The sequence below is a fragment of the Colletotrichum scovillei genome (genome assembly GCF_011075155.1).
Source record: "Colletotrichum scovillei strain TJNH1 chromosome Unknown Contig00005, whole genome shotgun sequence".
NCBI classification, from domain to species: domain Eukaryota; kingdom Fungi; phylum Ascomycota; class Sordariomycetes; order Glomerellales; family Glomerellaceae; genus Colletotrichum; species Colletotrichum scovillei.
Window position 1 is genome coordinate 2,813,590 of NW_023336263.1, and position 131,175 is coordinate 2,944,764.

General features: G+C 51.4%; 37 protein-coding genes across 37 annotated transcripts; 22 read left to right on the forward strand and 15 right to left on the reverse strand.

Annotated features, from left to right (window-relative positions):
- Positions 1–6,975: 6,975 nt before the first annotated feature.
- HER10_EVM0011898 (endonuclease/Exonuclease/phosphatase) lies at positions 6,976–9,206 on the forward strand. Its single transcript, XM_035481311.1, has 2 exons — positions 6,976–7,294; positions 7,558–9,206. Exons 1-2 carry the CDS (start codon positions 7,076–7,078, stop codon positions 8,656–8,658), a joined length of 1,320 nt encoding a protein of 439 aa, XP_035334451.1. The 5' UTR covers positions 6,976–7,075; the 3' UTR covers positions 8,659–9,206.
- A 10,370-nt stretch (positions 9,207–19,576) lies between these two features.
- Positions 19,577–25,466, forward strand: HER10_EVM0008001 (RasGEF domain-containing protein). Its single transcript, XM_035477539.1, has 2 exons — positions 19,577–21,626; positions 21,688–25,466. The coding sequence occupies exons 1-2, from the start codon at positions 21,090–21,092 to the stop codon at positions 24,811–24,813; spliced, it is 3,663 nt and encodes a 1,220-aa protein (XP_035334156.1). The 5' UTR covers positions 19,577–21,089; the 3' UTR covers positions 24,814–25,466.
- A 1,338-nt stretch (positions 25,467–26,804) lies between these two features.
- HER10_EVM0009543 (cytochrome P450) lies at positions 26,805–28,507 on the forward strand (the record flags this gene model as incomplete). The annotated part of the gene is made up of 2 exons (XM_035479029.1): positions 26,805–27,917; positions 27,989–28,507. 2 exons carry the CDS (start codon positions 26,805–26,807, stop codon positions 28,505–28,507), a joined length of 1,632 nt encoding a protein of 543 aa, XP_035334269.1.
- Positions 28,508–29,848: 1,341 nt separating this feature from the next.
- Positions 29,849–31,824, forward strand: HER10_EVM0009363 (uncharacterized protein). Its single transcript, XM_035478853.1, has 3 exons — positions 29,849–30,201; positions 30,364–30,634; positions 30,701–31,824. The coding sequence occupies exons 1-3, from the start codon at positions 30,140–30,142 to the stop codon at positions 31,442–31,444; spliced, it is 1,077 nt and encodes a 358-aa protein (XP_035334259.1). The 5' UTR covers positions 29,849–30,139; the 3' UTR covers positions 31,445–31,824.
- A 4,204-nt stretch (positions 31,825–36,028) lies between these two features.
- On the reverse strand, positions 36,029–38,246 carry HER10_EVM0010805 (benzoate 4-monooxygenase cytochrome P450). The gene is made up of 7 exons (XM_035480254.1): positions 37,989–38,246; positions 37,833–37,925; positions 37,710–37,779; positions 37,255–37,650; positions 37,017–37,194; positions 36,845–36,958; positions 36,029–36,793 (listed from the first exon to the last, which is right to left on the reverse strand). Exons 1-7 carry the CDS (start codon positions 38,052–38,054, stop codon positions 36,181–36,183), a joined length of 1,530 nt encoding a protein of 509 aa, XP_035334364.1. The 5' UTR covers positions 38,055–38,246; the 3' UTR covers positions 36,029–36,180.
- A 387-nt stretch (positions 38,247–38,633) lies between these two features.
- Positions 38,634–41,426, forward strand: HER10_EVM0004231 (geranylgeranyl pyrophosphate synthase). The gene is made up of 3 exons (XM_035473883.1): positions 38,634–39,209; positions 39,265–39,556; positions 39,607–41,426. Exons 1-3 carry the CDS (start codon positions 38,921–38,923, stop codon positions 41,285–41,287), a joined length of 2,262 nt encoding a protein of 753 aa, XP_035333900.1. The 5' UTR covers positions 38,634–38,920; the 3' UTR covers positions 41,288–41,426.
- Positions 41,427–41,997: 571 nt separating this feature from the next.
- On the forward strand, positions 41,998–45,274 carry HER10_EVM0010271 (FAD binding domain-containing protein). Its single transcript, XM_035479736.1, has 4 exons — positions 41,998–42,212; positions 42,267–42,776; positions 42,845–43,523; positions 43,588–45,274. Exons 1-4 carry the CDS (start codon positions 42,114–42,116, stop codon positions 43,854–43,856), a joined length of 1,557 nt encoding a protein of 518 aa, XP_035334321.1. The 5' UTR covers positions 41,998–42,113; the 3' UTR covers positions 43,857–45,274.
- Positions 45,275–46,141: 867 nt separating this feature from the next.
- Positions 46,142–48,846, forward strand: HER10_EVM0001890 (uncharacterized protein). Its single transcript, XM_035471624.1, has 3 exons — positions 46,142–46,528; positions 46,592–46,921; positions 46,980–48,846. The coding sequence occupies exons 1-3, from the start codon at positions 46,285–46,287 to the stop codon at positions 47,993–47,995; spliced, it is 1,590 nt and encodes a 529-aa protein (XP_035333760.1). The 5' UTR covers positions 46,142–46,284; the 3' UTR covers positions 47,996–48,846.
- HER10_EVM0012046 (uncharacterized protein) lies at positions 48,578–49,328 on the reverse strand (the record flags this gene model as incomplete). Its single annotated transcript, XM_035481450.1, has 1 exon — positions 48,578–49,328. The coding sequence occupies exon 1, from the start codon at positions 49,268–49,270 to the stop codon at positions 48,578–48,580; it is 693 nt and encodes a 230-aa protein (XP_035334460.1). The 5' UTR covers positions 49,271–49,328.
- Positions 49,329–49,685: 357 nt separating this feature from the next.
- On the reverse strand, positions 49,686–51,766 carry HER10_EVM0000873 (thiol-specific monooxygenase; the record flags this gene model as incomplete). The annotated part of the gene is made up of 3 exons (XM_035470640.1): positions 51,191–51,766; positions 50,507–51,084; positions 49,686–50,470 (listed from the first exon to the last, which is right to left on the reverse strand). The coding sequence occupies exons 1-3, from the start codon at positions 51,334–51,336 to the stop codon at positions 49,686–49,688; spliced, it is 1,509 nt and encodes a 502-aa protein (XP_035333680.1). The 5' UTR covers positions 51,337–51,766.
- Positions 51,767–52,345: 579 nt separating this feature from the next.
- HER10_EVM0005782 (inner membrane transporter yfaV) lies at positions 52,346–54,267 on the forward strand (the record flags this gene model as incomplete). The annotated part of the gene is made up of 7 exons (XM_035475386.1): positions 52,346–52,455; positions 52,520–52,718; positions 52,797–53,154; positions 53,211–53,517; positions 53,599–53,910; positions 53,969–54,040; positions 54,111–54,267. 7 exons carry the CDS (start codon positions 52,346–52,348, stop codon positions 54,265–54,267), a joined length of 1,515 nt encoding a protein of 504 aa, XP_035334006.1.
- A 655-nt stretch (positions 54,268–54,922) lies between these two features.
- On the forward strand, positions 54,923–56,432 carry HER10_EVM0003284 (amine oxidase B; the record flags this gene model as incomplete). The annotated part of the gene is made up of 3 exons (XM_035472966.1): positions 54,923–55,240; positions 55,315–55,615; positions 55,675–56,432. 3 exons carry the CDS (start codon positions 54,923–54,925, stop codon positions 56,430–56,432), a joined length of 1,377 nt encoding a protein of 458 aa, XP_035333840.1.
- Positions 56,433–57,022: 590 nt separating this feature from the next.
- Positions 57,023–57,539, forward strand: HER10_EVM0001336 (uncharacterized protein). Its single transcript, XM_035471087.1, has 2 exons — positions 57,023–57,244; positions 57,305–57,539. Exons 1-2 carry the CDS (start codon positions 57,119–57,121, stop codon positions 57,530–57,532), a joined length of 354 nt encoding a protein of 117 aa, XP_035333715.1. The 5' UTR covers positions 57,023–57,118; the 3' UTR covers positions 57,533–57,539.
- A 526-nt stretch (positions 57,540–58,065) lies between these two features.
- HER10_EVM0007265 (uncharacterized protein) lies at positions 58,066–59,848 on the reverse strand (the record flags this gene model as incomplete). Its single annotated transcript, XM_035476824.1, has 4 exons — positions 59,741–59,848; positions 59,128–59,658; positions 58,628–59,045; positions 58,066–58,567 (listed from the first exon to the last, which is right to left on the reverse strand). Exons 1-4 carry the CDS (start codon positions 59,778–59,780, stop codon positions 58,066–58,068), a joined length of 1,491 nt encoding a protein of 496 aa, XP_035334104.1. The 5' UTR covers positions 59,781–59,848.
- Positions 59,849–63,578: 3,730 nt separating this feature from the next.
- Positions 63,579–66,143, reverse strand: HER10_EVM0011481 (uncharacterized protein). The gene is made up of 3 exons (XM_035480913.1): positions 64,785–66,143; positions 64,325–64,724; positions 63,579–64,264 (listed from the first exon to the last, which is right to left on the reverse strand). Exons 1-3 carry the CDS (start codon positions 65,413–65,415, stop codon positions 64,066–64,068), a joined length of 1,230 nt encoding a protein of 409 aa, XP_035334415.1. The 5' UTR covers positions 65,416–66,143; the 3' UTR covers positions 63,579–64,065.
- A 918-nt stretch (positions 66,144–67,061) lies between these two features.
- Positions 67,062–67,859, forward strand: HER10_EVM0012656 (uncharacterized protein; the record flags this gene model as incomplete). Its single annotated transcript, XM_035482047.1, has 3 exons — positions 67,062–67,379; positions 67,440–67,559; positions 67,638–67,859. The coding sequence occupies 3 exons, from the start codon at positions 67,062–67,064 to the stop codon at positions 67,857–67,859; spliced, it is 660 nt and encodes a 219-aa protein (XP_035334493.1).
- A 228-nt stretch (positions 67,860–68,087) lies between these two features.
- Positions 68,088–70,164, reverse strand: HER10_EVM0002205 (uncharacterized protein; the record flags this gene model as incomplete). The annotated part of the gene is made up of 8 exons (XM_035471926.1): positions 69,955–70,164; positions 69,781–69,896; positions 69,566–69,728; positions 69,347–69,500; positions 68,822–69,296; positions 68,570–68,768; positions 68,454–68,530; positions 68,088–68,393 (listed from the first exon to the last, which is right to left on the reverse strand). Exons 1-8 carry the CDS (start codon positions 70,076–70,078, stop codon positions 68,088–68,090), a joined length of 1,614 nt encoding a protein of 537 aa, XP_035333776.1. The 5' UTR covers positions 70,079–70,164.
- Positions 70,165–71,212: 1,048 nt separating this feature from the next.
- Positions 71,213–72,178, reverse strand: HER10_EVM0003766 (uncharacterized protein; the record flags this gene model as incomplete). The annotated part of the gene is made up of 1 exon (XM_035473430.1): positions 71,213–72,178. One exon carries the CDS (start codon positions 72,176–72,178, stop codon positions 71,213–71,215), a length of 966 nt encoding a protein of 321 aa, XP_035333874.1.
- Positions 72,179–72,722: 544 nt separating this feature from the next.
- Positions 72,723–73,641, reverse strand: HER10_EVM0004252 (uncharacterized protein; the record flags this gene model as incomplete). The annotated part of the gene is made up of 2 exons (XM_035473903.1): positions 72,723–73,206; positions 73,265–73,641. 2 exons carry the CDS (start codon positions 73,639–73,641, stop codon positions 72,723–72,725), a joined length of 861 nt encoding a protein of 286 aa, XP_035333901.1.
- A 3,137-nt stretch (positions 73,642–76,778) lies between these two features.
- HER10_EVM0011441 (heterokaryon incompatibility protein) lies at positions 76,779–78,938 on the forward strand (the record flags this gene model as incomplete). Its single annotated transcript, XM_035480874.1, has 1 exon — positions 76,779–78,938. The coding sequence occupies one exon, from the start codon at positions 76,779–76,781 to the stop codon at positions 78,936–78,938; it is 2,160 nt and encodes a 719-aa protein (XP_035334414.1).
- Positions 78,939–79,655: 717 nt separating this feature from the next.
- HER10_EVM0000144 (major myo-inositol transporter iolT) lies at positions 79,656–81,721 on the reverse strand (the record flags this gene model as incomplete). Its single annotated transcript, XM_035469938.1, has 6 exons — positions 79,656–80,016; positions 80,190–80,219; positions 80,278–80,431; positions 80,519–80,992; positions 81,131–81,448; positions 81,517–81,721. 6 exons carry the CDS (start codon positions 81,719–81,721, stop codon positions 79,656–79,658), a joined length of 1,542 nt encoding a protein of 513 aa, XP_035333634.1.
- A 3,496-nt stretch (positions 81,722–85,217) lies between these two features.
- Positions 85,218–86,578, reverse strand: HER10_EVM0005247 (uncharacterized protein; the record flags this gene model as incomplete). Its single annotated transcript, XM_035474869.1, has 4 exons — positions 85,218–85,603; positions 85,665–85,735; positions 85,811–86,313; positions 86,399–86,578. The coding sequence occupies 4 exons, from the start codon at positions 86,576–86,578 to the stop codon at positions 85,218–85,220; spliced, it is 1,140 nt and encodes a 379-aa protein (XP_035333971.1).
- Positions 86,579–87,750: 1,172 nt separating this feature from the next.
- On the forward strand, positions 87,751–89,130 carry HER10_EVM0012421 (short-chain dehydrogenase; the record flags this gene model as incomplete). The annotated part of the gene is made up of 2 exons (XM_035481817.1): positions 87,751–87,844; positions 87,909–89,130. The coding sequence occupies 2 exons, from the start codon at positions 87,751–87,753 to the stop codon at positions 88,706–88,708; spliced, it is 894 nt and encodes a 297-aa protein (XP_035334481.1). The 3' UTR covers positions 88,709–89,130.
- Positions 89,131–96,998: 7,868 nt separating this feature from the next.
- On the forward strand, positions 96,999–98,347 carry HER10_EVM0011616 (uncharacterized protein; the record flags this gene model as incomplete). Its single annotated transcript, XM_035481044.1, has 5 exons — positions 96,999–97,151; positions 97,213–97,582; positions 97,635–97,752; positions 97,807–97,871; positions 97,932–98,347. The coding sequence occupies 5 exons, from the start codon at positions 96,999–97,001 to the stop codon at positions 98,345–98,347; spliced, it is 1,122 nt and encodes a 373-aa protein (XP_035334425.1).
- Positions 98,348–100,599: 2,252 nt separating this feature from the next.
- HER10_EVM0005622 (uncharacterized protein) lies at positions 100,600–101,454 on the forward strand (the record flags this gene model as incomplete). Its single annotated transcript, XM_035475230.1, has 1 exon — positions 100,600–101,454. One exon carries the CDS (start codon positions 100,600–100,602, stop codon positions 101,452–101,454), a length of 855 nt encoding a protein of 284 aa, XP_035333992.1.
- Positions 101,455–101,710: 256 nt separating this feature from the next.
- HER10_EVM0007299 (carboxymethylenebutenolidase) lies at positions 101,711–103,170 on the reverse strand (the record flags this gene model as incomplete). Its single annotated transcript, XM_035476858.1, has 4 exons — positions 101,711–102,056; positions 102,128–102,297; positions 102,364–102,791; positions 102,846–103,170. The coding sequence occupies 4 exons, from the start codon at positions 103,168–103,170 to the stop codon at positions 101,711–101,713; spliced, it is 1,269 nt and encodes a 422-aa protein (XP_035334106.1).
- A 953-nt stretch (positions 103,171–104,123) lies between these two features.
- HER10_EVM0000787 (uncharacterized protein) lies at positions 104,124–106,209 on the forward strand (the record flags this gene model as incomplete). The annotated part of the gene is made up of 5 exons (XM_035470555.1): positions 104,124–104,222; positions 104,312–104,511; positions 104,568–104,980; positions 105,058–105,651; positions 105,702–106,209. The coding sequence occupies exons 1-5, from the start codon at positions 104,195–104,197 to the stop codon at positions 106,207–106,209; spliced, it is 1,743 nt and encodes a 580-aa protein (XP_035333675.1). The 5' UTR covers positions 104,124–104,194.
- A 4,185-nt stretch (positions 106,210–110,394) lies between these two features.
- Positions 110,395–110,848, forward strand: HER10_EVM0002776 (uncharacterized protein; the record flags this gene model as incomplete). Its single annotated transcript, XM_035472471.1, has 2 exons — positions 110,395–110,432; positions 110,488–110,848. 2 exons carry the CDS (start codon positions 110,395–110,397, stop codon positions 110,846–110,848), a joined length of 399 nt encoding a protein of 132 aa, XP_035333812.1.
- Positions 110,849–110,948: 100 nt separating this feature from the next.
- On the reverse strand, positions 110,949–111,593 carry HER10_EVM0011959 (uncharacterized protein; the record flags this gene model as incomplete). Its single annotated transcript, XM_035481366.1, has 1 exon — positions 110,949–111,593. One exon carries the CDS (start codon positions 111,591–111,593, stop codon positions 110,949–110,951), a length of 645 nt encoding a protein of 214 aa, XP_035334456.1.
- Positions 111,594–112,511: 918 nt separating this feature from the next.
- Positions 112,512–113,656, reverse strand: HER10_EVM0003427 (NmrA-like family protein). Its single transcript, XM_035473102.1, has one exon. It carries the CDS (start codon positions 113,515–113,517, stop codon positions 112,555–112,557), a length of 963 nt encoding a protein of 320 aa, XP_035333849.1. The 5' UTR covers positions 113,518–113,656; the 3' UTR covers positions 112,512–112,554.
- Positions 113,657–114,569: 913 nt separating this feature from the next.
- Positions 114,570–115,958, forward strand: HER10_EVM0003543 (uncharacterized protein). The gene is made up of 2 exons (XM_035473216.1): positions 114,570–115,298; positions 115,410–115,958. Exons 1-2 carry the CDS (start codon positions 115,186–115,188, stop codon positions 115,690–115,692), a joined length of 396 nt encoding a protein of 131 aa, XP_035333856.1. The 5' UTR covers positions 114,570–115,185; the 3' UTR covers positions 115,693–115,958.
- Positions 115,959–118,525: 2,567 nt separating this feature from the next.
- HER10_EVM0006076 (uncharacterized protein) lies at positions 118,526–121,577 on the forward strand. Its single transcript, XM_035475673.1, has 2 exons — positions 118,526–119,652; positions 119,714–121,577. Exons 1-2 carry the CDS (start codon positions 119,233–119,235, stop codon positions 121,022–121,024), a joined length of 1,731 nt encoding a protein of 576 aa, XP_035334027.1. The 5' UTR covers positions 118,526–119,232; the 3' UTR covers positions 121,025–121,577.
- Positions 121,578–122,363: 786 nt separating this feature from the next.
- On the forward strand, positions 122,364–123,481 carry HER10_EVM0008159 (uncharacterized protein; the record flags this gene model as incomplete). Its single annotated transcript, XM_035477691.1, has 2 exons — positions 122,364–122,945; positions 123,013–123,481. The coding sequence occupies exons 1-2, from the start codon at positions 122,464–122,466 to the stop codon at positions 123,479–123,481; spliced, it is 951 nt and encodes a 316-aa protein (XP_035334167.1). The 5' UTR covers positions 122,364–122,463.
- Positions 123,482–124,618: 1,137 nt separating this feature from the next.
- Positions 124,619–126,831, forward strand: HER10_EVM0006682 (uncharacterized protein; the record flags this gene model as incomplete). The annotated part of the gene is made up of 3 exons (XM_035476261.1): positions 124,619–124,730; positions 124,790–125,116; positions 125,200–126,831. The coding sequence occupies exons 1-3, from the start codon at positions 124,701–124,703 to the stop codon at positions 126,829–126,831; spliced, it is 1,989 nt and encodes a 662-aa protein (XP_035334066.1). The 5' UTR covers positions 124,619–124,700.
- Positions 126,832–127,018: 187 nt separating this feature from the next.
- HER10_EVM0005779 (uncharacterized protein) lies at positions 127,019–127,720 on the reverse strand. Its single transcript, XM_035475383.1, has 2 exons — positions 127,371–127,720; positions 127,019–127,307 (listed from the first exon to the last, which is right to left on the reverse strand). The coding sequence occupies exons 1-2, from the start codon at positions 127,676–127,678 to the stop codon at positions 127,025–127,027; spliced, it is 591 nt and encodes a 196-aa protein (XP_035334005.1). The 5' UTR covers positions 127,679–127,720; the 3' UTR covers positions 127,019–127,024.
- A 348-nt stretch (positions 127,721–128,068) lies between these two features.
- HER10_EVM0006861 (uncharacterized protein) lies at positions 128,069–128,787 on the reverse strand (the record flags this gene model as incomplete). The annotated part of the gene is made up of 2 exons (XM_035476434.1): positions 128,069–128,381; positions 128,693–128,787. 2 exons carry the CDS (start codon positions 128,785–128,787, stop codon positions 128,069–128,071), a joined length of 408 nt encoding a protein of 135 aa, XP_035334081.1.
- Positions 128,788–129,521: 734 nt separating this feature from the next.
- HER10_EVM0009361 (phosphotransferase) lies at positions 129,522–131,041 on the forward strand (the record flags this gene model as incomplete). Its single annotated transcript, XM_035478851.1, has 1 exon — positions 129,522–131,041. The coding sequence occupies exon 1, from the start codon at positions 129,536–129,538 to the stop codon at positions 131,039–131,041; it is 1,506 nt and encodes a 501-aa protein (XP_035334258.1). The 5' UTR covers positions 129,522–129,535.
- Between the last annotated feature and the right edge of the window lie 134 nt (positions 131,042–131,175).

Sequence of the window (131,175 nt, forward strand, 5' to 3'; positions counted from 1 at the left end):
AATGCTATGCGACTTCCAGTCTTCAGCGTCGCATCGCTAGCAACTTAACTGCGGTGCTATCGTTCTCAGTCCTTGAAACCAGCTGTCACCCCGAAACTCTCCGGATATTGGTCGCCGCCATCCTAACTACCGAGGACTTTTCACTGTTAATACTGTCTGTAAGTCGCTATTACATCATGGTGTCATGCATGATTCCAATCCCCGATACTATTTCAAGAGATTCATCATACGTTTATAAGGTTTAGAAGACCGGTGATATACCCTCCCAAACGCGTATGACAACCGTAACAAAACGTCAACCTGTTCCAAACGCCCACCAGTTTGCTTCTGTCGCACACGGCAACGGACAATCACTTGAACATATTCACCGTCTCACAAACTCTGTAGTCGCATAAACAGAAACCCTTTTGAGAAGTCCCAGAGTGGACATGTCGCCGAACTGGTTGTCAGCGGCGCGGTCTGAAACGCGAGCCTGCTGAGCAGTCCCCTCGCTACAGCAGCCCGGCGCGGGGTGGAGATTTCTCTCAACGGAGAGGAGCCTCCTTCGTCTTCGGATGATCAAGTTGCCATGTGGTCTCCCTACCAGTGTGTCATCCGCGGACAAGCGACGGTCAGAAAGGCCAGGCCTTTTTCTTCCTCCGTCTGATGTTCGGCAAATAGCGAGAAAATTCGCCCTTAGGTTTACGTAGAGGCTTGGCTCTTAGACCGGGCGATGCCGAAAAGTAAAGCTACAGCAGTACTGACTTACCTCTGTTACAGCGATAAGTCTTCCTAGGCCATTATGCAGCAATGCCATTGTCGCCTACGTTCCGATCGGTTCGCCGAACGTTGCATCGCATACCTGTATGTCTACTCAAGGGCAGAGATTAGGTCCATATGCGGGATGTCAACGGCACTCACCATGGCATGAGAGCAATTATTGCTTCATTCTAGAGCAGTCCAGCATCGTACAATTACGGGTGATGATGTTACAGCAATTCGTGATCGTGTGCGGCGGTAGCTGATAAGACCCTGATATGCCGACTAGGACGCCGACTAGGACGTATCGGTCAACGCAAGCAAAATCCCTCCCATGTAATCGAGAGTTTGAGGGAATGTTCCTGGATGATCTCAATTTTCAACGGTGGCGCGGAGGGCGTCACAGTGGGGGGTTCGTGTGTCCTGGCCTGCAGCAATCAATACTCTAACCGCGTCAATCCGGTCTCGACGCCGAAGCACGTTTCTCACCTTCTTTTAATTGAATCCCCTCGTTCCAGACTATCTCTTGTTCATCCACCTCCCAGGTCCCTCGAAGTTCCATCTATCTACACACCCAACCGCTGTCTGAAGGCACGCATCACGAACCCTGACAGCCACGATGCCAGCTCTTAATACGAAGAGATTATTGACCAGGGCCCAGACAGGGCTCCATCAGGGACAAGGGTGTTATTCTGAGTCCTGGCCTATTTTGGAGTGAGGGTCAGTGCGGGAAGGATGCAAGAAAAACGGCAGGCTATCCATCCCTCCACCGCTTCTGCTTCTTGATGGACCGAAACCGCGCGCCGCGCCCTCATCGGCCGCATTGACAGCTGGAGCTTGGATGGGTTTGCAGAGATGGAACCCCCGCGCGTCCACTTCAGCTGCTTGTGATGATGCCAGGTGCTGGCCGCCGCCGCCCCGCATGGTCAAGCGAACACAAGGGAACTAAGCGGGAAAGAGGGGAAGCTCGTTGCTTTTCTTACTCCAAGGTGCCCTTCGCTTACGGCTTGACACCTGGTCAATATGAGACTAACAATTATTGAAAGGCCCGTCTGCGATGTGATGGAATGACGCTGTGATCCTCAGTCCGCATCCATATCTTGAGTCCAGGTCAGAAGAGAGGGGCAAGCAGGGCGCAAGCCGAGGGTCGTCTTCGTCGTCGGGAAATGCTACAAGTCAAGTTGACTCTTGTGATCCTTGAGCGCACGGACACGGTGCAGATGGAGCAAGTCTGTCCGAGGCGGAGGAGAAGAGCAAAGATGTCCACTGTGCTGCGTGGGTTCGTGAAACGCGTCTGGTGGGATGAATGTGATATCGGACGCTGGCGACCAGGGGAGGCCCAAACGCAAGGAAGAAGAAATGACGCTCCATCAAATATGATGAACACGAACATGACCTTCACGTCACGTTTTTAATGCATTTGTTTGCATTTCATCTCGATTACGTATATCGACTGGGTTGCGGCGTTGTCATTCTTGTCTTGGAAGATCGGGAAGATGGGCGGTGCAGCCGGCGAGTGGGAGAAGCCGGAGCCTGCTCCGGACCCCAGCGCCACATCCGTTCCGGCACACCGAGTCCATTCCGAGTACAACCAAGAACCTCCGGTGGGCGGAAGGCTGACTTTCGGAGCGTCCGCTTTGTAGCATCTCAAAACAGCAATGTTCTCGAAAAGGGGAAATTCAAAAAGTCAACTCAACTTTTCGCTTGACTTTTCCTGAGAGTTCAGACGCACACAGACCCATAGTCTCTTCTTGGTCCCATTGATACATTGTAATTTAGCTCACCTTTTGGATCCATCACTTTCCTTTTCTCCACGTTTTCTAGACGCTCGCGAAACAATAGGTACCGCAGCACTCGCCGTTTACTACCGGCGTGTTCCGGAGTGTAACCACGCATCCTGTCCTACTTCGCTCTAGACTAGAGGCAAGATAGCAGAAACGCACTGTGGTCATCCCAGGCTGAGATGTGATGTGCCCAGTTTCGCATGAATGTCTTCCCAGAAGCCCACGCATCGGACAAAAAAGAAGGAAGAAAACGTGGATTCAGCGGGGATGGTCCTGTCCTCGCAAGTTTCTCCAGCCGGCGTTGGTGTGAAGGAGCTTTGATCTCGTCGAGCGATCTCAACAGCATGTCCTCATCGCTGCGTACAGGGAGAACCCCAAGACATATGTCAGCGGCCCCCTGCCCACAAGCACCTCGATATCTGCATCGCTCTCCCTACCACTGCATATGCAACTCCATCACGCCCGCGCAACACCCTACCTGTTCCCATGTTCCCAGCTTTTTCATTGTCCTTCATTCCGGATTCTCGATTCCCTTGCTCTTGGACCCAGCTCGAATTCCACAATCGCCAAGCATCGCGATGACGAATTCTATAGGGATACTTTAAAACGGGCGCAAGGCTCCACATCAAAGCTTTCAGGGTTTATTGACAACCGGTAACCGGACTGATCAAATGGGCCGTCTCCATGGCAGTGCAGAGGGGTAAGACTGAGCGCAGACTACACAGTAGAGATCGCCAACCCAAGCTTTCCAAGGAACCCGTTATCATGACCCGTCCGAGTGTGCCGAAGTTTTCGCTGATTTCACGCATATCACGCAAGCAACCTCAACATGGACAGGCCTACCTCTATCCCCCATCCATTTCAGCGCTCATCGGGGGTCCAGAACAGGGGTGAAAAAGAATCCGTCTAAAACAAACCGAACGACCGTAACCGTATCATGCTTAATATCACCTGGAAAGGTGATGAAGATGGAGTGTAGTGCACGAATAGTGTCCGGCCCGTTTCACCAACTCAGACCCCACATCCTGGAACGGTACCGTTCGACACTGTACCACTCCAAGCGATTCGAGGAGAGACTTTTTAGTCCATCGACAGAAGGGCAAGATTCCCTTGCTGGCATGCCGCTGTCAAAGAAGGGGCCCCACCGAAGAAATGGCCGGATGGTAACCAAGTGTTAAGATCTGGACCCTCTCCGTTTGGTTAGGAATATTGCATGCAAATATCATCATATGATCGCAGAGGCATGCATGAGACTCGCCAATCTGGCTTACGACTGGTTTGGTAAACCGACGGCACTGGGAATTCTCGGCAAATATCATCACGATGCCAGCTGAAAGGCCTCAAGCCCCATTCCTCTGCCGCGACTTGCTAGACCTCGAAACAGGCCTTTGGACTTACCCCAGGCGATCGTGGATGACCCAGTGATGACCGATCACTAAGATCAACGGCCGTGATGCTCATTCAGATCAATGCCCCCGGAATCGAAAGAAAGATTTCAAATTCGGCCCATCCATGAGAGCCCTCCAAAAGAAATACCGGACCTACCACCTGATCCATCTGTCTATCGAACGAGACCGTCGGCTTGTGGTGCCTTGTAGGGCTAAGATAGTCTCACGTCGACCCCGAAAAGTGTCAATAACACCGGTCACTATGACCTCCCGTTTCCGCATCCACAACCGCACCCATCACGAAGCATAATCACATAAGTACTGTGACCAATATGCGAAATCTCACAGCGCAGGAAACCCCCATTGCCAGAAAGGCCCACGGAACCCGCGTCTTGCCTGTCCCCAACTTGAACTTGCCTGCCACTGCCCCCCATCGCATCACATCACCCCTCCGCATGAAGAGTTGCTCAAGACCATCCTGAGACCCGGAGCTCAGTCCTCCCGACCAAAGCTCGCCTGGCGGTCCCTGATCACCGCTCGGGCCGTGCGCAGACATTCCCAAACAAGCACCGAGTCAGAGTCCTGCCCTCTCTCACCCTCCCTTATCCGCACCAAGGCTTAGATTCAGCTGTCTTATCTGTCTCCTGCCTTGGAAATAGTGGTTTTCCTTGCAGGCTTTACAGGGAGAAGTTTGCCTCCCTCTGCTCATGGCGGCGATGCTACGTGAATAGAGTGACGTCTGAACGGTTGCATATAGAGGATGTTGACCACTAGAAATCAGCTCCGTTGAGTCGTGACGATGGTCTTGTATCGTGACGAAACCACTTCTACCAAAGTTTGTCAAAATAACTAGTGGATAACCAGCCGTAGTCTCGTCAACGCGGTCGCGGTCGCGATTACGCTCACTCGTCATGAACCATGGAAATGAGGCTAGCTAGCAGCCAAGAAATCATGTCAGGAACCCATCCGTGGCGCCACGCCGTGTGGCAACAGACTTTCTTAGCCCCAAACACCCATCCAGGAACAAAGGGCCTCATGCTTTTCTCGGGGCGCTCTTTCTCACGCCTCTCTCGAGGCTCTCGGTTTTCGCGACCAAAGTTAGCATGGCAACGATGGGTTCATCTCCCCACTGTGGCTTTTTTACCACGCTTTCAAACTGGAATTCCAACGTTCCCAACCACCTTGGGGCAATACTCTAAACTGCAATCTATTCTAAAATTGGAAAGCTCGGGGTTATGCAACATTCGATAACGGCGACTTACATGACCGCGATACCGGCCACAGCAGTCTATCGGCCCAGGTCTCTGGGTGCGTGGAAAAGCCACAAATTGGTTTAGAACCATACTTTGGTACCGCATCAGCCTAATTGGACCCAAGCGAAGAGTGAGAGTGAAACTCAGCGCCGACCCAGCTGCTTGGGTCCATGGAACTTACCGGTTGCGAAGGGCAAAAGGTCAAGGCTCCGCCCGTCTCCTTCGGACCTCGACGCGCCGCCTCGCAAAACGACACCGGGTTCGAGGGTTGGGGGCCCAACGGCCGTTGCGAAACCCGGCCATACCATGGCAGCGCCGAAACAAAGTCGCCGGCGGGGAGGACCGACGACGGACGGGCCATGCTCTTCTTCGTCTGACCCAGACATGACCCAAAGACACCGAGTGGCCGGTTCCCACCACCGCACCTCCGCCAAGTCGCATCTTCTCTTTCGCAAGCCGAGCCGTCACAAGGTTGTTCCGAATCTTACCAACGGATGCCTACCGAGAGCGAGATGACTTCGTCTTCTTCTGCTGCATCGCCGCAGGAACGGCATGATGATGGTTCGCCCGGTAAGACTCGGATGGTGCAATCTGCGCCTCCGCATAGACACGTCATTCCATCTCAAAAAATTAGATCAATTGAACGTGTTCGACCCATACCTAACTAGGCACCGAACACTTGGGCCGAGTTGCCCCTGTTTTCCTACAGTTTGCGGGTGCTCGCGACTCCCTCTCGGCAGACTCGGCCGACGGAAGATAGTGACCGAAGAGAAAAAGAAACGTGTTGTTGAGGAACCCCAGGATTCAGGCTGGTTCGCCGAGGGACGATAAAACGTCGTGAGAATATCTGCCCTTCGTGGGGGGCCAGGTTGTTTGAAGAAATAATCTCGACAAGGAGAACCCCTCGTCGACGAATCTCATAGCCAAGACCCTCCACGTGGATCCACGTGCAACTTTTGAGCCTGCCGGGCAGCACAAGATTGAGGAAAAAAACCACAATGTGAACCCTGAAGAAGTTTGCCCCTGCACAGCGGTCGGTGTCTAATTCTATCCAAGTGCGTTCTGGAGCTCCATCAGGGTAATCAGTGTCATCTAAACAGCTGACCGTCTAATTATACTTGTGGACAATATGTTTACCTCAGAGTACAACTTCCCCCTCTCTCTATGATATGCACGGTCAGCATGTCTGCCAGGCCCAATTTCAATAAATTGATAAAAACGTGTCATGCCAATGAAGTGCCATTATTGAGTGTAGCGATGCTACTTCACCACACGTGTGTATATATTTCGTGTCGATATTATACGGATACCATAGTCCATCTTTTCGTCCGGTGCTGCTCCCCCTTTCTCCGAGCTTTACGACCGCTCCGCATCCAACGGCCCGGACATGTGCAGCATTGACCGGTGGGAGAGGTTACATCGTCATGTCGATACGTCGATAAGGACGGGGTAGAACGACCGATTCGGGCACCAGTGCCGCGGCAGTGAGGGGTTCGAGGGAGATGAGCATCAACCACCGTAAAGATGTTCCACCCATCACGAGTCAAATGTAGATCACGTTGTGCCTGTTGCTTGTCACCTTCCCCAAATTCAACTGCAAAGCTATTGTAATCTTGCTTGTGGCCCTGGTTCTTTAGCACATGCCACATCGTGTGAAGGTTAACCAGGGTGTTTATGTCTGGTTCGCCTCGTGTTGCCAAGAGGGGAGTTCATCGTTAATTACGTTTGAGTTGATGGAAAAAGGTTCCTTTAAATATCACGACTGCTCGCCGTTTTTCTCGCATGTAGTTGGGATTTCGTCTCCAGCCAGCGCCGCTCTGTCCCTCTCGCTCGCCCGTCGATCTTTCTTCTCTTCCCTCCGTCCGATCAAACATCCCACGTTGCGAAACGAGCAGAAGATCCAGTCGCTACCATGAAGCCCACCAGCCTCAAGATGCTCCTCGCCGGAGGCGCCCTTTCCTCCGGCGCCCTGGCGCAGACGAGCGGCGACCTCACCATCCTCGCCATGAACGTCGCTGGTCTGCCCGAGATCCTCCAGAACAACGAGGTGCCCGGCGACAAGACGACCAACTCGCGAACCATCGGATCGTACTTCGCCAAGTACAACTACGACATCATCAACGTTCAAGAGGTAAGTCTTTGCACAAGAGCAGCAATCTATTCCCGACAGCTGAAAAGCTATTTCTTGCCATTGATCGCGTGGGCTGGGGTCAGCGCATGAGCCACATGTTGCTCCGACCCTGCGTCAATGCAAGGACATCCACGACTCGCGATCCCAGCATTTCCCATCTGTCACTGTTTCAAGCTTGAACTCTACTGCTATCATTAGCCATGAACCTCCAAGAAATGGCAGAAAATAGCAAAACAGCACTTTAACTAACATACCGAAAACAGGACTTCAACTACCACGCCTACATCTATGAGACGGACACGCACCCCTACCGCACCGCAACCTCCGGCGGCGTGCCCCTCGGCTCCGGCCTCAACACCCTCGCCAACTATGACTGGATCGAATTCGAGCGCGTAAAGTGGTCAACCTGCTCCAACGCCTCCGGGTCCGACTGCCTGACGCCCAAGGGCTTCACCTTCATGCGCCTCCGCGTCGCCGAGGGCGTCTACGTGGACGTCTACAACCTCCACACCGACGCCGGCACCGAGGCGGGCGACCTCACGGCCCGCAACAGCAACCTCCACCAGGTCGCCGACTACATCGACACCTGGTCCGTCGGCAACGCCGTCCTCGTCTTCGGCGACACAAACTCCCGCTACACCCGCACGTCGGACCAGATCGGCGTCTTCGCCTCGCAGAACGGCATGCGCGACGTCTGGCTCCAGCTCGAGCGCGCCGGCGTCGTGCCCACCGTCGAGACCCTCTGCGCCAACCCCAGCACCACAAACTACTGCGAGACGGTCGACAAGGCCTTTTACCGCGGCAACGCCGTCGTCAACCTCGAGGCGACGTACTTCAACTACGAGAGCAGCAAGTTCCTGCAGTCCAACGGCAGCATCCTCACCGACCATAACCCCATCACCGCAAACTTCACCTGGTCCCTCTCCTCCACCCTGCGCCAGTCCGACTTCTCCGGCGGCCCCCACGGCGACTGGTTCTCCGATCTGCCCGCGCTCGCCAGCAAGTCCAAGCCCAAGGCCTCGGTCCTGACCTTCCGCGGCGCGGACCGCCTCGACTCCGTCGCCGTCACGCTCGCCGACGGCACCGTCTTCACGCACGGCGGCACCGGTGGCACGGCCGCGACCCTGACGCTCGCTGCGACTGAGTACTGGACCGCTGCTAAGCTCTGCTGGGGCAAGAAGAGCAACGAGACGCGCAACTTTTACATCCAGGCGACTACCAGCACGGGCCGAACGGTCGCGGCCGGTACGGCGACGTCGGATTGCGCCACGCACACGGCGCCTTCGGGATGGCAGATTGTCGGATACTTGGGACGGGACGGGGATGAGATTGACAGGTTGGCATTTGTCTATGCGCCTCAATAAGAGAACGTAAAATCATGGGCCTTTTGCATTCTTTAATTATTTAATGCGGAGCTCGGCAACCAGATACCGACCATAATAAACCTTAAATCCCGCCGGGTTGTCTCTGATATATCGAATTATGTGTATACTGATTCTTCTTTTTTGTCGATCTTGTTCTGTCTTGTCTCGATTCGTCCCGGATTCCTGACTATCCGTTGCACCAGACACTCGTGATCAGCACCAGGGGTGGACTTTTTTTTTGAGGTAATCTCTAGCACAAGGTCCTCAACTGCTCAGTGCGGTGCGATTTCGGCCGAGGAAAGCCTGGCAATCAGTCCATGAACCCTAGCAACCACGCGATTCATGAATCAGGGTCTGCTCCGACGACGAAAAGCTGTCCCGATCGGCGGGAGCTTGCTGCCTGACGACTGTACGCGGCATAGCGTCCAAAGAACCTATGTCAACGAAAAGACTCACACGCCCCTTTTCTAGAACGGCACGAACGGCTGGCCCTAGCCAGGCTTGACTTAGGGACTTTGAAATTGGATCTTTGTTCTTCTTTGTCGATCACTTCTTCCTTGTCGCGTTTCCTCCAGCGGTTGAGCGGTTTCTCGTTCACCGTTGGAGCGACGAAAATAGTTAGCCAACTCCTTCGAATGTTGGCGGCAATGAATTATGAGACATGCACTTGGCAGATATAATCATCTACCGGTCTCTCTGCAGGCACACTAGCGGAAGATCCCAGGTCGTCTCGATCTCTCTTTTGATAAGGTAATAGTTCGTTAATCTCACGAAGCAAAAGGGCCGGGTGAGGATAGACCACTCGATATGACCTTTCACCAGCCAATAGGCAGACGAAGTGACTCTTCTCACCCATCCCCGGATCGAGACGGAAAAAGATGATCTTCAGGGACCTGCGTCGGCCTTCGGGGCTAAGCAGACGAACACGCTCTGGCCACCACGCCATAGAGGCTCGCACGTCCGTTGCTCCGGCTTGCCGGCTTAGAAGATGTCTCATTTCCATGCGACGGCCGCATCTTGGCATGAACCTGTAACAGGTGCTTGAACGGGCTTGAACTAAGCTTAAGGGAGCAGTGGCTTTTGACGAAAGAACTCGATTGACTAAGAGTGGCTGATTGAAGACCGGACTTATTGTTGGAGGCGTTCATGGGGGCAGAAGGCTGAATCGAACGGCGTCATCCCCAACTCAAGCCAACGTACGGAGTACCCTTCCAAGGCCCGTGTGGTGGCTTCCACCAAGCTTTACAGCTGGTGAGCTGCAGTGGTCGATGTGAGATTTATTGGGTGTGGCAAGTATTCTTCGGCCGGCCTTTACTAATGTCGCGGTTGACCTCAAGCAATCGCCACATAGTTAGGCCTCGACTCATCTGGTGGCGGCTGACTTGAAGCACAGCTTACATCTTGAGGAAAGGCCGGAGATACCTTCCCCGCGGTACCACTGCATTTCTAATATGGAGGCCGAGCTGCTGCTACTGCATATTTGAGAGTGCCGATAGCATCGAATGCTACCTTGATTAGACCGAGATCTCCCCAGGTGCCATAGCTCCTGATAGCTCTGCCATCTCATGTCGACAAACATTCGTCAGCCGCTGATCAGCACGAGAGTCTTTTAGCTCTTTTAGCTTTGACTCCCCGAATGGGTGGTGGCGTCAGATTATAGTAGGATGCTCAATCTATATCAGAATGATGCGAGAAACGTATACGGCGAAAGAATGAGCAAACGACCTTTTGGGCTTTGCTTCCAGGATCTTGCTTCGAGGGGTCAAGATGCGATCTTGTTGAATGTTGCGACAAAACGTCATAGCACATTCCCGAACTGCTGTGGTGCGTATCAAGACTAATATTGCACCAGCCACCCAATCTCAGGGCGTGATGAGAACGCGATTCGAAATTGAGAGCGTGCCAGTGAAGAGATTCGAGTGATTATCGTACACATGAACATGGCCCTCATTGTTGAATGGAGTGCAGCTTGCAATATGTTGGTAATGACGAGTACACAAGAGAGACTCCCGCGCCGAGTAACATAGAATCTGACATCTTGAAAAAAGTCTGGCCAGCGCCCTGGATTCGCGACGCAATGGTTTCCGAAGAACAGAGTTCAGCCAGCTCGCGGAACATGACGCGATGTGCTACTAACATGAGACGGCGTCGAGATGATTGTGAAAGATTGGATGGGCGGGCAGGTCGGGGTGGAGATCGAAGGATCAGTTTGTCCGCCACGCCCGCTACTCAGGGTCCAGCCGCTCCGGGGAAGCACGTCGAAAGCCCGCCCGAGCGCCAGAGGTGCAGCGGTTTCTGCAGTGTGCAAGCCTACGGTTAACCTCCACCATGTCAGCCGAACGTTGATATCACGCCTGGCAGACACATGGTGGTAGATGTGGAAGTGGCTCGAGCCAAAAAGAGATCCCTATAGCAGGGACCAGCAACACATTTGCGAGGTGTCTACGCATACTAGGCCGAAGTTGCGAGGCTCAGTATGGGTACAACTTTGCAGATGACATACAAATGACGAGTTGGGAGCGACGCAACGAGCGGCAATACCTAGACAAGCCAAGACAACCCATGACACCCCAGAAACCCCAAGTTGGTGCTGTAACATCTGCAATCATGGCCGGAAGCCGGGATGCCCATCGCCGTGCCTTGCTGCATGTATAGCATGCATTTAAGCAGTCCTGAACTCCATGGCGAGGCAAAATCGGACCCAGGAGCCAGGAAGCAGTGTAGTTGGGAAAGCCGAGGGTCCCGGATGCTACTGGAGAAGCTCGGATTTCGCTGGCTACATCCAGCACTGCGGAGTACTGTGGGCTTGTTGGTGGTGATGATGATGTGGAGCATATTCCATTCCGGGCGAAATGTTTGCTTCCTGTTGGATTGTCGTCGTAAATGCAAGTGATAGTTGAACGCACCTTTGCCGTTACAGGAACCTCCTCCGGGCTCCTGGGATGAGTAGGTGAGCTTCTTGCAGGAACAGAGCTTGCTACCGATCTGCTCATAGATGAAGGACTTGTAACCTGCATATCGCACCCTAGCTACCAAAGTTGCCCGAGTTGAACGAGGCCGATCGACATGGTCTGACGTGATGTTTGCTAGACCTAAAACACCGCCGAATACTTGCTGATCAATATGAGGTGAGGTCGTTGCGCCATTTGGGTCCATCAAGAGGAAGCGTCATCAGAGAGTGGCAGCTCGAGCGCACTGCATCACTTCCAACAAGATTCTCATGTGATGAGACTGCTTGAAGGCGATTTCAAACACTCGACGTTATGCAACCACTTTAGCCTTCGGACACTGGCGAAGATCGCAAAGCTCGTGGCCAACGGTGAGTCGAGCCTGCTCGATGCCTCACGAAGTGAGCTTGCGTAGCGGCCTCTCCAGCGTCCCATGGAGCGGATACATGCTTGAAAATGCAAAGCAATGAGTCGTGACCGTTTATTGGGACTCCTTCATTCCCCAGATTGCCTCTAGAATGCGTAATGAGACAACAACCTCTCATCAGAGCTCTTCATAGAGCGGCACAGCTGTAAACCAATCGAAAACAAGCAGGTTGAGTGCTGCACTGACCAGGGGGCCTGGGCTCTGAGAGTTTGATCTGGCCCAGGCCCAGTCCTGGGAACCCCTGGATGTGCATAGGTACTGCAGACAGCGAGTCGGAATCCTCCTCCCCTTGCGTTAGCCTGGCCATGGTGGGTAGTTTGACGAGAAGCAGTCAAAAGGCGTGGGTCGTCGGTATTACTATCGGTCTAGATAAAAGTGAAAAGAGGAAGCCGGTTTGCTAAAGTGTGATGAGTCTATTTAATGTCATTCAAGTATCCATTTTCACACCATCAGCAATAGCGCTTCATGCTCACCTCACGCTCTTAAATGAATGGACATGCCATGCGTTCTCATGCTTGAAGAAGCTAGAGATAATTAGACTCTACTAACCATGCAAAGAAAAACCCTTCCCTCTACGCCAAAGAGTCTTGAGTGATAATTCTGCAGAGAACCTGGAATCCCGTTATTTGGCGTGGCTCTTCAAGAACGCTGGTGTTTACAACTCGACAGGCCGACACTGATGAGATTTCTTCGGTTGTAGGTGGGCGGGTCAAGTTGCGGGTCATTCAGGTCGGCCAAGGGCAGAAATTTTGCTGCCCGTCAAGGATGAGCAAATGAGGGCATGATATCTTTGTAACCGTACCCGGTTACAGTTGGAAGATCCGGCGCGCCGGTCAAGATGATTGAAGCTCCCTGGTCACCGCTGCACCTTTGGAAATGAGGGGCCCTTGAAGATGCCCGGTGAATTCCGGTCAAAGACGTCCGTACATGGGCTCTACACCTCGTGGTTAAGATTTTTCTACCGCGAAGAGCCTGGGTTCTATACGCTGTCGTAAATCCTCTATACGCTTAAATCGACCGAGGCATTGAGATGCTTGCATTCGCCTATTGAGGAGACCTGTTGATACGGGATCAGTCGATCAAGAAAAAGGTGGCACCAAGGTTGGCAATAGCTTGTCTAGCGTCTAGCGTCGACGGGGGAGAGGTCGCGAGAGTTCGATGCAGTGCTCCAAGCCGGGGCGGGATCAAGGCCTGGCACCGGCATCTCTGCACGATGCCTTCCGTCTTGGTGGGTGGACCGCACGTGCCTATAGCGAGGCTTGCAGACAGGGGCCATGTTCAGTTCGAGTTTGCTATCTTCCCAAAAGGTGTATACCCCGGCAGCGAGACCCGCAGCGAGGTGACGAGAACTGAATCGAGGAGCAGCATTGGCACATCAGGCCGCCGCCCAGGCTGTACGAAGTTGTGATCTGTAGAGGGTTTGGAGCTGCAGGTGCTATACGGAAAAAGGTGCAGTAGCGGTGCCACCGGGCTACAATGAGCACGCTAGGAAGTCGATGCCGGAGGTTGCTGACAGCCTCGCTTGCCTTGTTGAAGAACCCGGCCGGGAAAGGTGCTCGAAGCTCCCGACTTCTAGTGTGTCCTACTGCGTGCCTGGCTTGCGTCTGGTGTCTGAAAAAGGTCAAGCAATGACCCAAGCTTGCAGGGCCAAGAGGAGGCCAAGGACGGGGATCCGGATGGCAGTGGTGGACAACGGGGGGAAGGAGTCGAAGGCTGGAAGCTGGAACCAACTGATTGATAGACCGTTGTTCAACGGGTCGGCCAGCAAGATTGACGAGAGACCCTGTCTGGGCTCTGGAGTATGAGGTCCTGGATTCATCGTCTTTCCCCTTGTGCGGCAGCCGGGTCTCGCCTCTTGTCCGTTGCAAGTTCAGACGACCAGGGCTTCGGATGGTAGCCGCTCCGCCAGCTCAGGTACCCGGTGACGTCGGGTGAAATACGGGTCGAAGGATTGCAGCGTTAGCTTGTTGGTAACAAGCCGTACTCCACAGCTTGAAAATTGAATTGGGGATATGTGACGGGCAGGATGATGGGGTTGGAAGTGAGGGTTCCTAAGCCGCAGCCCACAAGAAGCCGGTGAAGACTAATGAGTGACGACGGGATATCCGATCTTGGCGGAGACGAACCCCTGAGGACGATAATTCCACTTCTGGACATGATACGAGGTATTGCTGCGTTCGCCATATAGATATGGACATGGTCGTTTGTCGTAGGTCAGTCAGAGTTTGTACAGAGGTTGGACTTCAAGTTCGTGAAGGATAACATCGGGTGCATTTCGGGTGTGCAAGGCTAGAGAAGCATAGATTACATAATCGACAATTCGCCCAGCGCCTTCCACAGGGGGCACTCCCGCTGAACAGCTGCATTCCAGCGGCTGTACTACCTTACATAAGCACACGGCAGGGCAGAGAGGAAGGTGTGCACCTCGGAAAAACAGGAGCAGGTACTCTGTATACGAGACTTAAAGGAAGGTGCGAATATCATCCGCTACCTGCCGGTTTGGAACAAGGCAAGAACACGTCCAAGCTGGGCGCAATTGCCTCAGGCTTTTTCTTTGATTTCCAAAAGAACATCCGTGAGGCACGTAACCGCCGACATCATCAAGTCATCAAATCATCAACTTCTGTTTCTTCCTCCTTTGCCTCAAAGTCTTACATCTCGTAAACTCATCACCACCGAAAATCCCATCCCACAGCCACAGCCATTTGCCGCCATTGACTCTTCATTTGCTTTCTTCCACCTCTTCAAGAATCCGATGCTCGCCTGACGATTGCCTCCCGCTATTGGAAATACCGCAGGATTTATGCCCGACCACGCGCCGCATCGTGCAGCATGTCGGAGATGAGGCGCGCAACGGTTGGCGGCCCGGGATGAAGTGACATATCATAGAATAAGCAAAGAAGGCTTCGGCCACCACTTCGAATACGACATCAACACCTGAATAAGCAATCCGTCAAGCCAATCTTTGCCACCGCGAGAGTGGCATTGTGGCAGACATACAAATTTGCCGTACCATTGCCCGACGTCGAATGGAAGATTGGGCCGTGAAGCGTCGCCCTGAACCAGACTTGCACCCTGGCGCATGTAACATCACAGCCGAACATTACCAGCCAGTCCTTCTTTTGCAAAGGCGCCAAAGAAACAACACGAGAACACCATGACCTGGCAATAATTGCAGATAGACGCATATCCCGCTTCTATTCATGTCGCTCATCACACATAGCACCGACCTCGCATCGCGCCGTGCATGCTACCGGGTACATATTTCCACCATTATCAGCCGCATACCTATGCCTTTGCAGAAACTCCCCGCCGTTTGATGCTGATCGGTACCCGATACCGGTGGAGCGGCTTATTTTCCTCTAAGGCCTTTACGATGATTTGACGTCCTTCCCTGAGCGAAGAGCACGGCACTCGCTTCACCGGCTTCCGCTAGCTAAATTTGCCCGGCGGCTCAGCATGGTCCAGGTGGCATGATACTCAAAGACATCTGGTCAGGACTGTCTCTGGTTACTCTGTCCTGATGAGCACAGGACAGCCTCATAGCCGGAATGAGCCACTTGCACTAGAGCCGAGAAACAGTCTTAGATGAGGCCACATCTATGGCTGACGGCTTGTGGGCAGCCTACGCCAGCGACTCAGCAGCATCTGCGTTTGATTGATGATCCATGATCATCAAATTCTTTTTGCGGTTGAGAAAGCGCTCCAAACACTAGCCGTTCGGGCGGCAGCAATTTAGACTGGCACTCTTTGGTCGCAGCGGAGAATGCACACACGATTACGGCATTGTCCAGTTCCAGACAGCGAAGAAGATTTATCAGCCGAGGGGAGCATACAGTCTCGAAGCCGGCAGCGCAATGAAGAAGTGGCCGCCAGAACAAGCTGAAAATGATACCCCGAGAGACACAAATTGTAGCTAGAGCTGCCCTGCGCTCTTAGCTCTACCCAAGCTCGCCCTGTTGCACGGCTGACGAGGGGCAAAGACCAAGTGTCAACGAAGACGTCAATCAATGTACGAGAAGCAATGTGCAGTCGAGAGAAAGCAAAATATGGCCGTAGCAGTGCGCCACCAACAACAAGAAGTCCTCACATATTCGCATGATTTGACCCGCACAAACATGCGCCCAGTTAGTACGGTTCGGTTGCTGGGCCAAGACAAGCAACCAAAAGTCCACCAGCTTTGCCATGTCAAGCGGGCGTCTATAGCATGCCGGCGCGACCTGTCTTGTCTCCGCTGGCTGTCTTTTGGCGAGTCGGTTATTACTGATAATTAGCATTCAAGACAGCTGGCTGCAAAGAGCGACGGAACAGACAGAGCATCTAATTCAGTGGGCTTTCCCCGATTTGAATGGCGCATCGCGGCCGAAAAAGGGTCATTGGGCCCGAATATTGACTGGATAGATGGGAACGCTGTGGCACATCCACACTCTGTTCATGCTCCGCATCCCTTTACGAGCATCATGGCACAACCCCCAACTTCATCAAAGGAAGAGAATGCGAGGTTCCGGTAGGTCGCGACCTACATGGCGCATCACATGGGTTGCCATACTTGTCGTCCGCTCGCCGGCCGGTGATGAGCAGTGTCAAAAAAAGCCGGAACATGTCTGGTGTCTGTACAAAATCGTTGAACGGCGGTTGATCAACCACACTTGCAGCGGCTGAATCATGGGTAAGTTGACATCCACGCTCGGCAACAAGCCGGATTTCAGACGGCCGAAGGCCGGGGTCCAGCGCAAGACCGATGGTGTGGCACAAGTCAAAATGTGCCTCGACTCGGGGGTAGGCGGTAGACCGGCGAATCGTCCCTCGGTGACGCGATTCATCGCTAGACAGGACAAACAGTGGCTGGTGCTGTTGGCAGTGTTTACTGGGCCTACGACCCTACGCAAGAGGCGAGACAGAAAGGCATGACAAGGGAGTCCAATGCAAGCGAGCACGATCGAGCCCCGTGTAGGAGCCGCTCATCGGATCACCCGTCAACAGACATGGCAGAGATTATTAGCCCAGCACTTTGTAGTCGAAAGCTTCTCACAAGGGCATACTATCACCAACGATATTGCTCCCGAGAACCAGGAGCATCCACTGCCATGAGCTAGCCCGCAAACAGACTGGAGACTGGAAGCGTTGGACCCAGCAAGCTGGGGGAGGGCGTGATGACGAAGTGCAGGGCACAAGGGCCGAGACCGCGACTCACGAGAACTCGAGACCAAGATATTGGAAAAGAGAAGAAAGAGAAGAGGGCACTGCGGTCCTTGTCCCCGGCAGAGAGGAGCTCTGTCGGTTGACTCGTCTCGTCTGCATCGCAGGCTGCGCAACACACGTCAACTTCCTTGCCAACTTTGCCCTGAGCTGAGTTGATGTGTCGTTCGTCGTATTCTCCCTAGCAAGCGGAACCTGCCCTGCAGGCAGAAAACAGCAAGGGAAACGAGTAGGAGAAGGAGGCAACGCCACAAGCTCTGTTCAGGGCTGCAGTCCAGGTTTTGGCGTCCCGAACAAGCGCCCGTGAGTCTGACGAGAGGATCAGAATCAGGACGATGGCATAATGGCAGCCTTCAGCACTGATACAGCAGTGCAAAGATTCCCTAGACGGTCGACGGCCTGCCCCTGGTCATTCACTCTTATTTTACCATCACGCTTCTTCTTCGATAACTCGGCGTAACACTTCCTCTCAGATGAGGGAAGAGGGAAAGGAAATGGGTGCAAGCCAGGAATGGTTTCCTCCCTAGCCCTAGACTAAGGCCCGGGAGAGACCCCGTCGTTCACTAAGAGCCCCCCCTGTCGATGGACCTAGCTCCCAAGTCACCCGGTCCAGGTACACACATGTTGGTGCAATTGGTTTTTGTCAACCACTACGTACGCCAATTGGTCCTCAGACCACGCCCAAGGGCGTGTCGTGTGTATGTGTGAGGGTCTCAATACCGGGGGAGGGGGACGGAGGGAGCTGGGCGGGAAGAAAAAGTAAAGATGAGGAGGAGGGAAAACGTCGAGCAAGGGCAAGGGGCAAGCCGTTAGGTTGGGAGGGACCACTGGGACCAGGCCGCTGCGAGCAAGGGGTTTGCTCTCATGTAAACCCAGGCCACTGACGCAGCAAGTGTACGAATCACACTTTCTAGCTGACGAAGCAAGCAGCAAAGTACCGGGCTCACCTTACTTCGCCTCCGGAATACATGTGGGCAAGCAACGCAACACGGAAAGAGGTGGAGTTGGGAAGTGGGAGATACCCTCGGATTGGAACGTCGACGCAAAATTGGAAGCGATCGTGGGTTCCAACGGAAGGACGAAGTCATAAGGGGAAACGACTTGGGGATGGATGTGGTTTCCTCCCATTCAGAACCTTGGTAGGGTCTGCTTGCTGCCCGCCGCCGAGTCTCCTTTTGCGCCTCGCACTTTGGTGGCGCAGTCCGTGAGAAAGAGTCAAGTGAGAGAGAGAGGGAGAGAGGGAGAGAGACAGACCTGAACTTTGGAAGGAAGTTGCCGTCTATCCCCAAGAAGGAGAAGCAAATGCGACCCAAGATGCGGCAGGAGATGCCGTGGTGCGTGGTTGCGAACCTGCGATACTTGTCGACACAACAGCAATTTACCGCGGCCTATTGAGAAGCAATGCAAGAACGTGGCTGGCACTTACCTGCTCATGAGCTGGGCCGGTATTGTCTTCCGAATAGTTCCATGGCTCTCGGCTTGAAGAACAACGTGTCGAGATTGCCTTCTCCCGTCGGCACCTGTCGTCTGATGCTGCAAACCAGCAATCCGAGCGCATCGCCATAGCCCAAGACTTCACCACGGCGCCTTCCTCCACCTCGCGCTCCGCCTTGCCAAATTGTGGCCTCGAGTATCTGACCTCGTCGAGACTCCATCGAGACCCCGTCGCGTCAAATCTGTTGCAATGGTCTGGCTATTCGCCCATGGCCGGCGGCAGGCAATCAAAGACAGCCGCGCGCACGGCACCTCCAGTCGGCCGCTTGCCATTTCCCGTCATTATATCATGGCATCAGTGCGCTCGACTTTTGCGCCTCCCTCCAAACCTCACGGGTCACAGCACCGTCCGAGGGCCGTCCAAGATGCAGAGAGCTCGTTGACAATGCAACATTCGCCGGCCCTGCGCAGTTTTCACCAAGGAACATTGCGCTAGGTAGTCTCAACACTCTTCGCTTTGTTTCTTCAGAATTGCCATTGAAGAACCTGTCGCTGTCGTTCTGCCTGTCCATTTGGAGTGTTGGACCGATCCAGCTAGCTATTGTCTACACTCTACAGCTCACCTCGCCTCGTTGCTGCATTGCCGACTCCTAGGGTGTCTCTGGCTCCGATAATACGGTGTAAAACTGGGTGAGGGCCGAGTCTAGGAGCTACTGCGTACCTACTGTACCTTGGTCAAGGGGTGGATGGGATACGGGACGGAACCTGCGTCTTGCATCCTGCGTCCGCGGCGCCTCGGCCGGCATCTTGTCTGTCTTGCCTGTCGGCTTGTCACACGGTACACCCCCAAAGACGACTCCGCGTCACATTCGCTCGAGCTTCACTGCATATGCACATGCATAAGGCACGAGCAGAACATCACAACTATTATTGCATTCCTCGCGCCTTCTCTCATTCTTCTGCGCATTCTCTCTTTCCCCCGTCCTCCTCCCCCCCTGGCGCTGGCACTTCACCAGCTTCCTGCATACATGCTCCGTCCACACACCTGAGCGAACCGGGTGGTCCAAGGGAAGGCCAATACGGCGATGACATGCCTCTGCTCATGCCGTCCCTCCTTACTATGAACGGAGCAGCTCTCCTCTTTCGTACTCCGTAACGCCGTTACCTATGTATCCGATCCAATTCATGCCACTCACTGCCTTCCTCGCCTGTTGTTCATCCATCCCATCCGCACCACGAACGCGCGAAACGGGTAGCTAGGGCTTTCGAGCTCTTTCTTTGTTCCTCTTAAGGGTCGCGTGTTGCCGTCCCTCGGGAGACAAAAGACGCCAGACTGACGCACGATAGACCAAGCTTGCCTCCGTCGCAAGCCCAGCCAGTCCTCGAGCAGCGCACTACTCTCTTAGTCTCGCGGGCGGCCCCAACTGATCTTCAACGTCGACAAACTGGCCAAAAGAAAAATCAGAAAAAAATAAAACCAAGAGAACCCCGTTCGTCGAGCAAAGGCAAGAAAAGGTACGTACGCTACGCTATCCTCCGTACCCGGCAGGGGAACAATGTGGTGTGGCACGGTACATTCATCCACCCATTTGCCCATCCATCCATGATCCAACAGAGAGGCCCATCCCTCCATCTTCATCCACACACCCTCCAAAGTTCCCGGACGCTTGGCCTGGCTGGTCACCCCCCTCCAGAAGTCCACCCTCCACTCTTCCCTACTACGTGATCGTCCCTCGCTTTGGGCACTCACATGGGGGGGCCTCTTCTTGGGCTCCCGAAACCTTGAGTCAAGCCCTGGTCCTGGTATGCAGCTATCCACCATTAGCACGGCAAGGATCCCTCCAACACGTCCGTCCCAGGGCTATGACATTCCTGCTATGCCTATTCCCCTCCCACATCAATGCCCGTCATCTCCTCCCTACATTCCATAACTTCTACGTCTTCCCATCAAAACCACCTTGCACACAGGCCAAGCGGGTTGTTCCTCTGTTCACTTCTTCCGCCGTCAACTGACTGTCAACATCAGCTTGACAGCTCGATCTCGACACCTGACCGCAACAACAATAACAACACCAACCCACTCGAAGTAGGGACTTGCGACTCGCGACTGCTCTTCAGGGAAGGACACACTCACACACACACAACGCCAGAGGCGCATATTTCTTGGATCGAATCGACTGGACCTTTGCGTGGACGAAGCACCGGCACCCATTGACCTATCCGATACCCGCACGAGGCCACAGCAAAGGCGCAGCAGGACGATACCGTATTCGAGGGGATAGGTTGGACCTGACTCTACGACTGCATATCGGACCTGGACCCGACTGAGGAGGCGGCCTCGAAACCCGACGACTATTAACCGCGCGCACATCGCTTACACGACTGTTGCTCATGCTTTTCTACGAGATCTACCAGCAGCAGCCATGGTAATGCTGAGCGACCATTCCATGCGTGCCAGCCTCCAAGTGGCCCCTCTCAAGCTTCACAAATCCAGATCCTGCGATGCCCTGTCCTCGAAACAAGACCACTACAGTTCCAAGTCGTACACTACATCACACATGACGCCGCCCGCAACACCCAATGGCTCGCAGGAAGACCTGGCGGCCGACCAGCTGCCACCGCCGGTCTTTCACAACTTCCTGCGAGCCTTTTATCCTTTCCATCCAAGCTATGCCATGACCGACTCGAGCGTTACTCTTCCATTGAACGAAGGAGATGTTATTCTGGTGCACTCAATTCACACCAATGGATGGGCTGATGGAACCCTGCTGGTATCAGGCGCAAGAGGATGGCTTCCAACCAACTACTGCGAGGCATATGACCCGGAAGAGATGAGGAACCTGTTGAAAGCACTGCTCAACTTTTGGGACCTTTTGCGAAGCACATCAGTAAACGACAGCGAGATTTTCGGCAATCAAGAATTCATGAAGGGTATCATCGCGGGAGTACGCTATCTGTTGGTAAGCTTTTGACTCTGTGCTACGCCCGCTCCTGTTGCTGCTTTACTCACACGAAGAAAAGGAACGCACGCACTGCTTGACCAGGGAGTCGGCGATCATAACCCGCAACGAAAGTCTACGGCGCGCACGCAAGACCTTACTTTCCGAGTTGTCGGCCTTAGTCAAGACGGCAAAGCGTTTGCAAGAGGCCCAAAAGGGTATCGCCAATCCGACAGAAGATGTCAACGACATCATTGACGAAATGATCCTGAAAGCTTTCAAGATCGTGACCAAGGGTGTAAGGTTTTTCGACATCCTTGAGGATGATCGTAGGCAACGCGCTCCCGCAGTGACTGTCATGGCTACCGTCATTGAAGAATCCTATATCCCACCGACGCCACCTGCAGATCAAATCAAGTTCGATGCAACTCACAATGCCGCTTCCCGAGGACCGACGAACGGAACACCCACCAGGGGTACGCCCTCACAAACAGGCGATGCGGCACAAACATCAAACGCACCGAATAGCAGGCGGCTTTCGACCCTCCAGTCCCCCGCTAGTCCCAACTCGCACCGCATGTCTCAAAATGTCAAACGGCTGTCATCCAGCATCTCACATCGCGTCTCATTGGCTGGCCCTTCGCCCCTGTCAAGACCGCATCATCTTGTCTCGGAACGCCTCAACAAGAGCCACGATACTTTCTTGTCCCACCTGGGCTCCTTCATTGGCCGTCTGCACCTGCAGTCCCAGTCTCGGCCGGAATTGGCCTTCGCCATCAAACTTTCGGCGACGTCTGGTGGGGAGTTGCTTGCCGTGGTCGACATCGTGTGTGGTCAGAGCACCAGCTCTGATATGCTGGTTAGAGCGAGGGATATGATGTTTGAGCGCATCAGGGAGTTGGTAACAGCGGCAGGTCAGATCATCCGCCACGCAGTGTTCCAGGATGCCGATGTTATCATGCCACAGGACAACAGCTTGTTGTTGATGGCGGCAACAGGTTGCGTGAAGGCTGCCGGTGAGTGTGTAGCCAAGACCAAGTGGGCGATTGAGCGTGTCGGCGACTTCGAATGCGAATTTGAGGCCGGCGAGCTGGGCATCGATCTCAGCGTTCTCGATGTTGCCCTCGAGCCGCAATACCGGAGGCCATCGATCGCACCGTCCGTTGCAGAAACAACAACCACCGAGGCGACCAGTGTCGCGGGGTCGACTAGAAGTTCTGACTCTATGCACTCCGTTGTGCCGCCAACGCCCCACCACCAGCAACGACCGAGTCTCGTCGCCAACGACAAGCCACTGCCTCAACTACCACCCGTCGATGGCAGTGAACCTCTCGGTCACCGACGTCGGCCCTCCTCTCAGAACTCTTCTGCACCTAATTCCCGACCGTCTTCACTTAACAATGAACACATTGCGAACATGGTGTCTTCCGTATCGTCGATGCGGCCGACTCTGCCACCTCTCCCCAAACTATCCACATCCCTGCTCCCGGGAGATGAATACAGCCCCATCGAAAACCAGGATGGCGACTACAATAATTCCTCCCGTGTTGACAGTATGGCTGCCTCGAGCGCGGGCAGCAGCAGCACTTATCTCAGCCGAGACTCCGAGGCCAGCTTAGTCTCTCAAACATCTACACGCGCGACCACGCCCGATCACTCCTTGGCACCAAAGCTGAAGCTTTCCATGTCAGAGCTTAGCAATGCCGGAAGTGCAAACGCCATCAACGAAGAAGTTGACGATGTCGAGTCTAAGCTGCTTGAGAAGACTTACGCTCATGAGCTAATTTTCAACAAGGAGGGCCAAGTCACGGGAGGTTCCCTACCCGCCCTCGTTGAGCGTCTTACAACTCACGAATCTACTCCCGACGCTACCTTTGTGTCAACTTTCTACCTCACATTCCGGTTGTTCAGTAGCCCGCTCAAGCTGGCCGAGACTCTCATCGATCGATTCCACTACGTCGCTGAGGCACCCCACATGGCCGGCCCAGTCAGGCTCCGTGTATACAACGCCTTCAAGGGTTGGCTCGAATCGCACTGGCGCGACGAGACTGACCGCGAAGCCCTTAGCCTCATTGAGCCCTTTGCGGAGTACGAGCTTGGTGCAGTGTTGCCCTCCGCTGGTCGGCGACTTCTGGAACTTGCTCAGCGCGTTGCCAAGGACATTGCCCTCGTCCCGCGCCTTGTGTCTTCCATGGGCAAGACCAACACTTCGATTGCGCAGTACATCCCGGCCGACACGCCGCATCCACCCTTGGCCCTGACCAAAAGTCAGATTCACCAGCTGTTTGCTTGGAAGAACGGCGGCAGCAATCCCACTGTCCTGGACTTTGAGCCTCTCGAGATCGCTCGCCAGCTCACCATTAGACAGATGAACATCTTCTGCTCCATCATGCCCGAAGAGCTTCTTGCTTCTCAATGGATGAAGAAGGGCGGCGTCGATGCACCCAACGTCAAGGCTATGTCAGCTCTGTCTACTGACCTGTCTAATCTCGTCGCAGAGACAATCTTGCAGCACTCGGAAGTCAAGAAGCGTGCTGCCGTCATCAAGCAGTGGATCAAGGTTGCTCATCAATGCCTGGAACTCCACAACTACGATGGTCTGATGGCCATCATCTGCAGTCTGAACAGCAGTACAATCAGCCGTCTGCGCAAGACCTGGGACATTGTTTCCGTCAAGCGCCGCGAGATGCTCCGCACGCTGCAGGCTATCGTTGAGCCCGCACAGAACAACAAAGTTCTCCGGACTCGCCTCCACGACCACGTTCCCCCTTGCTTGCCATTCCTCGGCATGTTCTTGACGGATCTGACATTCGTTGACATCGGCAACCCTGCGACCAAGCAAATTCCTACTCTCGGTGGCGATGGTTGCGAGGAGAATGGCGGTGGTCTCACCGTCGTCAACTTCGACAAGCACACCCGCACGGCCAAGATTATTGGGGAGCTCCAACGATTCCAGATCCCTTATCGGTTGACTGAGATCCCAGAGATGCAGGATTGGATGGCGGCGCAGATTGTGCGTGTCCGTGAGAGCGACCAAGGCAACGTCCAAGTCAGCTACTACCGCAAGAGTCTACTCCTGGAGCCTCGGGAGATGGCTGTGCGAACCCCTATTGAGCCCCAGACCAGCAACACTAGCACCCAGGGCCGCGGCGACCTATTTGGCTGGATGAGCCGAGACCGAGGTGCCCCGACGCCCACACCGATGTGAGGCTACAGACGAAGCATCCCACATCGCGACAACATTTGATCGAACGGACAACATCATTTCCACATTTCCGGCGACATACTTTACCCCTTATTCTGCTTCACTTTTGATACCCAATTTTTCTAACCTCTTATTGAGGTATTATGTCATGAAAAGTTTCGTCCTTAGGATGACACTACACACGGCGTTAATCTGCTTTCTTGCCCTGCACTTCTTGTCTGGGCTTGAGGCCTCATCCGCCGGACCCGAAAACGCGCGGCGCTGGAATCGACTTATCACATTTTTTCTGCATGCTGGGAAATATCTCATTCTCCCTTGTTCGACAGCGACCTGAAGTGGGTTGTTTGTGGATATCGGAGTCATCTACACTCCTTGTTGGATTCGACCTTCACTCGCTCAAGAGTTGGCTGGAGGAAGGATGTCTTGTTCCATTGTGTATCCTATTTTTGGTGGTTTTGGATGGTGGCTGGTCTCTAGATGGATGGACGGACCGGAGTTGATGGTATACCAGGCCAGGCCTTCGTGCCTTCGTTGGACACCGCCGTCGCTGCGGATGATGTGGCAGGCTTTTCCTCGGCGTCTAAAAGACCAAAAAGTGTACAATGTATATGTAGGCTAATCTGCACGGTGCCTCTGAGGATGGCGCAGGAACGGACAGATATCATGAATAGGATACGCATCCTGATGACGAATGAAAGTTCAGAACAAACACCGTACTTGATTTGAACCATTGTGCAATCCGCTATCTGATGAGTTTTGTGACATTCCCTGTCCAGCTACGTGAGGCAATCTCCAAGTGGGCTCTCCCAGAGTTCCCAACCCCACATCGTGTGATGGCCGTCGACGTGAGTAGAGGGTCGGCTCCACCGGATGCCCACCGAATGTAGACCTCCACTGCAACAAATTCTTCATCAACCCATCCGATATGGTGTAGTGGCCAACATGATGCCCTCTCATCTCCAATGAGAGGCAAGGCATAGCCCCGAGTTCGATTCTCGGTTTCGGAAATGAGTAACACCAGGTCGTCCTCGGTCTTTTTTTGGTTGCCATGATTTTTGTGGGCGGGGTTGCTTGTTGACTTGTTCGCCATTCCTCCGGTCTGACAATATCTCGCCAAGGTAGAGCGACAAATCCTGACGGCACGTAACGTGGGCGAGGCGGTAGCTACAGCTTTCCTATTCAGTAAGCGCCGTTGGTATGTCTGGGCACTAACATTGTACTGTCGACCCGTCCATTGTCTATCAAATTAGGCAAAGATCTCTTGAATGAACGAGGTTACGAAAACCTCTGAACTGATTGGCTGACACCCACGTACGAGAACGTCGTTGGAAGTGTATTGTTTTCGTGTGACTCCAGTTTTGCTTACGCCGTAGATGCCTGTCCTCGCATGCCAGCGTCGTATATCGCGTCGCTGACTGCATGTCGCTCGAGCCAGAATCCTTTCCGGCCCGCAGACATCTGCAGGTGTTTGATCTGATCATTGCAGCCGACTCCGCGTCGAGAGGGGATGGTGGATGGTTACACGTAGCCAAAGGGTTTCCTGCTGCGGCATGCTATGATGTTAGCACGACCAACTGTGACCCAACGATAGATCGGCCGTTGAATCACAATGTACATTCAAGGAGCCTGCTTCTAGCTGTAACGTCGGACGGTCATCATAACGGTCATCTTGCGTGGGGAATTTCGGTATTGTCCAGTCGGGTATGGGGAAGAGTGCCGATGTCACGATGTGATGCGAGTGAGATGTCGTGAGCCGCGCGAGTAGGTGCTTGGCGGAGGTTACGCGAGCTTCGATGGCGATGATGTCGATCAGGTTGCCGAGGAGGATGGATAAGCATAAAAAGGAGCGTTGACGAGGGGGTAATTTGCTTTCCGAGGGACGTCGTGTGAGGACTTCTCAACTCTCTGCCCTTGACCACATCGTATGATCGCGTGATCGCATCCCTCTCTCCTTGACGACTCGCTCTTCAACAACAAGAGACATCGCCACCATCATGAGCCTCATATCCTTCTTCGGCTCCCCAGCCGTCTTGCTTCTCCCCGCCGTAGTCCTGCTCTACTTCCTAACCCAATGGATCCTCCAAACACGAAGACCACCCAACTTCCCTCCCGGCCCGCCTCCCATCCCAATCCTCGGCAACGCCCTCCAACTCCCGCCCAAAAAGGCCTTTTTCAAGTTCCAGGAATGGAGCAAGACCTACGGCGACATCCTCGGCATCAAAATCGGCACCGAAAACTACGTCATCCTCTCCAGCGCAGAACACATTAGAGAACTATACGAGAAGCGAGGCGCGATATACTCGGACAGGCCACAGCCGTACATCACGAGCACGCTCATCAACCCCGGCACGATCCTGTTTATGAATAACGATCATCATATCAAGAAGCTGCGCACGGCGCTGCGGAATCACCTGTTTGGTCCCAGTGAGCTGAAGCGTGTGGTTCAGGTACAGGAAGCGCACGCTGCTTTGCTGATGAAGATGATTCTGGATGACCCGGGGCAGTTTCACACGCACTTGAGACACTGGGCTCTCGCTACGCCGCTTTCTGTGATGAGTGGGCAGCGCGTCGCGGAGGGAGATGAAGTTGCTTCGACGAAGACGTATTTCGCCACGCAGGATGTGTGGTTGCGGTTCCTCACGCCCGCGCAGGCGCCGCCGGTGGATTTGTTCCCCGTGATGAAGTATCTTCCCGCTTTCCTCGCCGGGTGGAAGCGGGAGGCGGCGACGTTGAAGAAGGGGATGTTTGGGACGATGTACCACATGCTCGACGGGGCTCAAGCGCAGGCTGCGGAGATTGCGAGCGGCAGGAGGGGGAAAGAGACGGAGTCGGTTATGGCGAGGATGATTCGGGAGGGGGAGGCGAGTAAGGCGTTCGGTAAGGGGCCGACGTATGGGGATCATGAGCTTGCTGTTTTGGGGGCGGGGACGTTGGATGCTGCTGTTGATACTGTTATTGCTACTACTAGTGCTGTTGTGCTTATCATGGGTGCGTATCCGGAGATGCAGAGGCGGCTTCAGGAGGAGGTTGATGATGTTTGGCCTGGGGAGGCGCCTGGATTTGAGGATCTTGGGAAGGCGAGGTATCTGAGGGCTTGTTTCAATGAGGTAGGTCTTCTCTCTTCTGCTGGCTGAATCTTCTTTGAAGTTGAGAGAGCTAATGAGGATCGATACCGCAGGCCATGCGCTGGCGCACCGCTGCGCCGTCAGGTGTCCCCCGCGTCCTCGCGAGGGAAGACACCTACCTTGGCTACACGTTCCCCAAGGGCACGAGGTTCTTGACAAACACGTACGGGATCCACAAGGACGAAGCGTGGTACGACCGGCCGGACGAGTTCCTACCGGAGCGGTACATGGACAATCCGTGGGGCGTGCGTCCGGAGCTGGCGGCGGCGGCGGAGCGGGAGAAGAGGCACCCGACGTACAATTTCGGGGCGGGGCGGCGGATGTGTCCCGGGCTGGACTATGCCGAGAACCAGATCTTGGTGACGATTGCGAAGCTGGCGTGGGAGTTTGATGTTGTTCCTGCGCGGGAGAAGAGGTTGGATACGAGTATCGAGACTGGGTTCCATTCTGATCTTGTTATGGGGCCTGAGAGGTTTGAGGTTGAGTTTGTGCCTAGAGGGGAGGAGAGACGGAGAGCGATTTTGGAGGATGCGGTGAGGGCTGAGAAGGTTGTTGAGGCTTGGATTAGTTAGATGTGAGAGATATGTCGGTGTCTTTGAGATGGTTTATTAGCACGTGGGATCCAGGGGCACATCTCACACTGCTCATGATGTTACGCATTCACTACATCGCTACAGCTTTGTGTTTGAGAAATTGCTTGCGACCATTAGTGAGATGAAATAGATGCTCATGAACTACGAGTCTAGTCATTGAAACTCTGTATCAGTCTTGCTCATCGAGACAAATGATAAAGGACATCTCCGTGAATCGGAAATAAACTACAGTATACTCAGTGACGATAGCATCGAAGTTATGATGAGCTTGTCACAATGTATATGCTGACAATTTCACTAAATTTATCGTTGAGTATATGAGAGTGAGAGGATAAGCATGAGCTTAGTGATCAGATGGCCGAATGTCAGGCGGCAGACATTTTATGAACGACAAGCATACTAAGCGATTTTAAGTATCCAATGATATACGTCTCAATGAATGTCTTCTACCTTCACTTGCGAGAGACTCGAGTGATGAGATTATTAGCGCTAGTCAAGTCTCGTGAAAAATGTGACGATTTGACTTGTGAACGATGAGCCCGAGCTTGCGCAGATGTGATGCTTTCGATCCATCTGATAATCGTCGATCATGCGTTGCCGTATATCCGGGCCCCGGGCTGTTTGGCTCACAGCGATGGGATGATGATGAGCGGGAGGGCAGTCTCGTGAAATCCCTTCGTCTTGTTCGTATGAGCGCAAGACTTGTCGTACTGAGTACGCGTATTGAGTTCCACATGGAGAAACCGGTGCCTGCCAAGAGATGGGTAAATCCAATCGGGAGGCGGCAAAGGCAGTCCTCAACGGTCCTTCATTGACAATCAAATGGCATTGAGAGGTTGAAAGAAGCCTTGTCGGACCGGCCCGTTGACTGTGCATGAGGTCAATTAGTGCTGGACAGACGGAACCCGCGGCTTGCTGCTGTTACTTTTTGCATCCCATCTCAGCTGTGCTCCAGCCTCAATTGTGCCTTGCTGTGGTTGCAAAAAAAAAAAACAAGGCCTGCGCCGCTTTGGCCGCGTGGATTCTGGCCCCCGAAGAGCTCCTAGAGAGCAGCTCGATGTCGCATCGTGGATTTGATTGGTCGAGTTGAGGCGCGGTGCAGCTGGAAATTAGATTAAAAAATTGTTAATGCGCCTCCACGTGTCGGTCAGCCCGAACCCGCGGCCATCGAGGCCCATCGGATCGAGGCAGTGGATTGTCGTCGTGGGCACCGATGGCAAGTTTCGCAATCGGTAATCGTGTTGATTCTGCCTTGGTTTTGTTTTCCTTATTGTTTTCTGTTGGTCGAACTCCGTACTTTGCCGTGTATTCCGTCCTCCTGTCCAAAGGCCTCCCATTTGTAAGACGCCCAGCCTTTGCTCCCACCCCAATTATTTCCCTTTTCCCCTTCCAAGATCTGACGCCCCAATTCAACCAACCAACAAACAAACAACTCCAATTTGCCTGTCTGTCACTGTTCGCCGTTCCTTGTTGCGCCGGAGCTAGCAAACCACCCCCAATTGGCCGCTTATCGGCGCTGACTTAATCCTTCCTTCCTTCCTCCCCCCGCAACCCGACTTCACACACACATTTGACCCCATTAAATCCGCGCCGCGCCGTTGGGATATCGCAATGTCACAACCGGGATCCGACGAGGAAGGGAAGAGAAAGCGGGACAAAGTGGGAGAGTTTCTGTATGCGCGTCATCTTTTCCCATTTTATGCACTTTACGCATCTCGCGACCCCTCCCCCATTCCAGCCCTACGAGGCTCCAACCCCTCATTCTCAACCATCGCTTGACTACACCGCCATGCTCGCCGCCAATACTCGAGACAATTACGCTGACTCAATGACAGGAAGAAGAATTACAATAAAGGTGAACTCGCCTTGAAGCATGCCGTCGGCTTGGGTCAGACCCCCAATGTCGTCCCTGTCACACAGCCCGTCATCAATGGCCCCTCACGGGTCGTTGAAGTCGGCTGGCATCCTGTCGGTGGCCTCGCCGGCAAGTGGTTCGCCGAAGAAACGGGCCTGGGGAAGATGATTACAGAGAAAATCAACAAGTATCCCGATCCCACTCAGCACTGGGCCGTCCTGGTCGGCGACTACGCCCACCAGCTGTGGATGGTAAGCCCTCTCATCTCACTCACTCACTCACCGCTTCCCATTCATGACCTAACCCACCCCATCTAGGATGAGAGTTTTCACGTCATCTATACCAATGAGCGATACAAGCGCGAGGAATGGCGCACTTTCACCGTCGGCGAGACAACCTTCAACGACGACGCCATCCGTCGCGCAGGCGAATACGTCATTCAGAGCATCAGATCACGGCAGCCAGCCTACAACCTCATCACCAATAACTGCCAAACCTACGTCCTGGAACTCCTAGACGCCGTCAAAGTCGACGGCCACAAGGACTTTGGCACCACGCTCGCCGTGTACGAGAGACTCTTCAGCTCCGGCAAGGTCATCGACCTCTTCTCAGACGAGCAGAAGCAGGAGCAGCAGAACCAGCTACCGATGCTCGAGGCCCCACCACAAAGCTACGCTCTACCGCCGTCACCTGCATCACCGCCCCCCGGCGGACCGCCAATGTCGTACACGTTCCCGCCACCGCCCGGACAGAACCCTTATCCGCCGCAGTATCAGTACGGACTGCCTCCGCTACCGCCGCCTCCGGGTCCACCGCCTCCCGGGCCGCCGCCTCCAGGTCATCCGGGCCCTCCACCACCGCCGCCACCACCACGTCCACCAGCGGGCCCGCCGCCGGGTCCTCACCCCGGAACTGTCTCGCATGCTCAACAGGTCATGAACGACAACACGACGCAGCTCGATACCCAAGAAGAGGCCAGCAAGTCGAGGGGTCTCAAGAAGGAGAAAGACAAGGACAAGGAGCCGAAGAAGAGTTTCTTCTCTCGGTTTACCCGGAAATGAGCAGAGTCAGTGGGGCGTTGTGTGTTTTGCCGTTTTTGCTGTCATTTTCTCCAAATCATACCCTTTCACGGCCTTTTCTTAATGAAGTCCGGAAGACCCGGAAACGATACACATAGAAGCATTGGGGGCGAGCGGCGTTTTGAGGACAGATGTAGGCCCAAAGAAAGCATTGGTCGTTATTTTACATTATGTTCTCTCGTCGTTGATCGAGAGTTGGATGCCGGATATCGTCGACCTTTGACCCCGCGGCAACTCTCCCCCGGATCTGCCCCTCCTTGACTGACCCAACTGGCCCTGACCACCACATACGACCACACCCACTGGAGAACTCGGGATCCCGTCCGCTCTCCCATAGATAAGCCAGTGAGGGCCAGACTAGTAGTTGGGTCGGTGACGACCAGCGAATCCCTGGTGTTGTATGTCTTTTGATTTTTTGGCTGAGTTTTTGGTATTCACGGAGATCGTGAGTTGCATTCGGATGTGTCCCTGGCGAGTATGATTAATGAGACCACCACTTCCTTTTGGTTGTAGTAGATCTAGAAAACCACCATCAAGCAATGAAAAATATGATCCCACCCGATACATACCACGAATAGTGTATGCTGAGAGGATCTCTTTACTAGATACTATCTTGACTACACGTCCCTACGTGGAAAACAAGCCTCAATTGCCGGGTCTCGAACTTTCCCCTGATCCCACAATGAGGCTTCTACTTATGGCGGGTCTGAAATACTCAAGGCCCATAGTGTTGCTCTCAACAGTGTCCATAAACAGCTCCATTCCCGAGAGACAACGCTTCGCACGTCTGAGCTTGGTGACCAATGCTCTGCGATGGGACTTGAATAGGGTTGGGACGATAACGTCTCATGCCAAGTTTGGAAATCAAAATATTGTTGTCTTGCAGAAACCTGCGTTCTGAAGTATCGGAACTTCTGAGATTTCCAGTGGCACTTGGAGTTATCCCCTGCCCATTAAGGAAAACGTGATACATAAGGCTTCATCCGGCAGAGCTTTCTGTGATCGCTATTTCTACTGCCACATTGCGAACTCTAGAGCGAGCTCGTCTGAGCATGCGGTGTCCACGAGCTTCGTGTTGAAGCCGTAAGAGTGCGAGTTTGTGACGGAGGTGTTCTAACTGGAACACAGTCGCAGATGGGAGGGTCTGAAAAGCCATACTCGAACGTCTCATGAAGTAACTCATGTCTTATAGAATCCACACAGATTTAGTCATTCTGAATTAGACTCTGGCCACCCACTGTATAATACATTTTACTTCGGTGTTGTTGAACTTCCTGTTCTCATGTCATACCGAGGTAGCCCAGCCCTCTATAACACTATGATGAAGCCAAACCTGAGAACATGGGCACTTGTCACCGGATAATACCACAGGAGGCCTCTAAGAAGATGAGACATAGTATGTAACCTGTAAATACGCACTAAGATACTTCGTAAATATTGTAGTTTCAGTGTGGTTTCCAGGAAGAACTGCACCTCAGGGAGGGAATATGCGAAAGTGTTGTCATACCTTCCATACCTTACCAAGGTGAGACACCGAAAGCCCAGCAGTTGCTACATAGCTTCTCTTTATCTCGGTTAACTACATGCTTTGGAAGACTGGCGGTTGCAGCTTAGAAGATCTTGATGGCGTGATGGAGGCGTTAGGATCAAGGCCGGAGGTCGCCTTATGCTCATGGTGACCACGCCTCTGCTGGAAGCAAATCGCGAAGCGTAAATACAACAGACTCATGTCTGCATTTTCCACCAATTGCACATGTTTCTCTTATGCTTTGAGCACTGAGGGGGGGCATCAGCAGGAATCCGGGGATGCATGCCCTCCCTCACTGAAGCTCGATAATGAGCGAATGGTGGGAAGGCGGCACACAATCTGTGCGAAGTTGAACACCATTATCGTCTTTTCACGAACGTAATGCTATCTCTGACATTAGGAATTGTGATTGATTACCGATTTGGGGTTGAGAAAGGCAGGTTCGCATTGACCCGCCGGCGGATTGTCGTTAAGAGCCTCACACAGAATCTTATCATAATACTTGTTCCGTTCCCAGGGTGTAGCTCATCCCCACTTCCTTCTTCAGCTTCAGATCCTTCACCATCGTTGATTATTATCCTCAGGTTAACACGGCAGGTATTGATCTCGCACACATAGCAGAGAGTGTGCCGGGCCAAAGTCTATCACTACACCAGATCAGCTCCTTAATCCTAGGCGTCTGGTTAACAGTTGTCCAGGAGAAGTCCTGGGCACTGACCAGTGCTCCACGAAAGCCCGGCCACGCTTTGGCTGAGAGTCCATTATCGCCTGTGAGTGATGTGGCTGAAGACCGACTCGGAGAAATGGACTGAGATGTAAATGTCACAGGTTAGTATATTATCGAGAACACCCGTACCAAAGTCCAACTCCAGATTCGCCTTCTAGAGATACGTTGCATGAATTAGGGTATGTTAATCGTCGGAGGCTCGTAGAAAGCGCTAGGCACAGTACTCGGTAGGACTGGGTAGGCCCTGCTCGAAACATGAATTGACCTTGTTTGACGCCGATCTCCGCTCGAGTAGGCCAAAATTTTGAAGGACATACTTGATTCTCTGGTTATGCTTATGCTGATTGCTCCGAAAGCTGTCTGGAACGAGTATATGTGAAAATTCTTCCAGTGATTTACGTTCGAAAGTGAAAGATGGCGGCTTCGAGATCAATCGATGAGCTTCGAATCCGCCATGAAGTGATAGCGACTCTAGTTTGAAATGACGGGGAACGAACACGATGTACTTCTAAAGTCAAGGGTTTCTCTTGGACATGGAAATTCGTGTACATCATGCATATTTGATGCCCCCTGAAGCTCTGTTCGGGCACAAGCTAATGTTAAGTTCTGGAATTGAACGTCGCCTGAGAGTGCATACATGCCTTGGAGCGGTTTGTTGCAGCGTAATAATGAACGAATTTCTACATGTAATTATATTGATACGCCCATCATGTCACGGGCTACATGTCTACCTTTCGTCACAGAACTGGCTACGTTGATTCAACTAGCACTCTAGATTGCATCATCTCATTATGCGTTAATGAACCTTTTTGACATTTTAAATTTATTGAAAATCTACCAATATTGAATATATTGGAGACTAAACAATCAATTCAAAGAGTTTCTAGGCCCTTATTAGCTCTATCCTGCCATTCGCGAAAATGAGGTCTACTCTCAATGAGTGAGATAGCCGAATCCATAACGAGAACTAGACGTTGATACTGTTTTGGTCTTTTAATAGAAGACTCTAAGAGCGATATATATAGCTGGACTGATACTTTAACAATTTCAAGTGTTTCGTAGACAACCAGGAGTGCTTTTGTGACTTGAACACGAAAAGGGATCGAGCTCTGGACTACGTCAGAGTCCTTGCCTTTGAACGGGACTGAGTGCGAGGGAATCCATGTTCGCTAGGTATTGTGGAAAAGACAAATCATATATGAGTCAAAATAAATTTAGGTGCTCAATCAAAGGCGAATGCCGGTAACAATTCCCTTCTAACTTCTGCTCCCTCGAATGTCCAAATCAGAGCAATTAATTATATTCAACGTCAAGTGTTATGGGTCGTCCTACAGGACCAGTTGCCATCGTCAACAATCCTCACTCCACGGTCCGAATAGCCAAGAAGATTAGCTATTGTCCACATCCCGGAAGTATATCTAACATATCCCTCGGTATTCAATGGGATCAGGTTGTACTATGGCTAGTTGCCACTCTTCGTATGTCATCCATAGGTGATGTTCATCGGCTCGTCCGATCTCACGTCAACAGGAGGCTGGCCTGCTTCACGCGCTACAACACTACAACGCACAATGGTACACCGTCCTTATCTTCGTCAAGACTGGTTGCATCGAGACCTGGACAGGGATCCCCAAGATAGGAAGGCCCACAACTCACTCTCGTACATCTCGTTTTGGGAACGAGCCAAGGGCCCACAGCCATAGCCGACATAAGGATGACTGCATGAGTCTCAGTCGCTATGTGGAGAAGCGGCACAGCATCTGACGTATCCGACTTCAGAGCCAAGTATTCACATCCACAGGTGCATCGAAAATTTAGAAAGCCGTAGTTCGCAAAGAGATCACCTTGCTAACGTAGAGTAGGCTGGGTCTCATCGGTGTAACGTGATGCTGACCGATCTTACGCTGGGTATTCACAGCTTTATCACCATGGAATGTTAAATCGCTGCCTGGAATGTGCAGCATGGCAATCGCAGCTCTTGATCCAATTCATACCAAGCGCTTTACGCATGTGGTTGGTATATCTGAAGCCAATGAGATTTTGCGCTACTGCAAAGATCTCCATGGGCGCAAGCGTAGCGGCCGCAGCCGCACGGGACGTTAGCAGCCTCATTCGCCGGCACGCGGGAGCTAGAACAGCCTACTCAACACGAGAAACGCCATCTTTTGAGGATATCGCACACCCTCAGGGTTGAACCCCAGTCAGCCTGAGGCATTTTTGCCTTCATGGACTGGACTGCTGTCTTTTTGTCGATACAATGTGTTCAACGACCCTGTGATATCACGGGATTCGAGCACAGCTGGGAAACAGTGTAGACTTTCAAGCTATGACACTGGCAAGTATTATGGTTGCCAAAAGGTCAGCGTGAGGTTCTTCTATACTATTAAGGCACGTTTACTCGATATTCGGGAGGGCGCCAGAATAATGATTGATATCGAATCGGCGTGATAATGCTTGAATACGTTATGATCTGCCGCTCGCTTTCATCACATGTACCATGACCTTGTAGTCCGTGTAAATGAGACTACTGCCAGCGTCGCGCTCCCAAACAAAATCGTCCTGTTCCAGCTGCTGAAGGTCATATCTCCAAAGTAATTTCGCAGCAATAAGTCGGATGCTCTGTTGCGCCATCTCCCTGCCGATACATGCCCTACTTCCAATGAGGAAAGGACGATAAGCGGTCCTGTTGTCCCCCTTGAACTCGGTGTCTTCCGCACCATCGAGCCATCTCTCGGGGCGGAAGCTGGCGGGGTCTACGAAGTACTCCGGCGATCTTTGGATTGTGTATAGATCAGCGGAGACTGTGGTACCGGCAGGGATGTGCACCCCATCTATGGTGCATGAGGGAGCAGTGCGCTGTGCCGTTTTGCCGTTTGCGGGTGGAAGCAACCTCAGGGTCTCTCGGATACAGGCGTTCAGGAATGGTAGCCTGCTAAGGCGTGCTCCTGTGATTTCTTCGTCACTGGCAAAGGTCGAGCGGATCTCGAAGCAAACTCTGTTATACGCCTCAGGATAGCGCAAGATGTGGTAGAAAGTGGCGGACAGTGTCGTAGCTGTTGTCTGGTATCCGGCCAGGCTGCGGTATGTCTAAGCAAAAGTCGCATTGAGGGATTTGGTCTGTACATACGTCAGGCCCATGGCATTACTGAAGAACGCATCCGCGTCGAGCGTCAGGTCTTGCTTCTCGCTGCCCATGATAGCGGTGAGGAAGTCTTCTCTTCCGTCTTGCCTTTCGGCGCAGCTGTTCAAAATTCGTATTAGATCACTCGAATAATCAAGCAGTTTGCAGAAATACTTACTCGCGCAACTTCGAAGACGGCACAAGCTTGGAGAGTTGCGACGGAAACGGCAGTGCAGTGATGAGGCTTCTAGCAATCCCAAGTACTGAAGCAATCCCAGGTAGGGCAAGGAAAAAGCTCAAGGCTTCGACCATGGGCATCGTTGATTTACCAAGCTGCTTCAATGACTCGTAAGTAGCTGGGACGTTCTGTTAGCATTATTTCTGCCGGCATATCCAAGGCACCGCTCTCAACTTACGGCGCTTTCCAGACATGAGAGGTTCGCCGAAAGCAAGATCACCAATGATTTCCCAGAACATTGTCTCCAACGTGTGAGCGATGTCCACGGTACCGCCGCTCTTGGCAAGTGCTTCAAATTCGGACATGGTCATGTCAATATGCAGCTTCTGGATAGGTTCTTGCCTTGCAAGCGCCAGAGGTGTGAAGGCTTGTTGGATCACCTTGTGCAATTTCCTATGAAGTGCAGGGTCAGGTATGGTGATGAGGGTCGGAGCGTTCAATACAAGGTCCGAGAAGAGCGTCAAGAAGGTCCCATCCTTGGAAAAGCGACCATCCTCTTGTTTCGCGTAAATTGCTGTTTCCGCTTCAAGTGAAGCAAATGAGACTTCGTTGGGCCCGACTCGCACGACATGCCCTGAAAAAGACGAACCACGTCAGTCAAACAGCTTTGGTCGTTGATGCAGAGGGCCTTACCGTATTGTTGATGGAGAGCTTGCAGTTCCGAGTTGAACCGCATGCGGTGCAAAGCCCTCATAATCCATAGCTGTTTTCACAATTTAATCGTCACTCGTGCACATATCGAGAGAAGAGACCAACGGGAGAGAACTTGGCCAGGAATGGGCCAGGAATCCGGCGGAGAGGATGCAAGAAGCAGCCATAGATAATGACTGACACAAGAGCCAGCGCCAACTGGAAGAGAAAGTAATGTCAGAATAGTGGCCATTTTGATCGCTTCCACAGAGTATGACATACGATAACCAATGCAAGACTCAATTGCTGTCCCAAACTCCAGGTCGATAGAGGTGAAGTGAAGACCATGGTGTAGGTCCGTGATTGTCGTCAGTGCGAATGCAAGACTGGATGGAGCTGGGCTGAGATGGGACGTCAGTTCTTGAGATTGATTTCAAAACCCGTGCGTACGGTTGGTCTTTGCGAGCACTCCCGTGCCTCGGCTCTGTACATGCTAGCTAGCGACATATCCAAAGCTGAAGGGGGACTGGGGATAAATTTCGGGAACACTGATTCACGGCGGAGCAATACCAGAGGCTACCGCAGCAAGGCGGGCCTCTGAAATCCATTTTTTTCTTTCTATCACCCCCTCCCTTTACAGGCTTTGAATCCTTTGCCTGAGCTTGATACTAGCGCTTACGAGCATGGGTGTCTAAACATACGGAACCAAACAGGTTGAACTTTCCCATGATTCTGCTCACGTCCGGAAAATGACAAGATCAGGGTCCACTACACAGAGTCACCGATCTCTATTGGCACGCGTCTTCGCCCTTCGAATGTATGGGACACACCCCTGCCAGCCCTTATCACGTAAGCGCCTGGAGTCTGCATGTAAGTTTAGGTAGCATTGAAGTCCCAGACCCTTCCCTCCACAACGAAGTCAACTACCCTGCATTGCGATGGTGATGGTGTCTCGTTATCGGCTAAGCCTACCGAGACCTAAACCACCCACATGCTAGGTCCAGAACGTGGGCCTATCGCAGCCTATTCGGGAAGAGCTGTTGACGCGGCAGACGACTATCAACGAGTCCAGTAAGGTCACGGGATAATGCAAGTATCTAAACTCGGAGGAAGAACAACGAGGTGGTTGATTCTACTGCCCACATATATTCATTTCATCTTTGAAGACGGATAGTTGACCTTTTACAAAGCGTTTTATCCTGCTTTTACCAATTATGGGTCCCTTGCTGTACCAATCGAGACACGTACCGGCGGAGGAGGCTCGAGAGACGGGTTGCTTTACAACCCTTCCGATCCGAGTTCACCCACGGGACGACCTCGCTGATGCAGCCAGCCGGCGATTTATCGGGGACTGGGCCAGGGAAATGGGAGATGGCCGAGAGAAGAATACTTACTTCTCTTTTTCGCCTGTAGGCAACTGGTCTTCTCTCATTTACCCTGAAGCCATTCCCGAGCGTCTCGGAGTTTTGGCATATCTTTCGGATTTGGGCTTGATTCATGATGGTAAGTTTTACCTTCTAGATTCCTGTCTGCAGTATGAAATCTGACAAACTTTCAGACACTGGGGAGGGCCTCAGCATCGAGGAAGCCCAAGCCGAGCACGATGAGCTCCATGCTGCCTTGAACCCAGACGACAAGAGCAGTCTGGATCCTGACTCAAGGGCAATGAAGACCAAGAAGCTCGTTTCACAGTGCATGCTCGAGTGTATCAACCTCGACCGTGAGCTTGGGCTGAATATGCTCGCTGCCTTTCGTGATGTCTGGCTCGCTATCAGCGAGAAGAACAGCGACAAGGAGGCACAGACGTTGGATGAATATCTACAATACCGCAGTGACAATGGCGGCATGCTGTAAGCAAATCCTCCCCGCATCTCCGGAATCAAACCTGACCAGCCCCTAGAGTTTTCTGGCCCATGCTGCAATTCAGCTTAGGAATTTCCCTCTCGGAAGCGGAGCATGAGCTCGTGCAGCCCATCATTGACGCGGCCACTGAAGGTCTTTTATTGGCGAATGACTACTTCAGCTGGGAGCGCGAATTGAGAGAACTCCAGTCTGGTCAGTCCAAAAGGATTGTGAGCGCCGTGGAGCTGTTTGCCCGAACAATGGGACTTTCGGATGAGGGTGCCAAGGAGGCGGTCAAATCCAGGATCATCAAGTCAGAAAGTGAGTTCTGTCAACGCCGCGATGATCTCTACAGAGCTCGACCCGACATATCGTTGAAGTTGAGAAGATGGATTGATTGCGCTGGCCTAGCCGTCTCAGGAAACCACTATTGGTGCTCTGCTTGTCCGAGACAAAACGCGTGGAAGAACGAAACAATTTCAAACGGCCAAAACGGCCATGGTCTTGATCAAATTCACAACGGAAACGGGTTCAAGACAGTGCCCCCCGCTGATGAAACTGCTACCAGGCTTCAAAGCAACGACATCAAGATTCTCTCGACCGGTGACGGGGGCAACGCCATCATTAACGGAAATGGTGTCAAAACTGTTGTCAATGGCAACGGAATGAAAAGAAAACTCTCAGAGTACGGAATGGCAAGTCCAGAACAAGAACCGATTGTTCCGAAAAAGAGAAGCATGGACGCGGATGTTTCGTGTCAAAAACACGATATTTCAACGGTCTCCCAGTACCCCCATTACAAACCGTCTAACTTGGCAATGGACGCGCCGGCAGCCTACATCTCAGGAATGCCTTCCAAAGGTGTCCGCGGCACCCTGATTGATGCTCTCAACACCTGGCTACACGTGCCTTCAGCAGCGGTCAAGACGATCACGTCAGTCGTAAATTTGTTGCACAATGCATCACTCATTTTGGACGACCTGGAAGACAACTCTCCACTCAGGCGGGGGCTCCCATCAGCCCACGTCATCTTCGGGCAAGCCCAGTCCATTAACAGCGCAAACTTCATGTTCGTCAGGGCAGTACAAGAAGTAGCCCAGAGTCTCAGCCCAGCTGCACTGACAGCAGTGCTTGAAGAGCTTGAAGGCCTCTACCTCGGGCAAAGCTGGGACCTGTACTGGAAGTTCAACCTGGCATGCCCTACCGAAGCCGAGTACGTCAACATGATTGACCACAAGACTGGCGGCATGTTCAGGATGCTGTTACGGGTCATGCAAGCTGAGAGCACAGCTACGGAGACACCAGGCCTCGACTTCGAGCGGCTGACCCTGCTTTTCGGACGCTTCTTCCAGATCCGGGACGACTACATGAACTTCGGAGACTACGCGGCCCAAAAGGGTCTCTGCGAGGACCTGGACGAGGGCAAGTTCTCGTACCCCATCGTCTACTGCCTCGCCAACCACCCGGAATATCGCGGGCATATCCTTGGCGTGTTCAGGCAGCGACCGACGGTAGCCACGACTACCGCTTCTCCGCTTTCCAAGGAGAGCAAAGCGCATCTGGTGAGCTGCTTACGGAAGTGTGGAGCGTTTGAAAAGACGCTCGACTGCTTGCGGGACGTTGAGCGGGAGCTGGAGTCGGAAATCGACCGACTGGAGCGTTTGACGGGAGAAGCCAACCCCATGCTCCGCCTGTGCCTTGCAAAGCTAAGCACAAAGGGAATTGCCACGTTAGGATAGACGAGGTGGATGGATCGCGGATTTGTGACACATGCCGTGTAACGACCCCTCTATTGGTCATGTTCTTGGTGGTGGATGTCGATACAACATTGATTTAGCGCTTACAGCATATGTCTTTCGTTATCCTATTGAGAAATACCATCCTATCTTTCGCTTCGGACGGAATTATTTCGACGTGGGTGAACACCACACTACTTAGCTTGTAAGATAAACTCGCAAACGACTCTCGTAAATACCCTACCGTCATTGGATCCATTTGCGCGGCGAAGGATGCGCCAACTTCAGAATTCTCCAGGGGTCGGGCCGTTGGAGAAAGGACTACTGCACGTTAGATCCTAATGGCACCCGTCTGCATCGCATGGAAAGCAGTGAGATCCTCCTACCCCTGCAGGGTTACACACCGGGCGGGCCCGACTCCCGCTCCACCTTCATACCCAGACACCCTGGCTTGATAGGGCGAGACCGGTCTTTGCAAGAGGAAGCGACTAGGACTCATGGGACGAACACATGTGGCGAAGAGCGTGAAGCTTACATGCAGGTGAGCAATCGAGTCCGTTGTCTACAGGAGAGCATCATGCCCAGTCTTCGAATGCATCTGCTGGGATCTGGACGGGGCGGCTTTCGACCATGACCTCTTCCTGCCTACTTAAGCCTGAGAATCGTGGGCTGGAATAATGGGCAAGGAATTAGAAGCAGATTCTTCTGGGAAGAAGCAGGCAGCCAGACCCCGACATCACGCCCACATTATACCCAATATCATTGGCTCAACTGTCGTCATTCTCCGGTATTCAGACTTCTTGGTTCAACCGTGTCAGACCAAACGATAATGCGCCAATCATTGACCTTGACTTGGACCTGCGTCCTCCTTGCTCCCCTTGCGGCGAGTAAAAGCCTCATAGCAGACTACAATTCATGCCAGAGTGCGGTACGTACAGCTCCACTGTCAAGACAGTCAGTCACACTCCCCTGACACCGATAGTGCATCTCGCTATCTAGTCAGCTATCCGTCGAGTCGGGTGGCGACTACATTGCAGAGTTCGAGCAGCAGCCTATCACTGAGCCAGGAGTCGACGTCGGATCTCTGTACTGGTCGCAGCAGCAGCAGGCCGTCCGGCCGGCCTGCCTTGTCCACGCCCGTGAGGCCCAGGACGTCGCACTCGTGGTGCAGACATCGCGCTCCACGGGGTGCCCCTTTGCCGTCCGCGGGGGTGGCCACTCGGACATTCCCGGATTCAGTAACAGTCATGGTGGGATCACCGTCAACATGGCCGGCTTAGGCGATGTCGAAGTGGACGCGAGTGCCGGCGTAGCTCGAATAGGAGCGGGCGCAAAGTGGGGGGCGGTCTTCAAGGAGCTTGATAAGACGAACAAGACTGTGGTTGGGGGCCGACTGACTGGGGTTGGCGTTGGAGGATTACTTCTGGGCGGTGGGCTTAGCCACTTGTCTGGATTACATGGGTTGGCGTGCGACAACGTTCGCAACTACGAGGTAATTCGGGACCGGGATCGCAATGCGAGAACCCACGTTTGCCACACGAGAAGCTGACGTGATACCAGATTGTCCTTGCCAATGGCAGCATCTTCGACGTCTCGCACTCTACCCACCCGGATCTCTATCGAGCGCTTCGCGGTGGTGGCAACAACTTTGGAGTCGTGACCCGTTTCGATCTAGACTTGTATGATCAAGGCCCCATGTGGGGTGGCCTGCACGTCTGGCCGTTGTTACCATCCGTGACATCGGCCATCACGTCAGCCTTCATAGAATTCGGACACGACGCCCCGTCAGACAAGCATGTCTCACTGTTTGCAGGCCTTGGGTTTATGCAGGGCAACTTCGCCTGGGCCGTGGGGCAGTATGACACGCTCGGAAGAGAGGAACCTCCCATCTTTTCCAAGTTTAGAGACGATGCCGAGACATATGGGGCTCCCAAGGTTGTCACAACGGCAAGGGTCACGTCACTATCGGACCTTGCTGAAGAGCTGAATCTTTCAGAACCCGCGGGCAAGCGGAGCCGGTTCACGACAGCCACCTTCAGGATGGATGTGGATCTGCTTCGACTGATGGCCGGCTACTTTGTGGAAGAGGTCGAAAGGGCTCTGGAGAATGGACTACGTGAAGACGAACGCTTTGCGCCAATGTTGGGCATCCAACCCCTGACGAAGAACATTATCGGGGCACAATCCAAGCGCGGAGGAAATGTGATGGGTCTCGATGAAGAATCTGGACCGCTCGTTGGTAAGTCTGATCTCTTCTACCATAACGGAGATGTTACTTGCAGGCTGATGCGTGTGACTTCCAGTCTGTTCTTTTGGCTGGGAATGGTCTCGTGAGGCAGACGATGCTGTCGTGATTACCGGCATCAAGAGCGTTCTTGAGAAATCCGTAGCCGCGGCGGAGGAAAACGGTTTGTATCATCCTTTCAAGTACATGAACTATGCTGCGGAAGACCAGGATCCTGTCGCAAGCTATGGAGCTGAAAACGTTGAGTTCTTGAAGAAGGTCAGACACATCTACGACAGCGAAGGACTGTTCACGGAGTTAGTGCCTGGTGGCCACAAGATCAAATGATGATTTTTCCGGGGGCTAGAATTATTGCATATAGTCTATGAACATTACAAAAATCCCCATATATACGAGAATACCCCAAATTGCCCAGTTATGAATGTGGTCAACCAGATTCAACCCCTATTTTCGACCATGGTGTTCAGCATATGATAAGTGGGTGACATTGGTAGCGCCGGAAAAGCGGTCACAAGTCCAGGTGCGACCAAATCGTTCACAAATCCTGTACCGAGTATGGTCAAAGCAAGAAAAGTCCACACGAGTCCAACAACACGCCACCAGGATCCACGCCATCCGAGTTTCTCCTGAGCAAAACGAATGACCAGATCTTCCAAGAGCAAGATTTTCGGCATCAGAAAAAAGAAGGTGAGAGTTCTTGCGAAAGACTCAGATGGAGCTGCCATCTTTGCTGCCGCCCAGTGGTATAGTCCAGACAGGGCGAATGCAAAGTACGATTGGGTTTGACGACTGAGCATAGACCCTCTAGGTGCTCTGACGACTCTCCTAGCCACGAATCTGCTAGGGATTTGCAGGCCCCTTCGAAAGTTCTGATGCCACGTGCGGTTCCAGAACCTGCTCAGGGTGTAGCACTCGACCCAAGGTCCGTTTACCGGGTGGACGTCTTCGATGCGCGTCCAAAAAAGCCCGGACGACACCCCGATCAAACAAGCGATGTGATATCCGATATCCATCACGGCAATTGACGAGGCCCACCAGCAGGCTGTAGCGATGCAACGGGGGACAAAGTCTAACTCAACGACGCTCATTTTCCCATCATGAGTCAGCCACAGAAGAAGACCGGCAGCAATATCATGGCTCATGTATTGCTGTAGTATTCTTTGCATCGATAGCCTGAAGAAGGCGGTCTTGGAGGTGCCTGGAGCAGGAGCTGGAGGTAGAGGTGCAGTCCGCCAGTTCCATCCAATACCTCTGGTGGAAAAGGCATTGTCAAAACACCATCTTATCCGGTCCCAAGCACCGAGAGAGTGGAAAGACTGTTGAGGTTTCTTCCCATCGCTTGTGGGTTGTGTCCACTTGTGCTCTAGGTAAGGGTCTTCGAGCACAAGAAGATTGAAGTTGACCAACGCGACGTAAAAGACTAAGAGACAATGCTATTAGAATATCAGCTCGATAAAACGTTCTGTTTGGTGCCCAACCTGTCCCAAAGGTGTAATTCTTTGCAATATCCGGGCCAAAGGGAAAAACAAAAGCCACAAGCAGACAACCCCCCACGAAAGGGAGCAGAAGGATCCAGCGCAAGTGTCTCGGGGTTTTTGAGCCCAACAAGACCAGAATAGGGGTAGTGAGCCATATGGCACCAACGAAGTCGGCACGTTCCAGAGGCATTGCGACGAGCTTGGACAATGTGACAGGCTGCCTAAGTTGGTAGTACAGTACAAATGTAATGTTTGATGGTATCCGAGAACACAATTGTTGCTATCTGACTTTGAACGATTATCCCTTACGTTCTAAGGAAAGAATTCAGCCCAGTCTCCCTAGCCAGCTGGTGCGCTTCCCACTCGGTATCTCGGCAACTAGTTTCATCGGTTCTCAGCTTGAATACGGGGCATCTGACATGGCGAGAGATGCAGCCCAAAACCAAACATACGATGTCGTTACCTGACGCAGATTAGCTGCTGACTGTAAGCCATATGGGACGACGTTGATAAGGCACTACGACCCTCGGGGGAAAGATTCCGGGCAAGACGGCACCAATAGTGCGGGCCGCCCGCACTATTGACATGCCTGCCTAATCGGGGAACGTTACAATGCAACGCCGACGACGCAGGCCCACGCCGTCAGCGGGCTCCACAAACCCGAATCCTTCCGGGTGGGATTGCGGAGCAGACGGATCGGCCCAGCCCACTGCATCCACATGCAGATGGCGCCCCCCCCCCACCACCACACAACCGACGCAGGTCTCCATCCTACTTCGCAAACACCTCAGTGCCGTGTGAATAGCGTCTCCATAAACTCAATACACCTTGCCTTTCCTTAGATTTCTCTGCGTTAGGGCTTACTAGGGGCTCAGTTGCAGCTCTAGCAGCAAGCCTCGGCCTTATCAGGCGGTTAGGGTCAGTTACCGACGAATCCTGGGGCTTGTAATCGGCGCTGACGAGCATTTTCTCTATTATCAAGCCCTGTGTACAAGGGTAAACCCCCATTTTGAGACTTGTCAGATTTCTACGCAATCTCGGCCCCGGCTTATGTGAGACAATCCTGGGCTACATGCTTCGACTTGCTGTGGGGTTTTGGTCCCAGCATTCAAGCTAAACACGTGAACGGGTCCAAGACGAGCTTGCTATGAACCTAAGACGACTCTTTGTTGAGCGACAAAAGCTTGCAGCATGTCGCCGTGGCTGGATACCATTTCCGTTCCATAGGGCTCCCCAGCTGCTGTTTGTCTCTTCTGAACAACGAAGATTGAGCCACCATGTCGATATTCGTCGTTCCTGTCGAGACGGCCAGGCCATTGGGGTCGCTGGCGGCAGCGGCTCTGATCGTGTTCCCTATCATCTACTTTCTCTACCTTACTGTTTACCGCCTTTTCCTCAGTCCAATCTCTCACTTTCCGGGCCCAAAGCTAGCAGCATGGACATACTGGTATGAATTCTGGTACGATGTAGTTGCCGAGCCCGAGTACACCTTCAAAATTGGTAGATTGCACAAGCAATATGGTCGGTGTTCATCTTTGCCAACATGACAATCAAAGGAGTCAAACTGAACGAATACCCGACCAGGCCCTATAGTCCGTATCAACCCCGACGAGATTCACATCGCGGATCCGGACTTTTACAACACCATCTACGCTGGCAGCGGACGCAAGCGTGACAAATGGGACTGGATCACCCGGTCTTTCGGCGTCGACGAGAGCTTGATCGGTACTCTTGGCCACGATGAGCACCGCATCCGCAGGGCGGCGCTGTCGCCGTACTTCTCCAAGCAAAGCGTTCGCGCCCTGCAACCACTGGTGGACCGGAATATGGGAATCCTCCTCGGACGCCTCCGCGAGTTTGCCCAGTCCGGAGCCCCTCTGAAGCTTGATGATGCCTATGCTGCACTTACCAACGGTCAGAACCCTCAAACAAATGCCGAGAAAGTATTTGCGTACTAAGACCAGATCTTCAGATATCGTGGAGGACTATGCTTTTGGAAAAAGCGAGAACCGACTCCAGGCTGCTGACTTTGATCCATCATTCAGAGATGCCATGCTTCAAGGCGGCAAAGCCGGCCATGTTCTGAAGCACTTCCCCTCGCTGATGGACATGCTGCGCAAGCTGCCAGACTCCCTGTTGCTCAAGCTGAGCCCGGCCATGGGCGCCTACTCCCAGCTCCAAACCAGTGTGAAGAAACAGGTGGCCGACATCACACAAGCCCACCAAATGCACGCGTACGACAAGACGCGGCGCACCATCTTCCACGAGATCCTAAACAGCAAGCTCTCCGACTACGACAAGTCCACGGACCGGCTCTGGCAGGAGGGCGAAGTCGTCGTCGCGGCGGGTACCATCACCACGGCCTGGGCGCTCGGCGTCTCGACGTACTTCGTCCTCGCCACGCCCGACATACTCTCGCGCCTCAAAGCCGAGCTCGAGGCCGCAATCCCCGATCCATCGCAGCCCCTCAGCTTGCTCGTGCTCGAGCGTCTTCCCTTCTTGACGGGCGTGGTGCAGGAGGGCGTCCGTCTCAGCCATGCCATCTCGCACCGGCTGCACCGCATCTGCCCGGACGAGACGCTCGTATACCGCGCCGGCGATCGCGAATGGCGAATCCCCCCCGGTACTCCCCTCAGTATGACCAGCAACCTGGTGCACCACGACGAGCGCGTCTTCCCCGACTCTCACACCTTCAAGCCTGAGCGCTGGGTTAACGACCCCTTGCTGGACCGCTATCTAGTGTCCTTCGGCAAGGGTGGCAGAGCTTGTCTGGGTATCAATCTGGCATATGCGGAGCTCTACCTCACACTGGCGGCACTTTTCAGGGTTTATGGTTCTGAGGAAGTTCAAGGAAAAGATGACGTCGGAACCTTGAGGCTCTTTGAGACGACCGCTGCTGATCTCGTTATCACGAGCGATACCGTGGTTCCTGTAATGCCGGAGGACTCCAAGGGATTGAGAGTGACGGTACATCAGCGACCTGAGTAGCTGTAAGCGGTATCTTGGACTCTTAGTTTTCATTTCATGGTCGTAATAGGGTATCGAGAATCTCCTCACGCGAACACGAGTATGACGAAGGATTGCCCGAGCGATGAAATAAGTCTGGTACTGTGGCCGTGCACTTGGAATGAGCCTCGTCGTATCGAACGAGTCATATTTTTCAATCCAGTAGGAAAATATTTATGGCATTCAACGGTTTGCCGCGCGGCAAATGAAAGAAGGCACAAAGAGATGAGTAGTGTACTGAGTAGCTAGGTATAAGAAGGTTGGCTTGATACCGGCCTCTATGATGATTTAGATTCGGACCTCAAAGTCTAAAGTCGAATGCGTAAAACAAATATCAATTTAGAATCAGATAGGATGACCTGACATGTAGTAATTTCAGTCACAACTTCATTTCGGTTCCACGTTAACCGACGGCCCTACTGGAAGGCCGTTGCCGTATGCCCGACTCATCCACCCTGGTGACCTGGACAACTGAATCGCCGGGTGATGTGGTTTTACCTGCTGCACGGGCAAAGCATCCATCGACCAGTTCTAACCCAAGTTATCAAATGTGCTCGAGTCCAATTATGACTGTACAAGGTCCAAGCCTGGGCATTCGTTTGGGTCGGCATAAAAGACACCCCCCATCATCTCCATCGCCCGACACTTTTCGTCCATCGTGAAGGCGTTTCTAATGCCAAACGAGTGGACTTTGTCCGTGGACACCTTCAATGCCCAGACTCCACCGGTTGTCGGCCATCCAAAAACCTCGATGAACTTCTCGGCGGCCTTGTAAGTCTCTTCAGCCGCGGAGAGGTTATCCTTGCCAAGCTTTATGGCTTTTTGATAACGATCCTGAGGAGTCTCGTGTGTAGTTGTCTTTAGATAGTAGTCCCAATCGCTTTTGTAGAACTTGGCGCCGAGTCTGCGCATGTTGATACAGTGGGTATCTTCGTCTGCTGAGTCGTCGGTCCGCGGTGTTGGGACGAACCGGTTGAGGCCAAGGAAATCGAGGTCTACGCCGTCACATTGCAACATGTAGAAGCCTCCGGTGCTAGGCCATCCATACACCATCGTGTAAGATGGATAGAAGTTGGTGCGAAATCGTGAACTCTCGATGGAAGGGTCCATTCGGAAGCTTTCATGGTCATCGCCGGCATCATCATCCACAACCTCAAATTGGGGGTTGCCGTTAGTTTGCATAGACTCTGGAGAGGCAGAGCCTGGCTGACTTGTCGCTGTCGCGGAGGATCGGAATAGACTTCTGGCAAAGAACATGATTGCCACAGGGAGAAGATGAGCCAAGACTATAATATTGAATTGTCTTGATTTCGAGTGTGTTCAGGTTTGAGTTAAATGTGGCGTGGTTGTGGCTGCCTGTTGGTATTTCGACTGGGGTGGATACAAGCTCTGCTGACATAACCAACACGTAAATCATGACTTGAGAGGAGCAGGCTGTCCCGAAGAGAAGGCTAGAGAGACTACGGGAATGGAAAAGTAAAGTAGGAAGACGCTTGAGATTCTCCACGAACTCAATTCTGTAGAGCGGCGGCTGAGCCAGAATATTTCCTTCGCTCATGAAGTAGTTTACGATGGAACACTCCAAACACTTCTTGCTGATCAATATCTACATTGACGTGTGATGAGTCGCAATTCTTCTTGGTCTCAAACGTCTGCAAAGTTGCAAGAAATGTCACAACTTTGGGCGTAAACTCCCCTCAGACGCTCGTGTTCCTAGTGTCTCCCTCGCTTGTGCGTTCAATCTCTTCCACATATCCTTCCGACGCTCGTGACCTTGCATGAACCGTTCAAACCAGAACTTGTTGAAAGGCTGCAATTCTCGTCCTTTGCCGTCTGCCGTGGGTGGACCAGCGATTCTTCTCAACTCCTCGAAGTACTCTTCAAAGTCTGGAAATACGAGCGCAAACTTCGGCCCGTCGCCGCGCTTGGCGATACGGTCTACTTCCCAGGCGAGCTGAGCTTCCGGTGATGGGAGGCGAGAGGGTGGGACGCGGCCTGCGAGCAGTCGTGCGGCGAGAACAGCTTGGTATTCGAAGATCTTGAACGTGAGGCCTGCGTTGACGGCACCGACGAAGAGAATTGTGGGGTCTGGGGTGTAAATTGTGTGGAGATAGAGATTCGGGATGCGGTTGTTGCGAGTGGTAGGGACTGGTGTGCGCTTGGCCGTGGTCGAAGAGCCGGACGACTGTGGCGCGAAGAAAGGTAGTGTCCAGCTGTAACCCGTGCCGAAAATGATGTCGTCTACACCAGAAGCAGAAGATCCGTCAACGAAGTGAACAGTTCGAGTGGTCGGTTCGATGTGAGATATGGAGGCGACCCGCTTGACCAGGGGGTGGTTGAAAGCCTCGTCACCAAAGTACCCGTTGAACGTGTGTCCTTTGACCACAGCATATACAGGTGCTTGAGCCACCTGCGTCAAATCAAACGCGATGTCTCCTGCTGAGACGGAGGCGCCGACTACCACGACTTTCTTGCCCTTGAATGCGTCCCGACCTCGGAAGTGCTTGCTGTGAATCACACTTCCCGGACGATCTCTAGAAAACTCGGGCAGGCCGTCAATGGATGGGATATAGGGCACACTGTAATGCCCGGATGCGACAATGACGGCATCGAATCTCTCCTCCCACCAGTAATCAGTGTTCTCACCATCTTTGCGTAACGTCAACTTCCACTCCTCACCGAAACCGCTTGCTGCAGGCACCTTCTCAGCTCGCTCCACGGTAGTATTGTAGCTGATGAAGTCGCCGTAGCCCCTTCGGTCGACCAGAGAACGGACGTAGTCCTGGACTAGGGACCAGTGTCTGAAAGGCGTGTCTTCTCCGTGGAGTGATCTTGAGTGTTCGGATTGCTCAGTAGGAAACGGCTCTTGAGTATACTGCATAGGGACGAAGTCTACGTTCGTTTCAAGGTATGGGTAGACTGTGGATTCAGAATACCGCGGGGAGCGCGACTTAGGCAGTTGAGCAGGGAGGTTGGAAGGAATTGTTGGCAGCTGGGGGTCTGCCGTTCGGGAGGAGAGAAGTTTGAGCTCATCCGATTGAATGAGCGGCGGTGGTTTCCCTTCACCTAGCCTGTAGATATTGTTAACACGGGTGACTACTCGGTCTGTGATGGACTATGTAGGAAGGGCTCCATATTCTCCATCCAGTCCTCACGTAAAGATTTATTTCGACTCACCAGCATCCGCCAGAAGCCTCACGACGCTCAAAAACCCGGATAATGTCAAATGCCTGCTCTTTGGCAAGAGCATCGATCGTGATGGCACCGGCTGGACCGAGGCCGATGACTGCAATGCGCTTGGCGGGCTTCCCTTCTTTCGCCATCTTTATAAACTTGCAGCGGTGGTTCTGGGTGGCTGTATGGTCAGAGGTTTGTTCAAAAAACACTCAAAGACTGTTTTCCTGGCGTCTTATGATTGAAGAGGAGTGGTGAAGCGGTGATCGGAGGGATTCGCCATGAACTGTAGCCCCACACAGAGCTTTTCGCCGGGATTCAATCCTACAAACTTGGATCAGTAGCTCGATGGCACACTCCGTAGAACCCTTACTCTGTCGGTCACCGCCACCTCTCTGTACGTATTGTTTTCTATTAATGTTGCTGTCTACGTAGAAGTGGGCACTGGCAGTCGACACAATTTTACACAAACGGCCTTTACCTTTGCAGATGGGATCCGATGTTGGATAACGAAACATTTAAGCAAACAAGCAAACACAAAAGGCCAAGGACGAGGAGGCGGTTTCAGCTAAACGGAACTTTTCATGTTCAATGAAATTTTCAGAGGGCTTATCTCACGTCAAAATTGTACACTCACGCTGTCTACCTTTATCTCCCACCATTTAAAAGTTCAAATCCCGATAACAGTCAGTACTGAACAAATAGCTCGGGGTTTGTCTTGGCGCGATGGTGAAAGATTGCGTGCTCGGTAGGATGGCAGTCATAGCCATTAGACTGCAGACCAAAAGTGGGGAAGCTTCAACAACATCCAGCCATCGGTCGGGATGTCTAACTGAATCAAAGTGAGTTTGCCGGCATGGCACATCCTTAGAGTGTGGTTTGGGGGCGATTGCGTGATGTTCCCAAGACTGTGGCACCGGAACGGGTCTTTCAAATGCAAGGATGGATTGGAGTAACACTCGTACACGAAGCATCAATATGCCTGGGGTTCCGTAAAGCTAAAGATGGCGTGAAGGATAGCCTCTGGGCTCCAAATGCCGAAATGAGAGGTCCGATGAAAAGGATCTGCCTTTGAAAACATGACCAGACCCCTTTCGCCGGGAGAACAGACAACAGCTTCAGGTTTCAATCGTCTTGTCACCTTGTGCACACGACAAAATGAGTGAGTCGAAGCAGGAAAGTCTGCAGTCTATTGACTCGCCAGGGCAAGTGACACCAGGTATTGAGCCTGACTGGACGCATCATGAGGAAATACGAGCTCGTCGAAAGTGAGTTGACATATGGCAGGAAGAGGACTCGCCGACACAGGTTTGCTGACACTACTGCTGGTAGAATCGATAGCTCGGTGCTCCCACTATTGTACCTGGGCCTGCTTGTATTTCAACTTGACCGTATGAATCTTGCAAGTGCGCTCACCGGCGGGTTTGCGAAAGACATTGGGGTCAACCAAGACACAATTAATCTGGGAAACCAACTGATGTTCCTGGGAATCGTCATCTTAGAAATTCCCTCAAACATGCTCTTGCAAAAGGTAAGTGTGGTCTAGGTACAGATACGTAAGACTCTTATGTTCTTTCAGAGGCCACGGTGCTGACAATTTGAAAATCAGATTGGGCCGCGCAAATACATCTCTAGCCAAGTAATTCTATTCGGTTTCGTCGCAACTATGCAGGTATTTCTCGTCGACCGCAAGGGTTTCTTAGCTTCGCGTATGATGCTTGGCCTTGCAGAGGCGGGCTACATTCCAGGGGCTTGCTATACCCTCTCGACTTGGTACACAAAGAAAGAACTAGCGAAACGCATCGCAATCTTGTTAGTGCCGTCAAAATACCGAAGAACAACTCTCCTGACTTTGAAAAGCTTCTTCGGAATGTTTAGTGGAAATGCCTTGAGCCCCATACTGGCATCGGGTATCCTCAAGCTCGAAGGCGAACGTGGGCTGCGTGGCTGGCAGTGGCTTTTTCTGGGTATGTGTCTCAAAAAGACTTCTATCTATGGTTCGGACTTACTGATATAGAACCAGTTGAGGGTGTCTTTACGATCTTTGTTGGACTTTCGCTGCTATTCCTTCTGCCAGGATCCCCAGACACCCCCGATCCGCTGTTGAGCCCAGGCCTCATCCGATTCAAAGGTTCAGAGAAGAGTATCATACAACGACGTCTTGAGATAGACGATAAAGAGAAGCGAGGAGGTGCTCAAGGCATGAGAATTCCTCCAAAGCTCGTATTGAAGACTGTCCTGCACTGGAAACGCTGGCCACACTTTCTGAGCAGCTTTGCAGTCTTCTCCACCTGGAGCCCTCTTACCACTTACACGCCTACCATCATTATGTGAGTGTTGAACAAAATGATTCAGGATTGCTCAAGACTTTTTGTTTTCTTTTGTGTACCATGACTTACACGTTGGATCAGGAATCTCGGCTTCAACCGCATCCAGGCCAATGCTCTTGCTGCGGTGGGCGCGTCACTCGCTTTGGTCGTCGTCTTCGCTTTTGCCTATATCAGTGACAAGACCAATAAGCGTGGATTTTCAGTAATCGGAGCTCAGTTTTGTTATCTGATTGTCTTGGTCATTGCGCGTACGGCACACCCTCATGTGGGCAAGTGGTCACGCTGGGGGCTTTGGACGGCTGTGAACAGCTTCGCGGTTGGGTATCACCCTGTCAACAACTCATGGGTGCAACTCAACTGTAGGGAACCAGGTGAAAGAAGTATTAGCATTGCGTAAGTTTCCGTTTAACTTACACCAAGTTCCCGATTAAGACCCGCTAATATCGAACAGGATGTGGGTGATGCTCTCCATCAGTGGGTTGATGGTCGGAACGCAGTATTATCGAGGCAATGATACCCCATTGTGAGTACTTTGAGCTCCCAGCACTGCGGGAGTACAAAGCTGTTTAGTTATCATCGCTGATCTATCATAGTTACCAAACGGGTCTGAGAACACAGATTATCATGGTATCAGTGGGAATGGCATTCGCAGTTCTCCAGGTTGTAATCTACGCTGTTCACAACAAAAGGGTGGCTGAAGGAAAGCACAAGCCGCGGGATGGTGAAGTCCCGCGGATCTATGTGACATAAACAGACTGGAAAGCAATTTATAGCGAAATAGACTCAAATTCGCCTTCGAATTCCTTTGATATGCGCTTGTGAGCTTGTCCGATGGGTCTCTCGACGATGTGGAACCCCGATTCTTTGCCCCGATCTCGGGGGAAGTCAACGAGCACCGGGTGCGGGGAAACACCATGCAGCAAGGGGTGGCAAGAATAGACCGGCCTATCAACGAGGTCGTGCTCTCTTTTTGTTTACCACATTGGGCCAAAGCCGTTATGACCTACCTTACTTTGACTTTTGTCTAACTCAGGCCCCCGGAGCGACAGTGGGGACCTTTTCTGACTTTCACGACCTGAACCGGGACAGGTCTTTGCAGATGCTCTTTTGGTTTCTCATTTCATTTACTCAATGGGGAAGAAAGTTGACAATGCTCGGCTGGGAGGGGATATTGCCAAGTTTCAACGCAAATTGACCATGTCGTTTGGAGTGGGCGCACATGATTTGTCTCGACATTTGGACCCGGGACGTGAGCAGAAGATATAAGTATGCAGCTCTGTGCAAGATGCATTTTAGAGCTGTGCATCATCTGAAATGAGTCCAAGCCCCTCACGACTCAACAGCCTAAACCTCTGGCACTAAACCAATCTGTTCTGAAACCTGAGTTGCTACCTACACACATACTATGTTTGACGTCGTCATTGTTGGAGCAGGTCTCAGCGGCCTTCAGGCTGCCTATTCCGCCCAACAAGCCGGTCTTTCAGTCGCAGTCGTCGAAGCTCGAGATCGTGTTGGCGGTAAAACGTGGAGCGTGCCATTGGCCTCTGGACGAGGCGTCGCCGATCTGGGCGCTGCCTGGATAAACGAGAAAACGCAAAGTCGTATGGCAAAATATGTCAAGAAATTCAAATTACCAACAGTGGCGCAGAGACTCAAAGGTACTGCCGTCATGCAGCTGGCCGACAGCAGTAGGGTCGAGTTTCCGTTCGGCATTATACCCGAGGTAAGTAAAATCTCTCCAACTTCATTGATGTATTCGTATATGCCATATTTCAGGGCTCATTCTCGTCTGTTCAGTTTTCGGTTGAGGAGAAGGAAAACCTCGAGAAGATTCGCGACCACATCCAAGCTGTTTCTTTGAAGCGCGAAGCTCCTAGGAGAGAAGACGACGAGGTATCTCTTGACCAATATGTGCGAAGTCTTGGTGCTCTTCCAAAGACGGTGGAGATGGTCAACCTATGGGCCAGAGTGATGCATGGAGTTGATTCCAGCCAAGAGTCAGCAGCTTTCTTCATTGACTATTGCCGACGCAATGGCGGCCTATTCTCGATTCGTGCTGATGATCAGACGGGTGGCAACTATCAGCGCTTTCATGGCGGTAAGCTCCACTCTCCGCAGGCTTTTTCTACTTTGCTCACTTCAAATCCTCTTCATCAGGCACGCAACAGATCGCAAACGGCATTGCCAACTTGATCGGAGAAAGCAACATCCATCTTTCGGCCCCTGTCGCTGCACTTGAGAATCATCAAACCCACGTTGTTGTCATCACGTCTAGAAACCAGCGTTTCTTAGGAAGAAAGGCCATCATCTCTGTGCCAAGCGCTATGCTTCGCGATCTCAACATCTCACCATTATTGCCTCAAAGAGTGCGGGAGGTCACCGACTCGTCAAAGCTTGGACACTACAACAAAGCGATCTTGTACTATGACAGACCTTGGTGGAGAGATCTTGGATTCAATGGTTTCTTCATGAGCTACAAGGGACCTGTCTGTGTAGCACGTGACACCAGTGTCGACGAGACCCAGAGCTTCGCTCTCACCTGTTTCGTCAACGGCAAATTTGGTGAAGATTGGTCAAAGCTGTACCCCCACGAGCGTCGTCAACTTGTTATAAAGCAGGTAGCCGAGGTTTTCAAGGTCGACGTTGACTCGGAAGCTTTTCGTCCTATCGAAGTCTTTGATCAGATATGGAAGCACGAGCAGTTCAGCCAGGGCGCGCTTGCACCCATCACTGAGATTGGCCACTTCACAGAGTATGCTGATGTGTACGGTAAGCCGGTTGGCAATCTTCATTTCGTTGGCACAGAGTACTCGACTGAGTGGAAGGGCTACATGGAAGGGGCGCTATGTTCGGGAGAGCAAGGAGCTAAGGAGGTTCTTGAGGCCCTTCAACGTGTGTCCCGGGCGAACCTTTGAACCGGCGGGTTCGAAGCCAAAAGCTCATGGCCCTGGAACATTATTCGAAGATGGTCCCGAACCATGGAAACCAAGAGGAAGTTGGTTTTACGCCTATTTCACACAATAGCTGATAGCCGCCACGACCCCGAAGCCTATCTTTGAGAATAGAACCCTCCCATCACAAGGTCATGATCAGTCTCCTCCTAGAGCTAAAGGGTTATGAGACCGAATGTGAAGATATTTGGTATGGGCACAATGCAGCTAGACACGGGTTATTCAAAGTGGCCTAATCCAATTTCGAGCTAAGTACCTTACTTAGGCAATCAGTTGCGGCACAGCATAGGTAGGCTGCGACGTAATTCGAGCCGGACACCGAGATCTTCTCGGCTTCCGGCCAACAGGGCCAAGCCACCATAACCAAAGTTGTTGGTGGTCTGAGGGGCACAAACATGACCCCTGTTGAGTGTCGTGCCAAAGTAAGGTGATGACTCTTCTCTGCCTAGTCCTGCTGCACAGGCACAGCATAGAAATATCTGGTCACTGTCTCTTCACTTGACAGAGAATTTACTTAATAGAGCTACCTCCTCTTGATGTTTTAATTCGCAGACTGCCAAGCTCCCATACAAAAAATCTATCCCGCTCCCGCAATTCGCTTTCGGTGCCTACAGAAGCCCCTATACTCCCTTCGAAGAAGAGAATTTTATATGATGGATTCCCAGGCTTCAAATATCGACTCTCAAAGCGCCTCAAAACAAGCCGCCGATGCCCCGCCATTCGACTTGAACCAGGCTCGGTTCCAGAAGTCGCTTACCTTTGTGCAAGAAGTTCGCGTGAGTCTTACTTCCTTCAACTCGTTTGCGAAAATTTCACTCAGTCTTCTTACCCGCCAGGACCGGTTTCAGACTAGTGAACCGGCGAAGTATACCACTTTTCTCAGCGTGTTGCAGGAGACGAGTGTGACGCCCATGGAATCAGAACAAAAGTGGCAGGCTACTAGGGCGGAAAAGCAGGCTGAGGCTCGCATGAAGCTGGAAGAGCTGTTCAGAGGTCACGAAGACCTATTAGAAAAGCTGGATGCATTTCTCCCACCGCCAAGCACGCCAGCAGAAGATCAGTAAATTCCTAGCATTGAAAGGCGCTATGGAGTACAAGCAGATTGTCTGAGAATGATTATTCCCAACCAACAGTGGCTAGTCTGAAAGTCATAAGTCACACCTTGGCTGTTTTTTACTCAGCTGCTAATACTGAATGTCTCCACTGGAGCTTCAGAAACCGGGTGCCAAGGCTGTTCACTGTGCATGCAGGTCGGGCCACCTGTGACCTGCAGTAAATAGTCTTCAAGGGCAGGGGATTTCAGGCAGAAACATTGAGAGTTTGAGGTGTAGATTACTGCTTTTGAAGGATTTTTCTTGATCGGTTGGGGCTGCTTGCAGATGCAAAGCGGCACAGCCAACATTCATGACTCGAAATGGGCTCATCACATACTTGAATGGCTGTGGTTGGGTTGAGTCTGAAATCTCCAACGGGGTCTACCAGCATTTGATGGATCCTATAGATAGATTTCATGCTCTGGTGTGTGTACTGGAGGAGGGAGTCTTCACGAAGGATATCAGAGTACAGGCTCTATATTGGCTCATGCTACCTTTACATTCTACATGATGAAAACCCGAAGCTCCGGGATAAGTGCAGGCCAACATAACTGGCCCGATTCCTGCGACCAGATAGCTCTCAGAAACACCAAAGCCTTCGGAATATTCAAGAAATTATTACGGTGATACTGTCTGAGTAGAAAAGTTTCAAAGAATAGCCGCTGCTCGGAGGTATGGCATTCGAGCGCAGCAATGAACGTAGGCCAGACAAGTATGTGTTCCCCTAGAGCGCCTTCTGGGAAAGCCTCCAAGCTCCGCTGGAACGTCTCGATAGCATCTATACATGAGGGGAGTAAAGGGGTTTCGTTGTCGTTTGTCGACACTCGACAGAGATACATGTTGAAGGCTTGCTGGCGGATATCGGCGATAAGGTCAAACGTTGGACAATGATCGGGATACAAATTGTAGTAGTAGTAGAGACAGTCGAAACTCTCCCGCGCATGGTACAAAATTGCGTTCTTTCCGGCATCTTGACTGACCAGAGGTGCAGCGTAGACTCGCATCCTAGCATTTATGAGCAAGAGATCCAGCCAACAGAACGTGAATATGAAGGCAATAACTTACTTGCGAATCTGCCTCAAAAGAAAGCTGCCCATCTCCCCTCCATCTGCGAGGGCCGTATCACCTCCAATAGCCGTTACGGCGGACTCCAGCATTTGGAAGACAATTGGAAAGTCTGGCATACCATTGACCATGACAGAAACCAGAAGCACAACAATGGCCAGAACGACGAGTTGTTTGGGCTCATCACTTCGATCAGCCAGGTCCTTGCGGTTTGACAGCTGACTGATTGCTAAGGCATAGAGCTTGTCCGGATTGACTACGGGCTGTAGGATCGCCCTGCCCGAAAGATGGAATGCCGACACGGCAAGAACGGCGTCCATTACCATTGTGTTTGACCATGCTATTGGTAGGATCAAACGTCGCCAGCCGTTGTTGATGTCATCCACTACAACCATCTCGGGAGCGATGGCTTCTGAAACTGAATCACATTATCAGCCAAAACTCATACAGGTTCATAGAGAGTGAAAAGTTAATGACAACCACAGTGACCTTGAACGTACAATGAGTGAGTAGAAACTCTTTCCACGGCTCTAGCACGCTGAGATTGACTGGCGATAGTGGCCCTGCAGAGACAGCGTCGGCATCTGACCGGGAAATTTGCGATATGATGCATAAGTCGTTGATGACATCCGAAGATAGTTTCTCTTCGTCGTCAGCGTGATCCTTACGGTCGGAGACATCGCGACCTAGATCCCTTTCTGAACCACCACCCTGAGCAGACCACTCGCCCCCATCACCGTAAGTACGAGCCGAGCTGTTCCAGTACACATCGTCCCAAGCTTGTGAGTCCCGAAACGGTTCAAGCACCTTTGACTTGTCTCTCGCGGGACCATGCGCCGATGTCTGGGCAAGGGAATGCTTCAGCATCGCACTTCGACCACCAGAAGTGGACCTTTGTCGTGATGAGAAGCCATCCAAGAACTTGTACTTCAAAACGAAGCCGCTGCATGTGATCCCACGGTTTCTACACTTTGCGCAGCTCGGACGCGTGCCATCGCAGTCGATTCGACGTTGGGAGCATTCGTAACACCCTATTATCCACAATGGAACTCATCAATCACTTTGCCCTTCCTTCAACGCTGGAGTCCGTCTCGAATGGGGATGCAGACATACCCTTGACTTTTGGAACATAATCTCGTTTCTTTCGAGCCATGAATGCTGTCAAGCATCAAGCCGCTCCCTCATCTCGGACATATCACTCTGGTGTTGCTAGGATCAGAAGCTTGTCCAGGCCGAAGTGCGGGGAGTTCGTCTCTCATTGTTGAGCCCCAAAGCCCCTCCGGACAAGGATCGGGGCACCTTGCCGCACTTTCCCCGCAGCGGTGTTGGCCGCGGTTCCTGCTCCGGAGATCGGCATGCTCTAAGCGGCCGAGTTGCAGTAGTGTCATTTTCCGCTTTCTGACGATGTCCGAAAGGAGTAATCAGAATGAGAGCACACATTCCCTATCAAAACCAGACCCGACCAATCAGATTTTATAGCAACGACCTCATCGTCATCTCTAGCTCTTGAGGAGCTGCTACCAATGTCTTCTGCATGATCTCGCTGCCAGTCATCTTGCCGTGCACTGAGACTGCTCGAACGTCGCTACCAACGACCGCTATCTTCTGACCTAGCGCTTCAGAGCATCTTGCGCGATTTACATGTACTTATGGAGTGAAGGAAATAAGTCACCATCATTTGCAAGCAAAGCAAAGGTCAACCCAGTAGAGCACGGACTCCTCATAAGCTTTCCAGTCCCCTAAGTTAAGCTTTCCTCGCGACGACTCCTGCCAGTTTCTGGCCTGCGCTCCCTCGTATCCAATCAATTAGCCTTTCTATCACACGTCTAGATCATCTCTCTGCCCCTTCGCCGAGCAGCCGCAAACTACACGACCGAGACCCGAGATTACACGGAATCTCATAAAAGCGTACTAGATTGAAAGCTTGGACCTAAGCGGTTCCACGAGTCCTTGTAGAAAAGCTTGTACGGCTCTTCGGATACAATGGCGACTATGTCGTGAAATTGCGAGAGGCGGACCCCTAGAGTTAATCGTCTAAGGGTATAAAGCTTCACCATTATCCAAGAATGGCGTAGATAATCACCTCAATACCAAGACTTTTCTCCTCACAAGCGTCAACATCCCGCTCGTCACCCTCACCAGAACCCTCGAAACCGCCAAAATGCTCCCCTCAATAACTCCCCTCCTCCTCCTTGCCGCCGCAGGAACCTCCCACGCAATCAACATCTGCTGCTCCTCCTTCGCAGGACACACCTGCACAAAAGACCAATACAACAATCACCGCCAAAACGTCATCCTGAACCAAATCATCAACGTCGACGGCCGCAACTGCGTACGCAAGGGCGCCGGCCCTGGTGCCTGGACCAGCAAGAAGGACTGGTCCGAGTGGTACGACTGCCAGCAGTGGGTCGGTCCCGAGCAGCACCAGATCGAGGTCGGGGAGTGCACCCTCTTCTGCGTCATGCCCAGTGGTCTTCTGAACAAGCCTTGTATTTAAGCTTTGGTATTTCTTACCTTGTTTATCGGATGATGGGCTATACTGCAAGTTACCAAGAGGCGTAAAGGGTCGTTAAACTCTAAGTTCTCTTCGTGCATCCAGGCAGGCTGAAAATTCAAGAGAATCGTGCGCAAGACACATCATTAGTAGCGGTTGACTAGCGATGTAACTACATGCTCATGCTTTGACAAAGAGAGGATAATATCTACCTTTCTGGAAAAAATTATTAAGATACTGCTCGTTCAACTTCTGTGCATTCAAGGCATTTTAACTAGTCGCGATCGATGTTAAGTCTGAGAGAGCGTAATGTTTTGTCAGACATTTGCTTCATGACATTCATCGGGGAAGAATCAAGACTCCAGCGCAGAATGGCCGAGCTTTCCCAACAGACAGACTTTGTTGTTTGTACGGCTATGCAAATGTCTGAACGCTATCTTACATATTGTTTCCATGCAAACAATAACTCATGCTTTCGCTGTTTGTGTAGGCGACTCTCATCCCTTGCCCTGGAAGCCGTCCATTGCCACACGTCGTTATTCTTCTGCGTCAACCATCGCTCGAACTAGTACTCCGGAAAGCATTGCAAGATTGTCATGATCTGGTTTCAAATGTGTTAGCCATCACGAAGTCACATATGATGATAAGGTTGAGGATGTGCTCGTTGGGATCCCACTCACGCCATTGCCTCGTCAGGGTTCAGCTATGTACCCGTCCAGATCCGCCTAACCGCAATCATACCACATCGCCAGGAGCCTGCACACCATTCATACACTCGCAGCGGCCGGGTTCACTCTTGAAAAGAGTCCGGTAAAGTGGCAAAATGGAGACGAGGGACGCCGCCAATGTGTTGCAATGAGAGGCTAACACCCAGCAGTCGCTTCTGAGATTGTGAGACCTGAAGCTGCTGAGGCAAACCATAACGATAAGTACGTTGATGCCACTGGTCGCGAAGAAATGAGTCCAGGATATGCACAAAAGACTATGCTTGAAAGTTCCATTGCGCTGTCGAAGCAAATCATACATCGTGTTTGCGGCGAGGAATCCATCGAGAAGAGCGCCGACTGATCCATAGAAGAAGAACTGTGTACTGTCGTGGTTGCCCTTGACGTAGCTGTAGAAGAGCACAGCGGCATCGCCAGAAAAAAGTATGACCGACATAAGAAACCAGAAACCGCCGAGGACCTAGGTAAGCGCTTTGTATTTCTTGGCGCTCGGTGTCCCAGCTGCGATTGGGCCCGGTACTTCAGGTACGTCTGGGACTGCAGGTGCGCCCAAGGCTACAGGTACGCCCGGGTTTGCTGGCTGCATATCCCGGAGTTCGTATACAGGAGGGGGTGAGTTACTGTTGATAGACATGACGAAGAGCGGTGGTGTGTTCGGACCCGAGTGGGAAGGACGATTCGGCGCAGACTTAAGTAGCGAACGGACGTAGGGGTTGTCGGATAGAACGAGGCTCTCGGATTGATGATATTCTGTTGATACTTGTGTACAACGAATGAAGTAGTGTTTCTGGCCCAAAAAATCAAAGTTGGTGTTCGTGGTGTTGAATGTGGTCAGGAAGAGAAGTGAAGTTGTGAAGGCGGGACGTGAGCGTGAACGGTGGGTCATGCCAACGGAGAGAAGTGAGTTCTTCCAAGGCCGGTGGCTCCCTGTGGCAGGAAATGCCATTTGCTGCTTCCTCCTTTCCGGAACTGCCTACGGGCTGATGCGGCAAGGAGTAGATCTTGTCTCAACGGAAGAACCGACTTCTGCCTTCCTTTGGAGGAAAATCTTCTTCCGCAACATTAGAAGTAAGTCATGTCAAGTTCCCCCCAGCCTGCCTTGGTATCATGTTCTGCAGTATCCCCTCAGGCCGTCGGGTTAACGTGTGCTGCCTCATCTTGAATCATAAAAGATTGGCCAACTATAGCTGAAGGCTCGACCTCACGTCAATCAATGCGAGCAAGTGATCGGTCGTCCATAACAACCGTCCTCAATGAGTGGGATCTTGGCAGACTTCGTTTCATGCAGGACCATCGAGACACAAAACGTGTTACACCATCTCAAAGCATTGGGAGGCGGGCAGGAAAAGGAATAGACAGAATACTCAACAGCGCTTTTCCTTGGCGGGACTTCGAGCTCAGACCAGATACGTATCATGACCCGGATTTTGGATGATCTCGACCAAGGTACGCAAGCTCTCTGGATAGGGGAAATGTATAGGGGAAGTAGCCATGAAAGGGTCTGCCCCCAAAGACACTTGTCCCTTCCCTATAGGCAGCAAGTCTCTTGTTCAAGATTGTGCGGAAGGCAGCAGCGGTGTCGGGTTGATCCACCTTTCCCAGAGCGCCGACGTGACTTCTTCCAAGCACGATTAGGTAGGTGAGCACTGCGCTCTCTAATCCACCGGTCTGCTGGGTAAATAAGAAAGGCACAGGTCACGGAAGAGCTGAGAGAGGGGCGTAGCCTCCCAAATGCTTGTCTGTCTGTGCCTAATCCGTACAATACCGGTGACTGGGGATGGATTAATCGTTAGGCGTACGAAAACGTACGTCTGGAAAGGGAAACGATGGCACAAAGGCGTAATCATTTCAGAACGAAGATAAAGGTGGCGGTGGATCCAGAACGTGCTTGGCCAACGATGAGCTGCATAAGAAAGAGGTAAAGTCAGGTTGGAGGAGATAGGGGAAGTTGATTGAGGTCGAAAGAGGCGGTGCGAAGGAAGAGACAGCGCGGTCGATGGAGAGGAAGGGCAAATCATGATAAAATGTTGTATTAGGATCGCTAAACATCTTCTCGAGGCTCCAAGTCGTGACGGTCGTGTCCAAACAATGCGGGAAAAGACAATGTTTCCTTGCGCCACAAACTCCGATCCTTCGCATCACACATCCTCTCCCGTGCTGTCGTGTTGCCCACGATTCAATTTATTCCCTGTTCCGGAAAAGCTTGTTGCCTCATTTCTTCAGCCTTGGGCAATGGTGTCGCGAACAATCTTGTTACAGTCGACGGGGTTCTCAAAGACGAACCAGTCGTCGCGAGGAATGTTCTTGAAAGCTTTCTCGAAACGTTCCGGCTCGTTCTTTGCGGAGATACCAATAGCTGCGATGTCAGTGACCTTGCGGATCAAGATGAGCTTAATCCAGCCCTTGAATTCGCGGTAGCTGTGATTGCTGATTAGTGTCTGCTCGAAAGGCCTCAAGGAAGGGAATAAAAATACTCACATATCACCATAAGCCTCGGGGTCGGACTGTGTGGAGTCACCAATGAGGATGAACTTCCTCTTCGGAAGCCACTCGTGCACCTTCTTCATGCGCTCCACCTTGTACTGCTCCGTGGCCATGGTTAGCGCCGACAGCAGGCCTGCAACCGTCTTCCAGCTTGAATCGCGGAGAATGATGGACCCGGGCGGATAGTATTTGTCGCGGAACTCCCTCAGGAACGGGTACAGGTTGTATGGGGAAGCCGAGAGGTAGAACCAAGGCGACTCCTGCGGCAAGAGTGCTGAGATGTTCCGGTATAGCTCGGGCATGCCCTCAATTGGTCTCGGTTCGTTGACAAAGGTCTCGCGGAGAATGCCGATGGGGTCGCTCGTCTGCGTCAACTTGATGGTGTCGTCGATGTCTGTGTAGTGCCGTGTTAGTGAACCACCGTGGCAAGGTATTGGTGCTTACATTGACGTACCTGAGATGATTGCCCACCCCTCTGGAGCAGCGAAGAAAGTCTTCATCTCCAACAAGCCGGTCGCGCCACGCGGCACCGCTGCGCTCGACGTGACCGTCGATCCAGTGGGCTGCTCGTGGATCTTGAGTGTATCCGTAGTGATGCCATTCGAGCCCGAGGGACCTAGCTTAAGCTCCTTCTTCTGATGCACGACGCGGAGGTGTCGCGCCGGCTGCACGTCCCACAGGAACGGCATGATACGCTCCTCAATGGTCTTGCGCTCCTCTGCATCGTCCGAGAGCCCAAGCTTCTCGGCGACGCCCTGCACGATATCGACCACCTTGCATTTCGGCTCCTTCTCGAAAATCGCGGCGACGAACTCGGCTTGCCAGCTGCCCAGACGGGAGGGCTTGTATGCTGTGTTGTCCAGGAGCCAGACGATGTCGTCGTCGGTCACGGGCTTGCCCCAGGGGTTGTAGCTGCCGAGATGCGACAGGATGCCGCTGGCGCTCGCGAAGGCTGCCTGCAGAGTCGGCACTGTTGGGTTGGGGAGCTGTGCCTCGACCTCGTCGAAGCGACGTTCTTTGCGGGTTTGCTTCTGCATCTCGTCTGCGAATGCCGCGGGGCTCTTGCCGTCGTCTTTGGCCGCCATGGTTTCGATGTTCGGCGCTGCCTACAGATCTTTATAGAGATGTCTCTCTGTGTGCAGCCTTCGCCTCTTGACAATGAATCAACGGTCACTTGGTCGGCGAGGTAAGCAATGTGACTCGAAAAGGGTACTCCTGGTGCCTTGGCGACGAAGTGGTTGGTAGGCTGATGATTCAAGGCTGAAAGGCAGAAGTGTCTCGAAGGTAGCTGTTCCTAGTTGACGGGAAACGGTGAAAGATGGTGGTGGGAGGTGCGGCACCTTAGGTAGGCGACCTAGAGCAGATGAATGGACGTAGGCAGTACGGGGTAATAGGCGTATGTCTCAGCTGGGACGAAGAATTGCTGGGAATACTGCGTATGAGCTTTCAGCTACAGTCTGCGCCAGCCATGAGCCGTCGGTGTCGGCGAGAGGGGGGTAGGGCGAACCGATGCATTATGTCAGAGCTAAAGGCGCTGGCTGCATCGTCTGTGTGGGAGGTGTCCGTGACATGGTTTAGGGCGAGCTGTGACAGGTCGGTCCATCAGATGGCCACTGGCAAACTGCCCAAGTTGGTCGCAGCAAAGGCTTGGCTTAATATGCGCTTTCGAGACCCTTGTGACCGCCAGCCGTAAATGACCTAGGGAGGACCAGGCAATGACGATGGACCGATCAGCTTGTAGGCGAAGGTGTGTCGGAGGCGTGGGAAATGTGGAGGGATGGAGGGGTTTGGCAGTTGGAAGTCGCAGTGGCAGTCGCACCGTGACATTGGAAGGGGAAAGGTCGCAGGCGGGGGCGGGAGGCATCCGGGACTCACCCGCCTTACCTAAGGTACCTTACCTCATCAGGACCTCATCAGGCTTCTCTGGGAACCCCTGCGGTTCGATGGCCATAAAAAAAAAGGCATGATCCGAAAATGTCCCGATTGGCACGTGTTCGCGTCACTCGCCAGGGATCCTCCACGTCAAAGAATCACGTGGCGCTAGCTCTTTCAAAATTCAAAGACACAACATCGTACTTGTGAAAGAACATGCCAAAAACAATAGTCTTGTCCAAGGCATCGTGCAAAAGGCCCGTAAAGCAAAAGAAATGTCCCTGGCAAGGCTCGAACTTGCGACCTTTGGATATCCCTAGATGATCTAGCGTCATATGTACGTAATATGAGACCAACGCTCTACCGACTGAGCCACAGAGACTGGTTGATTGTGGCTGAGCAGAACAGTAAGCAGTTCAAGAAGGGTCGCCAGATGCCAGAGCCGAGCAAGTCGGTCGTTTTACTCTGCAGATTAATCGCTTTTTGTTTGAATTTCCCTTGCTGACACTAAATCCTCTCTCGAATTGATGAAAATCAGCCAAAATGCTCTCCCAGTTGTCGCCGTCTTCGATGTCTCTGGTCGGGCTGACCGGAGCAGGTATTTGTAGGTTGTCAGACCGAAATCATGGAATAGGTAGGCTACAGATAGGCTATGGCAAGGCCAGGGAAGCTGTTCAGGCAAATGTATCCGGTAACAATGACTCAATTTTAGAGATACCGTATCTATATCAACCAAGTAGAATAGATTGTGCAAACTCGCATTTCTTGGCATCTTCTCATCCAGTTCATTTACAGAAAGCGCAGCATCCGGTCGTCGATCAAGCCGCCTCAGTCAGAAGCCACAGTGATAACCGCAAAGATGACCTCAACCTTACCAATATCGTTTTCTATCACTCACATAACCGCCTCCTCGGCCATATTGCATATAGATGGCATCAACTTCATCACAGACCCCGTCTTCTCTCCGGCCGGCAAAGAGTGGGATATGGGCCCAACCGTGCTCAAGAACACCAAAGGCCCGGCCCTAAAGCTCAGAGATCTCCCTGTTATTGACTTCGTGCTTCTAAGTCATGAAGATCACCCGGATAACTTGGACGAACTCGGTCGGCGCCATCTTGACGACCGTAGGGTTCTCACGGCACAGGACGGAGCCCGGAAACTCGCGCCTCGTCCTGGTGTCAAGGTTCTCGAGCCATGAGAAACTAGGGCACTTCTTCTGGGAGGACATAACTTTGAGGTGACTGGGATGCCGCGTCAGAATCTTCCCGGATGTGGAGTAATTGGCTTTGTGGTGAAAGAAGTAACTTTTGGAGAGATAAACGGCCTGCCCAACGTCATTTGCATCTCTAGCGACACAGTCTAACTCGAGGAGATACCCAAAGTATTGGATAGATAACACGTCTTAGTTGCGATCCTCAACGTTGGTGCAGTGGAGGTTGCGGCATCAGACCCTCCTTTGCTGGTTACCATGGATGGGAAACAGGCTGCGCGGCTGTTCCGCGAGATTGGAGCGGATATCCTGGTGCCAATGCATTACGAATTCTGGGAACAATTTGCGGAGAAGGAGGATCAGCTGAGAGTAGTATTTGAACAGGGAGATGTTTCTGACCAGGTGCGATGGCTGGAGCTAGGGGCCGAGATAAAGATATTTCAATGAAATAGTAATAATGCTCCATTGCTACCATCAAGTCTCAAAATCTATGATCTGAAATGGATGTCAGACGTCACTTTTCATGGCGAGAACTGTGTAGCTAGTGATGCTACGAGCCTAGATATCTCAACTACTTGGGTATCATAACAAAGCTCTTTCGCAGAGCCGGGCTGTAGTAACCCTTGTTCTCCTTCTTTGATGTCTGAGAATGAGCGCATACCAAATCAACGCAGCCTACTCCTTATGAGTATTGTCTACCTTGCTTGGAGTCACACCAGTCTCAGCGTCGACAACGCCATGACCCATGTGTGCCGAGTGAACAAGAGAAGGATTCTCGGCCTTGAGCTTAGCAAACTCCTTCTCAGCCTCCCACGCCCAAATGCTGTCGCTGGCAAAGACGAGGTCCATTTCTTCTAAAGTGCGTTGGTTCGACTCGGGGTAAAGGGCCCAAACAACAACGAGGGAGACGAAGTTGACGGCACCAAAGAGGTAAAGTGTCTTTTCGTTGAGCTTCTCGAAGATTGTAGGGAGAAGAAGCACCTAGAAACGATCTCAGCAATTGACAAAATATTGACACGAGGATAATTGCCGTGCACTCACCGTCCATCCGTTTCCTATTGACCATCCAACGACGCCCCATGCATTGCCCTTGGCACGTACTTGGAGAGGGAAGATCTCTGCGGGATACAACCAGGGGACCGTCAACCAAGTCGCACCAAAGACCGCGGTATACAGGAATACGAAGAAGGTTGCGGCACCGCCCAGTCCAGAGCGGTTACCGGGATTAGCGTTTAGAGTTGCTCTTGCCAAGCCTCCAGCACAGAACATGCAGATGCCTTGGGCAACAGCACCCCAGTACAGGGTCCAACGTCTACCGATACGGTCTATAGTAAACACGCAAATCAAGGTTGCAAACTAGATAATTTAAGCTTCTCCGACTATAAAACAGAAAATGGGTGAAGACTTACCATGTAGGTGATGTTGTTCACACCACTGACCCAGAGACGCTGCTCGGAGCTGATGCCGGCAATCGTGAAGATCGTAGGACCGTAAATCGTGATTCCGGCAATGCCCACCCACTCTTGCAGAATTTGAAGCCAGATGACAAGTTGGACACGGCGGCCGGTGTGCAGTTTGCCTGAACCTATCCCGAAAAACATGGCAAAGTAACTCTGCTGTTTGGCGGTGTCGTGCTCCAGGTTCCTGATGCTGATGATTTCCTGCAGCTCTGCCTCTGCAGCCTTTGCATCCTCGCCCTCGTTTCCACGGAGTCTGCCCAAGATGAACCTGGCCTCCTCTTCTCGGCCTACCTTTACGAGCCACCGTGGGGACTCTGGCATGAACCAGATCATAATGAACAGAGCGATGAGAGGGATGATCTGGAAGGCGATGGGGAATCTCCAGATGAAGGATGAATTGGGGTCTTTATACTTGGACGTGCCGCTATCATCTGGTTAGGTGCCAATGATGTTGACTTGGTGTAGCAAACTCACAATTGTAGCCAATATGCAACAACAACGCCAAAGATGTTGAGAGTGAACTCTATGGCAACAAATTTGCCTCTGGATGTATGAGAAGCTACTTCTGTTGCCCAGACTGGAGTGATGGCGTTCAACATGCCGGTGCCGATGCCATTCAAGACTCGTGCTTTAATTGGCAGTCAAGTCAGTGTCTCAACATCAGAATAAAGGTTGGCGACTGTGGCAACTTACCACAAAACATCCAATCCGCATTTTGGGCAGCGGTTTGAAGAGCCGCAGTGCAGATAGACCAGATGCATGCGACGGCAATAGTCTTGAGGCGGCCATATCTATCACCAAACCAGCCTCCAATTAGGCATCCCACAAGCGTTCCGGGAAGGTAGTAAACGGCGACCTTAAAAAGTGTGAGATCAGAAGGCATTCAAAGCGGTTGACCAGATGCTTACGATGCCCCCTTGCAACAATGGTTTATCAACGACAACAATCTTTTGCTGCTCGTCCCAGTGACCAAACCCCATCAATTCAGCATAGTTTCGTGCAGTGTTGACGCCGCCCATCAAACCTGGAAAACCCGTTATCAAACTTGCTGTACAGAAATGGTGGTAAGCATTTCCACTTGCCTTGGTCGTAACCGAAGAAGAACACGCTTAGAGAGGCTACGAAGCACACTGCATTGAGCAACGAGCCCTTGTAGAGCTTGTTTGCGGCACTGTACTTCGCAAGCACACCCGTTGGACTTGGCATTTTGGTCTACTGTCTTGTGTCTTTTCTGCTATGGAAAGATGCGCAAGCACGCTGCCGTCACGTCTGAAACAAAGATCAGCAGAAAGAGTCCAAAGAGGAGGTTGAATTCTGGAGAGGTCATAGAGGTAGTACTTATGTAAGATTTCAATCTAGATTCTTAATTCCGAGGGTCCATTGCATCGTCTTTACCCCCACCCTTCCCTCCTCCAAGTTTCCTCTCCCCACACCCCACGTTTTGAACCGCACGTATCCCATCGACTCTACGGGAACAACAGAACCCGGCGGGTGACATCATTCCAGCATCCTTCCCGGCGCATTTGCACCATACCAACCTCCAACGGCGGCTCCGTACAAGTCTGGTGCCCTCTAAACCGATTCCCGGCAGGCAAAGCACCGAACGACTGCAAAGAAAGCTCGGGGCGTTGGCCGGTTTGTCGCCGAAGCTTGCAGGAAAGCTTACATTGGGGGTGGAGACTTGCATGTTTTTTACCCAACGACTGATCCGCCATGAGAGGGACTGAGCGCAGCGAGCGGCTGTAAACGGGATTATCATTGCTTTTTGTGGCATGATCAAGTGACGTCGAGTGAGGAGCCAACCCCAGGTTACAATCACAGGCCAAGTCCCAACGGACAGAACGCCGCATTGCTCCCTAGCATCGCACGATGCCATCGCCGGCTTTTGCTCTCCATATGCCAGGCCGATGACTCGAACTTACTGTGTAGAATGCCCGGCTACCTTGCATGCTCGTGACAGGGACCCAAGGACTGAGATCTTGAAGGATCGCTCCGCATTGCCCCCGTCTTAATGACTCAGATACTCCCGATGATCGGTCATCTATGCCACCTTCCTCGGGCCTGCTCCGATTCTCCGACTTGTCCCTCCGGGGCCGGCAGCAGCACATGAGTGCCTGAAATTGACCGCGCCTAGTTAATGCCTGCAAGCCTTTGTGTTGGCAATGGTGATGTGCCATTGAGCTTCGCGATGCCAGAGTGAGAGTTGGGTAAGGGAAATGATATAGGCAGTGTACTTTTTGACCATTGGTGGCATCTGTGTGAATTCTCACTAATTCATACAAGTTGTGTATGTCAATTCCCGCCAGGTAGGATGCATTTCTCTTCTAACTTGTTGCCGCGTCAAGGAACAGTGTACAAACGCCCGTTAACATTTCCAGTGCCCAACAGCTCAAGCCCCTTTCCGACATCCTCGAATGGAATCTCTTTCATGAACGGTCTTGTCGACCCTGATGCGATCAAATCCAACACTTCTGTAAACTCTTGAATGCTAGCGCTCGTCGAGCCCTTGAGCGAGACATTCTGCGTGACAATTGCCGTCGTCGTGATTTGCACGCGCTGGGCCGCAAGCCCCACTAACACCACGCACCCACCAGGCCTCACCGAGGATATCGCAGCCTCAACCGTCTTCTGAGCTCCTGCAAAGTCCAAGATGACATCGAATGTTTCGCCCGAGAACGTACTCAAGTCTATGGCACAGTCGACGGCACCAAATTCCTTGGCCTGTTCAAACTTGTCCGTGTTGATATCGACGCCAAAGACTTTAGCACCGCGGTGTGCCGCAATCGCCAGTCCGTTCAATCCTAAACCGCCTAGGCCAATGACAGCAACCGTGTGCGATGCAGATACTCGACCCTCGGCGACGACGGCATGATAGGCAGTAGCAACGGAATCCGTAGCCACAGCAGCTTCGGCAAACCCCACTTGATCTGGAAGCTTGACAAGATTCTTGACGGGGACGACAGCATATTCGGCGTATCCACCGTCGCAGCCGACACCTAGAGCTTCGTGGAAATTTCTTTCTTGGATCGGATGGCCTACACAGGCAACAGCTACCCTGTCACCGACTTTGAATGATGTGGTTGAAGAGTCGCCTAGCTCGGTGATGATACCAGAGACCTCATGGCCCAAAGTCACGGGCAGCGCGCACATCCACGCTGCGCCGCCGCCGTGGAGGACGTGGGTGTCGGAGTGGCAGAGCCCGGCGGCTTTGACGCGGATGAGAGCCTGTTCGGGGCCCGCAGATGGAATGGGGACATCTTGGAGGACAAGGCCCTTGTCGGGGCCGAGGAAACGGAAGGCTTTCATGGTAGGCCGAGCTATTGTGCGCAAGAGAGTATGGAAGCTGAATGGTCCTGTCAATTGTCTTGCTACTTCTTCAAGCATCGCTACAGAGTTCTTTTGTAGATCAACATCCGCGCCACTATCAGACTCAACGGGCATCTTGATACTTCAGACAAAGCAATCGTGAGATTGTCAGTGGATCCGTTGCTGTTGATGTACGATGATTCATGATGAGTTCAAACCTTAAGTTGCGGGATGGCCATATAGGGTAATTTCTTGTCCAGGCCTGCCAGGGCACCCTTGATCAGCCCAGGCTCGTCATTTACCCACCTCAGCCTGGAAGTGGGCAGCTCCGGTGGTAGGAAGTGGTAACAAGGCACACCGGCAGGAGTGGTGCATCTATCTAGGCAGTACGAAGGGTATAAGCTAGGTAGGAACATACAACATTGCCAAAGCCAAGCAGATATCGAAATGACCACAAAAGATCCAGTGGTCAGTGATGCTGGACACCAAGTAATCAATTGCTACCGACATTCCCGAGCTGCCTACCCCTCAATAACACCATAGCTCACAGCATAGTATATCTGTTAGCGATACTTGTGCTGGCATCAATATCAGCATTCAGGGCGTCTCTGAACTCCCCAAGAGACAGACGTCTCTTTGACATGCAAGACTCGATGACTTCAGGGTTTTGTCTAAGCAAGCCCATGTTGACCAGACTGGACGGACCCTCCTGATCAAGTGTCCCCACAGCGCTCGCCCAGTCTTTGGAGGCATCGAATCCATCGTGGCCTCCTTTGCCAGTCGAACCGAAGGAGAACATGATGATCGTTCTGCAGTCGTTACCACTAGCGCTCTCGCAAGCTTCATAGCTCAAGGAGTAGCCTCTGGCAATCAGATGACTGGCAATAGCGGCAACTGCGGCGACGGTGCTCGGGGAGGCGGGGGGGAATGGCCACTCAACAGAGCCAATCCATTCAGCTGTCGCAGCTATTCCGCCATCAGCTGGAGCATCCCAGTCGATAGACTTTGCGAGCCCGGGTAGCTTGTCACTAAGACTTGCGGTTAGCGAAATCTCATTCTTGTCAATAGGGTTTAATAAGGTCTCACATCAGAGATTGCAGCCCATATGAACTCTCAGCTACAGCGTTTACTTCAGTCATGATGAGACTTTGCGGCCGTCGCTTTTGAGCAGCATGCCAGGCTACAATGTCAGCCTGGGTGGCGTTGTACGTCGCTGTAGGTTTCCCATCAACGTCGACATGGATGCTAGCCGTAGGACCGCTGACTGAGGCACAGAATCCAAAGTCCATTTTGCAGGCTCTGATTTCTCTCGCAATGTTCTCGAGATTCAAGTCCTCATCGATGGCATGGTTGAAGATGCCGATGAGGATCTGCGGAGTAAGTGACGAGTGGTGGCTTCCGCTGGTTCCGCCAATTCCATTTCCAAATGACCCATCACGGGCAATCATGGAGGATTGATCCATCATTGATGAGCTGTAAACTAGGTCTTTTGGTAAGTTCAGTTTAGTAAAAGCTCAGGAATAGTGAATGTGTCACTGCTACTAGGGTGGCTGGTTTGGTTCTCACCCCCGGGAAAATGCACGGTTTGGAGATGTAAAACGTCTAGCTTCGGAGAGGAAGGAGACGACACCTCCACTCCATCTGCTGGACAGAATTCGCTTCAGTAAATGTCAAACCCCTGACAGTTTTCCGGGTGCAACAAACAAGTATGATCGGTATCGTTCTTGATCTTGATAGTGAATGTACGATTTCTTTGACAAGCGGAAAGCCAAACGTCCACCTTGACTCCTAGCAAATCTTGCGCATCGCCAACTGGACTGTCAGGACACAATTTAGAGAAATTCCAGACTGCGATATGATCTCCTGGCTGATCGTGATCATTATGGAGGTCAACCACATATGCCGGAGACATGATGGAGGCTTCCATAGGTAGAGGAACTTGTCGGTATAGAGTTGTTGCAGGGTTGAACTCTCGATGGCTCATGAGCGATGACCTGACTGATGCAGACAGAAACCGGAAGGAGCGAAATAGCGGATTATATATACAAACCCTTTTCTGACTGCATCCAGAGTTGAGCTCAAGGAGGAGAGTCCCCCAGAAGACATCCAAACTTCTCCGTCGAGGAGTGCAATTTTGCCAGGCATCCAATGATCCAGCATTCACTCAGCAGGTACGGGCATTTAGGGTGTCGGATCCAAATTCACGGTGAAGACTTTCAACCCCTGACCACATCATATTAAGCCGGGACATGGCATGCTAGCCTGCTTCCAAACTGACAGCATGCCTTATCGACTAGCACCCCAGGTAGGGAGCATTAATTCATCTCTTGAAACAGCATGATTTAAACACAAGCTACTGTATGTCTGGAACAATTTGCAATTCTGACGGGAAACACAACACTGGAAGTGTCGACTCTGAAAATGGCTTGGCGCCCTCGGCCAAAGTAGCAATTCAGCCACGTCAGTCAAAGATGTTGAGTATTAAGATTCAACCTCTCAACGCGATGAGCGTTCGCGTTCGGAAGTTCCTACTCACGGCATTCTACATCTCAGACACAAGCCTGGTGAAGTCGTCATCTCTGGGGCCGAGAAACCATCGAGAGTCTAGCAGTAAGCCAATGGAAATTAGGAGCACGTATAAAGGGTCTTACTGCAGAGCCTGGGGAACAGTCCGTCCAGCCAGATTATGGGAGAAGAAAAAGGGCCGAATCTCCTCCTGGAGTCTCAGGGAGAAAGACGGTTCTGGCGTCTAGCATGTCTCACTAGCTTCCCGAAAAGCAGCACGACGCCGACCAAAGTAGGAGTCTCGATGGCTGTGGCGTGAGCAAGGCTGTATTGAGACGCTAAGGAGACCGGAATTAGGAAAGAACGTTCAACGACGTATGCTTCTATGCTTGGACCCCACAGGGTCGAGGTGGCGCATGGGATGCTCCCGGCCCGGGACCCGGGGAAATGGCACTGGGTAATACTAGGTACCGTAGCCGTGGCGAAACGATGCAGACAACGTTCCTCTTTGTCTCATGGTGCATACGGTTGTAACGAGCTAGCAACTCTTGGTTCAAGCAGTCGATCTCCAACTGGGGCTTTCTCTAAAGTAGGCAGACTTGACTGCGTCGTACTTCTCCTTTTTGCACTTGAATCCGTGCGGCATCGCGATATGGCATAACATCTGTGGCGCTCCTCATACCGCGGAATGCCGTGTTTTTGCGCTGACCTCTCTGCATGTTTGGGTCTTTCGTCATTTGTCACACCCTATTTCAAATACGTTCTACAATGGGCACCCGTACTAAGCGCTTATTCCTGTTTGAGGACAGGTTAATCTTAACTCAGCCCCATGGGGTTTGAAGATTGCCTTTGAGGCTGTGTGTGAAGATTCTGCATTCTAATATTGAAAGAAATGTTGGGCTTAAAGAAATCAATATATGCTGGATCAGCTTTCAGTAGTGAGAGACAACTTTAAGTTTCGGCTCTGGTCGCCATAACATACGCGTGGACGCGCGTGGACATTGTACCTACTTGATACCCACGATCTGGAAGCTTGAACCCATTGAATCTACTTGAAAATCACAGAAGCGAAATTGGCAATGTCTGTGACCAATTCTCAGATAAATGGAATATGGGGGTTGGAAACAAGTCTCAGCTAGTGCTATTGACTCTGGAGGATAAATGACAGCCGGTGCGTCCTTCTGTAGAAGTCTTACTTCCATATCCTTTTGGCGGAAGTACCCTTTGTTACTTTTGTACTCTCTCGAACGGATTGTTTTCTGCGCTGGTACCACAGCTACCGCTGGAATGCCAAGGGCGTGTATCCGAACGTCTGCGGATATTCAGAACTCCAGCCACCATACATTCTGCTAAGGCGCTTCGTGGCAGTTGAACCCAGCACCCAGCTACGTAGGGCTTTCACTTTAGGTATCCTAGACCACGGGTTCAGCCTGAATGACACATGCACTGAGTCATGATGTACATGTCTTGGAAAACTAGCAGCAGAATGCGGCTTTCCGCCTTCTTTGAGGTTCTCACGTTCCTGGCATCCCACTCTCATGCATGGCCAAAGCCATGGTCTCAGCCCTGTATGATCGTGCCCCCAGCCCCATGACTCGGCCTAGGAGACTCAGAATCAAGTGTCAAAGTATCTGTACTGTCAAGATTCATTTATTTTCCAGCCCTGCGGCTGAGACATTTCACGATTTGTCACCGAAGGACCGCCGAAGGTATCGCGCCATGGGCTGACAGGCGTTGAAGGCGTGATATACTTCTGCAAAGGTGCTATCCTGCATTCCACTCTACCCTTTTACGCCAAGCAACAGTCCTAATTTGGGGTAAATTCACCAAAAGTCTTCTGGTTCATCAGAGAGTCTGCTGAAGACCACATTGATGATCATTTTGACAAACATGACACACCTAAGTAGTTAATCGTAGCGCACCAGCGTTAAGCTAGCTAGCTATCCACTACGCTCACCGCGGATTTGACCCTGGAAGAACCATGTGGAGAGCCGTAAGCCAATCAAATGTCCACCTATCACTTTGTTGTCAGATTCTCTGACGCAACGACGGCTGGCTCTTTTCTTTACCCCGCCCTCGAGGACTTTAAACAACAATGGCGACGGAAGCAGAAGCAGTGAGAGAAACCCAAGGGCTGTCTCCTTACCGATACTCTGCGTTACCTGCAGAGAGCTCTATCCGCCTTTTGCAGATCTTCCAGGATAGTTCCTGCGCACAAGGCTTCTTGGCACGACTAGAGACCTACGAGCTTGATGATGCGCCCCCATTTTGGGCACTTTCATACACATGGGGGCCTTCGGAGTTTGATGAGGGGTCGAATGCTTCAGAAAAAACAGAGACGCAGTTTACTCATTTAGTATGCGACGGTGGGCGACTCCGAGTTGGCCAAAATCTTTTCGACTTTCTACGTCAGTTCAAGAATGACATAGCTTTCTACGCAGAAGCATCAGAGCTCGGACGCCAATCCCGTAGAGCTAATCATTCGGATCGTTTGATCTACCCTGAAAATGGCTTTAACCTTTGGGTCGATGCTATTTGCATAGACCAACAAGAGAGCCAAGAAAGATGCCACCAAGTCCAGCTCATGGGTCAAATCTACGAGGCTGCAAGAAGTGTGATTGTCTGGCTCGGCACAATTCAGCCACCCTATGAAGTCTACTGGGTTGTCAGGTGTTTCATACCAAAGATATTGGAAGTGGCCCGGGCCGCAAGCAACGCTGACTTCCTACAACAAATTGGGCCGGAGTTAGATCACCCTGAGATCATACAGTTGCTTGGCAAGGATTTCTGCGATGAGTGGCGCAAGTCATATCCAGTGTATTTCAACTTCTTCCTCAAGAAGCGATGGCTCACGCGTGGATGGGTTGTCCAAGAAGCAGCGATCCCTCATTCTGAGGATATTGTTCTTCAGTGCGGCAGGGTCCAATTCGCCTGGTCTGACATCAACAAACTGTCTGCCTTCATTCTTCGGGTGCGTTGGGATGAGAAGCTCATACACACACTAGGTGAACTCCTCCCGGATTGGAAGAAACGCCCTGGCACGATAGATCGTCTTTGGAACTCGACAAAGACTTCTCTTTCGGCATTCAGACGTGAGAAGGTTAGCAACGGGATGGCTCATTGGCAGAAACAGCGCTGGGGGGCTACCACAGACGAAGCTATGCGCCATGCTGAAGTGCTGCAAACTCTCCACCGGCTAAGGATTTACAACTTCGAAAACCCGCTGGACCATATTTACGGCGCGCTGGGGGTCATACAACGCATCCTGGGTCGCAATTATCAGGTTGAGGTGGACCCAAGTTACGATGTTTCCGTCGAGGTCGTTTATACCCAGGTGACGACTTGGTTGATCAAGCATTTGTCCAATCTCGACATTCTGGGACTAGCAGGCCTGACTGAAGGCCGTCTGCCAAATCTGCCGTCGTGGGTTCCAGACTTCTCATCACATGGTCCTGAACACTATACTTCCCTACAAAGACTGAGGCAGCTGGCACGAGGGTCGGATTTCCCGAGAACATTCGATGCCACCAGCACTGCAGATGGAGCGAGCAGCCAAGGGGCCCGGAGTCATGGTTCCGCTACTCTCATATTGGAGGGGATCCTCATCGACAGGGTCTCAAAGACCCAAAGTTCGGAGTTCGATAGGCAGAATATCTTCAGCAACGCCACATGGCTACGCCATATAAGCAGTCGGCAGAGTGTTTATGAATCAACAGGGGAGAATTTCGTTGATGCAGCCGTGTCGACACTGATTGCAGACGTCAAACTATTCAAAGACTCTCAAGAGAGTCGAAGAGCGTGGGTACAGAAGTGCATAACCTACGATGATAACATGAGCATGGGAGATGGAGATATTGGAAATTCAAGCAAGGTTATGCTGACAGAGACATCAACCCAACATTCTGACATGGCCATTCCCGAAGACTCTTTGTCAGAAAGCTTGATGAAAGATCCCTTGTCAAAGGTGGTTCATTTCATTGCTTCTGGGAGACGGTTATTGGAGACAGACAAGGGCTACCTTGGGCTTGGATCAGCAGCCTCTGAGGTCGGTGATGAAGTTTGGCTTACTCGCGGTAGTCGTATGCCGCTATTGCTGAGGAAAAGCTCAGCCAAGACGAGATACGACGACGATATTAGAGATACGAATGGCGAAAAGTACGTGTTAGTTGGAGAGGCATATGTCCATGGGATCATGTATGGAGAGTTGATGACCGACGACTTCATCTCACGTTGCCAGACAATTTCCGTCATCTGATCAAGATCAGTAGTACTCCCAGCCACCAAGATTACTCCCATGAAACCAGAATGGGTGTCGAAGAGATGTCAGGTTTTGGAGAATCTGACCCTGAAAGCATATAGCCCCAGACATGGTAGACGAGCCCACTAATGTTTCTTTGGGTAACCTCGTGTTCAACATGACAGCCTATACAAACTCATCCTTCCACTTCTCATTCAGTTTCTGGGTGCTATGAGAGCTATCACAGACGATTAGCAATCCTTCGTCTTTCGTTTCTTGTTTTGAGAGACATGGCCCACCAGATTTTGGCTGGTTTGCTTGGATCATCATACAATACATTTCACCCGGGCTAGCATGGCAGTACCCGATAGCTATCCGCACTATCTTGACGCAAGCTCACGTTTCTTTGACATGCCTAGTAGGAAATATAGACAGGCCCGGCTGCAGCTTGGTGCCTCGCCGGAGGTACCTCCGGGCGAAGCTGGTTGTAAAAGCGGTTTGCTTTCCGGCCCGCCTCCGTGCGCGGATCGCCGTCGGGCTGAAAATAACCTCACGCAGAAATTTGACATCACAGCGATCACGCAATGCTACTTGGCTTGAAGGCTACATTTCCTGGGTCACAGCTCGCGGGATGTTTTGCGAATATCAAGCAACCGTACGATGTTATTCTCGTGAGAACGTAACAGACCTAAGGTGTCTTATGCTCTAAAAACTATTTCTTGCGAAGAAAGTCCATTACACCTTTGTGTTTCCAGCCGCACCCCGTGATTCACGTGAGACCGGTCGTTCGTGAATATCCTCAAGCTCGACTTGGAGCACCTTCTGAGCATTCTTCTGAACCTTGTCCTGCACATCTTTGCCCTCGAACATGAAACTCAGCTCTTCAAGGGTGCGGCCTTGAGTCTCGGGGAAGATCATGTAGACCGTCAAGATCTCCACCAAGATCCATACACAATACACAATATAGTACTTCCAGCCGATGGAGTCGAGCGCAATTGGGTTGACGTAGGTGTTGAAGAAAACGGCAAAGCGAACGGTAAGTTGTTCCACCGCGATTCCCTTCGCTCTATATGTGATATTAGCCTCAAAGGTTTCCCTGGAAGTATAGCAAAAACGATGGAAGATCTGGACTGAAGAGAACAGCAAAGCCTTACCTTTGACTGAATGGGAAAAGTTCCACGAGATAAGTGTAGCTGCGTAGGGTTAGTGGTCTGATATTCGGATTCATCCTATGAGACAGGAGAAACGGGAGAGGTAGGGGATATTTACGCAAGAGCATTCCAGCCAATATTGTAGAACCTATGACGAGAAAATAAGCGATTGTCGTTAAGGATAAAATTTAGCGCAATCAACTCACGGCGAATAAACGAATATGAAGACCAGAACTGGGATAGCAGCTTTTTGGGATTGCTCGATGGCGAACCTGGCCGATGCGACGGTCCAGACGGTGTAAACACACGCAGTACCGATTGTACACGTGAGAAACATTTTCCTTCTCGCAAAACGTGGGGCTATTAATGCGATAGGTACGGCGTTGATGAAACCTTCCCAGGCTATTAGCATGAATACCGAAATTCGCCGACAACAAGACGACTCACCCCAGCACGTGTTACCCAAAATGAACTTCTGCACAGTGTGGTTGTCCGTAATACCAACAAGGTTAAGAATTTTCTTCATGTAGAAAGAAATCAATCCGTTGCCAGACCACTGTGTGAAGAAGCCCATGATACCAGCCAACATGAAACGACGACGCATGGCGGCATCACGGAAGACATCGGCCCAGAGAAATTTACTGGCGACCTCTTTCTCTTGCTGGATAGTGGATATGATCTGAGCATACTCAAGACGGACAAATTCTTCGCCGTTCTCCCCCTCACTGTGGTATTTGCTGAGAATTGCGAAAGCCTCGTCGCCACGGTCTTTTGATATCAGCCAGCGGGGCGATTCCGGGCAGAACGGCATAAAGACAATCTGACAACCGCTGGGTACGAGTTGAAGTAGACTAGGAATTCTCCAAGCCCATGTGGTGCTCATTTGGAAAGTGCCGAATGTGATGCCTGCTGCTACGATGGCTCCTGTTCATCATTATACATCAGCAACGTTCTCGGCCTGGGTTCTCGTTTGGTGGGTTTGGATTCCATACCAACAAACCAGCTGGCGTTGAACAGACTTCATAGTTGACAAGTTAGCAAGCCCCATCTCATGATAACAAGGAGCGATTCCAGCTAACCTTGTCATAATTGGACGCTCCTTGGCATAGGAAAGTTCGCCGATGAGCGAGGAAGCGTTGATGATTGCAAATGGGATACCAAAACCCAGAATCCATCGCGAGGCCAAAAACATATCGACGTTCCTGGACCCAGCTTGGAGCCCAGCGCCCAGAACCATGATCCACGATCCCATCAGGATAGTTCGTCGACGACCAAGACGCTGACTGAAGTAAGGGACGAATGGGATGGCCATCAGAGCGCCCAGAGAGTAGATTGCACTAAGAAGGCCAAGCCTTGAAGAATTAGGACGGCCAAAGTCTGATTTCGGATGTATCAGTATTGAATTATCGCGAAGGGCAACGAACACCATGGTGGGGCCTTCTCACATTCGAACCAAGACGAAACAGCTTGGAGACTGTTCATCATGGAAGAATCGAAGCCTGAGGTCCACTCAACTCCGAGCCCGGTTGGGATGAGAATAAGATAGAGGAACCGCAGGTTCGGCTTCTTGTACCAAATCGTCTTGTCATTCTGCGCAATTTGCGACAATTGCGGGTCGACATGATGCTCTTTGGCCCCGATGATGGCCATGATTGCGATTGGATGGATGGCAGGCCAATATGCGCTTAGACAACGAGATGAGCCCAGCTCCAGTCATTCTAAGCCTGGGAATCGTGACGTTCATATACTGGCTGGACGTTGTGCCAGTTCCCTGGCTCTTAGGTTTCTGCGGCGAAGAGGGAAACCCACACCTGTTCCAGTCGATCGACTCCAATAAAGATGGCGAGACATCAGGCCATCGAATCATGGTTCACGGTTTCTCGTTAGGGTCGGTTCATAATTTGCTGCCCACCCACAAAGAACCCAAACTTCGCGTGCGGGGTTGCTGTCCGGGCGGGTAGGGAATCCGATCTCAAAATCCGGGGTAAGAATGACCGAGGCAGCGCCGAAAAACAAGGGTCTCCGGGACTTTGAGGTGCCTTTGCCGGAGATTTATGTTGCCGTCTACCACTTTTGTCCACAAAATCATGTCATCCATCAACGAGACGTAAGACGAGATACAGGCTGTATCCAGCATGTACGTTACAAAGGCACTCGGAAGACGTCTGACGAACCACTCTGGTCCAATCTTGTTGTCTGCCAGCCAAAGCTAAGGGTGTGGTGCACCAATAACGAGCCAATCTTGGCGGACACACTCCGCTCCACGTGCTGTGAATCCATCGTGGGTGGGCAATGGCACCTCCATGTTTGCCCGGCCAGATTGCGTCTAGATATCCTTCCAATCTACTCGACCTTGATGCAACGCAGTACTCCAGTCAACACTGGCACCGACGTCTGAATTGCATTTCTTAAGCGAATGAATGAGATGTGACAGGCCAGCATCGGCTTCTATTTGAGATTGACCGGGAGTAGGTTAACTCTTTTGGAGGGGAAAGCATATTATATTCTCACATCACTTTTGACAGCAAAAAATAGCAATATTTTCAATCAGCGAATGCTGGAATGTACCACTTCTCTTTGAATAAAGTACCGTAAGACACGTATTCGACCACCCAACTTCGTCTCCAACAGACAGGATACGCTGCGACTTTGTTTCTTTTTGTTTTTAGCTCAAGTACACTACCATTCAAAGCTACGGACATATCTCTGGTAGGGGGTCTGATTGAGGACTCAGGTTGCAAATGCCGTCATGAAATCAATTATAGCATCCAAGAAAGCCTTGGCGAGGTCCTCGTCAAGACGTCCATTGTTGTAACAGACAGAAAGACCAGTTTGGCCCTTGAAACTGTCCATTCGAACAAGCCTATATTCTAAATAGTTAGTGACAATCGTTGGGACTGAAGATATCACACGCATGAACCAGCTGTGCTCTATGGATGACAGATCAAACGAAGCCAGGAATCATGACTGTGGTCTTCTTACACATCAGAGGAATAAGTCGTCAGGTGTAAATTGCAACTTTCCACTGTGAAGATCTTTTCATTGCTGGAGCCGAAAACGTCCCCTGGAATGTAGTTGTCGACTATGCCATCGCTGACGAAGACCTTTACGTTGCAAGACGTGTTAGAAATGCACCAAGGGTTGATTCGATGAAGGCTGTCAATGTTTGGGACTTCGTACCGGAAAGCTTGTCGGTGAGAAGGACGAAGGCGCTCTAAGCAGAAGAGTTTCAGAACCAGGGAAACATTGAAATTGAAACGGGGGAGGGAGATTACTCACGATGCTAGAAACCCCGCTAGAAAGTTGCTCTTAGCTTGGTCTATGACTAATTGGAACTCGTTCTTCAGCCAGTGCTCATAGCTGTTTCTAACATGATGAGCGAGTCTTGCGAGTGTCAGTCTAGCTACTTCAGGATTTCCCTCATCGATGGCGAACGATCGAAGAGATGCAAATTCTACCGACGCGCCAGCCTGACACGACCCATAGCGAATACTTGCATTGCTGCCACTCAAGTATCGCCTTCCGTTGACTGGCAAGGGCGAGGAAAGAAACAGGGCGTCCGAGGCATCTCCTAGTGAGGGGCTGACTCGCAGTAATGCAAGCACCATGGCGGCATGACCGAGGTGAGTGATGGTGAACTGGGGTCCGAGTTGACTCTTTATGGCCTTCGAGATGGCCTGACTTTCGTCTGTATCAAAGGTTCTCCATATAGTTCGAGGTGTGCCTACAGTATTCATGGCAGGGAGCCCCCAACTTGTCTCCAAGGAGTTAGTGACCACGGAAACGATGTTCGCTTGGGACGGGCAGTGGATGGTCAAGCCGCCAAGAATATGCAGAACTACTCACCGCACTTTTCAGCAACTCGGTCATGAATTCATCTCGCGTCTTGTCATAATCTTCTCCCAATGCATTTACGTTGGTCTTGCATGCGTCGAGGACCGGCTCGTTGAGGTTGGCGATTTCCTTGCCCCAAGGATGATGGAAAGTACTTTTTGCTAGATTCTGGTCGCCAGTGTTGAACTTTTGGCCAACACCGCGCAACAAGTCACCGACGAATATGCGCGAGCTGATGCTGTCCCAGTGGATGTGATTGAATGCACAGAGCACGTCTAATCGAGTGTCAATTTCAAGTGGGGTACCTGTCTCTGGCACTTGAGCTACAACATAGACTTTGACCGGGGGTAACGGCTCAGGTTTCTCTTGGCGCGCCTCTGAAAGTTCAGCGGCAACTTCAAGCCCAGTTTTATCCGTTGCAATTGATGAAACAAGACTGCGGCCCCAATCCAAGGCAACTTCGTCAGAGCTCGGTAAAGTATAGACGATGAAGGGAGGATCTTGGTCGGTAGTCCAGATGACGGAGCATCCGACCTCAGGGTGTTGAAATCGAATGTTGACAAGGGCGTTGGAGATTCGCAGCGCGATAGTCTCTAACGAGATCCCAGGAACATGAATTCGGAGAGACGTGTTTAGGTAGTTGTCGTACTGACCACGAGAGTTCGGCCCTCGTAAGCCGACCCAAGCCTCGGTGCCGATAGCGAGGCGCCTGACAGAGCCGGAGTCGCCTGGAGAAGGATACCAGCGGAATTTAGCCGGCTCTAGACGAGGTAAGGGTGGGAGAGACATGATAGTGTCAGCTTAACAGCTAAAGTCTGAGTTGTATTATGTATTTAAGAGAGAAGGCGGTATGGCGGCGGAAGAACAAACAATTAGGAAGAGTTAGCTAGTAATGTTTCCAAGCCTTCGAGGCGAGGTAGGATGGACGTTGATGTGGGGGACAGGTGTCAGCTTCATGTCTGAACGTAATCAAGATAAGCGAAGTTCAAGCTGTCATCTCTTGCCCGAGTCTGACAATTTGACGCTAGGTTCTTCGGGATACAGCCGAACAAAGCTTAGCGCTGATTGCGTCGACGCACAACAAACAGCTTAGAAGTTATCTCCAGCCCGCCTATTGTCCATAGTCGCCATCGGAAAGCACATGCGAAAGCACAATCTCTGAGCAACGGTTGTAGATAGCTACTGGGCGTTCCATTTGGATAAGTCTAGAGCCACCTATTCATTTGAGCCCTCACAGTACCGTGTCCATTATCAGAACGATATTGTGGAGTGGAAGATTCCTTCTCTTCATCATATTACTTACGTCACGTAACTAATTTTTACTCCGGCCATTCTTCTGTCCTGGTAGAGACGACACCTCGAAGGTCATGTCCTTGCGAATGCCTCGTACAGGCGCTGTGCTTCCTTTCTCCGAGACGCTGTCTTCATCGAGACGCGTCCAGTCTCCCTGCCCTGCTTCGTCGTCCTCGTAATTTGTGCCTTTGCGTATCTTGCTCTTCGACGTCACTCCCGAGCCGCCAATAGTAACAAGCCCAACCGACCCCGGGTGGAGGCCATGAGACGCATCTGTTTGACCCAAAGTTGTAGGTCGTGGCGAGCGACGGTGCATGAAGAATTGTCGTAAAGCAGGGAGGGAGCCGGCGATGAATCCGATGGCAGTCTCGATGTTAGACCAAAGGGGGATATTAGCGATATGGACTGTTGAACGATTCAAGTCAGCAACTACTCTACTCATGGCAGACAAATGTAAGCATCATACAGGCAAGATCGTCTAGTGGGTGGTTGTAGTGATCGATGTATGGAGTGCGTATCATGGTTGAGACTGAAGCACTAATCATGTGACCGAAGCGGTAGGAATTAGCTATCAAGATCATCTCAGGTAGGTGCACTAGGCAGAATACTTACAAAGAGCCGAAAGACAGAACGAAAGAGACCATGATCTTTGTCGGGAGCTTCATTTGTGTCTGCCAGAGAATGATAGCCGGGAGCACGGCACAGGCAAGGTCGGTGACGATGGTGCTGACGGTTGAAGTATATGACAGCGCCAGCATTGAGCTTACTGGCGAGCACTCGCCACGGCCCTCTAATACGATGCTGCTATCCCAATTGGCTTCCACAGGTCGGCATAATAAGAGGATCCCGACGAATGTCGTGAAGAATGTGGCGACAGTAAGCCCCATCAAGATGTAGACGGCAGTGCGTAGCTTTGGCATTGTAGTAGCGATCCGTAGTGTGGTGATGCAAATCGAAGTTTTGATCGTACACAATACTGCCACGTAGAGCATCATCCAAATCATCAAGTATTTCATCGATTCGACCAACATGACTGGGCTAAGGTCTGCATTGCGCGTGCCCAGTCCACTTAGCGCGCCCATGCAGGCGAGTGCAACATCGACGAGGTAAACGACCTGGAAACCTAAGTCAGCCTGAGCTTTATAGGGAAATCAATGCTCTAAAGCTCTACGAGAAGTTTTTAAGAAGGTTTCAGCTTACCAAACCACCGAGCATCAAGCCGTCATCCCAACTAAACGTCTTTGCCCGCAGTCGAATGAATGTCCTCAGGCACACCACAATCAAAGAGACGACGCCACCAACAATGGAGACCACGAATAGACTGAGGCCAACGCCCTCAAGTTGGTAGACAAACCGTCGATTAGGATCCTCTGTTGCCATGTTGACTCCAGAATAGCTCTGTCTCACAGTCTTGGCTCTTAGGTTGCGATGGGCTTCGCCGGGGACAGCAAGTCAACAAAACAAGTGACTAGTGGACGATCGTGTAGTTGCCGACGAGAAAAAGCCCAACGTCGAGACGAACAAACTACTCCACTGAAGTGAGCAAAAGTCGATTCTCGCTAGACCTATCGTTAACAGATAGGCGGACATACAAGACGGGTTATATGGCAGCGCTCTTCAACGCACGTTGCCAGCCAATGTCACCCATTTCGCGCCGATCACTGGCAGAAAAACTCCTAGCTACTTTTCAATCGAGATATTAGGCGTCGCTAAGATCCTTGAAATATCCTTGAGCAATTGCACATCCTTGAAAAACCTCCTACTCGCAGGGAAGAGTGCCTTTCGCCTCGACAGAACCAGGGGTTCTACAGGTTGGATGAATTTTGGTAATACTAAGCACGATCATAAAATCCCAAAGAGGTGACTGAAAATGGAGTTGTGAGGCAATTCTTGGTAAAATGACCAGGTAACGTATGTTTGACCCGTTTGCCGGATTTCCGGCTCCGCTGGGTGGGACAATCAAGGACATTTATTATATGCCACGCCGTGGCGCACGTGTGCGGATGAGCTTTATGGCATGATGTAGCTTTGGCAGTGAACTCTACCCAAGATAGACTGCAACATCAAAGGTCAATGTTGCTGATCTCACCTAAGAAATTCATCCCTTGGTTGCCATTGTAATTGCTACGGCCTACGGCCTCATGCATCCTCGACTGTAGACCACCTCAGAACACCGACGGTCATGGCTTCGCCCCTTCTCGGTCCCACATCACCCATCATGCAGGCCATGAAGACTCGACGCCACCTCGACCAATGCTTTCGTTGGATCTCAACAGTGGAGCAAGTGGACGAATTCGTTAACAAAACAGTCCCTGCTTATGAGGCTCGAAATGGTCTAGGGCGTTTGCTGAAGATCCAGAAATGGCGAGAGAGAAGACGGTCTGACAGGTTGACAGGCACCACGCTGCTGCTGTCACATTTTCTCCTATTTTCCTTAATAACCATGCTCCCCAGACCCCATGGTATGATTCGGTTAAAACTTGCCTGAAAATCGAACAAAGAGTGAACTCACTTTAGCACAAACAACACGTTGTACTCTCCGTTAGACAAAAATGACTAAATCACAGATCACCGTTCCCATTACTCAGGCCCCTCCGTACAAAGTCCACGAGGGCAAGACGGCCGTCATTACGGGTGGTGCAAGGAGTGAGCCTTCTTCCCGTTTTCTTCTGGGATTCCTAGGAACACCTACGCTGACAAAAGTCCAAAGGTATCGGTGCCGCCATTGCTCAGAACCTCGCCTCCAAAGGCGCCAATGTCGTGCTCATTTATCTGACCGAATCTTCTGACGAGCCTGCCAAAGCTCTCGCTGGGCAACTGTCAAAGGCACACAACGTCAAGGCTGTTCCCGTCCGTGCCGACTTCAGTACACCCGATGGCTGCTCCAAGATCGTCGATGTTGTAAAGAATGACATGCCGCCCAACGCCAAGACAGGCAAGCCGCAGGTCGACATACTGGTCAACTGCGCCGCTCTCTTCCACGCCATGCCTCTCGAAGCCGTCAACATTGAGGACTTCCACAAGGTCTACTCTATCAACGTCCTTGGACCCATCCTGCTCACGCAGGCAGTCAAGCCCCTTCTGCCTACCGACCGCTCGGGCCGCATCGTCAATGTGTCAAGCGTCGGTTCCAAGGTTGGACTCGAGTACCTGACCCTGTACGGCGGCAGCAAGGGCGCCCTTGAGGCCATGACGCGCACATGGGCTCGCGAGCTCAAGGAGCACTGCACCGTCAACTCTTGCAACCCCAGCTCCACCATGACGGACATGCTCCGAGGTGCCTCTGAGGATGCGAAGCAAGCCATCTCATCGTGGTACCCTCTCACGCCGCTGTGCGGAATCCGAGAATGGGACTCGGATGAACAGAAGGAAATGGCTGAGAAATACGGCGGACGTGCTGGCTACGCTGAGGAGATTGCTGGCATTGTTGGCATGATTTGCTCCCCGGAGAGCGGATGGATGACGGGATGCCTGGTCAGTGCCAACGGCGGCCAGTGGATGGCTAGTTAAATGTCTTGAGTTGAAGCAGAAATTTTCCTTGTCAACACCCAACGTTTAGTTCCACCGGCATATGACTTCCACCTGTTGGTGGTGCGCACTCTGAAAGCCCAGCGCGTGCTGCCTCGCACCGCAGAAGACTTCTTCAATCAGCCACGGACCACGTAAGAACCCCACGCACGAAACCATCCTATGCAGGGGCTCTTCAGACCCTGGAAACAACAAGCGATGTTGTTTGTGAAGAGGAGTCAAGGCTCTGATAGGTTGTCGATGGGAGGGAATTGGGGTCCGCTAGCAGTCGCTGGGGCTGACTCCAGGTTTAAGAACATTTTCAACGTGGCACCGTTGGGACCAAGCTTCAACACCTGAACGGCTCGAAGACACTCCCGAGTGCGAGCCAATTGGCGGTCAGAAAAGCAGATTATAAAAGGGGCAATTCTTGTGTGGACTCATGGCCACAAGTCACCCCATTGAAATGGCAAGGCCCCACGGACGTTAGCGTCCTTACAATCCCAAGAATAAACCGAGCCAGTCACATTCTGGCCTGATACGATTAGAGGACGGCACATCACCGTTATCGGCATTGATGCTGGATTCGAGGTGGCATCAAGCAAGTCCGTCTCAATGGCCTTGCTCTAGAGAATTGGCCCGGATTTTCGTAGGTATTTTATCCGTACCTACGGGTGAAATGTAGATCACAAGAATCTCAAGCCAGAGGTGCCTTTTTTCCTCAACTAGTGTTCAGCATAGACCGGCGTTTAGTAGTGTAAAGTACCAACGGAACGGTCCGGTGGGGCGGCATCTTGGGCGCTCATTTCGGGGATACGAAGGTGTTCCCGCAACAATGTAACCCGAATCCACCACCCATGACAAACTAATCCAAGAATGTTATCCAACGACTTGTCAAATCGCTCCAAGCGGTCTCCGACTGTCGAGGAACGGCGGAACGAAATGTGTTGAGCAATGAGAGTCAAACTCTTGCAAAGCCGTGAGCAATGTGGTTGTCACTGGTAGCATCACAGGAACAATTATGGTTTGTCCGAGAACATAGTGTTCAGTGACCATCATCCTCGGACGAAAATCAGATGGATACCTTGCAGTGTTATCGGCGCCCGGATTAATGTAGGCAGCTCAAGTCTCAACTCCACAGCTTCTCTCAAATCTTGTCGGGTTTCATCCGGGAAACATTCATTGAGTAAAATATGCAGAGAGTCAGCTACGACTCGTCCGTGACACAGCTGTCTGTTGACTGGGAAGTTTCGGCTTGCTTTATCAGATCTTGATGTACTTAATTGATATATCGCAACGCCACGCGTGGCGCTACCCACTTATTGCCGTACGAGACCGCTTACTACTAGATGGCTGTCCGCTCCGTACGGTATTCAGATATGACCCCTTAAGGGTCCCTCACTTAGAAGATTCAAGTCACTTTCTACTGTATATGTCTTCCACATGGATCTTCACTTTGTAACATGATGTACCTAGGCTACGTGGTAATAAACTTAGACATCATTAGACGTTGCCGTACTGAACGACCTCTTATGATAGACAGCAACTCGCATTGATTTCTTCACAGTTAGAGCATATTCAGCACTTGGCGAAGCCATCCACCATTATGTTGTCTCTATCAAAGCTATAATCCGCATAAATGAAGGTCAAACTATGTCAAAAGAAGGGACGAATAGTGTACATCATTGAGCTCGACTGCTATTGGCATATCTCAGTCAAAATGCCCAGCATCATGTTAGTCGGTAACCTTTGATGTAAACAATGATTCTCGCTTCGTAACAAGTAAACACGACGCGAATGGACGTAATAAGACCTGAAAGTCAGGCATTTGAAGATATGATATCTTGAGCTCCCCTACTTGTTTCATGTTTGAACACGTAGGTAGTTGGAACTGGAAACATGTGCTGGTAATGTGTGGCTGTGTCAAAAAGACAAAGTACTTTATGGTACTCATCAAGCCGCCGACAATGGAGCAGACTCAAATTATATACAAAGCTTTGAACCTCTCAAGTTATACCGAGTCTTCAACAAACTCTAGGATCCGTACTGGTGATGCTTGATCCCAGTCAGAGTGGCATCGCAAGTTCCGCGTGATGACTTCCATCATACCGTCCCTCTACCATCCACAAGCCTTCTTCTGAATTGACACATTGGAGACAAGCAAACGCTGTGCAGTGGTATTTGATCAGGTCCGACGACAGCTCCCAAAAGCCCCCGAATTCGAATAGACATAGTCGAAGTAGCCGCGACATAGATTGTTTTTCTCTCCCACACGTCTAGCATAACGTCCTGTTGGCTTCGAAAATGATCACCGCCTGAAATATTTCTGTCTCGTGTGGTTTTCAATCATGCGGGTTCCGTGAGTACTCCTACCTAGTTTACCAAAGGTATTTGTTATGGACCTAAGTACCTTATTTTAAGGAACCACAATGTATAGGCACCAGCCTTCACTGGGCACAGTCTTTCTAAGACACCTCACAGTTTTGAAAGATACAGATCATAAACATTGTGCTTAGTCTCCTACATGGTTATTTGTAAATTCGAGGCATGTATTCCTGATGTCCTCCAATCAGATCGTATGTCTGGATGCTAAAACATCTTACAAAATAGAAAATTATGGGCTGGAGGCAACCCCCGCAGTCATCGCATCATTCTCCCATCGAGGCAATCGCACTTACTACAACTATCGGTGGCGACTCATTCTCATGTTATAGGGACAGGAAGAAAAGAGAATATTCATTGGCACTAAGTAGATATTGTCAATAGTCTGCTCTACAGGACTGGATAATGCCAGCACTCGCGTCCATGCAGTCAAGATTGCATTACGTAGCATCCAATAGTGAGAGAAGAAAGAAAACAGATCTATACAGGTATGATCTATATGCCACCGAATGCATCATGCCTCGCATTTCCTTTAGATGCGGAAAAGTCTGAACTGCTATCAAAGTGGCCCTTCATCTAGCCATTTCATCCAGCTGATAGTCTCACCTAGACTAGACAGTCATTGCCTCTGTCACGTCTAATTTACTGTCGGGACAGATTACGTGAGGTTGTGTGAGAATCCGAGAAAGACATGCTGCGATACACCCGAGTAAAAGGCCATCAATGTAGCAGACTGGCAGTGAGCGGCGATACGGCGTGTTTTCGTTCGACTTGTGGTCCATATCAGCTTTATATTGTTCCTCTTAGCATTGAAAATCTTTAGAAAAATACCTGAAGTATCCATGAATGCTATTGAGTTATAATGCATGTTTGTTGATAGACGAGGTGATCTGCGGTGATGTTAGTCTTGTGGGCTTTTGAAGTTCATGACTGCGATATCTATATCCAACACGTTTCCATTACACATTTAGGCAAATTTGAGGTGCGGCGAATCGTATTAGTTCCATAACTGATAACGCGCACCCCAGCTATTAAATGCAAGCAGGACGTTTTTACACGAGACTCACGGAACCTTCTCTTCCATCCAAATCTATTTGCACGAACTTTGCGAATTTCCACGTCAATGACTTCTATCAAGAGACTGTACATCTACACAACGTATTTATGAGGTCAGAAGGAATGTTTCCGAGTAAGCGTAAGGGATGAAGTGAGTCAGTTAGAAGGGAAACGCTGCCAAGGTAATCGAATATCCCTTAGCTGTAACTTTGAACAAAGAACTTTAGAACCATCGTTGCAGTGATCAATTACCCGAAATACAACATTTTCCAGCCAAAACCTCGACATTGTTCATTCATAAATCCCACGTTGGAGCAATAATAGAGATGCGGCCCTGTCGTCTTCTCGTTAATCTCTCATATTCGAATCTCGAAGCGAAATACCAAGGAGGCTCGGGGCTCTTAGGCTGATCAGATTTCATCGAGAACTTCAAATAGTACGCCCATCAACTCCATGTCAACAATCTTTGGCGGAAGCCTTCATGTCTCAAGCCTGTCAATTCGTATAATGAGACGAAAGGGGTTTTGATTGCTATCTTTTGGCGCTTTAAAGTTATCTCTAAATTTACACGTTGAATCCAGGCAAAATACGCGGAAGTAGGTCAAGACTTGCGAGGTGGGCGAGCAAGAATTTGATTCCAGACATTTCGATATCCCCAAGCCTCCAGAGTGTTCGCATACCCGAGTTACTTGACAGTAGTGTTGGATTGTGTATGGAGAGAGTGCTTTGAGTATGTTTTGGCTTTCTAATACAATAAAGGTCACGTTTTGACGTGTGACAGATGGTCTCGCATTATTATTGTGTTTGAGTTTCGGTCGATGGGAAATGCGCCATTCGTCAAGGAGACGAACGGAGAGTGAACATACCATGTCTAGTCTACTGGGTCCATCGTGTTTGCTGCAAAAGCGACCGATGCTCTGCAAGAGAGTGAACGGCCCAACACGGGATGCTTGCTCATGTCCAGACCAAAGAGAATCACAAAATCAAGCCTGGATCCCAAGTTTATAGTGATGCTGACAACTAGCATACCTGCTCGAAGAAACAATGGAAACCGCGAGCTGTTTCAGCCATTAAGTCAAACCCCCCACTTCCCGGCACCCCCCTGTTTCTGGCACCCACAAAAACGCGAAAATCCACCACAACGCAATGCCCACCCCCAACCTCCTTTTATCACAACATTTTCAATTCGAGTCCAAATGGGCTCATTTTTTGCACATACCTTCTTCTATATCTAATGCCTCAATATACCGAAGATCAGCTTCGTCAGGCTCTCGAGGACATCTCAAACGGCAAGAGTCAAAAGAGAGCCTCATTGGAGTATGGGATACCACGATCAACCCTCCAACTACGTCTCCAAGGTGGTCAGACGAAAGTGGCTTTTGCTGACTGGCAGAGGCTGTCTCCTGACCAGGAGAGTAAGCTGGCACAATGGGTTCGCATTCAGGCTTCGCTGGGCCTCGCACCAACGCACCAACAGGTGAAGGAATTCGCAGAGCGAGTTCTGGCTGCTGCTGGGGATACCAAACCATTAGGAAAAGGCTGGATCTATGCCTTCGTGAGAAGGAACCCTATCATTAAGGTTCAGAGAAGTCGTTCCATCGATTCTAGACGCGTTAATGGGGCATCTACTGAGGTCATTAGGAACTGGTTTAAGTTCCTTGCTATCCCTGAGATCAAGGACATCAAACCAGCCAACAGATATAATATGGATGAGACTGGCATCCTCGAGGGTCAGGGAGCTAATGGGTTAGTGCTGGGCATGGCTGAGACGACGTCTGTTCGCAAGAAACAACCTGGGTCGAGGGCATGGGTCTCTATCATTGAGTGTATCTCAGCCTTGGGTAGGGCACTTCGTCCTCTTATCATTTTCAAGGAAGACGGTCCAACAACAGTGGTTTCCATTACATCTGGTTCCATACGATGGGTGGGAGTTTACAGCAACAGATAATGGCTGGACTACAGACTTAACTGCCATTGAATGGTTAGAGAAGGTGTTTATCCCACAGACTATGCCCGAGGCTGAGGGCGAGGCTCGACTGTTGATTGTGGATGGGCATGGGAGTCATACGACGACAGACTTCATGTGGAATTGCTATATTAACAATATCCATTTACTGTTCTTACCACCACACTCCTCTCATGTCCTCCAGCCACTTGACCAGTCTGTCTTCAGCCCTGTTAAGTCAGCCTATCGGAAGGAGCTCGGTTACTTGTCTCAATGGAACGACTCTACCATTATAGGTAAAAGGAACTTCCTGGACTGTTACCAGAAGGCTCGACTTGCTGGTCTATCAGTCTCGAACATCAGAAGTGGTTGGAAGTGGACTGGTCTACAACCCTGTAGCGATGGTTAAGCCCTGATGAACCCTATGGTATTACCTGAGCCTTCTGCTGCCCACCACACCCAAACCAACCAGTCGGGGCAAAAAGCGATGCCATAATGGTCAACAAACTACCCCTGTTGAGCCATGGGATTCTGCTTCCTCTGCAGTGGTCTGGTCGACACCCAGGAAGCTGGCAGAGCTCAGCGGTCAACTGCACTTATACACCCAACTCGACAATGATACCAGCACTCAACGGCTGCTGTTCAGGAAGGTGAAAAAAGGCTTCACAGAGCAGGCCTGGCAACTGGCAGCTGCCCAGCAGCAGCTGGCTCACCTGAGGGCTCAAGTTACCAACGCTGCAGTTAGGAAGAGGAAGACTGTTCAGATCGATCCCAACACGAAGTTTGCGAACATCAGGGATATCCATCGGGCTCAAATCGAAGCGGGTGAAAAGGAGGTTATTACGGCTGAATCCAGCGACTCTGAATGCCCTAGTGAGGCTGGCAGTTGTATTGTAGTGGGTGTGGTTGAGGATCAATAGTTAATAGTAATGAGGAGGTTGGGTTGTGATCCCATCGTTTTTGTGGGTGCCAGAAACAGGGGGGTGCCAGGAAGTGGGGGGTTTGACTTACCTCGCATAAGTCTAGTTGATACCCCACTGTCAAGATACTGCTTTATGGTCTTTCCACAATTGCTTCTCTAGATGTGCAACAAGTTACCGGTACGTACATGGGATCAGCCAGTGGTAGTGACATGCCTCAGCAGACAGCCTTCAACATCTCACGATCATGTTCACCTACGTTACCTGTCGCCTTACTGGAACTTGTCGATAATCGAAGTCCAATTGCAGTATGCGGTACTATTCTTTCTGGCAGTGACTTCGCCGAGTCTGATGGCGATTTGGTTGAGGCCAGCGCTGCTAAACTAGTCAGTGTCATTCGCGGCACAGGAACGAAATGCGAAATGGAACGCGAGCACACAAGCAAGTTGCCTGTACTTAAAAGAACGGCCATACCGAAGAACTGGAACCCACCAGTTTACCCTGAAATAGATTCGGTGACGAAATACATCAGGCGAAACGCATCAGCCGGGAACCATGTCCAACACCCAGCCCTACCTCACGATTGGCCCATTTGTGCATCGCCTTGGCGATATTCTGAGCCTCCCAATGAGCAGAGTTTTACCCTGTCTGCATTGACAATCTGAGACGACATCCGCCATGCGCCCTGCCAGCTGACCCGGACTCGGGGCCGCGGATGATTTGCCGCTTTCTTACCTCCCTGACTCGGGCCACATCCTTGCACAGATCTTGAACTGCCCGTTGAAGAAGGTAGGATGAGGGCAGAGCAAATTCTGTCAGAAAACCAGAGGGACGAGACGGACGGCAGATTTTCTCTCTCCGCTCGTGTTTGGAATTGTCGCAAATTGGCGTGCCGGCACACAAAGCCGTTGATGAGATTCCTCCTGTGCAGCGTTGCTGCGGATGGGCGTCGGCCGTGCCATCTCGTCTAATACATCTCCAATTCTCGCTTGTTTTCCCAGCTGAAGCGGAATGCGACCTAAGCAATTTAGTTTTTTTGACTTCGACGCTAAGGCAGGGTTATCGACTCATCTATCCTTGCAATGGTAGTTTAACAGAGACGCGAGGCGCAGGCTGCTCAAAACCGAGCGCGAGCTGTTCAATCTGGGTCCCCTTGACCCACGGCGAACTCAACCTGTTCTCCGATCTCAACGGGCACAATCAAGAACCGCGAGACAGAAGGAATCGTGTTTGCAATCTCTCTGACAAGTCGCAGAGATTACCCAGCACACGGTCAAGCGGCAGAATTGTCAGCAAAGCACGCGCAGAAAACCCAGCCAAGATCAGTTTGACTTCGAGTCATTGCTCTTGCTTGGCTCATTCATCCCCCCACAACGCGGACACGGGCACAATGACATGATGCCACACTACGATTGTTCGATGATGGTAGTCCGGAGTCTGTCACTCCCAGCTAGATGGCTCCGCTTTCCTGACACAAACAGCGCTGTCGAGACTGGATGCAACGACGACTTCTTCTTCTATTCTTCTAGAAGGCCATCAATCTGCCCCGGGTTCACCATCTGAAACTAGGGAGAACCCTACAGCGCGCCAACACCTTTGCGTGATCATCGTCTCATCCTTACAAGTCGATCGTCGGCACCTGCATACTCGCAGGGAGCCCAGCCCTTTCCCCGTAGTGCCGGGTGCATTGGCTACATGTAGGTAATGAACTAGGCTGAGAGGGTGGAGAGGCGGTGATGCGATGTCATATCTCAGTTGTCATCCCCCACACTCCGAGTGGATGCGCGTTTTATGTCCTTTCCTTTCTCAGCTTCTTTCTTGTGCCTCTTTTAGTTTGTGATACCCGCCGCGAGTTGCGCGGCTGCTCTTTGATATTCTTTTTGGCTTTTCTCGACGTCATCAAACGCGCAACGGCTGGTCTGTGTCTTGAGCCTTCTTCGACATCCGAACATCGCTTGGGCGAAGGAAGTAACCCCTTTTGGCCGGTCAAATGGGGCGGCCGGAGGACTATGGCCAGACGATCAACGCGGTTATCTGGTCTCAGGTTGGAGCGTCGCTATTCTTTCTGTGCTTACGGTTATACTGCAAATTCAAGAAGCGCAGTGGGCTCTGGTGGGACGACCATGTTCTCGTAGCATCTTGGGTTCGTTCAGTCTATCCGTCATATGTTAGGGCCCTCTTACTGACGACAAATGTTGTGTCAGGTCACCTTGATGATCGCATCGGCATTAACAACGTGGAATGTGTCCCTCGGCTTCGGCAAACATGTGTACCAAATCAATCCAGTAAACTTCCCTCAGATCGGCTTGAACGGCAATGTCATCAGTACGATATCGATTACATCGGCGGTATGGAGCAAAACATCATTCGCGATGACATTACTTCGAATCGAGGAGAAGGGTTGGACAAGAAACTTGATATGGGGTGCGATTATATCGATGAACGTCCTTATGGGTCTCAACGCTATGGCTGCTTGGGTGCAATGTACCCCGATCGAAAAGTACTGGCTTCCCCAAACACCAGGAAAGTGCTGGAGTCCGAAGGTCGCAGCTTACTACGGGGTATTTGCTGCAGGTATGGCTTGTCAACAGTTGCTGAAACGAATCCTTTTGCTAACACCTGACAGGATATTCTGCTCTGATGGACATACTGCTCGCTATGCTCCCATGGAAGTTGATATGGGGACTTCAAATGAAGATGAAAGAGAAGATTGGTGTCGGTATTGCCATGAGTATGGGACTATTGTAGGTCTAGTCCTTTGGGGTGTGTTAAACTGCATCATCTAACCTGGCAACTAGCGCTGGCGGGACCTCGATTGTCAAGTGCACGACGATTCCTACTTTACTTTCTGGAGACTTTACCTGTAAGCAACAAGGCACCGAGAGGCGTCGATACAAAAGACTAGACTGACTTTCTTTTGAAGATGACGGTAGTGACCTCGTCATTTGGGGAACTGTGGAATCAGGTGTAACGATCATGGCGGCCTCCATACCTGTTCTCCGTGTCCTCATCCGCGACGTTGCAAGTACTGCTCGCAAGTACTACGGCAACTCAGCCACCCGTACCAATGGGTCTCGATTCGGCGGAGGCCTCACGCGTACCAATACAGTAACTGTAACAACTTCGACGACACGAAAGGGTTCTATTAGGAGGAAATGGGACAAGCTCGCCGATGATCGGAGCGATAAAAGCATACTTGGGGTCGAGTCGGAACCGGGATTTGGCAAGATCGTCAGGACGAACGAGATCGTTGTGCAGTATGATACGAGGAGCGATGTTGAAGGGCATAATGGGAGCTACGAGATGGACCAGATGGATCGTATGAACCGCATGGTATAATAAACTTATGATGAGCATAACACCACTATTACTAACCCATATTTGAGGTGACCGGATGGTGTACTTGATGCGTTTCAATCAAGGTTGCCTTACTGACTGGGGAAGCAAATCGACCCAGCGCCATCTGCGGCCGGCCTGACAGTCATCGGTTGTAGAAGGCCCAAATAACAGCGAAGCCTCATTAGGCTTTCAGCTGCTTCTATTCGAGCCACATACCCCCTTTATCCTCGCGAAGACTGTGTCCGTAGTTTAGAGGACCCTTTGATCCTTTGCTGTCCACCTGCATACATGTGCTTTCTTCGCTCGTACACAATACTTGTTATCCGAGCCCGTCACAGCTGAGCGTCCAGCTTCCAGCCACATGCAGCCTTGAATTCTCTTACATGTTCCTTAGTCCCTTAACGAAAGAACGTCATCTTCTAGCGTGCTGCAAAGATCTTCCACCCGAACCTGGGTCAGCTTGAGAATACTGACTGGATCGGGGTCAGCTTCAATCCATCTTCGAAGCAAACCCCGCATCATCGCTGATCCTACAACCTTCTTCAGGTACGGATCGGTCATCTTGGCTCGGCGTCTGGCCGCTTCCGGTACGTCCTTTGCGGAGATAGGCGCTGGAAGAAAACCCAGATCGTAGATCTCGCGAGCCACATCCTCTTGTTTGAGAATATCATGGTCCATGAAGTCAACTACTTTTGGGATGACTTGTTGGAGGATTTCCTTTGACTCGGGAACAATATAGTATAGAGCTAGTCGGTCCATAGGAGTAATGGTCGTAGGAAGACTGAAAGGTTGTCGAGCAATATATCCTCTAATGTCCGTGTAGCTGCGAGTAACCATGTTGGACCATTCGACATCCTGAATAGCAAACCATGCTGACTTATCCTTGCCAATGGTATTGGAAATCCAAGTGAGTATGTAGAAAAACTCAACATGTGTTAAATCCTCGGGATTTTCCCAGGAATCTACCAATGCGTTTGAGATCTTCTTCATGATCTTCGCATTGAGGCCATATGCTGATTTGTGCCTTGGGTGAGGATGGGTATATTTATGCTTGAACACCAGCGTTAGCTAAGTACTTCTTGACATGGATGTTTTGGAGAGCTCCATGCTAAAACCACGGATGCCTCAGCCTATCTTGCGGCGAGGAGAGATCAGGTAGTTCAGGTATGGAAGGGATCGCAGGGGTGTACTTGCCGTAATTTCATTCAAAGCTCTTTCGGCATTTTTCTCAGATAGAATTATCTTTTTGGTGATGATCTTCTTGACCAAGGTCCATATGGCAACCCAATATTGGTTCATTTCTCGCCCGTCCCAAAGACTTTGCAATTCTTTAAGCCTCGTTTCGATTGTTGCTGCATCTACCCGTAGGGTTTCGGCGGTATTGGCGCGAGAGAGAGACGGTTGGAATGCTTGTAGCGCTCCATCAATCGAGTCCCGGATTGCCTCGAGCTCTGGGCGTAGTATCTCTGAGTATTTGAGATAGGTTGGCATGCTATAGATGCATATGATCGCTTCAGCACTGGTATAAGAAGCACCACAGGTAAATCGCCGTATTGGTAGTAAAAGTCCCAAACATCTGCCACTGAAACTTGAAGGGTGTTTGAAGAGATTTTCGAGAAAACGACTTGAAGGCGTGAATATTGGGGAGATTCAGGATTTAATTCTTCGGGAGTGAGAGGGGGGGAGGGGGCAGATATCACCATGTGCCAGTGTAGGGGAGAAGCCATCGCGGCCGTTGTGGTTTCCTGAAGCCGATAGGTCCTCTTCAGGAAAGCGACGTTAGACCCTGATAACTACGACACCCTGATGGAGTGGCATTGCGCCAAAGATGGCATTAGATAAGTATGTAATATTGTCACTCCGGCAGAAAATTACACGATCCATGGTACCATCATATCTTAACGTGGATGGCATCAAGAAGAGGTTCACAAGCGCGGTCAAAAGGGTGTTCCTGGTTCCACAAATCCAAGCCAGGCTCAATTCGATTATTCAAACAAAAGGCTTAATGCTCTAAGCCGCAGAATTCGATGTAGCCTCAAATTCAAGGACTCAAGCAGGGAGCCAGGTTTCGGAGAAAGCTCAGTAGCTAAGATACATATATGTACCAAGTCTGCATACCTCGTACAGATTTCGGTCCGAGAAAGCCCATCAGACTCAGACACATCAGCTTCAAACACCCAAAGACCACACCAGGAAGATACAAGATGATGCTCGAAGCCTTTCCCCTCATCGATTTGTCCAGTGACGATACGATGCTAGTATCAGTATACTACGAGGCGGTGGCGAGACTGAACAAGCTTCTCGAAGTTGAATGCGACCAAGTGCACTCGCATTTCACCTGCACATTCAACGGCCGCGAGGACGAACAGACCTTGACAACTTGCTCTTTATGCCGCGAAAGAGTGGTGGAAATGTCCAGACTTTTTGTTGAACTCTGGCCTGGAGACTGGTATAGCGGACATGGGGCTTACATTCAGGACTCCCTCCTTGACACAATCGAGTCGGAAAAGGCCTCGACCGACGGCGTGGACATTGCTTCCATGATCAAATTTCGCTTGAAATATAGCGAATTGGCCGACAGTGTCATCAAAGACCTTCGTCTTCCAGTGCCCAGCAATAAGCCATGCGGGATATGGAGCAAAGTCGAGTGGGAAAAGGAGCGCCGCAGAAGGGACGACGAACCTGTTTTTGACAGATCTTGGGATCTCACCTGGAGAATCTTTATTGACGGTAATCTTATGCCGCAAGGAACTGTTAAACAGGGGCCCGAATTTATTCGCTTTGTACAATACCTGGTTGCAGCTGTGCGCCAGAGAGAGTTCACCTCAGAGTTATCACATGACGAATACGATGAACTTATCGAGAAAATCATCCAACTCGTCAAAGATGCTAGAGCTTCTAACCCAGAGCTTGCATGCCATTCCGCCGCAGTTCAACAGGCACGTGTTGAGAGAAAGGGACTTTGGAGGAATACTTGCTTGTTGAAGTTGCGCAAGAATTGCAAAATGGAATGCCGGGCTTGTGGTTTCGTGAAGCCTAAAGCACAAGCAGGAGAATCCAATACGTGCTTACAAGGGCTGTGGATGAAGGCTTGCCAGCCTTCGTAGGTGAGCTTGCAGCGTTCCTCTGTCTACAGTACCCGGCAATGGATCGAAAAGGTGGAATGGAGAGCCTATCACATCAATATTTAGATACCCCAAATAACAGATGAGCATGTATGCCTTAGTCTTGCGTCGTAGGCAGGTATTAAACATGGGGATTAAGGTACATCAAGTATGGTATTGCGCCCATAGAACTTCAACTAAAACCTCACATAATGGTAACACTTCATTGGATCAATCCTACAACAAGCATCATCCTCAACTAATTTGCAACTGTTGCCACACCGGTTTCGGCTACAGCCGGAACCACCTTCTCTGGATTCACTCCTTCGCTGTCTGCGGAGCGAGTTGTGAACTTGAACATCTCGTTTGACGGAACAGAATTTCGTGCTCTCAACTTCATGGCTGTCTCCACGCCTGCAACGGGAACCTTGTACTGGAGATTACCCCCTGGGAAAGGGAGATACTCTGGAAGGAGGCCCAATTGAGCCAATGCTGTACCCTGATCCCAAGTGATGTGCTCGTGATACAGGCGATCACCTCGGATGTTGACAACCGCAGCGAACGGGATTTCCGCGTACTTGTTGGTTGGCGGAACGCCTGGGAGGCTAATATAATCACTTTGTCAGTGCATGTCCTTAAACAAAGTACCGAGGAGATTGGTTGTGCTTATACTTACAGCCAGTCAAGCTCCTGGTCATGTGTAAACTTGAAAATGAATTCATCGACTACACGATCGATACCAATGGTCCGACTAATAAGCTCCAATTCCGTGTCTGCTGAGTTATTGAAGATGAAATTGTGACGATAAAAGTCAGTAAGCTTGTCGCGACCAACGCCACCGGTCAACTAAGTAAGTCAACGTTAGAAAGTGTGTTCTTTTGTTTCGTTTTGCACGATCGGCTTTTCCCTTACCGTTGGGATGTGATTGACATATGGTTCTTGCACCATTGTGCTCATTGTGTGCTCCACAGATCTATCAGCGAACTCATACCAAGTATGCTCGTCCCAGATAGCCTCCAAGTCGAAAATAGGACTTTTCATTTCGCCTTTCAGCAAAGTTAGATTGCGAGTGTATGAGAGCATATCCATGTTGTAATCAAAGTGCGGCTGGAACGGTGTCGCAAATTTGTAGGATTGGGCTGCTGGGTAAAAATATTCTGTTCGACCCTTTGACCGCAAGGGCTGCCCCTCGGATTTTCCAGCAAAGTGATAGACTGAGGGTAAAATGCTACTGGAGATCGAAGACCTCTCTGAGCTATCTGCGTACACCACGGTGCTCACGATCTGTGGGAATTCAGATAGGATCGGCGCAACTGTGTTCCACAATTCTGGCTCGTATGCTAATGCATCTCAGTCAGCGATGTCCAAAATCCGTAATGGAGACTGCAACTTACCAACAAGACCAACCACGTCTTTTGGGTCGCATTTATCACTGTTGCGGAACGTTTGGATGGCAAGATCGAGAGTCTCGCGTACACCGCTCTCGAATGCTGATGGCTGAATGGCAATGACCGTGTACCCCTCCTCAGCCCATTTCAGGGGCAGTGCGGGCACGCCTTCCTCAATTGCTAGCGCATTGTCGACCGAAGGGACAAGGAGAATGAGTCCCGGCCCAACCCCGCGGCGAGAAAGAGGTGACAGTGTTGAAATACCGCTTCCAATCGTCTGCAATTCGGAATGGGGAAGGGGAGCTGGGGGTTTGCTGATGTCTGCGTACATAGTGACGTCGCGGGATACTTTTCTTTATCGGCGTGATTCCAAGTTTGGAGCACTTTGGTTGGACTCGTTGACCCGACTGGGAAAGTTTGAGAACTTATAATATGAGATACTTTGCATCAAGATAGCAACTCATACTAAGTGCACCACACGGCACGGGATGAGCTCCGGCCGAGTCATTATAAACTAGTGCTCATATCATGACGGTATTCCGAGTTTCTAGCCTAACTGCTGGCATTCGATTGGTCTAGTGGAGGCGGAACTTCCGTACAGAAGTAGATCTCGGACTTACGGACTTACGGACTTACGTTTTGTTCAACGATAAGTGTGCGGCCCGAGCACCGCTCGCATTCATGAGGTCCCTCACTTTGCCCTACCAATTGGCCGCTGATTGGAATTGACAATCCGGGGAATTACTTTGATAAGCCTATCTCAACTCCAATGATGTTTACGTTGCTTATCTGCTTACTCAATGACGGGGCCTCACGGGTTTGAGAATCAGTGCAACCTTTCGTAGCATGATCGAAACATGCTGTTTTACAACCTGGTGGAATCGCTCCATGTCCATCTGATGTGAATTGGCGGCAATTGCACCTTGCATCGTCGGCCCGCAGCCTGCATTCAGTGCCGCCTCTTCGGTAGACCCGCAACTTTCGGCCGCCGTATACAAGGCACCGGATTACACAAACTCCACGCCATGCCCCGGCCGCCGGTACGCCCCGAAGACCGAAAACGGTCCACCAGGGCCTGCACGGCGTGCCGAGCGACCAAGAAGCGATGCGACGCAGCGCAGCCATGTCGACCATGCGTCAAACGCGGAGTAGGCTCGTCCTGCACCTATCCTCAGCATGTTAGGGCTCGTCGCGCACCGCCGAATCAATCTTCGGCTGCTTCAGGGACTCGGCAGCGTGATCAGGTGTCCCCCTTACTCTATCAGCATCAGGAATCATCTTTGCAAGATGAGGACGAGACCGCAGCCTCGTCAACGTCCGGCAAGACGGTTACGCCACCCGGTCCGCGCCCGGTGATGATGTACACCTGTAGTGGAGAAAAAGGTACGATTTCCATATCAACCGCCGCTTCAGCGACGATATCGAGGCGTTCTTAGGTGTTCCCCAATGAGCTAACATTTCGAGATCCAAAGTGTTCGTCGGAAATGCCTCAGCCATTGCGTTCTTACAGTACCTGCGAGGAAGCTTGCGTATCCTTGGTCCAGGTTTCACGATTAGCCAGGGATGTCACCGCATGTTCGAGGCACAAGTTCCTGTGCAGCAGACCGACGACTTCTCAGATGACATTGAAAACGCTGAGAGGAAAACCCTGGTTCAACGCTACCTTGACGCTGTGAGTCGAAGCTCTCATGACTTATTCAAGTGAGTGTGGAGTTGACGAAGCTGCAGTCTAGTGGACTCCTTGACTTGTTCGATGAAGCAGATATCGAAGAACTTATCATTCTGACCCAGAAATCGCATACGGGGTCTCTAAGGTCCAGCTCCGCTATCGATTCAGGGAGGCTTCTGTGCCTCTACATGATGATTGCGATTGGCGCCCAATGTCGTGGCCAGATAGGAGATGCACCCAAAGCCTTTCGTTACTTCTCAGAAGCACGCAAGCTGTCGTTCGAAGGAATGCTGAGCGATCCAACACTGAACACCGCTCGCGGCTTTGTGTTAATGGCCTTCTATATGTTTGGCGCTTGTCGTCGCAACTCTGCGTTCATGTACCTTGGGGTTGCCACAAAGGCGGCGTCGGTTATGGGCTTGCACATGGCAGAGCAGTTTCAGTCTCTTTCGGAGAGCGAACGAAGTCTAAGGTACGATGTTGTCCCCTTCATTTCTCTTAACTTCGCTTGCATACCTGGAGAGAATTAGAAGCTGATGTACCATCAAGGTCTCGGGTCGACAAGAGCATACGACTTTTTGACGTTGTGTGTAGCTCAATCCTCGGAAGACCAACAAGTGTAGCACCTTGCCGACTGCGACAAAGCGTAAAGCTTCATGAAAACCGACATCGAAATCTATCTGCAGACGCTGCATGCACATTTGCCACAATTTTGAACAGAATCGTCGACACTCTAACCGAAGAATCTGAGTTGGGCATGATCAGAGCACAACAATTCCTCGATGAGATTAGACGTTGGAGTAAGGACCTGCCAACGGCTTTGCGCCAACGCCCAAAGAGAGGAACCGCTCACTCTCAACATTCTCAAAATCGAGAGATAGCTATCGGAAATATCCACGTCGCCTGTACCTACTACTTTGGCATTATCCTTACAACTCGCGAGTTCTTAATCCACCATATCATGCCGCGAATCACCAAAGACACGCCACTCATGGACGACCACGATGATGAAGGAAGGGGGGAAGATGAGAAGAGCGTTGCTGAACTATCTGATGCCTGTGTGGATGCTGCTGTGTTCATGGCAGAGATGTGTGCTGACGCTCTGGACTCGCGCACAATCATGGGCAACATGTGCATACTGAAGTAAGCCCTTTGATCTTTTCAAATATGCGTGTTACTAATGGTTAATTCAGGGCTTGGTTGTTTGCCGCCGGTCTTGTCCTTGGCTTCTCACTGCTCGCCCCTGACGTGCCCCAAAACCGTGGAAAGGCTTTCCATAATGCGCTACGTGTTCTGGACTTTCTGGGTCACTTGAGTCCGCAAGCAGCACAATATCACCGCCTTCTCACAAGTTTTTCACAAGCCATCGACTCCTTCAAGACCAATTCGCCGATCGAGCAACACCATGCAGGTGCCCCATACGTTGAAAGACTTTTATCATTCAATTTAGCGGAGAGTCCTGAGACTCATAGAAATGGAGAGACGTCGCAGCTACGCGAAAGCATCGAGCATGGCAGAAGTCCAGAACGTTCTGGGAGAGCAGGTGATGCGATTGTAGACTTGGGTGATCAGCCAGACCTGTTGTCTTTTGACCCAACCGCATCTGGCGGGGAGGACTTGATGCTAAGTCTTCTTTGGGATGATGGCGATGTTGCCTTTGGAGAGTCAAGTGCTTTCGATATGTCAATGGGATACGGCTAAGCGCGGGCCATTGGGTGGGTGAATGCTACATGTACCAAAGTTTGCGAGTTGGCTGAAAACGAAGCTACCCTGGTCTTCGCCTTGGGGACATTGAACAATTCTGGACCACCGAACAAGGCAAATATGGGAAGACGCAACAGAGCTCTGAGTGCTGAAATCTATATAATGAAATAGAGCTCCCGTTGGTTGGGCACTACATGCACGTGCATGCATCCATGCATGTGTGAAAGCTCTGATGTCAAGCAACAAGGCATAGATACTCAGCCGGCGACTTTTTGACCAGGCCAAATTTACAAGCGTGGAAACCCTTGCACCTTCAAGAGTGGCGACGAGACTTGCCCTCGCAATCGCGTTGAGATCGACGAGCCTCGTAGAATCTGACAGTGTCCATAGCCGCCAACATTTGAATCCGAACCAATGGTTAGAGTTCTGTCCTTGTTACAAGAGATGGTTTCGGACGGCTGAGTTAAAGTGATATTCTTGGGGAAGTTGATGGGTTCTTACATCGGATGACAGGGGATCTCCATGCCAAGCGAGGTTTTGGAAGAGAAAAACTGCCCGTCTTTACCGGCGGACTTCTCCGGATCCCCATCGAAGTCACAGTAATGCTGAGTTGAAGTCTGAAAGTTGCCATTGAATGAACACAGTCGATGCACCGTGACAATAATTCGGACCAAAACATCATGCCCATGCGGACACTGTCAAAGGGTTTTGAGACACGATTTGGTATGTACCTCTGAGTTGTTCTTGCATCTTGTGACGTTGAGAGAATATATGTGAGCCTGCCCTCCTCCTACAAGAGTTGCGAGTAAAATCCCTAGCTCCGAGCAGCGGCGACATTGTGTATGGGAAGATGAGTAGTCACGAAGCATGTGTGGCTCAATTAACAGACTGTCAGATGTACCACTGTGTACAAATTATGGAAGTATTTGCCAAGCGGTTGGCGACCGCGAGTATCAAACGAGCTCAAACCTGAGGATTCTTCATTACCTGACTCATTGGCATTTGGTAGTGGCCTTCCGATCTCGTACAATGGACTGTCCCAGGTATAAAGGCAGTCTAACCTCCTCGAACTGGGGTACTCACAACATCTCGTCTTTCCATCGCATCATTAAAGCCAAACACCACAACTATATATCCCTTTCGCACTCTTTAGCGAGAACGTTGACCGTTTCAATCTACCAAAATGCGTTTCCAGATCGTGTTCGCTATTCTCGCTACCTACGTTGCATCCGCTGTTGCGGGTGCTTGCGAGGACTGCCAGCGAACATGTCCTAGGCCTAGCGAGGCCGAATGCAGTAAGCCATCTGCGACTCTATTCTTCGGGAACAAACAAAAGACTGACGAATCGCTCGTTCTCTAGACACTCTTTGCGCTCCCATCTGCAACGCAAAATAAAGTTAGCAGGCTTGGTGCTTTTGTTTACTTTACCTAGCCTGACGGACCACGTCTATGTAAGGTAGCAGGCAGCGGTCAGACTTTATGCGGGACCATCGCTTGGGAGCCTTTCCCAGGAATACTTCGCTATGGAAGAGTCACCTTTAAATATGACGATGATTTAGCTAGAGCTGAACAATGGCGAAATGATTTTCCGTCGCAAGTAAACTGGATTAGGCGAGTTAACAACTTCAATGGAGCGATTGTAATTTTACATCTACTCCGAGCTCTCAAAATGTATAGCCTATAGGAAAGATTCGCTTCTGCGATATAGTCATACTCTTCGTGATATTAGACCTTTGTCTCGTCCCTATTGTCAGCAAGAGTGCGGTACGTGAATTTGCGTTGCTCTGTACGTGTTTGATACACATCAGCCCCCAGCCGCTTATTTACTACTCTCGCATGGGCTGGAATTCCGCATACAAGGAGGGGCTATCATAGATGTATAGTTGAGACTATCCGAAGTATCCGCCAAAGAGATGCAACTATAGGTACCTATAGGAGTCATCTAGTGAATAGTTATGACCATTATTGTATACAACTTAGTCCGATTCTAAAATACACCTCGAGCTCAAAGCCGTGAAAACTCGACCTTTCAAACGTACGAGAGATACTAAGCTGATATATGTTTATCGTGAGCTTCATACTTTGTTTTGGAAAAAACGCTTCACAAATCCAGGTCTCTCTCACCTCTCAGTTAGGAAGAGCGGGATTTCGATTCATGTCGCTATCACTGGCTCAATCAAAGCGAACATGTAAAGAAAACTCTCTCGTATCGTCATTGTAGCCAATGTATCACGTGCTGTCACTTACTAGTAGGTGAGATGAGGGTAGAGTGGTAGAGTTTGTGCCAGAACTTTAGCAAACAGATCAGCCGACTTTGGGGTCAACGCGCATGACAAGAAGCGAGAACTCCCTTCATGGCCCGTCTTGCTTCTTTCGCCGTTGTAGCCGTGGTATGGGCTAGTCGTCTGCCGGCGCAGAGTGCAATGTTCAGCCCTTTTCACGACTGAAGACTTCAACGGATTGGTTGGACCCTGCAACTCAATGGAGTGGTAATTACTAATGGGAAGGTATATGCCAGACCATTTGCAAGGCTTTGAGGTGTTACTCCAACTACAGGGATTGGAAACAGCTTGCGAGCGTCAAGTTAAGTCTACGCTGAGATGAACGCCTTGAATACAGCTTCTCGACTTAAGTTAAGGTACTACAAGTGACGCTCATTTTGGGAGTGTACGCAAGTGCAATAAAATGCGTAGTTCCCATGCTGGAAAGTGCCAGATGTCCATATTCTGAACAAGCAAGCACTGGCATTATCAGGTAGTACAAGTCGTGGTCTTTAACATCACCAAAGAAAAGGGCTTAGGTAGAATATGATCTTAGACGGCCAGTGACCAATCAGATCGCTCTTTGGGCATATGGTATGTGCCTTTCGCAGATGCCCTCGAGACTAGAAATGCTTACAACATAGAGCTAATCCACACCCCCATATTTGTGTTTTTCATTTCACTCATACTCCGACTTGTATGAGAATGATGACAACTCCAGAATGATATATCTAGTAATCATCATCCCGTGAAAGTCCTTCAGAGTTTCTGAACGAGGCGTTCTTACTTTTTCACTAATCCGTTGAGAACTCAGAAGATGCTTATGTTGTAATCACTTAGTCTTAAAGACCTTATCAGTAATCCTAGAAACCTTGGTGCTTCGAGGAGTAATTGATCGGTCAAAGTTAGCTAGGTGTTTCATGATGGGCTTTGACTACTTCTCGCAAAAAGTTGATGTGCGGCTATGATTCAACTGATTGCAGAACCTCCATCTAGCTTTTGTTCTGATAGCTATTACTGGTCTTGGAAGGACCACTTGGATTGCCTCGACGTGAGATGAGTCTAATGCATCCCGAGAATGAGAGCTCCTTTAACTGACATTCATCGCTCAAAACCAAGTATGCGGTTTGTTGGTCTCGATGATGAAACCCCATGATCCCCTTGACGCGTCTTCTCGGCCGATGAACAACATGCATCGAGCCGAAGAGGAGGTGCCCGTCGGCTCATCGTCCTCGCTAACGGGTGGTTTTTCTCGTGAGGGCTGAAGTAATTTCTTCTGCTCCTGTTTAAGAATTCGTCAGCGGGCAAGTTGCGACGGGCGAACGCGTTGCGCGCAGCCGTGGTGGCCCCCTTATTATGAAACACGCGCAAGGATCTGGAACACCAATGGCTCCGTCTGACATTGACGAACACACGTCATCTGAACGTGGACGACCGTTTGGGAAAAAGTTATGCTCTCCTAACTCCCCCTTCCCTTCTTCTAGAATTAGCTGCAGGCCTGCAAGTCCCCCTCATCAACCCTTACCTGCGGGCTGCGGCTGGCAGGTTGATGAGGCGCGGCCAAAAAGATGAGACGACAAGCACACAGATAGATCCCCCATCGGCATTTCCGTCAGGCGCTACTGCCACAAGGAGGCCAACATCAGACGCTTGACAGCTGGAAAATTCGTGGAAGGCCGCGAGTCACGGGTAGCCCGCCCACATTACGCTTTGTGGTTGCTACAGTGGTTCGTTGCATGTTGAGGTTGCCATGAGTTGTCGTTCGCGTGCGCCAAGGTGGCCTCGGGAGTTTGATCTTCGTACATAAAGGCTTATCACCACCAGTGCCAACGTACTTATGATACACAGAGTTTTTTTTTTGACAGCAGCCAAACAATCAAGTCACTCTAGTACTACACTCCACTCAAACGACTTTGACAAGATGAAGAACATCATTTCCTACATCATGATGGCGATCATGTAAGATCTCCCACCAAACCCTCGAGCCCCGTTGATCCCTAACTAACATCAATAGGTTCGTCATGGTACAAGCACAGCAGGGCGATATTCAATGCCGATGCAGGACACATATCACCAACTCCGTGGTACAAACAGGCGGCCAAAAGCTATGCGGTCAAAAGGGCGGCATCCTCAGCAGCAACAGCCAGCTTTGCACCAACCTTTCCCAAAACTTCACCGACACGGACTGCCAGGCGTTCGGCGACTCATTCTTTGCGACATGCGGTACGGCTCGTTCGCCAATCAAGAGAGGCATCTACAAGCGCGAAGTCACTCCGATGCAGACGAGGCCCAAGAGAGGCTGGCAGTGGGGACGGGAGCCGGTTCACCTGCTCGTGTCCCGGCGTCCGATCCCCGAAAGATTCTCCAAGAACTGAGATAAGCATTGGGGGCATCAACACATTTACTTTCAACAAGCATTTACGGGTCAATAAGCATTAGCGTCTCAATTATTACATGATTTGCATCTTCAAAGTACTAAAGCTCGTCCTTGATCTTGTCAAGTTCTTCCCGGAGCCTCTTCTCAAAAGTCCGTGCATCCCAATCGGCATCTTTTAGAATGTTGATTTCCTCGCCATGCATGTCGATAAGCTCAGACATCTGCATGTTGTTAAGATCCAGGTTCTGGTAGGCTGATTTCCAGGACGGCCCCGGCTGGCGGCCCCAGGTCACGCCCCAGGCGATGATCTCCTCTGTTAACTCCACGATGATAGCGTCCATGCCCTTCCAGCCACCTCTAGGGAGATTGATATTTCTCTTTTGGCAAAACTCGGTGAACTTCTGATTCGCTCTTTGGGAGATGCAAAGGGTGCCCCAGTCGTGTCCCGCAACGATAGTTCCGCCGTCCTCGACACTCTTACGATCGGCATAGAAAAAGAAGTAGGACTGAGATTCCAACGTGGTTTCTAATTCAAGCTTCTTGTTCATAGGCAAGAGATCATTTTCGACTGTACCATCTACATCCGAGGTCCAGTGCACGAGTTTTGGCCGGAGGTAGTCGTCTTCTTCGGCAACGCCTTCTTCCAGAGCCGAGATTGCAGATGTAAAAGCTTCCTCTTCTTCCTTTGTGAGCTTTGTGAGCATATAGACTGGGACGAAGTCGTATTCGATCGTGTCAGCCATATTTGCGGCAGCACTGTTTTCCTCTGCCGTTGTTTCAGAGGTGACTGGCGGAGCTTTTGTGAGGGGCGACTCTTGCTGAGCCCTTGCGAGTAAGATGCCGGATGAGACTAGAAAGGAAAAGGCCAGTAGCCTCATATCGACTATGATGTACCGTCACAAGGTCTAGAAAGGCGATGACCTCTAAAGATATTAAAAACGAGTGGTATAAGGTCTCCGTGACCTTAAATACTTTATATGAGCCTACTTTGTATCCTTGGAGGATGGCGGAATGAACTTGATGGCTGCCTAGACAAGGTAGTGATCCTTCGTTGGACTTGCGCCCCAACCGGGGTGGGTGATGCACCACCTCTACTGCTGGCCGGCGTTTCTTATTATCCTAAATGAGAGTGAATAAGAACTTTGGATCTAGCTTCAGAGTCTCGTACCCAATTGCAATCCGCATAAGATAGACGCAAACAACACAAATGGGTAGAATGTCTGCAATTGGCGAGCCTCAGAGATCAAGGATCAATATGATACGTCAATCCACTGAGAAGATCTTTTGTTCACAAAACTCATCCTCTGATAAAAAATTGAAATCCCTGAACACACTTACTAAACCAGCCTGATAATGACTTCGGGTAAACGACCACATCAAGCAAGCGAAGTTGGCTTGTCTTCTCTGACATCCCTGAAACTTTTCCATTAACCAGTGCTCTTTCGTATAATGCACGTGGTCTAGAATCCGACGTCCTATCGATGGCGAATACAGATACCTTTACAAGCTGTCGCGATACCTCTACAGGCTTCTATTAGGCGACTCAAGGCGACATTACAGTTGGACAACGAAGGTACTTGACAGCGGTCTAGAAGCAAACTGGTTGCATAACGTCGTTCGAAATGCGTCTCAAGTACCTAAATTACATTAATTATTGACTTCCTCATCCATCATATCATAACGCTGCATTTCTTTCTCGAGATATCAAAGGCCGCTTATCTCACTCTTCCATCCACTACTCTCCTTAAGCCAAGCCTCAAAAGTCTGCAAACGTGGCTCCTCCTTCCGCAGAACTTGAATATCCGCCCCATAGCCCTCAGTTCTAAAGAACTCAAACATTTTGCCTACATCCGCGATAGCCCAGAGCATGCCCTGACCAAAGATGGTGTACGTCTGCGGCATATCGCTGCCGACTACTCTCTTGAACGTCTCTCTCGCCTGGGCGTAAGTGACGCTGTCGCCCGCAAGCGACACAGCTCTCCTATCCCACTTCTCGGGGTTACCAATAGCCTTGGCCGCAAAGAGGCCGATATCTCGCACCGAGACGAGCTGCAAGCTCCGATCGGCGGGTAGCGTGGACCACATGGCCGCAAACACCTTGCCAAACATGCCCGGGTTGGTGTTATCCAAGAACGCCGTCGGGCGCAGAATAGTCCAGCGAAGCTTTCTGCCATTCTTCTCAAGCGCGTCTGCACGATCACGGAGATGCACTTCTATGGCGTGCTTTTGCAAGAAGTGCGGTACATCGGTCGGGTTCACCCATGACTTATCCTCGCCCCCACGGTCAACGGACGTCAGCACGATCTGCGAGGCTGCTCCCTTGTCGATGGCGGCATCAACCCAGGCCTTTCCGATGGCGTCCTCATTACCGATGGTGGTCACGATGAAGACTGTGTCGACGCGTGGGTGGGCTTCGAAGACTGGCGCTGGGGAGTCCTTGAGGTCTCCCTGGACGGGCGTGACAGTGACGCCCTTGGCCTTTGCTGGCTCGATGAGGGACTTGATCTTTGCGGACTCGGGGCTTCGTGTAAGGGCGAGGATCTCGAGGGTTGGTGAGCTAGATGGGAGGTCGAGGAGAGCGTCGACGACGGCAGCGCCTTGCTTGCCTGTTGCGCCTAGGACGAGGACCTTTTTGGTGGAGACCATGGTCGTGTTGGGGATGGTCATATAGAGGGAGGTCTAGTGGATAATGCGGTCGAAGGATATGGGCTCGTATCTCGCGGTTGTACAGTTTCGAGGTAATGTTGATGGAGGTGGGAAAAGGTTACGTTTGGTGTGCGCGATGAAAGAAGAGCTTGGGGCCCTGAGTGTAGGGATGAGCTTCCTGGCTTGTGATGTTTGAGGCTGGAATGGCGTCATGACCTTTAGCTGCGGCCGCTCGAGCATTTCCCCAACATCAGGTCCGAGCTACATGGGTTGTGGTGATGTTCGAATCCATGCTAATAAGGCTCACTTACGAGTAGCGTTCCATGAGCGAGTCGAGACTAGGTAGACTAAACCATATGCCATGACGCTGAACGTCTACAAGAAATGGAAGTTCCACATTTACTGAACCCGTCTAAGAATTCATCGCCAGACGTTGTTGTCTTCAACGGCATCATAGTGCAGCTGCATCATGGGGATGGTTCGAGCTGAGCCAACATACGTAAATGCGGTTGGTATTCGCGGGGCAATTTTTCGCTTTGAGACTCCCTGAGATCAGCAAACTTTCTCCCTCTGAAGCCCAAGCACGCCGCTTGTCTAGCGTGCGTTAAGGCAGCATATGAATCAAAACTTGCAGCTCTCGTAATGGTTTCTTGCAGTACACTGAAATGAAGTATCTCGCTGAAATACACAATGTCGTGGTGTGAAGCTTTCACTACGAAGCAAAGGTTCTATTACCGGACCAAATTCCGAACCAGGGTTCGCTCGGCCCGTAGTATTTCTACCGGCCAGAGTAAGACCGGAGACGGGGCTCATGATGGGGTTCCCTCGGAGCGCAGCCCATCATACTGACCGTACTTATCTAGCTTGTTGAATCAATCACTTCTCGCCAAGAGGTGATCAACCCTGAAGTTTTACTCATGAAGCAACCTGAAAGCGAGTATTGAGGGATAAAGACAGACGTTGAGGTCCTCTTCGTGGGGGAGGACGGATCCCTCGCGGGCGGCCTTCTACTTAGTGAGTCCCTAGAGACTTCAAGATACGGCTACGATATGCACTGACGTCCAATGTTCCAATCCCTTACTACAAATTGCGCACTCACAACGGCTTTTACTACAGTTTCTTCAGACCGGGCCCAAGCATCTCCTCGCGTGCCGCATCTGAGGTCGCCACGAGCCTCGAGGGCGGCACGCCCGGAACCCATCGGAGATCCCCAACACTATTCATCCTAAGTCCGGCCACAGGTAAGGAAAACAGAGAACGAACATGGGTAGGTAGGATTGATATCACTCAACTAGGCCTGAATCAGAGGTGACTATAGCCAAGTGAGCGGGCCGCATTGAGTTCCTTTGTCCAGGCGGGCTTCCTCGCGTGTTAAAGTCGGAGCACGAGGAGTGCGGCGCTCTCGCAGGTGTCGACGTGATACGGCAACGAGACAAGACGCGACTCTGCACATTTCAGACGTTCTGATGAACGGATGACGCTGTCTGGCGGACGAGTGAGGAGTTAAAGGAGCCTCGCAAGCCGCGAATGCGCACTACTGTATCTACTTACTTTATTAGCATGCCGAGCTTGGTCTTAACAACTGATGAGGCCCACGACAGCTCAACTGAAGCATTTCACGTACACAATTGATCGAAGGGATTCCGCGACAAGTCAGAGTTGCCGAGACATTGATATCGGCCCGCAAACATGTTCGGCCGCGTCCTCCTTACCCTCGACGGCATCATGCTGCTGTTTGGCGCATACATGGCTGATTGGAACGAGACGCACATCCACAATCCGCGGTGGCCGCCGCATGCCAAGTGAGTAATCTCACCTTTCTATGCCGACAGGTCGCACGACAGAAAAAGTCGATGCCGTCAGCCCACATGTCTGCGTTCCGTCATCTGCGAAAGCTGACCACAACCACTCAGATTCCACAATGCGCAGACAATGACGCTCTCTTTAATCCTGGGCATGGCAACCCTCTTCTTCACGTGGCGAAACAACACGTCTGCCGAAATGGCGAAGGAGTCGTTCCGCATCGCGGGCTTCTTGGGGTCCATTTACTGGGTGGCCGGATGGGCTTCGTTGTTGTACCCCGGCACCAGCGGGCTGGACCCGGAGCACGGCGGACCGGGGTTCCCGCAGAAGTATCCCTTCACCACGGCGATTGGGCTCGCCGTGACGGGCATGTATCTCGAGGGAGGCTTCTAAATTTGGGTTGCGTGATTGCCCGGCAATGACAATCGTACGGGTACACGCAATGTGGAGTACACGACAGGTGAAGATTCAGTTCAGTCGACCACCACGTGGCGACGGAAGGTGGAGGCATGGAGAGCATTGCGAAAAGTGCTTAATTGGGTTCAAGCATTTGGTGATCATCTATTTGAGTTGAAGGCAGGCCTGGATAAGGGCGACGTGGACATCCAGGCTGAGTTAAGATGCTACTTAAGATTGTTAAGTGCCTAGGTTACGAATGCATTCATACTCAAAGACGCTGAGCCTCTCTGTTTATCCTACCATATCCCTCGGCTCATCCCCATCTGCCAGGTAAGTGGGACTCGCGAATCGCAATCAACCACCACGGCGGCGAGGACGGCCGCCCATTTTTCAAATTTAGAGCCGCGGGAAGTGGGCGGACCACGGCACGGCGCATGACCGAGCGGGCGGCGGAGGAAGAAGAAGGGAGAGAACATGGGAAGTCCCCCGGCGGTGCAACGCGGCGCGTCCGAATTAGCTCAGCTCGGAGGGAGGCCAAGCGAGAACGGAGGGGCTTCTGACCTTTCTCGAGGATTACGTGGAAGCCGTTTTGTTCTCGACCTCTTTTCAATTTCTCTAGATCAACGTTTGTTTCGAAGTTTGTGAACGATGTGGGCGGGCTTCGCGGAACCTGTCACACAGGCGTATGGAACCCACCACCGCGGCCTCCTCCTCGTGTGTTTCCGCGAATCCGCCCATGTCTCTGAGGGGCGGGACGAGTATTGGGAATTTCTCGGAGACATCCAGAATGACGTGTGCTAAGATTCTTGGGGGACAGGGGTAAGGGAGCTCGACTCCCCTTGTCTCTCCCCTTCTCCCCCGTCGGGAATTTTGGCAGCATTGACTGGGCAATTGTTTCTATGGCCCATAGGCTCTCGTTGCTGTGTGTGTGTGTTTTTGCAGCATGGCTCGGGTTCGCCCCATGGCCCGGCGGCCGGCACATAGCTCCAAGCCACGCAACACACAAGCGGTAAGCTTGAAGTGACATGGTAGCATTGTGATGGCCGAAGATGCCGTCCTCGGCGCCGCAAAGACTTGAAGATGGGTGAAAACTGACGGGAGGGGGAATTCTGAGAGACTGAACTGCAAGGTCTCGGCAGCGGCTATCCGGTTAGCTCGGGAATGGCTCTGGTGGCTGATCTTTCGCTGAAGTACAAACCGTTCTTGTTACAGCCAAGTCGGTCAAGACATTTTGGGGGAACACGAAAACCGCGAGCGCGAACCATTCGCTGTGAGCCTAGGATATGCTCACAGAATCTGTGGGAAAAAAGAAAACAACCTTGAACCTCCAAGGCTTGGGAAGATGGATTACCATCCTTCCACCCTGCAGCACAACCGCTTTCCCCACTATACCTACTCTCGATGATGGAGACACTCGCGTGATGCATTGCCGATGGGTTGGGCTCGCCGCTGTCGCTGACTCTCCTCTGAGCTGGTGATTGACACGGCTCGACCGCTGGCAGGGCTTTCGGGATGTGGAGAAAGGAAGTTTGACATGACTCCTATGGATGTTCAAGGCACTGGTGCAAAATTCCACCCTCTGCCTGCATCAACCCGGCTTTGCATGCCTTCAACTACGTGCAATTATTCCGAGCATGTTTGTCTCTAGAGGGTGAGGAGAGATGTCAGAAGTGTAGGTACCCGGTCTCGGTCTTCAGAGCCGTCATGAGACCCCCCGAAACAGAGAAAACATCAACGGCCGAGACTTCTTCGATGGGTATGGACAATGAACCATGGGGTTGCAAGACAGCAAGACACAGAACTGGGGCGCCTAGCAGGGACGGCGGAACGCCCAGAAATGTACTGGGCTGCGTAACCTGCAGAAATGCGACACCAACGCGGCAGCGGGTACAGCGGGGGGGATCAAACACGACGCAAGACGAACCAACATGCTATCCAGCCTCCTGGACGGATGCAGACACACGTCTGCAAGCCCCTGAGCCACCGTGACACCACGAGATCTCCAGGTCTGAAGCCGATATCCGTACAGAGTGTCTGTAGAGCCACTGCTTCTCACCATCTCCTCTCTGTCGATAGACTCTAATTCTTAAGTGTTGTCTGCTAAGAATTATTATAGATGGAAATAGACTTATTGCCTTGATCCCCGCCGTTCAAGGGGGCGGACCGAGAAAAGGATAGGGCCATGGTCCCAGAAAACCAAACCAAAAAAAAAAAAAAGCCTGAGCCACACACGCGCACTTCGCAAGCCCATAGAACCCCCATTCAGATGACGGTCTCCACTCGAGCTTACGACGACTGCACATCAAAGCAAGGATGACACAATCCCCAGCAACCCAAGAGCGGTGCGGCAACCGCAATGACAAGCGCCGACTAACGTTGTGCGGTTTCTATGGCTCTCTTCCTCAGCTGGCCCTGCTCCCGTTTCGTTCGTTCTCAGCGCTCCCGCCGCTGCGTTCCCAGGAAGTGCGAGGATGAGGCAAAGTAAAAGAGGTGAAAGGACAGGCCTACCACGCCGATGTGCCCACTCCCCGCTCGCCTGAATGTCAAGTTGAGGTGGAAGCTGGGATGAACCGGGGATCATGGATGAGAAGACCATCAGACCAAGCCGCCTTCCCGCCTTTCCCCCTCCAATCATTGGTGACGACGGTGAATGCCTCTTTACCCAGTTTCCATATCAAAGTACCGAGTGACATGGAGAATGTACGTTAGCCACACCCGGTGATAGTCAGTTAGTGACATTGAGCGCGCCCAGATGATTCAAGGCTGGGCCACATCCCGAGTGTTCCCTGGAAACCCGGAGGAAGGGCCCCCTTTTTTCTTACCAAGATTCCCATCGGTTTCTCCTGCAAGAGGGTCTGAGAGGTTGCTTTTTGAAGGGACGTCTTCCCGTCTTCTTCTAGTCTGGTTATTGTTTCGTCCTTCCTCCTGTTGGATCCCTTTGACCTCTTTGACACTTTTGTACCTGATCATCCATCAGAGATACCTTTCCTCATTCTTTTTCTTGTTTCCACGGCTTTCATTATCTGTTTACGTAGAGCTTCCTCTGGTGGAATACTCAGGAATAGATCAACGGGCGAAAATCCGGCACACCATCCGTCCCCGACGTAACCATCCCGCCCGTCCGGAGTAGCGACCTCTTGGCGGTCACCCATTGACTTTTTCGCCTCTTCGACTGCCGGCTTGGCACGGTACCACGAGCAACAACGGTGTTCCATCTACACACCACACACACACATACGAGCGCCTACTACATCGGGAAGGACTGTGTAAACCACCACACTGAGGGATCACGAAATATTATCCGAAACATCAACGGCAACCGACATATTCCCCATCATCATTGTCGCCAGTTGATACGCGGGGGAAAATTAAGCAACGACTACAGAGGAAACGATAGCAAAACTTGAACGAAGAAACGCCACGCACTGGTCGCCCCGTCGACTCACCTCACCAACCGTGGCGCCTAGACTCATCCCAAAGATCATCGTCACCTTTGACGACGCAACTCAGTTCCCTCGACACACATCGCACAGAATGTCAAAGGAGCTCCCCCGCCACGAACGGCGGCCTTCATCACCGACGGCGTACAGCAGCAGCAGCAGTAGCAGCGCCTCTGGCAACCCTTTTGAGCAGTGCGACATGAGCTTAAAGATGCTCCTCGCCTTCGTATCTACACGAGTCCTGCGCGGCGGCCCGCGGCTCATCGTCCAGCTTGTTCTTGCTTTTTGCGGTCTGCTTCTTTTGGGCAAGTTCTTCACATCGCCGACATCGACAGATACGATATTCGATTCAGGCTCAAGATGGAGCTGGTCGCCTTTTGGCAAAAGCGCAGAGGATGCTGGATTCGGGTCTGGTGGTGTTAGAGTCGTTGCGTTCGGATCGCCTGATATCGCGACGCCGTCGAGTGGAAAGGGAGCCAAGGGCAAAGGATGGACTGAGGCCCTTTGCGAAGAGGTAGGTTTGATTTCTGTGTTCGTGTCGCCTTTGAGATTCAGTTGACTAACATGACCTCAAGCTCCGATGCTCCTCTCACCAATCCTTCACTCCTTTGATCAGTCTCCCAGCGCAGGCTTTGACGTCTAACCAACACTATCGCGACACCATTGAGAAAGTCCAGCGTGAAATCGAAGAGTACAAGGCGCCGGGCTTTAACTACGACTTCCTCCTCGATCAGTTCCCCATCGCCGATACCGTCGCCGATCTCACCGCGCAGATCGACACGTTCCTCGCCCAACCCCAGGCCCGCGAGAACATCCCGAAAGAGACCATCTGGGTCTTCTCCTTCGGCACCTGGGATGTCTGGACACTCGCCTCCCTGCCACGAGAGTTGGGCCAGGGTATTGTAGACCTTGCTGCCCGCGCCCTCTTCGCACAAGTTGAGCGCGTCTACCAAGCCGCTCTCGACAACGACTCCGTCGCCTTCTCCGACTTTTGGGCCTACCAAAACGCCTCGCTCATCGACAAGCTGAACAACATGGATCGCGAAGGCGGCGACATTGACGAGCGCGAGATTGAAAACTTCCGCGTTGTCATCCCGGAGCTCTTCGACGTCTCCCTCACCCCCGGCTGGCACGCCCAGCGTCCGGCGCCACCGAGCCCTCACACCAAGGCCGAGCAAATGACCAACGCGGCGCACCTGACCGCGCGATGGAACTCGGAGATCAAGGGCCGCATGGATGAGTGGATGCGTACCGCCGACCCTCAGCCCGAGAACCCTGAGGAGGAGAGAGGCAAGTTCGGCTACGTGCCCGCCAGCAAGCGCGCCACAGCCCACTACCGTCGCTCCCGCGCAGAGCAAGGTCTCAAGGCCGCTCCCAAGGGCGAGGCTCTCCGCGTGCCATTCCCCCGCCGTGTGGCCGCTCAGATCGATACGGCCAGCTTCGTCCGCGAGGCGATTATCGAGAAGCAGATGCGCGAGTACGACCTCACAGACAGCACGGGCCGGGGTAACAGGACCGAGGATGGCGATAACCTCTTCTTCGCGGAGGCGTGGACGCCGTGTATCTGGGCAAAGACCTCAGAGACGGCTGAGGCTGCGAGCGGAGGGTACGCTGCGTGCGACAAGCCCGAGGAGTACCTCTTCCACTCGCCCTTCACCCTGAGCGAGCGAGCGATTGCGCATACGGCCAAGATCGTTGCCGGCGAGGCGAGAAGCAGACTTGCTTTCGTTGATGCGATTGATGAGGCCAAGGAGGGAGAGACCGCGACGGCTAGGGTCAAGAGACACGAGCCGAGGAGCGAGTTGGGCCACTTCCAGCGTGTCCTGCGTCCGAACCTCGCGGCGCGCATCGTTGAATCTGCGTGCCCGACGTTGGACGTCTGCTGAGTGGGTGTTTTCTTTTGTCACGTCATGAAACCCCGTCTCATGAGCCCTATCCATAGGATGAGGTACCCACCATGAGGTACAGGTGGATGATGTTTGTGTATTTCGCGGCATTGGCATTGGCGTTTGGAGGGGATTGGGTTACATGGACAACCAAAGCATCATCGTGTCATCGACGGCCCCAGAACAGTTGGGACCAGACGGAGTTTAGGATTAAATCAGATACCGGGGACATCCCCACAGAGTCAGTCATAGGCAATGACATTTCCATTGAGTACATCCCAAGCTCCGAACCACACTGTTGATGAATTGTGATCCGCGCCTTTAGTAAGTCGTCTTCCTCAAATCATTTCGTTTTTGAGATTTCGCGTAGGCCAGACGCCTCTTCAAAGACACCTTGAATACAATCTCCTCGAGCCTTCAAGCAGAAGACCATAGAAATGAATCTAGGGAAGCTGACGTACCCTTTACAGAAGACCGGACGTCGAATGCCCAGTCGTCGGTCCATGTCGCTTTTGTTAAATTGATCGACGTCGACTATCTCGGTACCTGCCGCAGTACCATCGCGCTATTCACCCATCTTGGTTGTTAGCATCGCCGCGCGGGGAAGCCCAGGAGGGTGACGCAGATCTCGCCAAGGACCGTAGGGCAGACTCTTGGGGAGAGCGATCTAAGCGGAGCTATGGGCTGAGGAACGAAAGCGCCCGATCTTGGCCCTCCAACTGGGACATCTGATGTCATTGCCTTCAAATCGCAAGCTCGCCGACACTGATGACATTGCTCAAAAGTTCCCACAACGCTTGCTCCCTTGGAGTTGATGGGAAAGAGTGAGATTATTGAATCCTGCGAACCACGACGCCAAGATGCGACCTGTGAATTCCCACCAATCCGCCGTCAACAGATGCCGCCCAACCAGTCACCCATCTCACCCACTCTAACCCAACTCACCTCACCGACCATCGGCTGTCCGAGGCGCGCCGTGCATGGCTGGCTACACGCAGAACACTTTTCCTTGCCTGGCATATGTTCCTGAGCGTCGCCAGAGCTTGATTCATGCCAAGACTGCTTAAGCTCGCTGACCTGGCGCGGCACAGCAGATTTGTCGCTGAATCGGGCAGTGGAATCACGAAATGTAACATGCCCTCTTTGCCCGACTTGTGTCTGCCTGGCCCTTGAAGACGCTAGCAAACAACCTAATGTGACGATAAACCTGGAGAGCAGTCCGATAGACCGAGCTGACATGTCTTTGCCAAGAGAAAAACATGCAAGCCGCTGTCTTTGGCGCCTTCTCATTGCAACCCCCTTGGTGCTGTCAGCTTATAGTTAAAAGCGACTTCCCCTCAACTCAACTCTGCAAACCGCGCTCATAGTCGAATTTTATTCAGGAGACGCATAACCCTGACAGAGAGTATAGCGCAACTCCGAATCCAGGCCAGCCCAACATGCCTCTCACCGAACTCTCACAACATGCAATCACAAACGTCGGGCCGCTGACAACAACATTCACTGCGCCCAGTTCATGCGCTACCTCATCCCCGAGCCTCTGGCTGGCCGCAGAATCCGCCTTCACGGACCGCGTCCAACCTTTTTTCCGTCAGAAATGCGAAGGTTCGGCATACGGCGAGTGTTTCCCCTCCGGCACCGTCTTTGATCAGATCCGCTCAGCGGCCACTACCACCGTTGACGCGGGCACCATTGCCTATTTCTCGCCCGCAAGCGTCTGTCCTGATCAGTACACGACAGCGGGTGTCGCTGCAAAGAATGCCGAGGGCACGATCAGCTCGTCCGGAGTCTTTGTCCCGCCTATCGTCAGCGTGCCGTTTGGGTCCGGGTACATGAGTGACAGGCTGGCGTATAACCCCATCGTCAACGTTCTTATGGAGGCTCTCGAAAGTAATGAGACCGCGGTCATTTGCTGTCCCGAGTAAGTTCAAGTTCGCGGCCACTCATAGCAGAGTTTTCCCGAAGATTAACGATCGTTATTACATCAGTGGCTACACTGTAGGGTTTAACGGAGAGTGCTTCTCGCGAGTTCCAGAGTCAGTGTACGGCGCCATGACGGCGTGTCAGCGGCTCGTTGGCAATGTGACCATGGCGCAAGCGACCTTCACCTACAACAATACCGTCGTCTCCGGAGCTGTATACTCGTACACACCCACCAGCTACGACATCAGGACTAGCACGCGGACCTTTACCGGTGCCCAAGCTGATGGTTGGATTCCGGTTGCTTCGAGACCCGCAGTGACAATGATTCATAACGCGGCTGCGCAGACGGGGACTGGCAGCGCCGGGGAGAGCGGCACAACGGCTGCTAGCGGATCCTCGGCTCCGACGGGGACGGGGGCGTCTAGTGCGGCTCACGGCCTCCGAATGACGACTACGGGGGGTAATGTGGGAATACTGGCGACAGTATGGGCTTTTGCCGCGCTTGCTGGTGTTGCCTTGGCGATGCCTTTGTGAGAGATGGTGCATGACAGTGTCGGGACCAAGATCTACCTAGATGATACCTCCTCAGGCTTTCTCACTTATAACCGAATGCTTAATGATAAGGGATACCAAATGAACTCCTTCAAGTCTATCAAAAAACTTCTCCAGTTGAAAGTTGGTCTTGGAAGCGTACCCAGCTCACTCTCATCCGGGAATGTGTCCTGAGTCCATTAGCGCTGCCTCTATCATCGACGCCGTTTTGGCAACACAAAGACACATGCAGACCAAGACTCGGAGGATGAGATGACGATCTGAACTGCAAAAATATCTTCTTCCAATCGGTATAACTGAACTTTTCCACCACGGGACTTTCACGCCTACCACGCATTGCATGATGCCAAGACTAGGCAGACACTGGTACCCTCCCTAAAGTCCCCTGCTGCTCGCTCATGTTGTCGGTCCTTTCCCATGTGCCGCAGTAAGCCGAGTACTACCTGAGCCGTCACTCGTCGCCTTCCCTGAAATCTCAACGTACTCCATCTATCAGCATATATGTGTCAAACACCCAAATTTCGAGTCGAGATAAGGTATCCAACTATCAAGAAAACAATCTACAATCCATGCAAGTGAGTCATTACTTTCACCTCGGAGACCCCCACGGCTACCATGATCTTGAGAACTAGTTCTGGGCGGGTAGCCTTGTGCTTCATGGTGAATGCAACCACGGTCCAGAAATTGGATTACCTCTATTACGATTGAGAATACCTCTAAGCTTCACCATCAAATAGCTGCAACCTAATTTAATAATGTACATGAGATCGCGACTACATATTTTCAAACGTTTCATTTTGAGATATTTCATCGCTCATTGTACGTACTATTGATCGTTCGACAGAAAGTCTGCATCGCCAACCTGTCAATCCTTGGCCTCACTGAACAGCACTTGCATGTTGATGTTCACAGATTCACTGAAGTGACATCTAGCCGCCGAGTCATGTCGCTTGAGGTCCATAAATTTAGGTTCAGGCAACTGGCGGACAATATTTTAGCTCGCTGAAATATCCCCGAGCCGATCAAACTAGTGACTTTTGTTTACGAACATAAAATACCATTCGTGCCATGCGCTAGACGGGCTACTTTTGATAAAAATGCATCTGAGAACAACTTGGAGCCTTAGTAACCTGTCCATCTAGGTTGCCAGTTTCAACACCCCATCTCCTAACATTTCGGACTTTTTACTAGAATATTCAAAATGACCGAACTACAATTCAACCAATTCAGCGTACACACCCAGCCGGTGTTTCTCATATCACGGAACAGTAACTAACGTCTAAACACCAGAACGATGAACTTCGACCTCAGTCTATCACCCATGCATCCGGGATGATTCGGCTCCCTGGCTATGGCCTGCCGCTTAACTACCTGCCAGACAAGCGAGACAGATTCCCTGTGCTCATGGAAGACACCAACAAGAGTTGGAAAGCTAGCACTCTGCTAATTCGAGAAGTCTGCATGCTAAAGTTCATGGAAGACATTACGAACAAGCCAGAGTGGTGGCGGAAAGTTCGAGATCCGGTGATTTCCGCCAGGTGGAAGGAGGAAGTGCAGGGTTTGGACTGGGCAGCATACAGAAGCCATGGAGACTTCACGAAGAACATGGCTGAAGCGGTAAGTTTCAGTCCATTTCATATAACCTTCACATGGTCTCGAGGAAGCAATTGCATTGACTGAGCTGACATTGAGACTCCAAGTGCATGCAAGAACTTCGAAAGAAGGCAGCGTTGTACGAGGAAACGGGCCTCATTCCTGTCCTGGATTACTCTACTTGTGTCATCAAGTCAGACAAGCTGCTACCCAGCTCCCTGGTTGATCGTCTCAAAGTCGCCGTCAAATCTCTCGAAGATATTCCCGATGTCGAACAGGATTGGCATCCGGGAAGTGACGGTAAAGTCCTCGACTTAGTGCACCCGTCACTCTTCCCCCTCCTGTACGGCCGCTCACGTATCATGCATCAACGCATCGCATTAGACAACTGTCTCGAAATTGGCGGACCCGAGTTTCTCGTACCGAAACCCGACGAGTCTGACGTTGGTGAAGGTAGAACTTTCGACTGGCAAGGTGCGCCTGTTGAGCTGGTGTCCACCAAGTTCCAGTGGCTACCATCTGACGTCGCCATTAGCGAAGACGGCCGACCTACCATCGAGAGTTATGTCAATAACCTGCACCCAAGGGAACATTCCGATCTGTACCCCATAATCGAAGAGCTGATACAGAAGTCTTTGCCAGCTTGGGACATCATCTATCGCTGGGTGAGAAAGTTCCCAGTACAGCGTCTCAGGGCGCGGAAGGTTGGAAAGCGTGTTGCGATACCTGATGCTGTCCCCGAGCAGGGAATCCAGTTGGGTGAGAACGAAAGTGATGTTCCCGTCGATAGGCCAGATGAACATCACCTGGAGATCGACGGCTTAGTCCAGCCCACAGCCGCTACTGGAGAGAAGATAGGCAGACAACGCGGGAACGCCCACGAAAGCAAGCGACTGAAGAGCGACGAGACGGCCTCTGAGGAGGAAGAGGACGACGATGAACACTATGACGAAAGTCATGATGAGGACGATTACGACGACTATGACGACGACGATGACAGCGACAGTGAAGACGAACAAGTTCGAGAGCCCTCTTCGTACTTCAGACTGTCGCCCAAGAACATCAAACAAGCCGGATTCTTCAACAACGCGCCCCGCATTCAAGTCATCGTCAAGCTCGCCAACATTCACCTTACGTCCGAGAAGCCAACCTACGATGGCGGCTCATGGCACATCGAAGGTCAACTCAACGAGCACATCTGCGCCACAGCGCTCTTCTACTACGATAGCGCCAACATCACCGAGTCCCAGCTCGCTTTCCGCGCTCCAGGGAACAGGGAGAAGCTGGATCAGCGTCTCAACTACCAGCAGTACGATCACAAGTCCATCGAAAAGGTCTTTGCTATACGTAGTAGCTCTGATACCCTCCAGGAGGTGGGAAGCGTGCTAACGCGGCCTGGGAGGGCGCTCTTCTTCTCGAACTTGAGCCAGCATAAGGTGCGGCCTTTCAGGTTGGAGGATCCGACGAAGCCTGGGTATAGGAAGATTGTGGCTTTGTTCTTGGTCGATCCTGCTGTGTCTGTGATTTCGACGGCAAATGTGCCTCCCCAACAGAGGCATTGGTTCGAGGGTAGAGACCAGGTTCAGGGGGCGGACGACATCGTTGAGACCATGAGCGCCCTAATTGAAATAGACGACGCAAAGAAGCTGCGTGAAGATCTCATGAAGGAAAGGACAGTTCTGTCAAGGACTGTTAATGACGAGCTGAGGGATGTGGAGTGGAGTTTCTGTGAGCACTGAGATAGAATTGAGTTGACTTTGCTAGTTCCGAGACTTTATGTAAGGTAGATATAAACTGTAGATAATCCAGCACCCCAGAGGTTTTCATACCGTTATGACTGTTGAAAAATGGCGTATGCCATGTGTGGAGAGAAACTACGCCGCCCTTTAAGCATGCAACTGTTGACGATTACGACACTGGCCCACCACTGCTTTACTTGCTTTGCATCCACGGGTTGGGATGCCCATCTCTGTACAAAACCTCATTATTGACCCTTGCGCGATCTGTAGTGCCCTTTCGTTTCTGACAACATCTGGGAACGGCCAATACCTTCTTTCCTGTGTATTCCAGTGCATCGACCGGAAATCTCACGTATTCGTTGGCAGTCTTGCCCTGATCAGACTCCACCTCGATGATGTTGAGTTGTAGTACCTCTGGATCGGCGTCATCCACGGGAACAAGATGATCGAACGTAACACCATAGTAGTCTAAGTCGCTATTTAAAAAGACACCTGTCGTTAGCTGTAATCATTTCAGCCGGCAATGGATAAAACCTTACTCTACTATTCTATGACCCTCTCCAATCCATCCAATGTATTCGTCCCGTACGACCAAATCGCCGGGGACATCAGAACGGACGCTCTTCCCATAAATGTGCCGAAACGTCAGCGTTGCGAGTAGTGGACCAGCTTCCTGAGGAAACTTCCCATCAAATACGCGAGTATCCCATGAAACAGACGGGAATAGCTTTTCTATCGATTCTCGTGGACCTTCGATCCTGATTCTGAGCGGCCGCTCAATATCCGGTAGATGGAGATGCCCAGGAGGAGATCTGATGCAGGATGGGATAAAAAGCTCAAGGGCCATGACGAGAGGTATATACCACTAAGCTCAGTTTTTCGAATCCTACATGTAGTGGTTGTGGGGAGACAGGCCAAGTTCCTTTGAATCCGAAGAGGGAATGACCGTGCTTAAGTAGGTACACGGTAGTTTTGGCTGTTGCCTAGACCAACGCGGCCTACGTACTCTCAAATGGCCGCCTACTCGAACCGAAGCAGTCAATCTATCTATGAGCCACGTGACGAGATGCCCTCGTGTGCATTCAGAGTTACCAATTTCAGGCTTGAATAGTGACCTTGCATCAATTACTGAGACAATGTTGAATTAACATGAGCCTATAAACTTGAGGACGATATCCACAACATTTCTAAAGTACTTAGTATGTTGCGACGTCAAATGAGGGGATGAAGCGATAAATTACGTCGCTTCCTTTTCATCCTTCTCATCTTTCTCCCCATCCTTTCCCTCATTCTTTTCCTCGTCACTCTCCTTGTCCTTATAACCGCGTCGTTCTCTGGTTACCCTTCCGGCGTTTTTCACGAGTTGCATACCCGAACGCTTTGCCTGGGCTGCTGTTCCGGCATCACCCATCATATCTTTACCCTTTACTTGGTTGCTGTTTTTCTGACCCTTCTCATACGCCTTGTCGCCCTGAGCATAGCTCTTTTCGCCTACGTGCTCTTGGTACTCTGATTTGTCTGTAATATCATCGGCTGCCATGATAACCGTCCTAATTAAAATTAAAGTATTAGTCAAGATATTGAGCCGGTCTAAAGACAGTGACATGCCTGTTGGAGTTGTGATTTGGAACGCCAGGTGTGATATGAAGACGATACCGGTAGCAAAGTTTACGTTGTTTACTCGATTTAGGGAACGTCGAAAGGGATGATTTGCTTGAGTGAGCGTCTACTCTAGAATAAATCAACATATCCCGAAGCTTTCTCTGTCTTATATACAATTCTTCATTTCGAATTATTCGAGCTTCTGACTGTAAGAACCCATCGCTCACTATCTTTCTCACAAAGTCCTCAGCCAGTTTACCGTCCAGTGAGCGCCTTATCCTCAGCATCAGACTGTTCAGCGTTCACCCATATGCTTACCAAAACCCATGCTCGGTTTCTCTTCGTCGAGATCATTCCCCAGATTCCACCTTTGTTCCGAACATTGAGGTTGTTACACCTCTAGCCGTTCAAAGTGAATTCTGAGGATTTGTTCTTCAAGATGGATATCACTAAGCATCACCGTCGGGCTCCAAGCGCTGCTGGTATCCACAGAATTAAGTTGCTGAGTGCCTTGTCCCGACCCAGCTGCCTCAAACCAAGCCCTTGAGACCCGTCAAGTACTTTGCTCCACGACACAGTGACTTTGTTAAATCTTTTACGTTGTTCGGTATGTGGAGGTAAGTTTAGTAACTTGATATCGTCTACTGCCAAGTCCGGCGTGTCACAGGTAAGTAAAGTATTGATGTTAGTGGACCGAACGACGTGCATTGATCAAAGAATTCGGCGCGATTCGGCGCCTGCCCCCAACGTTGAATTCAATAGCTTTGACCAGGGAATGCTTGATGTGTTATCGTAGCTCCACAATGCATGACCCTCTTGGGTTTTGCAGGACTCACCGAAAGCTGGGTGAACTGGCTGTCTTTGTTTCGGCCCTGAAGGTTTCGTCAATGGGTTTACCGTTGGACGTCAGCTGCTACGCCTCCTTAAGCCTGTTATGGCCAAGACACTCACCAACCCCCACACTACCTTTCACGGCCTTCGGCTGCCCAACGACCTTTGCAGCCTCAGGCACGCATAGTCTTAAATACAACACAATGTTGGTTGGTGTTTCCAGCCCCTCCATGTTTGCATTCCTTCTTCACTCTCCTCGTTTATCAGCGCAATGGCAGCTCGGCAGGACTCTGACAACCTGAAATGGGACCAGACCGATAAACTCTGGGACGAAGATGTTGAGCAAATCTCATTGAGATCACATTCTCGAAAGGTTGAAGCGCTTGCCGAGACCGTGATGGGTTCGCCCGGAAAGGTCATCGAACCGGTGATTCTCGGTGGATACCACGTCCTCTATACCTTTCGACTAGACGGCGAAGCTTCTCCCGCAAATGTCTTGATACGCCTGTCTTGTCTCAGTCAAGGCATTCTGCATGAAGAGATGATGCTTAGCGAAGCCGCGACGGCGAGATACCTTACCCAGTTTACTCAACTCATAGTTCCCAAGGTTTACCAGCATGGTGTCGATCCCGTTTCTGGCCTCGGCCCGTTCCTCATTATCCAAGACATGGGGTCACGAAAAACCTTGGGGCACGCCTTGTCACCGCCCGATTCTGATACGCTCTTATTGGACCCTGATATTCCTGAAGCCAGACTCAAAGACCTCTATTACAAGATTGCACAATGCGTGCTGCAGCTTACACGACCTACGTTCTCGCGTATTGGGGCTCTTGTCGAGACCACCCCAGGATCAATCTGTGTGGCAGGACGGCCCGTTACCCTCAACATGACTAATATGGTCAAACTTTCCAACATACCAAAGTCGGTGTTACCGGCCAAAGACGCAACGTACCAGACGGCCGATGAGTGGTATGTGGAACTGGCCGAGATGCAAATGGCAACGCTCCTCTTTCAGCACAACGACATGATATCCTCGGAAGATGACTGCAGGACCAAATACGTCGCGCGCCAACTTTTCCGCAGATTAGCCAAACAAGGCCGATTATCGAGCTTTGGATTTGCTCAGGACGATTGGTCAGCCCTGGCCAAGCACAAGCGTGCGACGATGCCGATGCCGGATAATTCGGGGTCTTTCCACTTGTGGTGTGACGACTTTAGGCCGGATAATATTCTCGCCGATGACAACAATGGCAACGTTCTTGGGACTATCGACTGGGAATTTTCATACGTCGCGCCAACCCAGTTCTCGTTGGATTCACCATGGTGGCTGCTGCTCGATGTACCCGAATCCAGGAAAAAGGGTGTTGACGATTGGGCGACTGAATACGAGAGACGTCTCCCGACATGGCTGTCAGCCTTGGAAGACGCAGAGAAGGAAGTGGGGAACTCAGGTTTGCCGTTCACTCTCTCAGCTTATATGCGAGACAGCTGGGCCACGGGGCGTTTCTGGCTAAACTATGCCGCGAGGAAGAGCTGGGCATTCGATGCGATTTACTGGAAATATCTAGATGAAAAGTTCTTTGGCCAACGTGATCCGAACAGCAAGATTCCCAAAAGCAAGCTTTGGAAGACTAGAATCCACCTTCTCAGCTCGGAAGAGCAAGCTGCTATGGACACCATGGTGCAAATCAAAATTGAGGAGTCCAAGGAACGGAAATTGGTGGAATGGGAAGACGCAGAGGCAAGACAACGTTTATCGTCTTTTTTGTTTGACTAGACCCTTGCTTGAATACATGGTAGGAAATCCGTGTTAAGTTACTTCATTTCTGCTCTCAGTCGGGTCTTTAGTCTTTATCTTGGATTGATTGACACGCATAGCAATTAGATGATCCCTTTCAACATTTTTTTAAT

What these genes read in the sequence shown, in the direction of transcription:
- HER10_EVM0011898 (XM_035481311.1), top strand. Translation starts at nt 7,076, where the DNA reads ATGAAGCCCACCAGCCTCAAGATGCTCCTCGCCGGAGGCGCCCTTTCC. An exon ending in ACATCATCAACGTTCAAGAG is followed by an intron (nt 7,295 to 7,557) that starts GTAAGTCTTTGC and finishes TACCGAAAACAG; the next exon opens with GACTTCAACTACCACGCCTA.
- HER10_EVM0008001 (XM_035477539.1), top strand. Translation starts at nt 21,090, where the DNA reads ATGGTAATGCTGAGCGACCATTCCATGCGTGCCAGCCTCCAAGTGGCC. An exon ending in CGGGAGTACGCTATCTGTTG is followed by an intron (nt 21,627 to 21,687) that starts GTAAGCTTTTGA and finishes CACGAAGAAAAG; the next exon opens with GAACGCACGCACTGCTTGAC.
- HER10_EVM0009363 (XM_035478853.1), top strand. Translation starts at nt 30,140, where the DNA reads ATGTCACAACCGGGATCCGACGAGGAAGGGAAGAGAAAGCGGGACAAA. An exon ending in GACAAAGTGGGAGAGTTTCT is followed by an intron (nt 30,202 to 30,363) that starts GTATGCGCGTCA and finishes ACTCAATGACAG; the next exon opens with GAAGAAGAATTACAATAAAG. An exon ending in ACGCCCACCAGCTGTGGATG is followed by an intron (nt 30,635 to 30,700) that starts GTAAGCCCTCTC and finishes CACCCCATCTAG; the next exon opens with GATGAGAGTTTTCACGTCAT.
- HER10_EVM0010805 (XM_035480254.1), bottom strand. Translation starts at nt 38,054, where the DNA reads ATGGTCTTCACTTCACCTCTATCGACCTGGAGTTTGGGACAGCAATTG. An exon ending in TCCTGGCCAAGTTCTCTCCC is followed by an intron (nt 37,780 to 37,832) that starts GTTGGTCTCTTC and finishes TTGTGAAAACAG; the next exon opens with CTATGGATTATGAGGGCTTT. An exon ending in AGCTCTCCATCAACAATACG is followed by an intron (nt 37,651 to 37,709) that starts GTAAGGCCCTCT and finishes CGTCTTTTTCAG; the next exon opens with GGCATGTCGTGCGAGTCGGG.
- HER10_EVM0004231 (XM_035473883.1), top strand. Translation starts at nt 38,921, where the DNA reads ATGGGTCCCTTGCTGTACCAATCGAGACACGTACCGGCGGAGGAGGCT. An exon ending in TTTGGGCTTGATTCATGATG is followed by an intron (nt 39,210 to 39,264) that starts GTAAGTTTTACC and finishes ACAAACTTTCAG; the next exon opens with ACACTGGGGAGGGCCTCAGC. An exon ending in AGTGACAATGGCGGCATGCT is followed by an intron (nt 39,557 to 39,606) that starts GTAAGCAAATCC and finishes ACCAGCCCCTAG; the next exon opens with AGTTTTCTGGCCCATGCTGC.
- HER10_EVM0010271 (XM_035479736.1), top strand. Translation starts at nt 42,114, where the DNA reads ATGCGCCAATCATTGACCTTGACTTGGACCTGCGTCCTCCTTGCTCCC. An exon ending in ACAATTCATGCCAGAGTGCG is followed by an intron (nt 42,213 to 42,266) that starts GTACGTACAGCT and finishes TGACACCGATAG; the next exon opens with TGCATCTCGCTATCTAGTCA. An exon ending in AGAATCTGGACCGCTCGTTG is followed by an intron (nt 43,524 to 43,587) that starts GTAAGTCTGATC and finishes TGTGACTTCCAG; the next exon opens with TCTGTTCTTTTGGCTGGGAA.
- HER10_EVM0001890 (XM_035471624.1), top strand. Translation starts at nt 46,285, where the DNA reads ATGTCGATATTCGTCGTTCCTGTCGAGACGGCCAGGCCATTGGGGTCG. An exon ending in TAGATTGCACAAGCAATATG is followed by an intron (nt 46,529 to 46,591) that starts GTCGGTGTTCAT and finishes ATACCCGACCAG; the next exon opens with GCCCTATAGTCCGTATCAAC. An exon ending in CTATGCTGCACTTACCAACG is followed by an intron (nt 46,922 to 46,979) that starts GTCAGAACCCTC and finishes CCAGATCTTCAG; the next exon opens with ATATCGTGGAGGACTATGCT.
- HER10_EVM0001336 (XM_035471087.1), top strand. Translation starts at nt 57,119, where the DNA reads ATGATGGATTCCCAGGCTTCAAATATCGACTCTCAAAGCGCCTCAAAA. An exon ending in CCTTTGTGCAAGAAGTTCGC is followed by an intron (nt 57,245 to 57,304) that starts GTGAGTCTTACT and finishes CTTACCCGCCAG; the next exon opens with GACCGGTTTCAGACTAGTGA.
- HER10_EVM0011481 (XM_035480913.1), bottom strand. Translation starts at nt 65,415, where the DNA reads ATGGCGGCCAAAGACGACGGCAAGAGCCCCGCGGCATTCGCAGACGAG. An exon ending in GGGGTGGGCAATCATCTCAG is followed by an intron (nt 64,725 to 64,784) that starts GTACGTCAATGT and finishes GGCACTACACAG; the next exon opens with ACATCGACGACACCATCAAG. An exon ending in CCCGAGGCTTATGGTGATAT is followed by an intron (nt 64,265 to 64,324) that starts GTGAGTATTTTT and finishes CAGCAATCACAG; the next exon opens with CTACCGCGAATTCAAGGGCT.
- HER10_EVM0003427 (XM_035473102.1), bottom strand. Translation starts at nt 113,517, where the DNA reads ATGACCATCCCCAACACGACCATGGTCTCCACCAAAAAGGTCCTCGTC.
- HER10_EVM0003543 (XM_035473216.1), top strand. Translation starts at nt 115,186, where the DNA reads ATGTTCGGCCGCGTCCTCCTTACCCTCGACGGCATCATGCTGCTGTTT. An exon ending in CGGTGGCCGCCGCATGCCAA is followed by an intron (nt 115,299 to 115,409) that starts GTGAGTAATCTC and finishes ACAACCACTCAG; the next exon opens with ATTCCACAATGCGCAGACAA.
- HER10_EVM0006076 (XM_035475673.1), top strand. Translation starts at nt 119,233, where the DNA reads ATGTCAAAGGAGCTCCCCCGCCACGAACGGCGGCCTTCATCACCGACG. An exon ending in CTGAGGCCCTTTGCGAAGAG is followed by an intron (nt 119,653 to 119,713) that starts GTAGGTTTGATT and finishes CATGACCTCAAG; the next exon opens with CTCCGATGCTCCTCTCACCA.
- HER10_EVM0005779 (XM_035475383.1), bottom strand. Translation starts at nt 127,678, where the DNA reads ATGGCCCTTGAGCTTTTTATCCCATCCTGCATCAGATCTCCTCCTGGG. An exon ending in GAGGGTCATAGAATAGTAGA is followed by an intron (nt 127,308 to 127,370) that starts GTAAGGTTTTAT and finishes CTTTTTAAATAG; the next exon opens with CGACTTAGACTACTATGGTG.